This window comes from Lethenteron reissneri, chromosome 33 (assembly GCF_015708825.2).
Source record: "Lethenteron reissneri isolate LAM-NWPU_2019-01 chromosome 33, ASM1570882v1, whole genome shotgun sequence".
Classification (NCBI taxonomy): Eukaryota; Metazoa; Chordata; class Hyperoartia; order Petromyzontiformes; family Petromyzontidae; genus Lethenteron; species Lethenteron reissneri.
Window position 1 is genome coordinate 15,154,826 of NC_083811.1, and position 144,179 is coordinate 15,299,004.

General features: G+C 48.8%; 2 protein-coding genes across 2 annotated transcripts; both read left to right on the plus strand.

Annotated features, from left to right (window-relative positions):
- Positions 1-8,195: 8,195 nt before the first annotated feature.
- On the plus strand, positions 8,196-40,081 carry LOC133350416 (very-long-chain 3-oxoacyl-CoA reductase-like). The gene is made up of 11 exons (XM_061564751.1): positions 8,196-8,466; positions 10,978-11,024; positions 17,038-17,113; positions 22,460-22,570; positions 24,291-24,358; positions 25,477-25,521; positions 25,674-25,708; positions 30,086-30,167; positions 37,407-37,472; positions 38,280-38,429; positions 38,962-40,081. Exons 1-11 carry the CDS (start codon positions 8,298-8,300, stop codon positions 39,058-39,060), a joined length of 948 nt encoding a protein of 315 aa, XP_061420735.1. The 5' UTR covers positions 8,196-8,297; the 3' UTR covers positions 39,061-40,081.
- Positions 40,082-45,495: 5,414 nt separating this feature from the next.
- Positions 45,496-82,789, plus strand: LOC133350383 (procollagen-lysine,2-oxoglutarate 5-dioxygenase 1-like). Its single transcript, XM_061564708.1, has 19 exons — positions 45,496-45,700; positions 55,334-55,425; positions 56,357-56,499; positions 57,992-58,152; positions 58,687-58,793; positions 61,630-61,693; positions 63,934-64,031; positions 65,935-66,036; positions 67,407-67,538; positions 68,475-68,596; positions 70,873-70,977; positions 71,100-71,225; positions 73,036-73,177; positions 74,412-74,525; positions 75,371-75,436; positions 76,638-76,742; positions 77,427-77,573; positions 79,311-79,436; positions 80,072-82,789. The coding sequence occupies exons 1-19, from the start codon at positions 45,571-45,573 to the stop codon at positions 80,225-80,227; spliced, it is 2,238 nt and encodes a 745-aa protein (XP_061420692.1). The 5' UTR covers positions 45,496-45,570; the 3' UTR covers positions 80,228-82,789.
- The last annotated feature ends 61,390 nt before the right edge of the window (positions 82,790-144,179 follow it).

A 144,179-nucleotide genomic window follows, 5' to 3' on the forward strand; every position in this document is an offset into this window, starting at 1 on the left:
GGGGAAGGACTGTCCTATACAGGGGATGAGGACAATGAGGAAGAGATGGAGACCTGCCGGAGTCTGCAGCCAGGCCCGGCGGCGTATTAAGAGGGCCACGCGACGCGCCCCCGGAGGAGTTGCTAACCGAGACCAGCTATGATGGCCTACCAGAGGCGGGGGCGACCCCGGCCAGTACTCGCCATGCCAGCAAGGCCTCGTGTGGCACCGATCAACCAATTCCGCCACCCAGCACGTGTAGATTTCGCATTGCGTGACATCACACGGCAACCCCAACAGAAAACTGTCATGAAGCTCAAAAGAACACACCTGATCTCGGTACAAATCAACTCTTCCCACCAGAACACGGATCAAATTACCAGACTATTCTGGTTAAACACGGACAGTTGGCAACCCTACCCAATTGGCACTGCGCAATCGTAATTAACCAATGGCTGGAATTGTTTTTGTGTTTATGGGAAATCGGTAGGACCCCTAAAGTATATTTCAGGGTTAAATGGATGTATTTTAGCAACATGCCCAGTGTGGTCAAGGAATGGCTTCTTACCGGTCAGCCATGTTATATTTGCTGATGACCTGGACATTTCTACTCATTCGCTAAGTGGTTGGAGACTTCTGCACCAGGAGTTTGCTATAAAGAGGTGGTGATACCTTTCCATCAGCTCCTCCAAAGAAAAACACCTGCTTATCATTTCCCCCCCCAAAAATACAAAAGTATTTTTTTGATACGTTTTACATTGTGTACAGTATGGGAGCTAGCCACGTGGTAAGTTAAAGGTTTGTTACCTATTTCCCCTCCCCCAGCCGCGCATTTGTGCGGGATACACGGCCTCCGCGGAGGGTTGGGGGGGGATGCGTGGCGTCAGTAGGCACACTGCGTCACGCTACTGCATGCGGGTGACAACATGTGACGTCACCGCTCACTTACGTCCAATATATATCTTTTTTTGCGCGCCCCCCCCCCCCCCCAAATACAAAAGTCTATTTTTAAATGTTTGCATGGTGTACAGGCAAATTTCCAGTGTGTTGCATGTCGGGAGGTACGCTAAACATTTTGAACAGACACATTCACAAATTTACCTTTTATATGTATAGAAGATGTGTCAGGTGTCATCAAACCCCGATAACTTATTGAGTTACCGTGTATTGGTCTACAGGGTGGAGTAGTCCCAGTCACAGGGCAGTGTATAAACCAGCCACCACCCAAAGCTTCAAATATTGTTTGGCAGCACTGAACATGTGTGCCAGCTTGAAACGTTCGAGATTTAATTTAACTAGATTAGATTACGGTAGCAGCTCGGAGACTTGATAGTTGTGGACGTAGTGAGCTGCCAGCAGGCGATGCTGAGTTGGCTGGGTCATGTAGCCCACATGCCCAGCCACCGGATGCCCAAGCAGCTTCTGTTTGGCTGGCTAGAGAGAGCGAGCCTGACACAGGCTAGAGAGATGAGATGTGGGAAAGGAGGACTTATAATTGAGTGAACTAGTTGATGAATGGTATCAGCTCTGTTTAGCTCAGACTGTGTGCTGTGCAGAGGTTATAGCACGCTGCGCTAAACGTTTCAAGTTCAAGTTCATTTATTAGGTATAGCTGTAGGGGTCGCTGGCCCCCGAGATCCCTCCCTCTGTACCGCTAACGGCCGGGTTAACCTCATTACTCGCCCCCTCGCTACTAGGCGAACCGCTGTTGGGTTCTTCACCCATGGGGTGAGAGCCGTCGCTCGAGGATTCCCCTCCCCCGCGGGTCTGCGTAATAGGCATGGTTAATTACGTACGCGCACACCCACACACAGCTCTGCGCGGCACTCACTCAACACAGACCACTCACGTTAGGATCGCGCACCTGTATTATACACGTAGTGAACGTGCGCGCACACACGCATACAGCTCCACACGCGATACCCACTCTTGCGCCGCTCTGCGCAGCGCTCGCCGCCTGCTGGCCGCTCACGTTATGATCGCGCACCTGGGGTACGCCGATTACGCACGCCGCGAGCTTACGCATACACAGTACCACACGCGTTCACACTTATAATACGAGATCACACGAGGCCACGACCAGCTGTTAATGATTTATTGTCTGCTACCCGGGACTGGTTGTTGAGTCAGTATGAATCGACGAGGCTGCCTACTCTACTATCCCGGGACCTATTCCCTATTTATCGTTCACGAAATACTTTTACCTCCTTACTCACGGTTTGAGGCACTCGACGTTCCGTGGATTTTCCTCGCTGGAGGGCAGAGCTGGGGGCCGTCTTGGACGCTGGCTTCTCGGAGTAAGAGAGAGCTCTACCTCGCTACGCTCCCTTTTATCCTAATTCCCGGACTCAGGCCCCTACCCCCTTCCCACGTACCGTGGGCCTTCGATATGCTAATCGGACGTTCCGCAAGTTAATTCCTTTCTCACGTATGCCTTTGTTATTGAAGATTATGCGGCGGCGTCCATTACAAAGGTGCGCCGTGGGAATTTGTGCACGGCTGCCCGCGTGACCCCGCTCTCCAGGTTATTTATACTAATAGCCTTATCCTTTAACTCCCCTAACAATGGTGCCTGCGTGCCCGAGCGTAATTATGCCGTCCCTCCGCTGCCTGTGCGGGGGTGCCTGATTATGCAGTTCAGATGCGCTGCGTGTTTTCTAATGATGCTCCTCCATCACAATGCTTATTCCCTCTGCCTGCCCCGTCGATACTGGCGTGTGTGGGGTGTGTGGGATGCGTTTCACCCGCGGTGGCCGAGTGGCCCCTCGCTGCGACCTTGCAATCTTAAGGCCGGTCGCAGCGCCGCGGTGCAAAGTAGCGTCGGGGGAGGTCGTCCAATTCCCTAGTCGCCGGAAACCGTGAAAGTTTAATCCCGATAAGGGCTTCTCGGATAAAAACCGGTCGGCCAGGTGACCTCCCCTCGGAGCTCTATGGGGGGGGGGACATGCGTGCGGGTGTGTTCATGTGAGGTGAGGTGAGGGGGCCGCGGGGTCGGCTCCGTCGCTTGGTGGTGGCGAGGTCGTAGCTGGGGCGCCTGCTGAACGGCTTCGTGGCGGCGGCATCACATAGCCCTGTGAGCCATTCGGCTCTTGAATCGGGTGCAACTGCAAAAAACAAAAAACATAAACATGAACAAAAAAAATCTTAAAGTGAATATGTGACTGAGTGCAAACAGAAAATCCAAGAAAAGACAGCAAAATATTGCAGAAAAAAACACCGTACACCAACGCTGTGTGCAAAAATCGCAGTGGGATCCAAGTCAAACAACCAACAACAACCACAAGACAACTTAGATTAAGGCCATCAAACAGACATGGCTAAACCAATACACTTTTCGAAATCACCAAAATAAAGCCATGAAAGCAATGAAACAGTGATCATAGGAACGGTGACGGAATTTTCACAATAAATGGAATAAACAACATGTACTACCAAAACCCTGCAGCCATAGCTGGCTGCATGAGTCACTCCACAACAGCAGGAGCATCAATCGGAGTATTATAATTTTTCAATGCACCTTTAAGATCAGCACACTAAATCAAAACACAGGTCATACTTTATAGCGATCATACGGAGCGAAACATTTTATTTTAGGCCACTGAATAGCACTGGCAGCTAGGAGTGTACAACTCCTCTAGAGCAGTTTTGAGTGAAGATCTCATAGATAGTGACTCAAGTTTCAATTTATTGGCGACAGCATTCCAGACCCTGGGGGCATCAATAGCAAAAGCCCTTCCTCCGGTATATGTACGGCAATAGGGAATATGAAGCTGGTAAATGAGTGTAGACCTTAGGTCAAATTTGTTCTTTGAAACAGAGAGGAGATCCAGCAGGTAATCTGCGGATTTTTTTGTAAGTACATCATGAATAAATAAGATCTGGTGCACAAGCCGTCGAACATTCAGAGATGTTAAATTTGACCCAATGTAGAGATCACAGTGGTGAGTCCTATATGGGCAGTTCAATGCAAATCTTAAGGCCGAGTGATACATTGAGCCAAGCTTCTTCAGTGCAGTACTTGGGGCTGATTTATACACGATGTCACAGTAATCAAGTAGAGGCTTTTATCAATTCCAAACGGAATTTAGGGGGGAAGCAGTGCTTGTGTCGATATAGAAAACCAATTTTAACTTTTGTCTTTTTCCCAATATAATCAATGCGATCTTCAAAATTCAGTTTTGAATCCAGGATGAACCCAAGATACTTATAGATCTTGACTTGCTCTATTTGATCATTATTTAAGGAATGTAATTGGGGGAAAATAACTTCCCGCATTAATTCTGGTGAGAAGCATAGCACCTTGGTTTTGGCAGGATTTAGGACTAGTTTAAGAGCAACTAGCTGATGTCGTAGTTTGTTGAAATCACTCTGGAGCTTAGCAATCACGTCATCCAGAGAGCGGCCAGCAGTAATCAGTACCGTATCATCTGCAAAAATATTTACCCTGGAAAAATCCAGTTCAGTGCCCAAGTCATTTACATGAAGAGAGAACAAGAGGGGGCCGAGAATGGAACCCTGTGGAACCCCTTTTGTTATCTTAACACTGTTTGACCTCCAACCATCTGTGAATACAGTTTGGGTGCGAGAAAAAAGGTAATTTTTTTACCATTTTACTGTGTTTTCGGAAAAACAGAGGCAACTTATTTTGCTAAGCAGGATGTTGTGGTCTACTGCAATCAAAAGCTTTGGAAAAGTCAAGAAAAAGACAGGCGCAGTACTGCTTATTATCAAGGCTACTGTAAATGTGATTCAGAGAGTCTAATGCAGCAGATGTAGTGCTGTTTTTTTTCGGAACCCAGATTGTTTTAGATCTAATAGATTGTTGGCGGACAGGAAACTGCTAATTTGGTAGTTCAATAATTTTTCTAAAATTTTCATCAACGGGGACAAAATTGAGATAGGTCGGTAGTTATTTGGATCATCTTTAGGGCCCCCTTTGTGAAGTAGACGAACATAGGAATGTTTCCATTCTAGAGGAACTGATGCTTCTTTGATAGACAGGTTGAAAATATGGGCTATAGGTTTGTATATTCGGTGACCAACAGTTAGTAGAGCAAAGACGGGAATACTATCTGCTCCGGTAGAGGAGGACCCTTTGAGGTAGGACAGTTGTTTCAGAACATTACTTTCGTGGATTGGCTGAAAACTAAATTCGCTTAATGTTTGGATAGGGGTGTAAGAATTTGCATGAGCAGGGGTGACTCCCAATACATTATCAAATAGGGTACCAGTTCAGAAAAATGAAGGTTAAAATTGTCAACTATTGGGGATCTGAAAAATATTCCCCATTTCGGTTAAGCTGAGCGGGCAGATTATCTGTTTTGGATGCCTTTTCGATGCATTTGATTGGAAACCCGAGTTCGATTCCTGCTCACAGCCAACACCAGTTACGATGATCTGAACCGGTCCTGGGGCCTCCCCTAGGTCGACTCGGCATTGAGTACCTGGTGCGGTGTGTAAACATCGTCACTTGGTTGACAAAAGGGCGTGGTGCTGAGCCTCCCACCCCCTCGTGCGCCGTACTGACCTTCATAGGCGCTACTCGCTAATAGTACTTCCCCAACAGTTTGTTTACAGGCTATATGTCTGTGATGCAGTCATTTCTAGTCTGTTGATGGTCGGCGATGCGGCAATCGACTCATCTCGACGAGCGAGACACGATGTACTATTCAAAGTTGAAATTTTCGATAATGGTTTTTTTTATGCTAATGTTTGGCGTTTCGACATTGCGGAGTACCACTGATTTCGGATTGATTGGTACACCCAGTCGCGGAGTTAAGTACACCCCTGGGAAAAAATAGTGTCCCAGAAATAAAATATTTTATTGCCGCGGCCATTTTGTATTATTTGGTACCCCGGGGTACCGCCATAATAATCATTTGCGAGATCTTTGCTGATAAACGATGCAACTTGGCGGTTGGCAGCAGTCAGCTTACAGCAACAATGGGAGTGACGCTCACCACAGGCGCAAAGCGCTAGATGGTTATCACAAAAGGGTGGTGGTTACGCACGTGGCCTGTACTTCAACTCCGTGGAGGTGACGAGGGCTGATGGATCACACGCGTAGTGAAACTTCCTTCTCGTGGGTGTCGAGGAGACCTACCCTGGCTTGCCAGTAGAAGGCGGCAACAGCCCAAGTGTGGGCGAATTATAATTATCTTGATTTGAAGCTTTCGTAACTGCAGGCATCCATACTTTTTGGTTCTTTCGGTAAAGTCACGTAGGTAGAAAAATAATAGATCACATCGTTTCGATCGCAACACAAGCAATCGTCATCATGTAAGAACTACAGCAAGACAGCTGCGGTGGCACGAGGTTATATTGGTATCGGCGGTAGGGGGGAGAGAGGGGGGGGCTATCTAAAGCCTGACTCCCACCACCATCCAGCCCAGAAGAATTCCCTCATCAAAATACTACACCATAGGGCCCATTGCATCTCCTACCAGCACCACCTAGCCAGTGAGCTGGAGCACGTACACCAAGCCCTCAGGATGAATGGATATTCTGACCGTACAATCAGCAAAGCTGTCTCCCCAACCATGGGGAGACAAACATCTGAGGATCCAACCAAAACCATCACTTTGCCATACATAGCAGGGGTTACCAAAAATATTTCCAAAATCTTAAACAAACACAAGATCCAGGTTCGTTTCAACACAGTACACAAAATCCGTGATTTGATCCCATCTGTAAAGGATGTGATTCCTGACATGCAATACCCTCGTGTCTACAAACTGAGTTGTGGCTGTGGCAGCAGTTACATTGGGGAAACGAAACGACATGTCTCGGACCGTGTTCGTGAACACAAGGCGGATCTGATACACAATAGGACCAATACCTCTGCTGCAGTGGGCTCACACGAAATTGACTTTTCCAAGATGAAGGTACTCTGCAAACCCACCGGCTATTAGAGATTTGTTCATGAAGCCATCCAGATATATAAACACAGACACAACTTCAACCGAGAAGTTGGGTACAAACTGAGCAATCATTGGAAGAACATTATTAACCAAGTAAAGTCTTAACTGACTGTTATTGTTCCATCCTACCTGCCTATGTCAGCTGTTATTTCCGACTCCTTGTTTCTCTCTCTGTGCCTCTCTCGGATCTCTGCCCCAGTGACTCAGGTGCTGCTTGCGGGGCCTCTCAGCAGAGCTCTCACCCGGTGCTGCTGCGGGTCCCACTTTCTGCCCCGCCCCCTCCCCCCTTCTCTCTCCCCCTACCACCGATACCTATATAACCTCGTGCCACGGCAGCTCTCTCGTCTACTTCAGCAGTTCTTGCTGTAGCTGTCTCATCTGATGACGATTGCTTGTGTTGCGATTGAAACGTCGTGATCCATTATTTTTCTACCTACGTGACTTTACCGAAAGAACCCAAGAGTATAATTATAATTATCATCTGTCCCTTCTGCACCATGGGGGTATTCACCGGTTGATCCGGTTTCCTCTCGCGTGGATAAACGCCCATTAATCGGGTGAAAGCATCTGCATATGTGCGAGCCTCCGTATGTTGCGGATGGTGCAACATTTCAATGTGTAGCCTGCATGAGTGACGGTATGTTAACCCGCTCCTTAATGTATCATGATTGGAGCAATTTTGTACGTTTGGGAGTGCAATCAGCGCATCTGGCGGTCATTAGTATTAACTAAAACCACCTGGGACCTTCCTCTCTCCAGGGGGACTGACTTCCTGTGCCCTCTTAAGTGCAGCCAAAGTGGCACGTGAGACGTCCAGCCACGTATAGCGAATGGGGGTTCCTGGGTAGATGCGTATGGGGGAGCTGTGGGGAGTGGTGGTGTAATGGTTAGCGCACTGCGCTACGAAACCGGCGACCCGATTTCGATTCCTGTTCACGACCAAGAACACTGACGAATATTTGAACCTGTTCTAAGCCTCCCCTAGGGCGACTCCGCCTCAAATGAGTACCTGGTGCGGTGTGTAAACATCGTCATGAGGGAGACAAAGGCGGCACAGGCGTGGTGCTGGCCACCCACCCGCTGGAGTGCCGTTCTGACCTTCACAGGTGCTCGCTAAAGGCACTTGCCCCAAAAGTGTATTGAGGCTACACGGGCGATCTTTGCCTCTTTATATATATGGGTGGTTCCTGCTCTGCCTGTGTGCTTCGTCAAGCTTCGTCAATTCTCCCTAACCCCCCCCCCCCCCTCTGCGTGCCGTTCTCGCCGAGTGAGTGTGCGCGGTGGGCAATCCCCGCCCGGACACTGCGGGGAGCTCGTCCGTCCGCGCGCTCTGTGAGTGAGCGCCTCGAGCGCTGCGTGCGCAGTGTCCCCAGCGCCGTCCTGGGGCTGCGGCTGGGGATGAGCGCCACGTGGGGATGCCTCTCCGTGATGGGTCTCTGCGCGCTGCTGCTCGCCGCGGGTCGCGCCGCGTGGCTCCTCGCGCTCGCGCTCCGCACGCACCGCGCGCTCTGGGGGCGCCGACCCCGCGCGGTGTCTCCGCTCCTCTGCGCCAGCGGGGACTGGGCAGGTAACGCGCGAGTGTGTGTGTGTGAGTGTGTGTGAGAGCGAGTCCGTCTGTTAATACTAGATTTTCGAGGGCATGTTTGTGAGTCTGTCTGTACGTGTGTTTGTTGGGCTTGCAAAAAATGTTTTTTTTTCACGATTAGATATACAATTACATCATGCCACGATTATCGCGATATCGTTGGTGGGCAGCACGACGCTTTGCCCGTATCTCACATTGTTATAGTGCGTGTGCGCTGTACTGCCAGTCCGAACAAAAAAATATTAAATTAATTAACCGCAGTGCACGCAGAACGAGCCTACCCACAAACAATCCTCTCATTAATGTATAGTGCACACGCTGTCAGTTACACAACACACAAGTCCGTTCAAACGAGCTACTTTAACGATGGCATACATAATCGCCATGCCCTCAATCACTCAGCGAGGGAAAACAACATCCACATTGAGCGAAACGACGAATGCAATAGGCAGGACACGTCGCGAGCAGCGGACGATGGACCATGGTCAAGAATAATAACGTGGAGTGGCAGCCGAAGAATGTGAACGCGTCAGAGAGGATGTCCGCCGAGGAGATGGAGCGATGACATAGGCTCCGTGTGCGGGCGCTGGCTGGATTGTTGCATGGCAGGACCAGCGCCGACGACCTCATATTGGGAAGGCCTTCGTCGAGTGGTGGGGATAGATCATGGCTGGTGATAACTATAAGTCAATTAGTGAACTTTTATTTTACCAGGTAAGGCCCGCTGAGTTATCTATAACGGCTCTTTTTCAGAAGCGACCTGGCTATCACAACGAAGTGGCTTATCACGTGGAAATTCATATCAGCCAAATACTCTTAAACGAGTAATGTTGATTCTACATTTGGAGAGAAACAACTGGAGGACTTCAAGAAAAATCCACATGACCACGGAGAGAGAGAGCGACGCATACTCCAAATATACAGCAGCAGGCGTCAGGGTCGGGATCGAACCCACGATCGCCTTTAATGGGGTAACTTATTTTCAATCATTGGGCTCACGATCGCAGTGCTTATGGTAAATCCACAGTCAAGATAGACTCGACAATTCCTCTTACAAGAGAGAGAAGAGGTGGGACCTCAGAAGAGATGGGTCCTCACTGGAGAACAGATAGGTTCTCACTGAAGGAAAGTGAAAATACCTGCTACGAGCCAGCACTGTGTACGACCGCATGGGAACACTTTTTGATTCGTTAGTAAGGAGATTCATGCTATCGGGTGGCATCACCGTAATGCCAAAATGTCCCTGACTGCTTTGAGGTGGAAAGTAAACACAGTGAATCGTAGATCATTCACTTGAACTGGCGAATGTGTGGTATGTTTTCCAAAATTTCACAAGTAAAATGGCCCTACTGGACCAGGGTTATTGGCCTTCAAGTAAAACTAGAATTAGTTCACTCATCCCGGTTTACAATATAACTAGTGAAACGCCCATAACAGGCCCCAAAAAAAGCATTTGGCAGTAATTACGAACAGTACCTTATTCGGGACAGTATTCGTCGTCACAAAACCGCGATCAAACCACTGCTGGATCAAGGTCTCTGCAAGCCGTCGGCCACCTCTCACGTTTCTGCGACGCAACAACCCAACGTGCCGCGCCACGGTCAGAGGTCGTGCCTCTGGCTCCTCCGCTGACATCCTCTTGGATGCGTACCCGTCGCACTTATTCAGTTGACTATCGCCCGTCTTATCGAATTACGTTTCGCGTCGCATTCTAATCATGCGGCTATTTTCATGCTTTGCTATACAGCAGATAGTTCCAGTGCAAGTAAAAACATCACTTGCAGTTGTTTAGTTGTCTGCCGCGAGTGTCCTACTAATCGTGACAATTTCACAATCTTTAACACTTGTCGCGCACACAACTCGCGGTAACACAAGGTATGAATAACATGCGTGACTAGGGTAGTCTGGGTTTTCGGTTGTGATGCGAAATAAAAATAGATTGTTCGACGTGTGATATAGCTGTCTTCCATTTTATACATAGTTATTGTGTTTGTTGTTTCGCAAATATTACGTCACGAAATAAGATAATGCATTGTTTTTGTTACGGGAATAGATGAAGCGATTTTGGTAGAGTGACACGATCATCGTTGTTGTTGGGTGCCGCGGTGGCCTGGCCTGCTATACAGGAGATCGTAGGTTGGATTCCGACTCTGACGCCTGCTGTATATTTGGAGCTTGCATCTCCCCGTGGTCACGTATTTGATGACAATAATGTCCACGTGACAAGCCACTTTGTTGAGCTATTATTTGTGATAGCCAGGTCGCTTCTAAAAATTAGCTACACAGCAGCTAAGTTGGGCCTTACCTGGTAAAATACAAAATAGCGTAGTTTTAGTTTGTTTTTGTTAAGCCGTACAATGAACCACAAGTGCTTCCCTCCTTTCTCTCCGCCTTTAATTCGGAGATGAAGGGAACGTTCCAAATGACTCCGCAAAACTCTGCACAGACGTCTGGGGATGTTTCATGATTCTATTTTTCTTCTCCATATTGCAGTTGTTACAGGTGCCTCTGATGGAATTGGAAAGGCTTATGCAATTGAAGTGAGTACAGTGAATGTTTATTAAGCATTTTTCTATTACTGCATTTGACACGTTGAGAGCATGCTACATTGCCACATACATAGCGATATTGCTATTGTATAGGGTGACACAATTTTTTTTTCACAGACCAAACCCATACATATGTCTCAATCAGCCCAGGTCTATTATCAAAACTGCAGTCAAGGGTGATAACGTTCAACACAGCAATACCAGATCTCGGTACAAATCATGTCTTGGCACCCGTATACAGACCACCACCAAATTTCCAGACTGTGCGGGGCCCAATCCAGACAAGGTGGCAACTCGACCGACAACTTTATTCGAGTGCAGTAGAGTTTGCACGCGTAAGTTGAAAGTCCACTGTATGCACACTTCTTCACAGCTCACACCATCAGCGGTCCACCCTGCAGGGAGATCCTCCATGGACCCTAAGCTCTCCTGTCCCTTCTAGCACTCTCTCACGATCCTTACTAGAACCTTCTCTCAGCCGATGACAACTTGAAATAAACTCCCACCAGTTCCCGTTCAAATCCCCTTGCCCATCCAATGCTGGTTGGTCGGACAGACCATCAATTATCAGTGGCTGTTCCACCTGACCAATCAGGATCGTCCTGGAATAGCGATCGGCCAATTAGTAATGATAAATTTATAGACTAAATGGCACAAAGTGCCTGCGCATTTGCATGGCATGGTATTTGTCCTATGGTGACGAGATGTTAACTACCTCGCCTTTTGTACAGGACGTCATAGGTTCGATCCTGACACCTGTATATTTGGAGTTTGCATGGTCTCCCCGTGATCGTGTGGATTTTTCTCCGGGTCCTCCGGTTTTTCTCTCCAAGTTTAGAAACATGCGTTTAGAGTATTTTGCTGATATAAATTCCCACATGATAAGCCACTTTGTTAAACTATCATTTATGGCCACGTAGCCTCTGAAAAAGAGCTAAATAGCTCAGTGGGCCTTACCTGATAAAATAAAGAAATAGTTGAGTTTTAGTTTAAATGTTGCAATTTTGTATCCGTTCAAAAAATGCCAACATATTTAGTAAAAGTATTTGTCTCGGCCTCGCTGTGCGCTGCGTTGCACCACTATCCGAGTAGTTAACCTCGCATTCAATACACCTTCGGCCAGGGTGAACATCTGACTCCAACGTATTTAATAAATAGTACAAGGTAAATGGATGGTAAAACACAGCACAAAATACAGCATCTGTTAATATTTGCAATATCAATACAATGAATGAACACTGCAGCATCATAACATTGTCTTAGATAACATGAATCTCAATAATAGGTCCTGAATGGACCAGACACCTACATTAGCACTGAATAGCTATACATCAAGAGAATAAGCTACTTTGTTAAATAAGGTCACTTTGTGTAATCACCATACTGCAGCCCAAATGTACAGTGCTGCACATAACACTGAACTGTGGATGAGATACTTCTTCATCCTTGCTCACAATAATGCAAGTGGCAGGCTTCGTTGTTAACTAGGCTTCGTATTTATCTAAACAATGTAACAGCATTATAACGTCAATCCTAACATAGCAGCATTCCCAGTATTATAACAACAAAAACGAACTTAGAGATGATGCTTCTTAAAGTCCCACAATGAACAGATGCACCCGTCTTCACTGAAACGCTAATTGTGCCTCCATTTTGTACTCTTTGTAATGGCTGACACCCCTGCCTTGCCTCGTGGCTTCGAGACCCTTAACTCGTAAGGGGCCGTCCATAAATGACGTCACGCACCTATAGGTGGGGGGTGGGGGGTCAGACATTTGCGACGATGTGTGACGAGGGGGGTTTTAGAAATATGACGTCACATTAAAATGCACAACTTTAAATAAATATAAGCAACACATTCTACTTAACTAAATAGAATTGTTATAACGACAGTATTTTTTCATTATTTACTTTTTGATGATTTCAACTTATTAAGGTCCCCTTTTATTAATAGTATAGATTATATTATGTTAAACATAAGAACCGGAAGTCAAACTACGTCACACTTTTATGGAGAATAATACTTATTCAAGAAGAGCAAGTGCAAATAAAAATGTAATGCAGTCGTTATATTAAAAACGCTTAAAAGTTTCGAATAAGGATTTTAAAAACGTAAGCACTATTATTCCTGTCATATCAATCGACATAATTTAAAATCACACGTTTGTTTATTAAATATTAAAAAATTATATCAGTATAATTTTTTAATAATATTATGTTACGATAACATTTATAATAATATAGAGAGAAACGGTTTTGGGTACAAAGATATCAAGCAGCCATTTTTGAGCATGGAGGGATAATTAATCATGGAGTACCTACTAAATATACGTCATTCGGCAAGCGTGCAATAGCCAACGCGTCCTCCATGATTGATTGTTCCTCCATGAAATTATAGTTCTTTGTAACCAGAAATGGCGTCATGCTTCTTTTCGCCATTGTCCTACTATGAACCATGAGGGACTGAATTTAACCATTTACGATCTTTAATTTAACTACAGAGTTCCCTTATGAAAAAAATAAATTAAACCGCTCACGATTCAGTATATCTTGTGCACGATTTAGTATTTTAAATATTTTTTTTGTTCCATGAAAGAGCATTTTGCTTTTCCATAGGAGAATGGAGAAGCTACCTTTTTTTTATGATTGTTATTAAACATTTTGATTTTAATAATTCTACCAGGGCTTTTCATTCTGTGGAATGAATGTGATTGTTATAATTGTACACTCCATAGTTATAATTACTTTTAATATTTGATAATGAGAGAATTTCAATATAATATTCTGAACATCTGCAGTTTTAGTTAAATTATGAATATTTTGAAGTGAATTTTATGCTAAATTTCAGCTTTCCAACGCCTCCTACATCAGAGTGCAGCGCCACATTAAATACGCATTACTATGACCATAGCTTAAGCGATTTGAAGCATGTTTTATTTTCAAAATGGAAATATAGTTTTGGGGGGGGGGGGGCAGAGCTTTGTGACGTCATATTTTTTGTGACGCCGTGTGAGGTTGGTCAAAAATCTGCCAAAATCGCGTGACGTAATTTATGGACGACCCCTAACTTCCTGGTCACGTGACCAAACTCAACATCATATCAGGAAGTTCCTGTGTAAACACACCCCCATATCTGCCGTGGGGCAGAACAATTTAATATTACAGCATAAATCTATGTTTGATAATCGACAATGCATACCAATTCAGCATATTTATGTTTTATCATGGAAAATGTTTCATACCTCGTGATTTAATGTTCCCTCGATAATCAAACTTATTTTTTGTTATAATAACATCAATAATAAGACATTAACATCAAAACCAAAATATAATAATATTGTTCATATTAACATCAACAGTATATCAACAACCGAAAAACGTCATCATTATCAACAACAATAATGATAACATCATGACATGTGTAATAAAGGACTCGGACGCTTCTCTCTGACTTCGTGTCCTTTATTGGGTTCTTGTCTTTTCCCTCACGGCACTCTCTTAGAGACACTCTATTTGTAGCCCCCAGGCTGCTATCGCTATTGTAGCCTCCTTCCTCTCCCTGCAGACTCGCTGCTAACTCCTCGTGCAGACCCCCGCTGCTAATTCTATATGCAGACCCTCTTGGCCTTACTCCGTATGCAGACCCGCTGCCAACTCCCGTATGCAGACCCGCTGCTGACTCCGTATGCAGACCCGCTGCTGACTGCAGCCTCCTCGCTGCTTCGGGTCGGTCACCGCTGGCCGACGGTGCCGATCCTCGCTCCCCGTGTCCGTGGCGATCTCGCCACCCTCCGCTCTCGCCCTACGTGGCCTTACTCGTTCCTGGTCTCCCGTCACTCCCCTTCCTCTTCCGGTTCCCCTCCCTCTATAGACTTAACCCCTCTCCTCCCCGTGACCTAACTCCTCCCCTCATGACGTCACTTCCGGAGGGCCGTTTACGCCCGCATTACACATGTATAAATATGACTAAGACAGATGTACAAATATTTTACAACCTCAACTGAAGCCATAATATATCCACAGCCATTATAACTACAACCACATTATACCCAAAACGTCTGCAATACAACCATAAGCAAACCGGCATTATAGTAACAATCATAAAAAACACAAAGACCCCCGTATAGCCTTTAACAGACTGTTGAGGCAAGTGCTGTTAGCAAGCACCTATGAAGGCCGGCACAGCACACGAGGGTTGGGTGGCCAACACCACGCCCAGCCGCCTTTGTATCCCTAGTGGCGATGTTTATATACCACACCAGGTACAAATTTGAGGCCGAGTCGACATAGGGGAGGCCTATGACCCTTTCAGACAATTGTCACTGGTGTTGGCCGTGAGTGGGAATCGAACTCGTGTTGCAAGGTTCATAGTGCAGCATGCTAACCGCTACGCTACTGCTCCCCACAGTTTAAACCATAACCAAATACAGTAAAACCTTGGATTGCGGGCATAATTCGTTCCGGAAACGTGTTTGTAATCCAAAGCACTTGTATATCAAAGCACTCGTACATCAGTTGTGATCACGTGACGCAAAGCGTATATGTACTACTCGTATTGCAAGACCTCGTTAGTTTATCAAATTAATATTTATTTAAAAATGTTGCTCGTCTTGCAAAACACTCGCAGAGCAAGTTACTCGCAATCCAAGGTTTTACTGTAACCACAAACATAACCACAACAGCCATAATATAACGACAATCACAATATGACCATGAAAACCACATTGCCCTTCCACCACATCTGGGCCATATCAATTTAGCCTGTGTCAGCACGGTCACTTACACAAATAACGCATTGTCATGAATATTTGTCGTAGAGAAAGCTCTCAATTAATCGTGCTAATTCAAAATCGCGGATAATCCAAAAATATCCATTTGCCGCGGATCTCTATGCCAAAAACCCACTAATATAGATATAAATGATGTATACGTTAAGAAAATTGAGTTTGTTAATGAACTAAACTAAAATTTGTCGTAAAGAATTTATCGATCGGTGCGCGTGCTCATTAATAACACTTTCCTACTTCTGCACAGAAGACTCAACCCACCAATTGGACAGCAGCAGAGCCACAGCCAATCAAGATCAATCAAACTCCATCCACTGTAGTAAAGAAATGCAACTACTGTACTGTAGAGGCGATCACGTGGATTTCGGATTAACCGGAGCAGATATTTGTTCAGTTTAAGCAGGTGACTTGTAATAAACATTTCCAAGAATAACAATTTATAACTGTTTTTAGATAAATATTAATTTAGGCATAAGGGAAAATCCATGGGTTATAAATTTGTGTCAATCTCAGGTGCTGCAGTTAATCGGATCATCAAGAGTCTGCTGTATATGTTTGCAGACCTTTTACACAATTTTCTGAAAATATCCTCAGCAAGATGAAATGTTTGTACCGACTATCTGTTTGGGAGATCCAGAGTGTGACGGATGGGACGGACAGTTTGGATAGACTTAGTCTGACTGACAATTAATTCTTGGTTTGGTCTACAGTGGAAAAGATGGTGACCCGAAATCATACATATCAACTCATACAGTTTAGCCATATTCTTGTACAGGGTAATTGAGTTTTCGGGTCCATACAGCCATTTCAATACGGGCAAAAAAAAACTAAATTTGTCTTTGTTTGTATTTCTCTCTTGTGACGGTACTTTGTAGGATGAATGTTGATATTTATAAGGGCACAGGGTGACCAATAAGGTCTGAATTGGTCTGTAATAGGGTAGGCACTGATAATGGGTTGAGAGGTATGCGAAATGGCACTGTGGCATGATAGAATGAGACTTAATAATCATCGATATGTTACGGCAAATGGAAGTAAAAAATTTACAACAAAGTGCGTGATTTCATAATCGCCATTACTTGAATCGTTGCCGTGATTATGGAGGGGCACAGTACTGCAAACCCATACTCGAATCCACAAAACCTGTACAGGTCGGGGTTAGGGCTATGGTTGGGGTTAGGAGCATGGATTGAACATGGTGGTTGCTGTGTCTGTAGTTGGCGAGGCAAGGATTGAGCGTGGTGCTGATCAGCAGGACCCGCCACAAGTTGGTGAAGGTGGCAGAAGAAATTGGTTTGTGTATATTTCTACATCTCTAACACTGGTCTCTTGCCAAAATGCTTTCGAAATAAATGTACTAATTCTGGGTCACTGAGAATGAAAATGATGCTTCAAATTGTTGCTTGGCTCTAGTTTTTAATAAATGCTACCGAGTCGGTATATACGACCCTTGACTTGGGAATAGCCGAGGATACGCGAGTTATGAAGGGAAGGGATCTCAATTTAAACCAGAAATTACTAAAATACATATTTGACTGGATCTATACATACATCTATGACTGGGTTTGGATAGTACTTGCTTTTTGAGCAAAACATTGATGCAATCTGAACCTGGTATTGCATCATACATGATATAAATTGCATCATGTTATGCCTAGAAGTCATCTATATATATAAAATCGTGCATGTCTGTCTGTGTGTGTGTGGATTTCGGACCATACGCACTTTCATTGGACGGCGGTTGCCCCTGGCAACGGCTAGCGACGCCTTCGCCGCTTTCATTGGACCTGGCAACGGCTAGCGACGCCTTCGCCAAGGGCTGCAGTTTCATTGGACGGCGGTTGCCCCTGCCAACGGCTAGCCACGCCTTCGCCACTTTCATAGGCTCCGTAAATAATTAAATAATAGCCATTACACAGTATTGTTCGAGCGCTGAGGGGGGGAAGGCACGCCACCCGTACCCTGCCTCTGCCGGCTGGACAATTTTGGCGAGGCCGCAGGCTCTGCACGCTACTAGGCCTAGACACCCACCACGCCACTCTGAGGTAAATTCATCAAAGTTTTTCCTACTCTTCACTCCACCCCCACCACAATGTGTGCAATTTATATTACTTTTAAACCCAACGCGCCAACAATCGATTACTTAAATGTTCACTGTACAAATAGTCATTAAGCTGGGTCAGCGTACTGCCAGTCTATCATGTAGACTGTAGCCTGCTTATTAAACTCGGTGAGCGTACTGCCACTCTATCATGTACACTCTAGCCTGCTTATGAAGCTGAGTGCGTGTACTGCCAGTATATAATGTGGACTGTAGCCTGGTTATTATAATCGATTCTTTATATGTTCTTTGTACAAATAGTCATTAAGCTGGTTGAGCGACCCCAGTTCCATTCCAACTCACGCCCACCACCGCTGACGATTATTTGAAACGGACCTGGGCCTCCCCTAGGTCGACTCAGCCTCAAACGCGTAACTGCTGTCGTGTGTGAACATCGTCACTGGGGAGACAAAGGCGGCCGGCCATCGTGGATCCAAGTCCCGGGCGAAGCCGGGTCATGTGTATGTGTGTATGTGTTTGTGTGTATGTATGTCGGTTTTTTTGTATGTCTTTATGTGTATGTCTGCGTGTCTGTATGTATGTGTGTATGTACGTGTGTGCATGTGTTTGTGTGCATGTATGTGTGTGTGTATGTATGTGTGTTATGTGTGTGTCTGTGTGTCTGCATGTATGTGTGTGTGTATTGTGTATGTGTTTGTGTGTATGTATGTGTGTGTTTGTGTGTATGTGTTTGTTTCTGTGTATGTATGTGTGTGTATGTGTTTGTGTGTATGTATGTGGGTTTTTTTGTATGTGTTTATGTCTATGTCTGTGTGTCTGTATGTGTGTATGTACGTGTGTGTATGTGTTTGTGTGTATGTATGTGTGTGTATGTATGTGTGTGTATGTGTTTCTGTGTATGTATGTGTGTGTATGTATGTGTGTCTCTGTGTGTCTGCATGTATGTCTGTGTGTATTGTGTATGTGTTTGTGTGTATGTATGTGTGTGTTTGTGTGTATGTATGTGTGTGTTTGTGTGTATGTATGTGTGTGTTTGTGTGTATGTATGTGTGTGTGTATGTGTTTGTGTGTTTACGCTCGCATTACACAAATGTGTTGCAGGTCTAAGGCGTTCCTCGCGCAGCATTGCCGCTTTATTATTTCAGTCGTTTACTGCCGTACGCACCCTGAAAGTCGTGTGTGTCTGCAGCAAGCGCGTGTATGTGTACCTATGGACGCGCGCGCGTGTGTTGTGTAGGGGGAACGGTAGTGTAGTGCTTAACGTGCTGTCTGTGTCTGTGTGTGTGTCTGTGTGTGGTGTGTGGGGAGCGGTAGTGTAGTGGTTAGCGTGCTGTCTGTGTGTCTGTGTGTGTGTGTCTGTCTGTGTGTGTCTGTGTGTGTGTCTGTCTGTGCGTGTGTGGTGTGTGAGGAGCGGTGGGTGTAGTGGTTAACGCTACGCTGCGCTACAAACCCGGCGAACCGAGTTCCATTCCCGCTCACGGCCACCACCGGTGACGATTATTTGAACCTCCCCTAGGTCGACTCGGCCTCAAACGAGTAACTGGTGTGGCGTATTAACATCGCCACTGGGGAGACAAAGGCGGCCGTGCGTGAGTGGTGAGGGAGGGAGAGTGGTGAGGGAGGGAGAGTGGTGAGGGAGGGACTCAGCCGCAAAATAAGTAACTGGTGTGGCGTATTAACATCGCCACTGGGGAGACAAAGGCGGCCGGCCGTCGTGGATACAAGTCCCGGGCGAAGCCGGGTAGTACAGCTAGTGGATGATACAATCATAACTAGGCTTGTATCCCTCTGCTGAACAAATTGCCCTACATCAGCTCTAGAAATCATGCAGTGTTGTGCTTTCGTATTTGTCAGTTTGATTTTGCAAAGGGACACATTTCTGTTTAGTCAAAGTGAGCAGAGATGCCTCGTACTTGTGTGAACAAAGCAGATAACTTCTGCTATTGTTGTGATGAAGTGACTTTTACATCACAAAAGCGCAGTATAACCACTAGTAAAAAAATTCCATCATTTCTTTTAGCTGCAAAATTGGAGATCAGAACAAGATGTGGGCACCACACATGCTGCAACACTTGTGCAACAAATCTTTGCCAGTGGTTGAACAGGAAAAGGAAATCTATGCCTTTTGCAGTGCCAATGATTTGGAGAGAGCAAACCGATCATATCAGCAATTGTTACTTCTGCATGGCGCCTCCAGTTCGTAAAGTGGACTTTGCATTATACAAACATTCCTTCAGCTACATGTCCAGTACCCCACGGAGAAGGACTGCCAGTTCCTGATGCACCAGAATCATTCTCCACTTGAGTCAGATGAGGAAGAGGATGAAACTTCTGGTCCTGAACCATCAAGGTCACATGACCCAGATTTTCTCCCATCCTCCTCTGAACCACACCTCATAACACAAGGTGAACTGAAAGACCTTGTCAGGGATTTAGAACGACCCAAGAGTAAGGCAGAGCTATTGGGCTCCAGACTTCAGCAGTGGAATCTCCTGGCAGGTGATGTTAGGGTTTCTATGTTCCGTGACCGTCAAAAGGATCTTGTCCCATTCTTCTTCATGGAAGGTTATCTTGTAGCCTGCAACAACATCGATGGTGTGATAGCAGCCCTCAACATCGTTCATGATCCAGATGAGTGGACACCTGATCATTCATTCATCGAAGATGAGTCTTAAAGCTGTTTTGCTGCCTAATGGCAATGTTTTGCCATCAATTCCAGTTGGTCGTGCAGTCCATATGAAGGAAACCTATGACAACATGAAGCAACTTTTGAGGTGCATACACTATGACCAACATCAGTGGCAGCTTTTTGGCGATTTGAAGGTTGTTGCTCTTTTGCTTGATCTGCAGACTGGTACACAAAGTACTGCTGTTTTTTCTGCTAATGGGATCGTAGTGCGAGTGATTCCCACTACATAAAGATAGATTTGCCACTCCGACAGTCATTGGAGCTTGTGAGGAAAAGTGTTCAGCATCCACCACTTGTTGAATCAAGGAAGATTTTGTTACCATGCTTAAACATCAAGATGGGTCTGATGAAGAACTTTGTCAAAGCCATGGACGAAACAAAGCAGTTTTCAAGTACCTCTGTGGAAAATTTCCAAGGTTAAGTGAAGCTAAGATAAAGGAAGGTGTCTTTGTTGGTCCTCAGATTCGTGAACTTCTTCGAGATGATGCATTTTACAGTGCACTGCGTGGCAAGGAAAAGATGAAATGGAAAGCCTTCCAGTTAGTGGCAACACATTTTCTCAGAAACAACAAGGCAGACGACTACAGGGAGTTACTGGAAAACCTCCTCAAGGCATACAAAAGCCTTGGTTGCAACATGTCACTAAATATTAATTTTTTGCACTCTCATCTTGATTTTTTCCCACCAAACTGCGGAGCAGTGAGCGACGAGCATGGCGAGCGATTTCACCAGGACATTGCAACAATGGAGAAATGCTATCAGGGCAAATTGAGCCCATCAATGCTTGCAGACTATTGCTGGACGGTGACAAGAAATGCTCCATTTAATGAATATGTAGTGACATAGAATGGTTAACTAAGGCACGTAGCGCTGGGTACTGGCAGAGAGGGGAATTTGTGAGTGTAGCAGCCCGGTCTGCCTGCAGGGCATGCAGTGACATAGAATGGGTCATTAGGGTGCGTAGAGCTGGTTGCTGGCAGAGAAGGGGCATCCGAGGACGTAGCAGCCTGGTCAGCTAGCAGGGCATGTGATAGGCCGGAGAAAGGGATGAAGGGCAAAGGTGACAGAGGGGACACGTGGGGTGAAGCCCAGAACCTTCGCGTAGGTTCCAGAAGGGGGCGTGGCCGAAGGCGAGGCCAGGCCACGCCGGGGGGATAAAAGGGAGGTCCCGTCACTGGGTCAGGGCTGTCGTCTGGAATGTAACCCGTCGTGCTACGTCTTCACCTCCTCGGCGTTGTTGCTGAGGCAGTGTGCCGGCTGTCCTGACCAGTTGAATAGTTATCCCCTGTGTCTGTGATGGTGGAATAAATGAGAGTGCCTCCTACTACTAGTGTGTCCGAAGTTACTCGCTACAAATACGAGACAGCCAAGAAGCACCGAGTTGACACTGAATAAGGACTAAACTATGTACTTTCTATAATAGTTTTTGCCTTTTGTTTCATAATACATTGTATTTATATAACCCTTTCGCTGATTTTTTAAAGTTTTAAATGAACAGGACAGGTGACATGTTATCATGTAAAGCAACCATAAACACATGAAAAGACCTAGGATTACAATTTATGAGTAATACTCTATCTACACTATACATAGATGTAAAATGTAAAAAACTTAAACATTTTGGGAACAGTAGCCAATCGGTTGTTTTAATTGTCATATTTGACTTCAGCACATCAAAATCCACAATAAACAGCACATTTAATATTTGAAACAGACGTCATCTAAAAAATTGTAGACCAGTGTAATACAAAAATGTGTATTTTTTGTAAATGCCTATGAAACAATATCTCACACTTAAATAATGCTTATATCCATAAAAAATGTGCTTATTGGGAGAGTATATTAAAGTATTGCACTGTGTTTTTTACATTTGTTTTGCGTATCAAAGAAACGGGGTTTGGTGTGAAAACGAAAGTAATTGTTACAGACTTCACGGGAGGAGTGGAAATTTATCCTCAAATTTCAAGTGAAATCGAACATCTCACCATTGGGGTTTTGGGTAAGTTTATCTCTGCTACTGTTGAGTTATTTTGTTGTGATAGTGCCAAAATAACGTTGTGTCCTCTTCTCTTTCTGATAACGACAAAATAACGTGTGTCCTGTTTCCAATTCCCCACGGGCATTTACGAATAATAGCGAGCATCCGTGAGTCCGCCATCGCCCCCTGCTACGACTATTGGGTGTAACGAGAAGTCTCTGGGAGTCGTTGTGTGTTAAGTCGTTGTTTTGTTTTGAGTCGTAGTTATCTGAGTCGTTGTGGTTTGTTGTTGGTGTTTGAGCGCTTCTTGAGGTGTACGGGTCTGGTTGTTTGAGTTAACATCAACATTATTTCTAATGATATACTAAAATTATAAAATTAACATTGCAATCTACTATATCATCAACTTTGATAATCTGATAACATGGTCAACATTATTTATAATATCGATAAACGATTATAATCTGTACATCGCATTCTACTGTATCAACTGACAACCTTTCTAACATGCAAAAAAAAAATTCTAACGATATTATATAAGCGATTATAAAAAAAGTAACAACATGGCATTCTACCTATCAATTTTGGTAAACCTAACACAGTTAACGTTATTTATGTATAGCTTTCAAATTCCGAAATTTGGGAGAAAAATGTAATTCCCGATTTTAGAGGGGGTGGCACAAGAGCCATGGAAGATGTAGGGTAAACTCCTGTACAATCGTAGCTTGTTTACAAAAGCAACTGCCATTGAGCCAAAAAAGCCTCCGTGGCACTCATTCAGATGTCTTGCCTTCAAGGGTCTTTCTTTGTAGCGTTCCAGAAAAAAATTGGGATAATCTTTTTTTATCCAAGAGGGTATGAAAAAAATACCCCCAGAGCGTATCCTGAAAATGATGGTATTTGGTCTGCCGGACTAACTTGGTGCATTAAGACTCGACAGTTGGTCAAGTTTGAGTCCAAACCGGGTTTACTTAGTCTTATTTTCCACTCCATCTCGCGGAAACTCCTATGTACTATGAAGAAGGGCTTTCACCCAGGAACATCATCAATTATATATTTCAATTAAAGCCACAATTGTTGCGCTGTTGAGTTGTTTTTGGTTAATTGTGCTTTGTGAACCGCTGCCAACTCGGGCACCGCCAATTCATTTGTTTTCCAGTGACTGAGCGAGTTACCGAGTGACTTTGCAAAGGTTGAGTGAATTAATTATGAATTTACAGCTTACATTGTATTGTTTGGATATGGAATTGGTGCATTCTATAAAAAGCTATACAGTAGAACTCTTATTTACCCGTGCTAACGATGGGGAGGGCAGCCACGGATAATTAAAATCACTGATCCAAAAATATAACCATATTGCCACGGATTTCTAGGCCAACACTTTATAACACTTTCCTGTTACTGCGCATAACAAGACTGCCCACTGAGTGGACAGCAGCAGAGCCACAACCAATCAACAACAAACTACGCCCACTGTTGTGAAGATATTGCAACTACTGTAATGTAGCGCGATCACGTGGATTTCAGATTAACCAGAGCACATATTTGTTCGGCTTAAGCACGTGGCTTGTAATAAAGATTTCTAATAATAATAATAATGTATAACTCTTTATTGACTATTAATATGAGCTGGGGAAAATCCGTGAGTTTTTCTTTTTTTATCAAAATCTCAGGTGCGCGGTTAAATCGGATAAACCGATAATCGAGAGTCTGCTGTAATTTGTACATTTTCAATTTGCAGTGAACAATGTTGGAATGACATTTCATGAATATGGAGGTCACTTCCTCAACACGCCTGCAATCGATAAGGTATGATGGGTGTGCACTGTTGCCACCGTTATTTTAGTTTCATATACATCCATGTTGGTAACCATCAAACCCAAGTGACTGTAGGTATTGTAGCTCAAGATCAGTGGTTATTAAACTTCAATGCAGCCTTGCAACCCTTTGGTTCTCGGAAAGGTAATCTCGCACCCCAAGGGGTGCATGCACCCCTGATTAAGAACCACTGTTCTCGATAAATAAACAAGCCACCACGTTGCGATGTTATTTTTGAGCACATTTGGCTCTTTATTTTTTTACATCAAGCGGCCAGCAATGGATGCAGCACTATCAAAGCTGTCGTCGATAATTAATTAGTCAACACCTTTCTAGAATTGAGCAAGGTTAGTATAGTCGTCCATAAGAGTTTTTTTTTAGGTTAGATAATGCAAATATGAATGTGTTAAACCCGCCACCACCCGACAACCAATTGGTAAGGTTTTTCACGTAAAGAAACCATGGCAATTCGTTACTAGTTCAGCACACCGGTGTGTTGGAGAGTAAACCCACAACAATTGGATTTACTCTCCAACACACCAGTGTGCTGTACGAGTAACAAATTGGCATGTTCTGTTCATGAGACAAAGCTTACTACTTGGCTGTCTGGTGGTGGCGGGTTTAACGACACATTTATATTTACGCGATCTAACCCAAAAATCTCTTTTGGATAATATTGGTCACGAAAGGCTACTACGTGTTAAACTTTAGGGAATTATTCCAAACTGCGGTGGTTAGATGAGGCGTGGATGAGACGGAACAGTGAGTCTGGCGGACCGAGTCTGCGGCATGGGTGGCGGAATCACCGAGTGACGTTTCCTGGGAAGAGTCGCCGTGGTAGTAGCGATGGAAGAGTGCCTGCAGGTGAGCGAGTTTGCTGGAATGAACTTGTGAGTGCAGTCATCAAACGACTTAATAATTTGTCTGACGGTTACCTTTTGGAAGGGATAGAGTTTGCGGGAGAATTAACAGCTGATGAAGCGACACGCAGTAAATGTTATACGATCATAATTCAACACAGACACATGTGTCAACACTCATGCACACAAAATGTACTCAGAATTATCGCCGTGAATTATGCTCCTAATTTACTTGTTGCTATTTTTCAGAGGATTGTGAAACTGCTCAACTGTAACATTCTGTCTGTGACAATGGTGAGTGCTCTTTATTGCCATTTACGATCAAGTAGCAGCGCTTAAAATTATTTGACGATGCGCCGGCATTGCTGTGAGGTATTATTGTTGTTGTTATTGCCAAACAGTTCAGTGCCGACAAATATTCACTGCCCGTTTCTTTGTACTTCTAGATGGCAAGCATCGTGCTTCCGAAAATGGTGGCAAGGTAAATGTGCCAATCGTGCCTTCGGTCCTCATTGCAGTCTCCAACAGAGGTTCAGTATAGACAAGTGCATAGGTGGAGTTTGACTTGTATATTTGGAGTGGTGGAGGGGGGGTAGCATGGGTTGTCCCTCACATGAGGAATAGCGGGTGCATATCATTAATTTATTTTGTAATATTAATTGTTAACTACTGAAAATAAATGTATAAAAGTGGCTCAGTTTGGGAGGGATACATTGCCTTGGTGGAAGTTTGTGAGAGAAAGACCATCATAACAATGGCAGCTTAGAATGCTCAATGTCTGTTATAAATGTGTTTTTCTTATTAAGGTTTGAATTGTCATATTTAAAATTAGTAGTGCTTTTCTCCTCTGCCAAGGCCTGCGCTTGACCTCTTGCGCTCTTCGGTTCGGAAAATTCCTTAACCCCGTCCCAAATTGCCCTCTTGTGTTCTGCCTCACCGCTTTGCTGTGTCCTTATGTAGTGATACCGACACATTTATACTTCGTTAAGAGCTTTTATTGTGAACAACAACACTATACCTAGGGCCGGGGTTCGGTTTTTGATGCTTGGACTTCGTCTTCTCTCCAAGCGTCCCTTGCCCTTTGTGCTGTCCTATTTTATATCCCTCTAGGCCCCTTTCTCGAAGGTTCGCTCACCCCATTTCCCTCGGCAAATCCTTCTTCTGTAACGATTGTCAACCGTTACCCCGACAGTCCACCCTCGTTTCCCCGCCTTTCCCCGCCTTTTACATTTGCATTTCTCTACCAATGAGTTAAATCTGCCCCTAACCAATCCTCTTTGAGGCCTCCCTGTACCAATCAGAGGCCTTTAACACACTTCCTGACTATTCGTTTGCACACTTACCATGTCAGGTAAGTGGTCTGTTATTAGGGTCGCAACCTCTTCCACTGTTGACTAAACCCAGATATGTGCCTCAGTTAGCCTAGATCTATTATCAACGCTATGCAGTCTACTGTGATGAACTTCAACGCAGTACCACTGGATCTTGTTAAAAACTAATCCCTGGCACCCAATCACAGATGCCAATTCCTGGGATGACTGGGTCAAACCTGAACAGCTGGGAACCCAAGTGCAGAGGGACTTCAAAGAATGACATATATTTTTGGAGGCAGCGTTGATTAAAATTAATTAAATTCGTTCATAAATAGATAGCACTAAACGCAGGTCATACTCTGCACATCTCTGTAGCTGGCAATTGTGATCTATCCCAAAGCCTTTCCCTTTACAAATCAGAGCTTAAAAATCACACCTCACCACCCCCATGCAACCCTATCTCCCTTCGCATATATAACCCGAACCCCTTTTTAATGCCTCCTCCCCCATCTTAAAAAAAATCTGCCCAAAGCACCCCTTCATTCATCGTCTTCAATAGCCCTAAGAAACTGCTCCTCATCACAACCGAACAACAGTCCTTTTGCCAAACTGCCAAATATTTCCTGTTTTCAAGAAAAAACCTGAGATTTAATCGTATCCCCTTAAACCAATATCTAATATAAAGGGTCCTTGCATACAAACATCTGGAATTTCACCAAGCAAGCCTTGACTGCTGAAGAGGCAATAATTGTTATTAACTAATCCAGAGTGTTGCTTGTGTATGGAGGTTACAAAACGTTTCCCAAATAAAATGTAATAATTCACTGCTCATCAAAGGGACAAGTTTAACCATTTAACTGCCTGAATCGCCCAATCTTTCATTTACAAAGGGTTGCTGGATACACACGCCAAATATATTCATGGGATAGGGGTCGGCAACCTGCAGCTCAGGAGCCACATGCGGTTCATTTAGGGACTGCATCGTGACTATGGTAATGACTTGTTGATATCTGTCCGATTTTGACCCGGTACAGTGCGGGAACTGGCATCTATGGCAGGAATTCTTTCGCACTTTCTTCGTTATTTGAATAGCATTTGAAAGCAGAAACTGAATATAATTGTAAGCCATTCCATGGCATCCGGGGTAGCTGAGTAGAGTCTTGCTTGTTCCACCAGAACATGCGTGTTATATTGGGTAGTCATAAGTGCTAAGTGAAGCTACTGGACATTGCTATATATTCTGATTTTGATATGCACCTCATGGTTTGCACCTCATCGCATTTGCAGTTTGGTGGGCTCTTGTTGTTCCATTCAAGCAGGAAATATCCACACCGTCAACGTGCTTGTTTGGAGACGGCTGAGAGCGGATAGAGAGAAACCGAGGCTGTTCTTTCGTTGAGATTATTTAGATTATTTTGGTGCTATAAATGCCCAAATTATGGGCCAATTTGTTGAGCTATCATTTGTTGCCAGGTTGCTTCTGAAAAATACGTTAATACCTTGTGGGCTTTGCCTGGTAAGATGGGGATCGTTTAGTTGTATATTTATGTGTTTGGGTGATTTTTTTACCTTTCTTCTACTTTGCACTACTATCATGTTTTTCGCACTGTTTGTTGTTGTTACGTTCTTACCCGCCCCTACTGAATATCTCGGAAAAAGAGCTTTATCGCTCATCGGATTCCTCCTTTATAAATACATATTCTGATTCTGAAGGTTGTCTTGATTGGGGCTCCGCTGGTGTGCTAAGTGTTACTCCACTGGGTAGTATAGTTGCTTGTTGGGCTCGCAGAAGAGTCAGGGCTGTTTGTCTGAAATGGACGTCTCGATTTCAAATGGGAGGGGGGGGGGATTTGATGTCGGAATCCAGTTTTTTTTTTCAAAGAGCTTACACTCCCTAATTGTTGCAGCATTCCCAATGGATGTTCAACAACGAGATATTCACGAGTACTGGCAGCCACCACGGTGGCCAAGTTTTATGAAGCTGCTGTGTTGATGTCTGAAGGGTCTCAGTATCACATCTCCAGGAAATCTCTGCCAGCTTTTGGATGATGTTGACCCTGGATTTAATGGTCTTGTTGGTAGCTTAGAGTTTACTTAGATCTTGTTATTTACTAAAATGCAGTATTGATAGATCTAGGTTGACTGAGAAATTTGCATGGGTTTGGTCTACAGTAGAAAAGGCAATGTGTTTGATTATCATTGGCACTTGTGTATTCCTCCTGTTAGCCGATTTTAGTGTTCATAGTTCCAAACCTACCCGAGGAAGTTGAGAGCATACACCCCTTTTTGCTTGGCGACAGTTTATTCACAAACATGTGTCTTTGGAGTCAGGAAAGTAATTCTGTGAAAACATTGCTAACACAACAATAACAATACACTGGTGGGAAAACCTCCAGCAAGTGCTAATAAAACTCTCGAGAATCCCATGGTCTCTATGTAAATTCCCTGCATCATCACTACAGCTATAGTTACTGCAGCACCTGTCCCGGCGATGTCTTCCCAGCGTTGCACGGGTTCCCTCTGTTTGCTCTGTAATCTCTCCCAGGTTCCCTTTGAGTGTTCAATAGTCTCTCACACATTCATTTATCAGTGCTCCATAGTATCTCTTAGATTCCCCCTGAGTGCTCCGTATTCTCTCCCAGGTTCCCTCGCGAGTGCTCCGTATTCTCTCCCAGGTTCCCTCGCGAGTGCTCCGTATTCTCTCCCAGGTTCCCTCTGGATGCTGCATAGTGTCTCCCAGGTTCCCACTGTGTACTTCATAGTCCAACCCAGGTTCTTGCTGAGTACTCCGGAATGCCACCCAGGGCTCGGCTGATTTGTCCGTAGCCTTGCCTGCTACCCACTGGTCTTGAGTCCCAGTCATACACTCCCTGCTTTTTCCGATCACCATCAGCCACAATGTCAACATCAGCAACATCACCGTTAGCCACATTGTCAACATCAGCAACATCACCGTCAGCTACATTGTCAACATCAGCCACATCTACACCATCAGCCACATTGTCAACATCAGCAACATCATCACCGTCAGCCACATTGTCAACCTCAGCAACATCATCACCGTCAGCCACATTGTCAACATCAGCAACATCTACACCATCAGCTACATTGTCAACATCAGTAACATCATCACCATCAGCCACATTGTTAACATCAGCAACATCTACACCATCAGCTACATTGTCAACATCAGTAACATCATCACCGTCAGCCACATTGTTAACATCAGCAACATCTACACCATCAGCTACATTGTCAACATCAGTAACATCATCACCATCAGCCACATTGTTAACATCAGCAACATCACCATCAGCTACATTGTCAATATCAGTAACATCACCGTCAGCCACATTGTCAACATCAGCAACATCTACACCAACAGCACAACCATCGGCAACATCATCATCATCTGGGCCCTATAATTATGATCACAACATCACCACGACTATTATCACTGCAATCGCCCCTCAGCACTGCACCATATGTTTTTTCAAAAACATTTTGTTTGTTCTTGTTTTCTAATTGGTTTGTATTTATTTCAGGAACAAAGGTGTGATCATTAACATCTCGTCTGGCATGGCAGCACACCCGTTTCCCTTGCTAACGATGTACACATCATCCAAGGTAACCCCCTTTTGAAATGCAAATAATAATATAACATTAACTTTTATATGGTCACGTGAATGATTATTAAACAAAAAAAATTCTTTAGTATCGTTGTGACTGACTATTTTGTGTTCATGTCATACCCGTAGACCCATACATTTTACACGTATTCTTGTACAGGGAAATTGAGTTTTCAGGTCCATACGGCGTACAGCCGTTTCAATAGGGGCAAAAAATAAGTTTTGTTTCTATTTCCCCCTTGTGATGGGGCTTTGCAGGATGAACGTTAAGATTTATAAGGGCACGGGGTGACCAATATGGTCTGAATTGGTCTGTAACAAGGTAGGCACTGATAAGGGGTTGCAAGCTATGCACTGGGGAAGCGCCTGGGTGGGTCATAGTGCTCCGAGTGACAGCACCGGACCAGCAGTACTCATCTGTGTGCGCCCAATTGAGGTGACTGATTAATCCGGTTCTCCTGTGTAATGAGATCAATGGTTTGAGCCTTAATGTCCTTTCCTTTTAAAAGTTCCAATATAACAGTATAACCTCGGCTAGCTCTCGTAACATGACAATAGAACCCTGGCTAGCTGGACTATTGTGGGGGAGCCCTATTTTATTGAGCTGAGATGTCCAGCTTTTATTGTGTGAACAATACATCAGTGTGTGTGGTGCCAGTCATTTCAGTCCGTCAACCTATGGCACCTGGGTTTGCCCAGTGACAGGTGTTCAACACTTTACGTGGCCCTAAAGTGGCACAGGCGCCGTGGTGACATCACCGTCACCTCGTGGCGAATACCAATTGTTTTACTATACAGACCAAAACGTGCTGTACAGTACATATTGCGTGTTGTGTACTGAAACCAAGAGCCACTTCCTTCAACCAGACCTTACCGTTCACGCTCCGGAGTTCTGTGAAGGGCCTGTCTCCGACGACGCGGGTCAGGAGCAGCTTCAGATGAAACCTCTCAGAATGTCGTGGAGACGCAGGCGGCCCGATCGGATGGATCGTTTTGAAATGGTCCGTCCAATTGTTTCGCCGGGTTTCAATCGACGCTTCCGCTCTTTTGGCTCTGCAGTGCCATGCGTAAAGGTCACGGGGATCTCGGAATAGAGCGGGGGAGCGCACTTTGGGATTCGCGGCCTTTTGAGGGGGAAGGAAATGGTCGGAGTGCTTTGTGAGTCGTCTTCTCCTTCTCCACGGTGTCCGCTTCTTGACCCTCCTCGTAGACGACAGGAGTATCTTACAGGACATCAATTTTGCCAGTATCAAGGTATAAAAAACATGAACAACATCTCCCAAACCCTTTGGGGAACCTCTTTTTACAACTTTCCCCGCCAAGAGGCGGGGAAGTCTGCGAGGTCCATGGAGCAAGCAGTCCACGACAATCGCGTGGTTCTCAGGATCTGAGTCCAGGACGGATAACTCTGCAAGGATGATCCCATCCACTTGCTCTGGGCGACGGAGTTTGACCGCGGGCTCAATCGTGAATGGCGCATGGAATTGTGGCGCACCGCACTTCTGCAGCTCGAAAGTGTAAACATAGGCGACCATCTTTCTGAGCACATCGGCTTTGCACGGAGATTGCGGGCCACAATCGTGGGGATGTCCGTAGCTGTGTTCGTTCCTTTCATCCCTCCAAGGATGCATTGCATCTCGGGCCAATGTGGGTTGCAGATAACTGTTCGGAACAGGTCAGGCCGTCCGAGGCATCCAACCATGTTGTATGAACTGGGGGCTGCCAATGTACATTGTGGGCAGAACGCACGTGTTCCCACAAACATTCCCAATCCGAGACAGTTTTTTGTCGGTGAGAACGCTGGAACTCACGTAGTCCATCAGGGCCTCGTAGCACTCGATCCTGAGGTTTTTTTGGTGATGTCTGATTTAGCCCAGGTGGGTTACTCCATAATGATGTACGCACGGACCACTTGCTGTCGTGATAAGACGACCACAGTTGTGCACGGCGTTGAACCCCTTGCGGTGATCCAAATTGAAACTAATGTTGGAGTGGAGTCATCTTTTTGCCTTCAGGTCCAGGTCTTCTCTGGTTCTCAAACAAGAGTCTAGGTCCAAACGTAGTCGCCTCCAGGGGAACATCTGCGGAAACAGAACCCGATCTACCAGATGTGGCTCCGCTCGACCGTTGGGTATATCCGCAGGTCTATGTTCGTCAGACTGGAGCCATCCATACTCTTGAAGATCGTAGCACATCCGTTTACTCTGGGAATTTTGTATCGCCACTTGTCATCCGTATCCAACCTCAGGACACACAGGGACACCGTTGACAGAAGGAAACCTATTCTTATATTTTGGTACTGGCAAAGGAGGTCCCGTGGTGTAGATGCTCACCCGGAGCTCGAATTACTCTGATAGTGCACTGTCTTTGAGCTGTACGCCTCGAACGCCGTTTGAAACGAAGCTCAAAAGGAAGCTGTCACTGGTGTGGACCAATCAGTTTCAAGGACAATGCATATATTATCAGAGTTTTTTTTTTGCATTCTTACCACAAGTGTTGTGGTTAATGCACACATGATTTCTTGTAAAAAGGTTTCGGTTTTGTTTCCAGAAAAAAGGGGAAAAACCTATTCTAATATATTAGTACTGGCAAAGGAGGTCCCATGATGGTAAAATAAAATATTTTTTTTCGTAGTTTAAGTTTAGTTTGTGCTGCCAAAGTTTCAGGCATTCTTGCTTTCTCATCATGTCGTCTCGCTGTCTTCCTTTTCTGCCTCTTGATTTATTTTTAAGCCTTACGGCACTTGATTTTTTATGACTCTTGATATCATATTTTCTGTATTGCATCTCTTTCCTTCAGTACCGTCTGTGCTATCTGACCTTCTGCCTCTGGATGATGTTTCTGTTAACTTACATGTGGTAATAAAACACCATAGTGTCCAGCATCTCTAGTCCCACTCTACAAAAGGACCTATGTCTGTGGGGACTTATCTTCTTGGTTCTTTCAGTAAAGCCACGTAGAAGGGAAGTAATAAAATAATAAAAATAAAACCTAAAACAATTCTCACGACGTTTCGGCCACAACGCAAGTAGCCGTCCTCAGGTGAAAACCAGGTCTGTCGAGGCGACAGCGTCTGAATGAAACAGCACACGTGCTTGGAGCATGTATATAAGCTGGGTTGGAAGGGGGGAAAAGGGCCCCTTGACAAAAGAATATGCATATCAAGAGGAATTTAGCATATTTATGGGAAATGCAGGTATGTGATTAGTACTACTTATGCCCGTGCATTATGCAGGATTAGCAGCTTCAAAGGAAGGGGATATGGGAAATGCAGGTATGTGAATAGTACTACTTATGCCCTTGCATTATTCAGGATTAGCAGCATCAAAGGGAGGGGATAGGGGTAGCATTAATAAAGGGAAGGCGTGTTAATAGTATGTAGCTGCAGTAACTAAAACCACCATGTAAACAACTAAAGTATAAACTACATATTATCATAAGTATACTAAATATACTCTACAATAAGCTGAGTTACTAACAGTAAGTAATACATTACAATTCTACATCGTAAAAAAATATATAATATGCTTCCATCTAAGCTTTATTCTCTTACATCACACGCGTCTACACCGTACTATATACTGCCATAGAGAAACCCAACATTAAATTATATACTGTATTGCTATAAACCACCTTATACATTGTAATATTACACTATGTATTATTCTACCCACCCTAATGTATATCACACTGCTGTATATTCACTATACAATTACGATACTATACATTACTTTGTACATTGTATTAAGCATATAAATGTTATACTATTTGTTATTATACACTGTACCATTGACCGTCGTGTGAAAGATACTTAGAGGAAGCAACGAAATATGTCAATGGGAGAGTAGTGCAAGGGAACTTGCAGCGGAGCAAAGAATCCATTCCCTGCAGGGAATACAATGCCGGTGAGTGGAACGCGGTCTGAAAGTCACCGTAAACGTGAACACAATCAGTTAAGATCTGAAATGGTTTATTACGTCCTTCCAATGATTGCTAAGCCAGAATCCATCTTCTCGGTTGAAATTGTCTCTGTGTTTGTATAGGTGGATCGCCTCATGAACGAATCTCTCATGGTAGCCAGATGACTTGCAGATAACCTCTGTCTTGGAGAAGTCAATATCATGTGAGCCCACTGAAAACGACCGAAAGACTTGCACGGTCGTAAGCAAGCAAGCAAGCACGCAATCACGCAAGCAAGCAAGCAAGTGAACTTAATTTAAATGATTTAAAAATAAGAGCAAACTACGGTTACATTTTTCACTGCAAGAATCACTACTGTACGATTCTTACGTGAGAAAGTATCAAAAGTCTTGGAAGAGGTAAAAGAGTACCCACACTTTACCCCACCACACGTGACCTGCCGAGAGTCTAACTGCTGCTCCCGTTTATACTGCTTGGGTGCACAGAGGCACTGAGGATTTAATAAACTTGCACCATTGTTTCAGCTGCGGGAGGTCAAATTGAACAACTTCTGGATTGCCATTTCAGTGTTCTGACCATCACAGTGATCTGCCACGGCTGAGGTGTTTGTCCTACCGTGTTTCAAGTCTGCTTTATGTTCACGGATGCGGTCCGAGACATGTCGTTTGGTTTCTCCAATGTAACTGCTACCATAAATATGCTAAATTCCTATTGATATGCATATTCTTTTGTCAAGGCCCCCTTTTTCCCCCTTTCCAACCCAGCTTATATACATGCTCCAAGCACGTGTGCCGTTTCATTCAGACGCTGTCGCCTCGACAGACCTGGTTTTCACCTGAGGACGGCTACTTGCGTTGTGGCCGAAGCGTCGTGAGAATTGTTTTATTATGTTTTATTTTTATTATTTTATTACTTCCCTTCTACGTGACTTTACCGAAAGAACCAATAAGATGAATCCCTGCAGTCACGAAATCTTTAAATCGAAATCTGTGGGGACTGGCAATGTATTGTTTTAGACACGGGCTTCTATTGTAGCAAATTTCTCACTGAATGCCCCAATTTCTATATGCCCACCGTATATACACCAGAAGGGTCCCATATAATGATCATATTCCTCACACGTAAAACCAACAATATACTCCTGAATCCTCCCCCAGTTGTTAACAACATGCTCCACAGCTTCAGCTCTTAGGATGGGATCATGAAATATGTGGCCTCTTATAAGGACCACAAAAGAATTGAAGAGGCCATTGGCTAATTTTGGCATCGGTAGAACGCATCGGTAGAACATTTCTCGGGTTAACAGAATGATTATACATGTTTACAACACACTACGTGGTAAGATATTATTGGGTCCGTGACGAATAATGAAATACTAAAATTGGCTACATTGTTGAATCAAAAATAGTATTAAGAACATAACTTAGCATGTCGTGACCGGATAATGGCAATACTCTTTGTACTGTATATGTAGATGCCATTTAACTGTCAAAATAACTGCCAGTGGCCTCGAAAGGCACGACAACTTATTGTCAAGATGAGTATTATAGTCAGCATTGCACATTGCTTGCTAACCACTTTTAAATGCTATTTGCGGACATTTTCAGCCGTACACTACCCCTGTTTGCTGCTCTTCGTGGACTTCCTTTTATTAGCATCGATGATTTCAAGGGATGATGGGGATGATATGAGTGTGTTTCATCGTTTTTGAGAATCAAAACATATCCTCAATACGTTATTGAATACCGAGGCCGCCGTCTTGAAGGCCGTTATCTTGAAGGCCGTCTTTGTTTAATGTCTGGTAGCCTAGCAAATCTATAATTGTGTGCATGCCAGCCAGCCAGCAAAACTTAAAATATATAAATATAGTATGAAGATTTTGTAAAGTGTTCTAGTTCAGTTGCTTACATTACATATTCTAGAGTATTTTACGTAAAAAATATTTCTTATTTTATGCGATAATATCCATTTTAGATTATGTTTCTATTTGCTGAACTTTGCAAATTTTGGGAAGCCTGGGTTGTGAGAGGCAGGTTTTTTATTGCAGTATTCAACTAAACGGTCAAATATATTACATACTCATTTTACCGGCGTTAGTTAATAATGTCTTTGTAGCTACAAAGCAAGTAATTTTGTCTTTTTAGCAATGTTTTGTGTGCCACGATCTGGCGATGAAGCTGCACCGCCTCTTGCAATGACTCCTCTGTGTCTGTAGAGGGCAGAACAGCCAATGTAACCGGTAATGTGGTAGATGGGTTTAAACCACGAGAGTTTCTTATATTTGCGAATGTCCAGGTTGAGAACATGTGCTGAGCCACAATAGTCGACTTTGAATTTAATTTAAAGGGACATTCACGCAATATATTCGTGAATTAAATAAAAATTGCAGACATACGACACTTTGGGTGCAAACCTATACAAACTGAGCTAGCCGGGCAGTTGGGGCATGGTGTAAAAATCATCATAATCATCAGCTGTGATCTGTGCTGCTGAATGGGGCGCCACGGTGGCGAGGTGTTAACTACCTCACCTGGTATTGAGGTCGTGGACCCTTACGCCTCTTTCTTTGGAGTTTGCATGTTCTTCCCGTGGTCGCGTGGAATTTTCTCCGGGTCCTCCGCTATTTCCCTGCACATTTAGAAACATGCGTTTAGAGAATTTGGCTGCTAGAAATGTCCACACATTAAGCCACTTGGTTGAGCTATTATTTGTTGGCCGGGTCGCTTCTGAAAAGAGCTACATAGCTCAGTGGGCCCTTAGTGAATAAAATAGATTGCACGAGTGGGTAAAAGAGTGCAATAAAAAATTCGTGAACGCAAGGGGGCACATGACTCAATGACTGACTGCTTGATGTGTTTTTATATTCCATTCACAACCACTGCCCCACCTCCCAATATGCTCCAGCTAATCTGAACGCTAAGACCAACGTGGTCTTTATTACTGAAACATCCTGCATACATTAGAGCATGCTTGGATGTCTACCACAAGTACGTGTGGTTAATGCAGACTTGATTCCTTGCAAAATGTATCTATTTGGTGTTTAAACATCTTGACAGCTGTTTTATTTCCAAAAATGGTAAAACCTATTCTTATTTTTCATAACCTACATATAGACTATCGAGTGGTTCTTGTGCAGATGTGAAATTTCGCCCATATTAACGAAACAAGGGTTGAAAACCCAGGATTGTTATAGGTTGTGTTGGCTGGTCGTCTGATTGTCCTGTAAGGTGGTGTTAATTTAAGGATAGAAATGCCAAACAATACTATTAAAATGCTTACTTGCACTGTCATGTTCACCTGCATTTTCTGCCTTTAGATTTTTACAGATTATTTTTCAAGAGCATTGCATGCCGAATATAAGGACCGTGGGATCATTGTGCAGGTAACCATGGCCATGGCCGGAGACTTGTGTTGATCGTTCTCAAACACCTCACAGTGAACATAATAACACAAAGGACGGTTGGTGCAATGAGACATGGAGTGCAAACTCTTTGTAAAGTACTGCCATTGCCTCCAAAAAAAGCAAGGTAATTCACATTTAATCCCGAACATTCATGAAAACCAGCCCAGTGGCTCAGCGGTCAAGTGACCGGCTCGGTGGGAAAATTGTGAGTTCAAGTCCTGGTTGGGGGTTGACTCAGCCCATCATCCTTCAGGCTGCGTAAAATTGGTACTGCTCTGTGGGGGGGGGGGGGGGGGGGGAGTCAAGAGTGTGTTATGGATAGACTCGCCCCCCCCACCTATGAATGTGGAATTTACATCACTAGCTGCGTGCTGTAAATGGGAGATGAGCACCAATGCCTCAATTCTCACTCAAGCAGGAAATCACTTTGATTTAATTCCTCAGAAGCTGGATGTTGTAAACAACATATGTGTACGCAAAAAAAAGCGTCTACACTTTACTGCAATTCTAAAGAGTGACGGGAATATTAGACTTTTCAAAGGAGTTGATGGTATTGCGAGTGGAATAAGTGGTTAATAAGGATAAGAAAACACAGCAGATGATTGTGAAACCCACGGTCAATGGTCAAGTTATCAGATTGGCTACCATTAGCTGGTGTGTTTATTGAACTATCAAAAAGTTAGAAATTCAGGTTTGCAGATTAGATCGAATGCCAAATGATGGTAGCTTTGCCAATGAGTGCGAAATGCCAGACACAATGTGTTCTCATGGCTTGTTTTCCCACAGAGCGTGTTGCCTTTTTTGGTATCAACAGCAATGACCCAATGGAGGCAGCCTGGCTTTTTCATACGGAAGCCAGACCAGTTTGTTCAGGAAGCACTGAGAACTGTTGGTCTAACCGAGAGGACACATGGCTGTTTAGCACATGGCCTGCAGGTGGGTTTCAATGAATATATATTTATCAATACATAACAATAAATATACACCCACATTAAATTGCAACTGTTGCCACGATTGACACTGGCTTTAAGGACAAAGCAGGTTAGATTGTTCAAGGGGCCTCATTGATGCTACAATAATCTGGACACAAATATCACGTGCGAGTTCCTCTGCATCAATGCTGGCATTAGCTGGGTCATGCAGTTCTGCATGTCAGCCACTAACAAGCCTGATAATTTTTGTTAGACCAGAGGAGGCGAAGTGAGGACGCGGGGGATGTTTGTAGGAATGAGCTGTTTTGGAATGGGGGGGGGGGGGGTTGGGGTACAGGATGTGGTGCAGGAGAATGTGGAACTGAATAGCCCGAGCTCGTGCCAGTGGCTTGTAATGTCCCCTGTAGATGGGGCAAGGGAATATACCATCACATGAGGCAGGAGAGAGTGCATATATCTGTCAGGTTCCCTGCTCAGCTGATTGGCAGTTGCTGCTGTTGTGCATACTAACATGATGTTATTTTTTGCCTTTGCAGGGATGGCTGATAAGTTGGATTCCTGCTTGGATACTGTCGAGTAAATATGCCCTACGCAAAGCAGTGTCCATCATGAGGCTACATAAACACAAATTATGATTTTGGATAAATTTGTCAACTTACCACGAATAAATATTCATGAGGCGTTCTGTGTATGCTTATAAGTCTAGCTTATTGAATCACATACTGCACAATATATAAACTTCAACACATAACACCGTTACATTTGATGTGTATTGTGCATACGTAATACAAGCTGGATATGTTTAATAGTCTTTGCCCAGGAAAATTTCACTGTGTCTAGAGTATATGATGGGCATACTTTATTCAGTTGGTTGTTTTGACTTATTTTTCGTGGCAGGAAACTGCAGTGGACACATTGACCTCACACACAGCACAATTCACCGACGCTTGGCACACACGTGTTAGGTCTCTGTGGTGTGTACATACATACAGCGTACCCTGCAGTGGCAGATAACCCATTACGTACTCGCTGTGAAATAATAACACTCTTTCATTAAAGATGCAATTAATTGATTTTCAACCGTTTAAGTATGGAGATCCCCCCCCCCACCGGTTCCCCGTGCACCCCCCTCTCCCCAAAGTCCACTCATGGCAACTCTACACAGCTATTGGCACGCATGAGTTGCTGGAACACATTGCTCAAACTGTGGTAACATTCTCCTCAGGCGTGTTTCCCTTCCTTTGGCCACCACTCGGTCATTAGTCTCACCTGCTGGCCATCATCAACACCATCATCCCTTCCAGCCATCACGTGTCCTGCCCAAGCCTCATCTTTCACTGTGGAACATCCCTCAATGTCCACTCTCCTAGCTGTAAAGAAAATACCATTCTTAAAATGTAGCTGTGCACTTTTGGAACGGGGCACCTCTGTGCTAGTTATTGCCAGGAGACAGTTTTGGTCTAATTCCAAATACCATTAGAGAGTGGCAGATGCTGCATTATAGCAACACTGGCTGCACACACAAACTACCCGTGATAAACTCCACGTGCGACTCGTATTCGTAATTTCTCCTGCACGGTATCCAAGTCGCAGTCTGCACATTGATTGACTTTGCAACCTGTGGGTGGCGGTTCCAGGGTGCTGTGAAGAGGGACATCTCGTCAGAAAGCCACGTGACAGCAGATTGCACGCGGCTGCCTGCGCGTCCCTTAAGTAATAATTAGGGGGGGGGGGGGGGGGTGGTGACGCGGCCTAGTGGAAGCACATTCGTCGCTTGTTGCTGAGGTTCACGGTTTGAATCCGGCAGGCCGCCCTGGTTAATGCTACAGCGTGTTAACCCCATGACACTACGCACCATCTTTACAGTGGACGTTAAAGATCCCGTGACGTCATTCGCATTGAGTAGGTCATTGTGTGGCTCTGCGTCATTGTCCACATTTACTAAATTCGAAACGTTACCAGCGAACTACTCCGCGGGGGGGATTACACAGAGCAGCACTCATCGCCTCCTACTGACAGAATGCCCACTTGCAGGCCGTTCAGTCATCTTGTGCCGCACATAGACAGCTGCCACTGACGGGGGGGGGGGGGGAGCTTTGAATGTTTGAGGCAGAAATACATGAATAGAAAAAACACATTTTACAATTTAAAATAGCTTAATGGAGTCATGTTTTCTGCTTTGGTGATTTTCAATTATATTTCTTATGAATAAAGATGTATTTAGTCAATGGGGGTCCTCTGATCATTATTTTACATTGAGCTGTCTCGACATTCCTAATAGCGGGCCACTTGTCATGCCATTTTGCATCGAGGTCAAGGGGTCTGCATGGCTACATTAACATGCACGGTTTTCGCAGCCAATACTGTACTCTGATTCATATTAGATTTGTTTGGGTTGCAAGCCTCGTAATGATCCTGGTGTTTATCTTTACTTCCTGGATCTTGTCCTGAAGATGACTGGCGCAGTCGCAAAGTGAAAGTGCCCAATTATGTTGTGAGAATTGTTCAACTGAAACATTACACACTTGTGCACGCGACTTTTTTTTTGTTTGGCCGTGTCAGGTGGTGGAGGGTCCCGCGACAAACCTGTCGGGATCATTCGGTGGCCTGACCCACATCTCAATCGTGAAGCACGGCTGATACCCGTGCCACTGTTTTCCCCGTTGACAGTGAACGCGACTCAGGAGGGATAATGACCGACAGTAGCCGTCTCCCGCCATGCGAGACGTGGCACTGCTGCAGGGGAATGGGGGTTGGTGCAATGGATTGTGTGAGGAGCTCACGACTGGACATCTTTGAAAGTGTACAGCAGGGGTCGGCAACCTTTCAAAGAAGTCCCTTTTTTTGTCCTTGACCAAAATAGTCCGAGAGCTGCATCACACGCGGAGCTACTTGTTCAAATACACAGTAGGTATGTAGTGGGTTCCAATTAGGTTCACACACAGCTTGGAGGCAACACTTTATTAAACGGTAAGTAATATAACACTGTACATAAGGTGGTGACCACCTTCCTCAACTCACTAACACTCTGGAACACGACACAGAGTGGACCAGGCAGGCAACGGGCTGCCTGGTCCAGGACGACGACCCGGGACTTGAGGACCGATGATGTCTTCACTTCGGAGTTCAACAGCCCCGCTCTGCATCCACACCCCGCTTATATCCGCTCCGGCGTGGCCGGCTCCGCCCAGGCCACGCCTCCCTTCCCCCAGCTCACGGGAAGGTCTGGGTCCCTCCACCACGTGACCCCCCCCCCCCCAGGCACCCCCTTGGGGCCCCCAGCCCTCGTACGGGCCGACACAGTAGTGACGTCCTATGTCACTGCAGGTATGTAGAGACGTCAATAGCGTCTCTGCGGCGTAAAAGCCCGATACTGCATGACTGCTGTGGGGAGGCGCACTTACCTTTCACTTACCTGTCGATGGGGGCCCGAGGGGCCCTGTCACGCTGCCTCGGGTTCCGTCGGGAGAGTCAGAGGAAGGGGCGTGGCAAGAGGTGGAGCGGGGCCACGCTCGAGGAAGGGTTAAGGAAGAAGCGGAGCCATCGGGCAGTCGAGTGCGAGAACTTGCGGTGGTGTGGTCACGTCGGGGGAAGCGGGAGACCGACGGTAGTAGGGACTCAGTGGGGTAGGGACCCCCTCTCTCTTGTTGGGGTCTAGAATAACCAGAGTATGTTGTAATTTGTGACTCCGTTTAATGGTAATAAATTGTGATGCCTCCAACCTCTGTGTGTGCCTCGTCAGACACGCACCACAGATGACAAACTCTGACTTAAACAAAATAGGTGATGGAATAAAGTTATTCTTGAACAATATTTTCTACATTTTGTTGTCTCCAAGACATTCCATAGTGACCATTCCCTGTCATATTGAATCATCATCACGTTAATTTGTCTTAAGATGTATTATTATTTTTCTTCCAAAAACGACTGCCCTTATGGGGGGGGGGGGGGGGGGGGGTGTAGCCAAATGCGGCTCTGGAGCCGCAGGTTGCCGACCCCTGGTCGACTTTCTCCGGCAGAAGCGACGTTGGCTGGGTCATGTCGAGTCGAGAGCACTTGGTCGTGCATCTGCCAATCATCTCAGTGAACCCATGGCATATGGGCCTGTCCCGTGACCTGTCAGCAGCGAGCCTTCCACACTTGAGCTGTGGCCTTAAGGTGCACCTAGCCTGGCACAAGCTGCATGGGGACGTTACCGCCAAGTCGGCAGCTGTTGGTGCTCGAGCAAGAAAATGTGGAGCTGGAGAGCAGCGGCCAGCGCGCTGTGCACCAAACCGGGGTGATCCGAGTTCGACTCCGGATCACGGCTAACACCAGAGATTATCGGAAACAGTTCTGGGCCACCCCTAGGTCGACTCAGCCACGAGGGAGACTAAGGCGGCCAGGCGTGGTACTGTCCACCCTCCCCCTTGTGTGCTGTGTCGGCCTTCATCGGTGCTACTCGCTAATAGCACTTTCCCCAGCAGTCTGTTGTCACAGACGAAACGGGGGATCTTTGTCTTTGGAGGGGCGTCGTGAAAGTGTGGCGTGTGGGCGGGATGGAGGATGCTGGAAGAGGGGCGTGGAGCTAGAGTCGGAGGGGAGTGCGGTGGTGGTGGAGGAGGGGGAGTGTGACGGGGCGAGGAGAGTGCGGGGCTGGAGGTGGAGAGTTGTGGTGTAGGGGCGTGGTGGTGGTGCTGGGGGCGTGGTGGTGGTGCTGGGGGCGTGGTGGTGGTGCTGGGGGCGTGGTGGTGGTGCTGGGGGCGTGCTGGTGGTGCTGGGGGCGGGGTGGTGGTGCTGGGGGCGTGGTGGTGGTGCTGGGCGTGCTGGTGGTGGTGGTGGTTGTGGTCTAGGGGCGGGGTGGTGGTGCTGGGGGCGGGGTGGTGGTGTGGTTGTGGTCTAGGGGCGGGGTGGTGGTGCTAGGGGGCGGGGGTTGGTGTGCTGGGGGCGGGGTGGTGGTGCTGGGGGCGGGGTGGTGGTGGCTGGGGGCGGGGTGTGGTGGTGGGGGCCGGGGTTTGGGGGTGGGGGCGGGGGGTTGGTGCTGGGGGCCGGGTGGTGGTGCTGGGGGCGGGGTGGTGGTGCTGGGGGGCGGGGTGGTGGTGCTGGGGGGCGGGGTGGTGTGCTGGGGGCGGGGTGTTGGTGCTGGGGGCGGGGTGTTGGTGCTGGGGGCGGGGTGTTGGTGCTGGGGGCGGGGTGTTGGTGGCTGGGGGCGGGGTGGTGTGCTGGGGGCGGGGTGTTGGTGCTAGGGGCGGGGTGGTGGTTGCTAGGGGCGGGGTGTTGGTGCTAGGGGGCGGGGTGTTGGTGCTGGGGCGGGGTGTTGGTGCTGGGGGCGGGGTTGGTGCTGGTGGCGGTGTGGGATGGGGGGGGGCGGGGTGTGGTGATGGGGGCGGGGTGGTGGTGCTGGGGGCGGGGTGTTGGTGATGGGGGAGGGGTGTTGGTGATGGGGGGGGTGTTGGTGCTGGGGGGGGTGTGGTGCTGGGAGGGGTGGTGGTGCTGGGGGGGGTGGTGGTGATGGGGGAGGGGTGTTGGTGTGGGGGGGGGTGTTGGTGATGGGGGGGGGGTGGTGTGTGGGGGGGGGTGTTGGTGATGGGGGGGGGTGGTGGTGGGGGGGGGTGTGTTGGTGGGGGCGGGGTGTTGGTGGGGGGGGGTGTTGGTGCTGGGGGCGGGGTGTTGGGTGGGGGGGGGTGTGGTGCTGGGGGCGGGGTGGTGGTGCTGGGGGGGGTGGTGGTGCTGGGGGGGGGTGTTGGTGGGGGGGGGTGTTGGTGCTGGGGGCGGGGTGGTGGTGCTGGGGGCGGGGTGGTGGTGCTGGGGGGGGGTGGTGGTGGTGATGGGGGGGGTGTTGGTGCTGGGGGCGGGGTGTTGGTGCTGGGGAGCGGGGTGTTGGTGCTGGGGGCGGGGTGTTGGTGCTGGGGCGGGGTGTTGGTGATGGGGGCGGGGTGTGGTGCTGGGGGCGGGGTGTTGGTGCTGGGGGCGGGGTGTGGTGATGGGGGCGGGGTGGTGGTGATGTGGGGCGGGGTGGTGGTGCTGGGGGAGGGTGTTGGTGCTGGGGGCGGGGTGTTGGTGCTGGGGGCGGGTGTGTGGTGCTGGGGCGGGGTGTTGGTGATGGGGGAGGGGTGTTGGTGCTGGGGGCGGGGTGGTGGTGATGGGGGGAGGGGTGTTGGTGATGGGGGCGGGGGTGTTGGTGCTGGGGGCGGGGTGTTAGGTGCTGGGGCGGGGGGTTTTGGTGCTGGGGGCGGGGTGTTGGTGCTGGGGCGGGGTTGTTGGTGCTGGGGGCGGGGGTGTTGGTGCTGGGGGCGGGTGGTGTTGGTGCTGGGGGCGGGGTGTTGGTGCTGGGGGCGGGGTGTGGTGCTGGGGGAGGGGTGTTGGTGCTGGGGGCGGGGTGTTGGTGCTGGGGAGGGTGTTGGGCTGGGGGCGGGGATGTTGGTGCTGGGGGAGGGGTGTTGGTGAGGGGGGGGTGGTGGTGGTGCTGGGGGGGGTGTTGGTGCTGGGGGGGGGTGGTGGTGCGGGGGGCGGGGTGTTGGTGCTGGGGGCGGGGTGTTGGTGCTGGGGGAGGGGTGTTGGTGCTGGGGGAGGGGTGTTGGTGCTGGGGGAGGGGTGGTGGTGCTGGGGGCGGGGTGGTGGTGCTGGGGGCGGGGTGGGGTGGTGGTGATGGGGGAGGGGTGGTGGTGCTGGGGGGGGGTGGTGGTGCTGGGGGGGGGGTGGTGGTGATGGGGGCGGGTGGTGGTGCTGGGGGGCGGGGTGGTGGTGCTGGGGGGGGGTGTGGTGCTGGGGGGGGTGTTGGTGCTGGGGGAGGGGTGGTGGTGCTGGGGGCGGGGTGTTGGTGCTGGGGGGGGGGTGTTGTGGTGCTGGGGGCGGGGTTGGGCTGGGGGGGGGTGTTGGTGCTGGGGGCGGGGTGTGGTGGGGGGCGGGGTGGTGTGTGGGGGCGGGGTGGTGGTGCTGGGGGCGGGGTGTTGGTGCTGGGGGCGGGGTGTTGGTGCTGGGGGCGGGGTGTTGGTGCTGGGGGCGGGGTGTTGGTGCTGGGGGCGGGGTGTTGGTGCTGGGGGCGGGGTGTTGGTGCTGGGGGCGGGGTGGTGGTGGTGGTTGTGGTCTAGGGGCGTGGTGGGTGCCCGCGCGTCGCACGGGGCTCGGGTTTGTTCGCCTCTCCCGCTCCCGCTGCTGCTGCTGTGATGATGATGGAGGCCTCCGCTCCGCGCCGCGCCTGGGCCTCGCTGCTCACCGCGAGCCTCCCCCTCCTCCTCCTCACCCTCCTCCTCTTCGTGCAGCGCGGGGACACGGGGGCACAGCGACTGTGGACAGGTGACGGGGGTGGGAGAGAGACGCGGAGACTTGAGGGGAGACGCGGCGACACGGGTTGCTTGGCTCTGCCTTCTCGGGTCAGGGTGAGGGTGGGCAGAGGCGTGCGTGTGGGCAGTGAGTAGCGGGTGAGTGGTGAGGGTGAGGTGTTGTGTGTGTAGCTAGTGGCGAGTGATGTGAGTGGTATGAGTGGTGAGTGACATGAGTGATGAGTGATGTGAGTGAGTGAGTGGTGACTGATGTGAGTGGTGAGTGATGTGAGTGGTGAGTGATGTGAGTGGTGAGTGATGTGAGTGGTGAGTGACGTGAGTGATGTGAGTGGTGTAAGTGGTGAGTTGTGTGAGTGATGTGAGTGGTGAGTGATTGTGAGTGGTGAGTGATGTGAGTGGTGAGTGACGTGAGTGGTGAGTGACGTGAGTGGTGAGTGACGTGAGTGGTGTGAGTGGTGAGTGACGTGAGTGGTGTGAGTGGTGAGTGACGTGAGTGACGTGAGTGATGTGAGTGGCGAGTGATGTGAGTGGTGAGTGACGTGAGTGGTGTGAGTGGTGAGTGATGTGAGTGGTGAGTGATGTGAGTGGTGAGTGATGTGAGTGGTGAGTGACGTGAGTGGTGAGTGACGTGAGTGGTGAGTGATGTGAGTGGTGAGTGACGTGAGTGGTGTGAGTGGTGAGTGACGTGAGTGACGTGAGTGATGTGAGTGGCGAGTGACGTGAGTGGTGAGTAGTGTGAGTGACGTGAGTGGTGAGTGGTGTGAGTGGTGAGTGACGTGAGTGGTGAGTGACGTGAGTGGTGAGTGACGTGAGTGGTGAGTGACGTGAGTGGTGAGTGACGTGAGTGGTGTGAGTGGTGAGTGACGTGAGTGACGTGAGTGATGTGAGTGGTGTGAGTGGTGAGTGACGTGAGTGGTGTGAGTGGTGAGTGACGTGAGTGGTGAGTGACGTGAGTGGTGAGTGGTGTGAGTGGTGAGTGACGTGAGTGGTGTGAGTGGTGAGTAGTGTGAGTGACGTGAGTGGTGAGTGGTGTGAGTGGTGAGTGATGTGAGTGGCGAGTGACGTGAGTGGTGAGTAGTGTGAGTGACGTGAGTGGTGAGTGGTGTGAGTGGTGAGTGGTGTGAGTGGTGAGTGACGTGAGTGGTGAGTGACGTGAGTGGTGAGTGACGTGAGTGGTGTGAGTGACGTGAGTGGTGAGTGACGTGAGTGACGTGAGTGATGTGAGTGGTGTGAGTGGTGAGTGACGTGAGTGGTGTGAGTGGTGAGTGACGTGAGTGGTGAGTGACGTGAGTGGTGAGTGGTGTGAGTGGTGAGTGACGTGAGTGGTGAGTGACGTGAGTGGTGAGCTGCGCTACGAACCCGCCCACCCGAGTTCGATTCCCGCTCACGGCCACCAACACCGGTGACGATGATCTAAACTGGTCCTGGGCCTCCCCTAGGTCAACTCGGCCTCAAATGAGTACCTGGTGCGGTGTGTAACATCGCCACTGGGGGAGACAAAGGTGGCGTGGTGCTGCCACCCCCCCCCCCTTGTGTGTCACGGTGCCCGTCCTTCACTGGTGCTGCGACTCGCTAACAGCACTTGCCCCCTCCAGTCTGTTAAGGCTACACGGGGGCCCTTTGTCTTTGTGAGAGTGTTGGTGTAAGCCAAGTTGGACGATGAGAAAGCGAGTGGAAGGCAGAGAGTGAGAGTGTGAGGAGAGCGATTGGTGAGTAGGGTGAGATGTCCGAGTGTGAGGATGAGTAGAGAGTGAGAACAAAGTGTGAGTGGTTCTGTCGGCCTCTCCCAGGGCAGAATGAGTGGAGGGTGAGTAGAGTGGAGGGTGAGTGGAGTGGAGGGTGAGTGGAGTGGAGGGTGAGTAGAGTGGAGGGTGAGTGGAGTGGAGGGTGAGTAGAGTGGAGGGTGAGTGGAGTGGAGGGTGAGTGGAGTGGAGGGTGAGTGGAGTGGAGGGTGAGTGGAGTGGAGGGTGAGTGGAGTGGAGGGTGAGTGGAGGGTGAGTAGAGTGGAGGGTGAGTAGAGTGGAGGGTGAGTGGATGTGAGTGTGAGTAGAGTGGAGGGCGAGTAGAGTGGAGGGTGAGTGGATGTGAGTGTGAGTAGAGTGGAGGGTGAGTGGAGGGTGAGTGGAGGGTGAGTAGAGTGGAGGGTGAGTAGAGTGGAGGGTGAGTAGAGTGGAGGGTGAGTGGATGTGAGTGTGAGTAGAGTGGAGGGCGAGTAGAGTGGAGGGCGAGTAGAGTGGAAGGCGAGTAGAGTGGAGGGCGAGTGGAGGGCGAGTGGAGGGCGAGTGGATGGAGTGCGAGTGGAGGGCGAGTGGATGTGAGTGCGAGTGGAGGGCGAGTGGATGTGAGTGCGAGTGGATGTGAGTGAAGTGGAGAGGAGTGGATGTGTCGGCCTCTCCGTGCTGTGCGTGTGACGTGGCAAGCGCCTGGTGCTGGGTGCAGGGCACGGCATCCCCACGGTTACTGCTGCTGAACCCCATCCATCCGTTCATCCGAGTCCAATGACATCGATGCCAGCCGAGCACAGATTACTAATTTAAAACCTTTGTTTGAATAAAAAAAATATCACGGATATTATTGCCTCCTTACCTGCCGTTCTATCGCCACTTTCATACCGTTACTTTGAACTTCACTCATTGATTCCTCCGCCCCCATTGGAGACTGTCTTCAGGGCACTGTTTCGTCTAATCCACTCTGTGTTGACCACACTGCAGGTCACAGCAACTCACCCACTCACCACACTGCAGGTCACAACTCACCCACTCACCACACTGCAGGTCACATCAACTCACCCACTCACCACACTGCAGGTCACAGCAACTCACTCACCCACCCACCACACTGCAGGTCACAACATCTCACCCACTCACCACACTGCAGGTCACAGCAACTCACCCACTCACCACACTGCAGGTCACAGCAACTCAGCCACTCACCACACTACAGGTCTCAATAACTCACCCACTCACCACACTGCAGGTCACAACAACTCACCCACTCACCACACTGCAGGTCTCAACAACTCACCACTCACCACACTGCAGGTCACAACAACTCAGCCACTCACCACACTGCAGGTCTCAACAACTCAGCCACTCACCACACTGCAGGTCACAGCAACTCACGCACTCACCACACTGCAGGTCACATCAACTCACTCACTCACCACACTGCAGGTCACATCAACTCACTCACCACACTGCTGGTCACAACAACTCAGCCACTCACCACACTGCAGGTCACAGCAACTCATCCACTCACCACACTGCAGGTCACAACAACTCACCCACTCACCACACTGCAGGTCACAACAACTCACTCACTCACCACACTGCAGGTCACATCAACTCACTCACCACACTGCAGGTCACAGCAACTCAGCCACTCACCACACTGCAGGTCACAGCAACTCACCCACTCACCACACTGCAGGTCACAGCAACTCACGCACTCACCACACTGAAGGTCACAACAACTCACGCACTCACCACACTGCAGGTCTCAACAACTGACCCATTCACCACACTGCAGGTCACAGCAACTCACCCACTCACCACACTGCAGGTCACAGCAACTCACCCACTCACCACACTGCAGGTCACAACAACTCACCACACTGCAGGTCACAGCAACTCACCCACTCACCACACTGCAGGTCACAGCAACTCACCCACTCACCACACTGCAGGTCACAACAACTCACCCACTCACCACACTGCAGGTCACAGCAACTCACGCACTCACCACACTGCAGGTCACAACAACTCACGCACTCACCACACTGCAGGTCACAGCAACTCACCCACTCACCACACTGCAGGTCACAGCAACTCACCCACTCACCACACTGCAGGTCTCAGCCACTCACCCACTCACCACACTGCAGGTCTCAGCCACTCACCCACTCACCACACTGCAGGTCACAGCACCTCAGCCACTCACCACACTACAGGTCTCAACAACTCACCACTCACCACACTGCAGGTCTCAACAACTCAGCCACTCACCACACTGCAGGTCACAGCAACTCACCCACTCACCACACTGCAGGTCACAGCAACTCACCCACTCGCCACACTGAAGATCACCTCATTTATCTAAATCTTCCCACACTGTTCCACTCTGAAATGTTCTACCATCATCGTCTCTTTCCCCAAGCGTTGTATAACAGTGCTCAATTGCATAAACGTGTTAAGACTTGTCCAGTATAACTTTGATAGTGCTGTTTGTTGCTAACTGCTTGAATGTTGGTGCCTTTTAGCCTGTGCTCAACAACTGTGTTAAAATAAATATGTCCTAACGACGGCCCTACATACAGTACTACGCCTACCCATAAACCCCGACTTGCTAGCCCAACTCGTAACCTCTAATTCTAACCACATAGCCGCACCCGTTTAGCCCAGAGAATTGATGGCAGCAGGAAGGAATGTGCGCAGCATTCCCGCTGGGGACGTGATGACACCACCTGCCAGCGAGGTCGTGCCTGCAGGGCCCGTGGCAACGCGCAGGTCCCAACACACCCGGGCTCTGAGCTCTACCTGGTTCCCCCAGTCGTGCCTGCCACTCGGCGCCTCTCCTGGAATTGCGTGCCGTTAATCATTCGAAAGTAATTTCGCACACAATGAGATACTGAGGCATTGGTGCTCATCGCCTGTTGACAGCCGTGCAGAGCCGGCAGTGGATTTCCGCATTCCTATGACAGGGGCGTGTCTATCCATAGGACTTGCCCACAAAGCGTGCCTATTTTCGTGACCCTGTAGGGATGATGGGCTGAGTCAACCCCTAAACCAGGATTTGAACTCAACCTGGTGGGTCAGTAACTCCACCACTGGGCCAACAGGTCGGATTATATTATTAATTGCATGTGTATTGTGTGTACAGCTTACCCACAATCTGTTTGCGTGTTTAATTCCAAGCCAAGAGCTGTGTAGAGTTCTAGAGGCTCTTGTTGGTGCCACTTTGGTTTTATATATTTCATAAAGATAATCAGTAACAATGTTAACACTTAGGGGACACATTTATCACTGTAATTTCATGATGCTGCGATAATATATGTTTAAAGTAGGAATGAGGGAAATCCATCAAAGCCAAGTCGAATTCAACTTCCGTTCAGTTTTCAAATTCGATATTGAATCTGACCCAAGTATAAAGCACCAAAAGAAAACAAGTGTGTTGTGTTCCTTTATCTATGTGCTAAGAATACTACCCTAGAATTGGCTCGAATGCAGTGTGCCATTTCTGTTCACGGATAGCAATGTAACCCAGGATGCTGAAATCCTAGTGTTGCACGAACCACTCTCACACCAGGGTGACTTTGTATTGCTCGCACCGTAGAAACAATTTATAACTCAATTTATCATCTATCCACTGTTGGATAAAGCCCTCCCGAGGCTGTCTAAATCAAGGTATCTAGACAATCCCTTTGAGCAGCTGCACACGAGCTGATCTTATCGTACTTCTGGCATCTCCCCCCCCCCCATTTAAGCTGCTACTATCCTGGCCAAGGCCACTGAATTTTCGTAACAGTCAATGTGACGCATCTGATTTGCATATACAGCAGAATGCTAATAATTTTGCAGTGATAAAGGGACACCATGGCATGGATCCCATAATCTGTGGCACACTGTGTTTAGAGTATTCGGCTGCTATACATTTCCACATGATAAGTTACTTAGTAGAGCTATCATTTGTGGCCCGGGCGATTCTGAAAAATAACTAGAGCTCAGTGGGCCTTACCTTAAAACAGTACAGCAGACTCTCGATTACCCTGGTAGGGAGGACGGCCGCAGGATAATTCAGAATCGCGGATAATCCAAAAATATACACATTTTCCTTGCATTTCTATGCCAAAAAACATTAATATAGGTTTAAATTATGTTTAAGTTAAGAAAATTTAGTTTGTTAATGAACAAAACTAACATTTGTAGGAAAAAATGTGTTGATCTTGTTTTATGACAAAAGTCCACAAGACTCGGCCCACAAAGTGGACAGCAGCAGACCCACAGCCAATCAACATCAATCAAACTCCGCCCACTGTTGTAAAGATATGCAACCACTCTACTGTAGGGGTGATCATGTGGATTTCGGATTAACTATAGCACATATTTGTTCTGTTTAAGCAAGTGACTTGTAATAAAGATTTCCAAGAATAACAATGATTTACGAAAATCCGTGAGTTATTAATTTAGTAATAGTCCCCATTATCCACACACATTATATTTGCATGAATGCAATGCGTTGCAACAGTCATCCATTGCAGGAATTTGCACCTGATTTGATCGTGGATCTTTTGGAGCTCTGTCGTATTCGCTAATCCTTTTTCTCTTATTCTTTGGTTCTTTCGGTAAATCTTCTTCTTGGTTCTTTCGGTAAAGTCACGTAGAAGGGAAATAATAAAATAATAAAAATAAAACAATAAAATACAATTCTCACGACGTTTCGGCGACAACGCAAGCAGCCGTCCTCAGGTGAAGAACAGGTCTGTCGGAAAGACAGCGTCTGAATGAGCACCACCAAGCTTGGCAGCGTATATTTAAGCTGGGTTGGAGGGGGAAGGGCGCCTTGACAAAGGAATTTGCATATCAAGAGGAATTTAGCATATTTATGCGAAATGCAGATATGGGATTAGTCACTACTTGTGGAATGCGTAGGAGGTGTGGGGGGTTTCAAAGTAAAAAAAAAAATGTCTTTCGGTAAAGTCACGTAGATAGAAAAAAAATCATAAAAAATGATGTAAATTAAAAAACCCACGACGTTTCGATCGCGACACAAGCAGTCGTCATCAGGAAAAGGGGGGTTAGCCTCTAAAGGCAAACAGTTTATAAATGTTTAGAGATGGGCGTAGCCTAAGTGTGTCAGCAGCATGGGCAGGACAGCTAATGTTAATGTAGGAGAAAACAACTAACCGGCAGTGGGTCTCTACCAATCAAAGAGCCGCCAGGCAATAATTGCACCTTGCTCCACACACCCACACTGCTGACGGTGGAGGTTGACAAGAAAACACAAATCAAGTCTCGACCCAAGGTGGTTGATGACATCTTTCCAATGATTGCTGAGTTTATAACCATCCTCGGTTGAAATTGTGTCTGTGTCTGTATATATAGATGGCTTCATGAATAAATCTTTGTTGAAAAACAGTAGGCTTGCAAAGTACCATCGTCTTCAAGAAATCAATTTCGTGAGCCAGCCGCATTAAATTAATGATCAGACACTGCAGAAGTATTGGTCCTCCTGTGTTTCAAATCTGCCTTATGCTCACGAACACGGTCCGAGACATGTCGCTTAGTTTCCCCAATGTAACTGCTGCCGCAGATACAGCTTAGTTTATAGATGCCGGGATATTGCATGTCAGGAATCTTGTCCTTCACAGATGGGATCAGATCACGAATTTTATGTGATTATGTTTTATTGTTTCTCTTGTCAGTGTCCGTTTGCGATCCTAAAGCAACTCGGCAGAGTACCAATGGCTGATCACTCGGCAGAGTTGCTTTTGATATTTAAGTGCAGTTTTCAGAAAGCACTGCAACCTGCTCTCCACCTGGGGTGCATTCCCGAGCCCTCTCTGCGCACAGGGTTTTGATCCACAGCCCATATATATCCCATAGGGACGACACAATTTGGCCCGGCGGTGCTGCCACGTGGCACCCACGTGCGCGCCGCTCCGCCAGCAGGTACACGCCCGTGCAAAACGTGGCCTCTGATTGAGTGTACAGATGAAGAGGTCGGCAAATCCTAAGCAAATGCCGAATCTGAATTTAAATCTGGATGCCAATTCGTCACATTCCTCGCTTAAAATGTGGTTTATCGTCACGTTCCTACAGTCGATATATAACCACACCTATACTGAAGCGTAATATAAACCCACAAACCTGACACTTTTCTTGAATGTTCCCTCTATTCCTCTCTATATAGTGCCAAGGTACTGTTGAGGTTTCTGCTGTTAATATATTGCTTAGTTTGTCCATTGTAGTACACTGATGAGGTAGAAAAAAATCCAAGGGCATCAGTGCTGTCTCAAGTCTCATTAGTATCTGTTTAACCAGAATTTGTTAAAAGTTTTTCTTTTTTACACTGTCTTGACCCAAATATTTCAGCAATGCCTGCATAACTCACTCAAGGCATCCAGCCCAAAATCTGAGGGCATTCTTTGTTCTTTAAAAGCAATCCTTGATTTACAGACGCAACATAAGAGTGTGGACAGAGGGGTCAACCAAACCAAGTGCTTACGTGACAGATTACACGTGCACTCGAATATGGAAACAAAAAAAGTTGGCCTAATGAGATGAGGCACGCCAGGCTTCTCCCCCCCCCCCCCCCCCGTAGGTCGTGGCATGCATTACCGTTAACGTAGATGCAGTCAGGGTGGCCCACACGCATGGCCGCATGGTTTTTAGTTCCTGACACGGCAACGGCCTCCGTGACGGAGGCTGCGGAGTAAAGAGCTTCACGGAGCTCGTTTTTATCAGGGGCTTAAACGGCACAACGCGCGGCCGACTTACGATGGAGCGTGCACAGCTCACCGGCCCCGGCCACGTGGCTCGTATGTGTGTTCAGTAGTGTATGTTGAACTTCTTGTCGCACCGTACGTAGCCGACCCCGCTAATCGGATAGTGATAGAACACAAGCGCTCGTCAGGCACAAACCTGCTGAGTGCTCTGTGATCGGATGATATCGGTGTTTTCCGTGTGATTTGATCTTTGGGAGCCAAAAGGGGCAGCCCTGAATTTGCCTGCTCGTGCTAGTGCTGGTGGAAGACTTCACTAGAGGGAGCCCAAATAAGTTATTGGTTAGTTTAACATGTAGGCTTTCGCGACCAATATCATCCATAATAGAGTTTTTTGGGTTAGATCGCATAAATATATAAATTTGTCGTTAAAACCCGCCACCACCTGACACAGCCAACTACTAAGGGTTGTTACGCAAACAGAACATGTCAATTCGTCACTAGTACAGCACACCGGTGTGTTGGAGAGCCAAGCCACAAGTACAACAAGTACATGTACTTATATTATGAATCATAGATTGTAAAAGTATAGATTGTAAATGTTGTGGCTTGGCTCACCAACACACCGGTGTGCTGTACTAGTGACGAATTGACATGTTCTATACTCTTTGGTTCTTTCGGTGAAGTCGCATAGGTTCTGTTTGTGACAACCCTTACTAGTTAGCTGTGTCAAGTGGTAGCGGGTTTTAACAACACATTTATATATATTTACGCGATCTAACCCCAAAAAAAACTCTTATGGAAGTTATTGGTTTATTTCAGAGGTTGGCAAACCACAGCTCTGGAGTAGCAATGCGGCTCTTTAAGGACTATATCTATTAAGGACCACCCTCTCGTATTCGCATTACATTGCGGCTCTTGAAATAGTTTTTTTTACGGAATAAAAAAAAAAGTCTCTTCTTGTTATTTTGGTTGCTGACCGCTGGTCGATTCCATGCTGACCAGATGCGACCTGCCAATCAGCTAACTGTGGTGTACCCATTTATACTGCTGGGGACATAGCATCTGGCAATTATTGTTTCATATATTTAAATGACTATTTATAAAAACAAGATGAGAACAAATTTAAAGTAGCGCAATTGGTTTTTCAAGCTGTCAATGGACTTCATTGATTTTTCCTTTGCTTGTGTTTTTTTTCCCCACCAGATAATCTCGTGGTTGTAACTGTGGCCACAAAAGCTACTGATGGATTTAACAGATTTATGCTAAATGCAAACTACTTCAACTACACCGTCAAGGTATGCGTGTCGCTTGCTCTGACGAGAGCGCACAAGGCAATTTTGTAAAAAAGCAAGGGAAATATTTTGTGTGATGGGTGATGCGAGGAAGTATGAGCCTTCCCAACTGGTCCAGTAACCGCATGAAAAAAACCCAGAAAATATCCGGTGACCGGTTTGTCCCGCGTATAGCAATGTCTAGAATATCAAACAACACTGACAAACTTAAGGGAGTTGCCGTGGTGTAACGGTTAGTAAAATGGGCTTGCAACCCAGCAAGCAAGAGACAAGAACTGAGTTAAAGAGAGACGGAGAAAACACGAGCGAAAGGCCTACACGGAGCCACACGCAGCTACAGAATACGTGTCCACCCGCTGCGCATGCACGCACTGAAAGCCACGTGCTGGGGGTTGTACATTCTTGACAAAGTTTCGAACGTTGAGTACAATCCGGATCAGTCCTGGGTCTACCGTAGGTGAACTCCGCCTCAAATTAGTACCTGGTGCGGTGTGTAAGCATTGCTACTGGGGAGACAAAGGCGGTCGGGAGTGGATGTTGGCCACCCCACCCCCTCATGTGCTGTGCCAGCTTTCATAGGTGCTTGCTAACAGCACTTGCCCCAACAGTATGGTAAGACTATACAGGGGATCTTTGTCTTTATTTTTCGACATATATACACATATCCATACGTACAAACGTCGTCACACAGTCCAAAATCATCCGGATTTTACTCGACGTCAAAAAACGCGCAATGTACGGGCTTAAACATTTTAAAGTTCAAACACTTAAACTCAAAATGATCAACGCCAAGAACAGGGCGGTGGGGGGGGGCGATCCTCCTTGGACGCGAACGGAAGCCTCGGTTGCGGAGAATGTTCCGTTCCGTTTCCCCAACGGACGCCCCCGGAGTGCGGGCTCGGGCTTGGCTGTGCGTGCGTGTGGGGGAGGGCAGGTGCTGGGGCTGGGCGAGGATTGGACCGGTGGGGACGTGGCGCGCTCCGTGGGGGGCGGGCAGAAGGTGCGGCTGCTGCGTCGCTACATGGAGAGCCTGGAGGAGCGGCTCGACTCGCTGCTGCTTATGTTCGTGGACAGGTAACGGGCTTTTTAGCGCTTGGTATCGCTGGCCACAGCAGCCACCATCAACATCATTGCGTCGCTGGTGGTTTCTCGCCATCACCTACTTTGCGATGCTTACGCCAGATGCAGTTGGGATAAAAAAATGTTTGCCTGAGCTCGCTCGCGCTTTATCGCGGCATGTGTGTATGCGCCCAGGTATTCTTGCGTGCGTCTTTTACAGGCAACAAAATAGATAAACAGACAATACGCCTCCTCATATCAATTCCTTTACGTAAAAAATGAAAATATTTTTGGTTTACATGGCCCGTCAGTCACACGGCGAGTGAAGTTTATCAGCAGGATTAGTTTCATGCAAGCAAATCTCTCGACCAATTTTTACATTCACTGTCTCGGCAGCATAATCCGGATAGCCGAAAAGTAAATTTCACGATCACGGATGCGTGCAGGGTTTCTGATGTGTCGGCTTGTCATGATATCCGAGTGCCGTGATGATGCACCGTCCTGTCGGACCACAAAGCGTTGGGGGAGGGTTGTTGCCGGTTTTCATCGAGAGCCAGGGAGACTGAGCCCTTCAATTGAGCAGAGCTGAAGTCATCTTCTCATCCGAAGCATTTGCCGATTTTTGAAGGCAGACTGAGAGGAATCAAAGCGATGAGTTATAAAGAGGTGGACGGCAGCAATGGTGCAGGTGCTTTTCAAACCTGGGGAGTAAACAATCGGAAGCAATGCAGTCTTCCTATATGTCTGAAGAGAAATGTCTTGAGACTATGTTGAAATAAAAATTTAATTGGTATTGGCCAAACATCCCAATGAAGAAAAATTACCTGCACATTATTAATTTTAGATTGTACACAAAGAAAAAGACCCCCGTATAGTCTTAAGAGATTGTTGGGGCAAGTGCTGTTAGTGAGTACCTATGAGGACCGGAACGATACACGAGGGGGTTGGTGGCCAACACCACGCTCGACCGTCTTTGTCTCCCCAGTAGTGATGCTAACACACTGCACCAGGTGCTTATTTGAGGCTGAGTTGACCTAGGGGAGACCCAGGACCGATTTAAATATGTCACCGGTGTTGGCCATGAGTGGGAATCGAACTCGGGTCACCGGGGTTCGTAGTGCAGCGCGCTAACCGCTACGCTACTGCTCACCCACGTAGCAGCAGCATCCACCCCTACTACGAACACTTGGTTGGACCTTCCTGAAAACGAATCTTGACACTCGGTGAGGGTTTTTCGGTAAGGTGAGAGACTCGGCGAGGTTTTTCTGTTGGAAACAAGTGTAATTTAATCACGAATAAAAAATAAAACATTACTCTATGAGGTAGGGTCAGGAATTAGAACTTTAACAATAAAAATAGAACCAATTTGAAATAAATAGAAATGTGGTTGAGGGTTGCCACTGCATTCCAGTACCTCGTGTGTACACAGATTGCTGCATCCTACAGTCGTGTTGGCTGCCAGGAGATCCGTGTGATGCACCTTGTGTGTTCCTGCCTTGCCCCCAGCTACTGACGTCATTTTTGCAAGTGGGCCGGAGGAGCTACTCAGGAAGTTCTATCTGTCGGGGAGCCGCGTGGTGTTCGGGGCCGAGGCCTTCCTGTGGCCTGATGAGAGCCTTGCTTCGGCCTACCCGGCAGTGAGGGACGGCAAGCCCTACCTCAACTCCGGAGGTATCCGAGCCAGCCGCATCACTCACCATCACTCACCCAAAAACACACACCATCTCACCTTCACACACCCTACATACACAATCTCACCATTATTCACCATCACTAACCATCTCACCGTCATTCACCCTACATACACAATCTCACTATCGTTCACCCTCATACACCATCACTCGCCCTCAAACACCATCAATCAAGCTCACTTACTAAATGCTTACTTGCCTTTATGTCTAAAAATGTTATATGGCTTGAATGCGAGCGATGACAGCGAGTGTCTGGTTATACTCATACATTTAATAATAATAAAAAGAAAGTTTATAGTCCTATAGGAAGAGTGGCACCACAGTGGTTCGAATGCCTTGCCAACACTTTGGATATGAAGCTCCGTGCTCTGTATATTTAGAGCAGCGGTGCTGCTCACCGCAGATTCTCTTGTGACCTGGCTGGGGTCACTCGGTGTCTCTAGACGTCTTGATGATGCCACAGTTCACAGACAGCAGCTGACAGCAGATGTTCTCTTCCGTCTCGCCCACGAAGGGTTTATTGGCTTTGCTAAGGAGATCCACACGATGGTTAACGAGTGGAAAGGAGGTGACGACGAGGACGACCAGCTCTTCTATACCAATTTATTCCTCAAAAAAAGGGTAAGCTTAACACCTTCCAAATGCCAACATTTTATGATGAATGTTAAAATTACTTGCTATGAGGATGCAGGTGCTTACATGGGCCGGGTTTGTCTGCAGCAAATAGTTGAGTAAAGTTGTGTGCTGCCCTTGTTTAGTTTCTGAAAAGTGTGGCCGAGCGATGCGTGGCATCTAGTCATTGGAATCGAGCGATTAGGCAGTGCGCAGACGTCCCGAGTACACTCATGTCGCTCATGGACCCCAGTGAACCATTGTCTGGGGGAAACGCATTTAGTAATGCACGGGTGCTTCAGTCCATTCTGAGAATGAATGTGTTGACTGTTGCATCTCGTCTGCAAAAATGTTTCACCTTTGAGCGTCAGGTGTGGTGTAGCGATATCACTTGTACCCTCACAGCAATGAGGGCCTGCGGGTTGATTCCTGACTGGGACCCTTTTCTGCGTGGGATTTTTGTGTTCTCCCTGCTGTTCTGCATGGGTTTTTTTTGTCTGGGTTCTCCGGGTTTCATCCCACAATTTCAAATGCATACGATGCCATCAATTGAGGATATTTAAATTAACGATCCGCCTCCCATAGGGTCCCATTGTTTATATTAACGCTACATTTTCAATGAATGATATGTTTACGATATTACGCAGCCACCAATTTCGGCTGATCGGAGTGCTCCGAAGTGGACTCTGCAAACCTCAACCAATCAGTGATGCCCTTCTATGAGCGTTTTGAGAGCAACTGGCTGCTAGCTTTTCAATGTTTGATGTTCGTTGCTTATGGAATCAGTTCTCTGTTTCCAGTGTTTTCTTTTACTTAAGTTAAATAAGATTAATAACAGTGGCCCCCAAAATAAATGTGAAGAAAGACAAGAAATTTCGATTTAAAGCTTTCGTGACTGCAGGGATTCATCTTCTTGGTTCTTTCGGTAAAGTCACGTAGAAGGGAAGTAATAACATAATAAAAATAAAACATAATAAAACAATTCTCACGAAGTTTCGGCCACAACGCAAGCAGCCGTCTTCAGGTGAAACCAGGTCTGTCGCCTCAACAGACCTGGTTTCACCTGAGGACGGCTGCTTTACCGAAAGAACCAAGAAGATGAAAAACAAGAAAGTGAGGAAAACAATTATTGTGCAAATTTAGCAGAAAATAAAGGTAAGAATTTTTTTATTTTATGCTTTATGCACCTTTTTAGTCTACAATTTTTTCATTAATTATCCATGTTTCTATTCATAGTAATGCTTGAATATGTTCTTATAACGTTTATTTATTAAAATTACCTGTTTAAATATGAGAAACTATGTTTTATGGTGAAAATGGTCAACTTCCGTCATCTTGGAACAAATTAAGCTTTTCACGCACATTTCCTATATTCGATTAACGAGCATTACAATCAACGATGGTTTTTGTTCATCCAATTAATATCGTTAACCGAGGGACCACGGTAGAGTGTAACTCGTATTGGCCACACATCTCAGCACTGAAAAGTTCAATGCAAAATCACTCAATTGAGTTCACGCAGCAGCAGCAGCAAGAACAAACTTCCCCCTCCACATTAAGCGGTCACCTTTGCTCACTAGTTTCCGCTCTTCATTCAAAACTCACTTATTGTTCCCTAGCTCACCCCACGACAACCCCTTAATCTCCCCCTCATAACCACCACCACAGTTACTACTGTTCCCTCTTCATATTCTCATTATATGGCTATCACTCATTCCCCATTCACTCATTTCATTCATTCATCATTTACGGTCATCAATTTCACCAAATTCATGCACAACATATTTGCCCCCATTGCATTATCTCATCTATTTCATTCACATTTCCACCATCACCTTCATATGTTGCACCGTTATCAATTCTTCGTAAAGCGCCTTGCTTAAGGTGCTATATACATTCCTTTAAGATAAGATAAGAACATCGCTGCCCAACTGCAAACACTTTGCAGGACCCTCCTGAAAAGAAGGTCTTGACATAGTGCAACAATAATAATACACACCTATTATTATTTTTCATACTTTGATACTGGCAAAAAAAGGTATACCATGATAGAGCTGTTCACTCCGAGCTAGAAATGCTCTCAAGTGCATTGTCTTTCTACTGTTCGCCTTTTGGTCTGACACTGGTAAGACTAGGCCATAAAGAAGGCTGCCTCTGGTGTAGGCCAATCAGTTTCAAGGACAATGCAAATATTATCAGAGCATGTTTGTTTGCATGTTCCCCACAAATATTATGTGGGGAACATGCATTCAAACATGCTGTTCACCGATCTTATATTAACATGCAAATTTTTACCTGGCAGCCCTTTAATGGGTGGAAACCCACCGCCATCGCAGTCACTGCCCATCACTTACATTAACATTAGCTGTCCCACCCATGCTGCTGACATTTGGGCTACGCCCATTTTTAAACCTTTATTAACAGTTTCCCTTTAGAAGCTAACCCCCTTTTCCTCATGACTGCTTGTGTTGTGATCAAAACGTCGTAGTTTTTTGTTATTTTTTTTTAACCTATCTACTTGACTTTACCAAAAGACCTAAAGAATATTATGTGTGGTTAATGCAGTATTTGATTCCCTGCAAAAAGTCTGCATTTGGTGTTTGAACATCTTAACATTATCTTATGGCCAGAAAGGGTGAAACCCCTGTTCTCATTTTTTTTATAAAGTGGAAGTGTTTTTTCTATACTCAAGTGGCACCCACACCAGAGCAGCGGGAGCCCCGGGTAAATTCTTGCTGTACAGAAAGCAGACAATCCTCAGCATACCGTTCTTGTGAATGCGTCCACTTAAGCAAAGGTAATTTTATCGTACTCATGTGTGTTTTTTTTTCTTCTGATTTTTCAGGGCCAGATCAACATCACGCTTGACCATCGGTGTCGGATTTTCCAAAATTTGAATGGTGCCCTCGGTAAGGGATGGTAATAGGAGCGGCCGGATTGTTAAACAGTGCTTGAAATAAAATGTGTGAACACTGTTTCACACATTTGCTTGATGATCCAGCACTCACCGATTTACAACTTTAAACCCCTGTGCAGGGGGGGGGTTAACTGTTCTCGAACGGACAACTCGCCAATAACCTGGCTGAGTGTGGAGGTCAGAAAATATGTGCTTGCTTGCCTGAGACTGTTTGACGCTGCTGTTAAAGCAACAAAGAGCCCTTTGAATACAGTGCTTCGTGAGGAACAGCTGTGCCTGTTATTCCAGAGACTGGTAAATGCATGCCCATAGTTGAGTAGCATTCATGGGTGCTGTGTGCTGACTTGGCATGTGTCGTATACACTGTTGCCTGTGCGCCAGCAGTAGAGTTGCTGTTTTATACGTGCACTTGCGAGTTATCACATTCCCGTGTCCATTCCGCTTTGTGGATAACACATCACTCTCATTCTATTGACTCAGTTGCCCTACTTTGCTTTAACGTTATTCCTTCTGTAATTTTGGTGAACAAGGTCACTCTTGCACACGAGTCTCATCCTGGTCTCTTGAGTTTGCACCTCGTTACACAAAATCTAATTTAAACTTGAACTCCCTGTACAGACAACAACAACGTAAATTTGTGGTGCTAACCAAATGTCTCAAAGCGTCGTAAGTCGGCTACGTATCATAATTGCAAAACGTTGCCTTGCATTCCACAGCAGCGACAGTGTTCTTAATTAGTATAGGGTTACGTTCAGAGGCTGTTTCACTGATCACCGTGTAACAACAAAGTTTCAGAGTTGTTGGTTGGACAGGAAGTAATTTTATGAGTGGCTTATAAAGAGGTGATATTGAATATTTGCCCTGCTGGGAAAGGGTTTTAATTTATAATTTTATGAATTACAATTGGGAACAACTTAGTTCATGTGCTTATTAGTAATGTTTGAACGTTTTAATTTATATACAGTGGCAGCAGCATAATACACGCAAATTCCTTCTCAAAACTCCGTAGAATTTGTAACGGGCCAGTTTTCGCACAGAGGCGTGGGAAACCACACAAGCGGAGGAAGGCAGCCAGAACCGGCGTCAGCCACCCAACAATTGCCCAAACTCTGTGGTCGTATACTGGGTGGTTTTTGTCCAACTCCGTAAACGCACAATCCCACGGTTTGGAATTTATGCGTTAATTTAATTTCATAATTCCACTTTCCTTTATGCCAATCTCCAGGCAGTGTTGCGGCGAACGCGGGGTAGTCCCCCTAAACGTACCGTGAAGCTCCGCTGGGGCTCTGCTTGGGCCGCACTGGGGCACCGCCAGGTTACTGCCAGGGCTTCGCTAGGGCTCCGCCAGGGCTCCCCTAGGGTGCCACGGCCGTGCTTGCACAGGGCCTCCCCCCCCCCCCCCATGCACCTTCTTCTGCCAGACGCGGCCTGCGCTTGGGATACTCGGTGATAGCTCTCGTCCTGTTCAGCCCAGGTCGTCACATACGTCGGCAAAGATGATGCAGTTGTAGAATGCAACAGAGCAATCGGGGTGATTGATGCTCCCGTGCTCACTGATTCACTGCTGTCACTCGCTCACCGGCGGTCAGTCGCCTCCTTATAACTCTTCTGTTGCAACTACCATGGCTACTGTTCCCATGAACTTCACTCGCTGAATCCTTTCACCCATGTTGAGGACTCGGCCTACCAGGCACTGACATCCATCTCATCTACAACTGCGTTCAGCCCACACACTGCAGGGCACAACGCCCCACTCACCTACTCAACTAATCACTCACTTAACCACCCACCAACTCAATCAACCGATCACTCACCCACTCGCACATTCATACACTCTCCACATCGCAGATCATAATACTTCTCTTTCTGCTCTTCCCTCGCCCTGAACCACAGTAGAATTCCATCTTATCATCTTTTTTCTCAAGTTCTTAAACTAATAACCTTGCTCAATGCCATGAACGGGTTACATTCTTACCTATTGCAACCAAGACACTGCTTGACCTTTTGGGCCTTTGGGCCTCTGCTCAGCAACCACCATGACCATCACTGCCACCATCTCCGCCACCACCATCACCGGTGCCGCCACCACCATCTGTGGAAAATAGCCTTATAGCTCATCGGATTCCTCCAGAAAAATAAATATTCGGATTCTTCTGAACTATGTAAACGCACGGGGCGAGGACGGAATGGCGTGGTTCCTAAGTGTATGCTCTCGTGTGTGCGCGCCGATAGACGAGGTGGTGATCAAGTTCGAGAAGGAGCGGGTGCGCGTGCGCAACACTGCCTACGACACCCTCCCCGTGGTGCTGCACGGCAACGGCCCCACCAAGGTGACCCACCCCTCCCCGCAGAGCCGGAACCCCCCCCCCCACTGCCTCACCCCCCACTGCCTCCAGCCCCCACCACCTACTTCACCCCCAACGCTCTGCAGTGCTGCATCCGAGCAGAGCTAAGAGCGCTGCCTCAGCATTCGTGGTAGTGGTGGGTTACAGGCATTTTGGGTAGAGGAATCAGGGCCTAAAGGAGAGAGGCCTAATGGAGAGGGGCTTAAAGAGGAAGGGCTGGGGCCTAAAGAGGGGAAGGTGGAACCTAAAGAGAAGGGGTTGTGCCTAAATATAAGGATGTGGGGTCTAAAGAGAAGGGGGTGGAGCCTAATGAGAAGTGGCGTGGTCGATATTGAAGGGGGTGGGGCCTACATGGAAAGGGATGGAGCCTATAGAGAAGAGGGTGGGGTGTAAATGGGATGGAGAAGTGCTTCAACCATGACCTTCCCTTTTGGTTTCAGGAAATGAAAGCATATACAAGTAAATGCAGTAGGCAGCAAAACTTGAATTCACAGATGCTGCCATAGGCTAACGAGTTATTAATAGTCACATTCCTACAACAAGAGTTTGTGTTTCGGAAATTATGTTGAAATATAGAAGTCTTATGATGGTGTATATTTATTGTCTGGTTATACGAAGGCCTCCCCACTCCGTTGGTCACGGGGGATGTTTTACCGCACTTCACCATGATCGTCATTGCGGGTTGGTAAAACTATATATATAATTAAAAATTTACCAGGTAAGGCCCACTGAGCTATGCAGCTCTTTTTCAAAAGCGACCTGGCTATCACAAATGATAGTTCAACGAAGTGGCTTATCACGTGGTAAATTATATCAGCCAAATACTCAACACATGTTGATTCTAAATGTGGAAGGAAAAACCGGAGGACCCGAAGAAAAATTCACATTAGCACGGGGAGAGGACATACAAACTTCAAATATACAGGTGTCAGGGTGGAGATCGAACCCATGACCTGCATACCAGGCGAGGTAGTTAACATCTCGCTACCAAGACTGGTTCAGGCAATACTGAACTCTGCGGCTGTTATCTTTTAGAATTGAACTTTGGTCGCCGGGTTCATAGCACAGTGTGTGATCCGCTGTCTATGCGACTCGTTAAGCAATCTGCCTGAGCCTTGGACATTAATGGTCAAAGCTGAAGATCATTGAGGTGCTCACAACTTTGGCACAAGTTGTTGCATCGTTCTCGTTGGGCTCCAGTTTCACCACTGGTTATGGATTTCATGAAGCAGTCATTCCCGTATAATTGGTGCTGTGGTTCATCACAAGTGAACGGATGTTATTTATCACAGCGCTTGGTTTCCTACTAGTTCGTCAGCACCTGAGTAATTGTTAAAATTATTCTTTTGAATTTATAATCTGCACATTTTTCGTTTGTCCCCTTCGAGAGAGAATAAGCCAAAGGTGCTGGGAACCAAAGACAAAGTGGGAAGGCAGCCAGAACTCTCGCCAACAATTGCCCAAGCTCTGTGGTTCTTTATTGGAAATGTTTGTCAACTTAAATGACGATGGTGATGGCAGTGGTGGTCGAGGTGAATTTGGTGGTGATGGTTATGATGGAAATGATCGTGGTGGGGGTGATGGTGGTTGTGGTGATGATGGTTACAGCGGTGGTAGTGGTGGCAGTGATGGTCATGGTGGCAGTGGTGGCAGTAATGGTCGTGCACCAGCAGTGGTGGTTAGTGCCATGTGGGTGTTTATTCAATACCACTATGCATGTGTCTGTGCACAAACATGTGTTGGGAGTGTGTGTGGGTGAGTGCTCTGTGTTTCAGCACTTGCCCCAACAGTCTGTTCAGGCTATACGGGAGATCTATTTGTCTTTGTGCTCCGCTCAGACTCTTGTACAAGTGTAACTGAATCTGGTCAATGCTCATGTTCTGTGCAGCTGCAGCTGAACTACCTGGGTAACTACATCCCCAACAGCTGGACGTACGAGCTGGGGTGTGGAGTGTGCCACCTCAACACCATCGACCTTTCTGCTCGATCTGTACGTCCACCCCACACAGATGGATACCGTGCGACAAGTGTTAAGAGTGGAGCATTCGCATGAATCGCACGCGAAGTGAACAGATGAGCCAATGTTACTTTTTATAGGATTTTGCAGCCATATTTATGAATTGTAAACAAATTTTATTTCCCCTTGCAAAAGCGTTTATTGTGAATTACTATTGTTTGAGACCTGAAGAACATTCCTCGCAACCAAATTCAGAAATGACGTCCCAGCGAGCTGAAACAATGAGACGTTGCACGTTGAACGCTTGTTCACGGGACAATTTTATTTACTGCTAGCTTATATACCCGCCGTTGCCCGGGCCGAAAAAATATTTCAAAACTGCTCTTAAAAATCTAACAGCAGTGCGTACTGACTGTGGTGGTACCTGCTATGATTACAGCAGTGCATACCGACAGTGGTGGTACCTGCTATCATGACAGTAGTACATGCTGACTGTATAGCAGTATTTATTGACTCTATAGCACAAAGTACTCACCTGACAGAGTGGCTTGGTGAGGCCTAGTCCCGTGCAGAGCCTCCGGCCTCGTGTAGATAGTCCAGCCGGCCGAGGTGGCACCTTGGCAGGCAGGGGTTGGGCTGCTACCCTTGAACCCCCCCCTCCCAGCCACGATGTCCCCGGCCGCTCTGCAGTAATATCTACAGCCTATAGCGGTAGCTTCTAGCGACTGTATATATTAGTAACTGCACGCATCAGGGTGGGGGGGACATGACACATTGAAGATTTAAGCTCAGTGTTTAGTGTATTTTTAAAGCATTTTTAACGTGAAAGAAAATGTCCCCCTCACTCCCACCGAAGGCGTGCGACTTGGCATGGGCCATCCCCCCCACCAAAGGCACACGAGTTGGTATGGTCACGCATGCGTCATAAATAAATAAATAAAGAGAGCGCGCAAAAATCGCACTAAATTGCTAATTAAACTTATTAAAAGTTGACGGATGTGAAAAAGGAATAGTGCTTGCTCACGGCGGGGCTTACGGCGTGGTACCTGGCTATTTTTATTTAATGTAAACCCCACCGTTGGAGAGCGAAATCGTTCGCAAGTGCGCGAACACACACAAAGCCACAAACCGACAGACAATTTTTGACTTTTATATATATAGATAGAAGATGGCGGGGGGGGGGGGGTTGGTTGATGCATTGAGTACCATTTTTGTGGGCAGTAAACTGATTTTCATTTTGAGATGCTTGTCTTAGGAATGTGCAAATTTCCACCCTTGGCTTGGTGCCCGCAAGAGAGAGCTCAGCATTGCTCAGTTTGTCATTGGTTAGGGCCTCTTGCTGGCGCCTCTGAGACCACGACGCGACGAACTTCATTGGGTTGGCTTGTGGCATTTCCTCCTAGGAGTCGGACTACCCCATGGTGATGATCGGGGCCTTCATCCATCAGCCTACTCCCTTCCTCCCGGAATTCCTTGGCAGAATTGCGAAGCTGGACTACCCAATGGACAAAGTGTCACTCTTCATCCACAACAAGGTGCGAGCTGGTTTGTAACCGAGTGCCTACAAGTTGCACCCATCGAGGTGTTAACAGCTTCTTGTTTGCTTGTGTTTAAATGCAATGTGCTGATACATAGCAGATTGCCATTTTTTCAACAAGTAACAGCACACCACACAATTACAAATAAATAACACGAAGCAGACACTTAAGTGGAGCATTGTAAGGATTAAATATTTTAACTTGACACATATCTGAGCCTGTTTACATACGAGTGAAATAATCACCATAAATCCATTTTGATGTTTCCGTAACTTAACTTTACATTGAACGGTTTGTAAAAGTATTTTTTTTCGGAGCCAACTTTTTGCTACAGGGTATGTATTTTATTTCATGTTGACTTTTGAGTGAGCACTGTGTCTGGGTCTATAATTATATTCTCCAAAACGATGCTGGTGATTATTTTGTACTTGTGTACAACTTAATTTTATAGTGAATCTTTTTTAAAGTAAATTATATCCGAGCCAATTTTCTTCCAGGATTTTGCTCTGATTTCTACATGACGGTGTTTGCTTTAATTCGTTTTTTTTATTGTTGTAATTTGTTTTATGCCGTTACTTTTGTGCATTTTTGTCACCCAGGTCACTCTTGCAAATGAGACTCATCCTGGTTTCTTGAGTTCTCATCACATTATAAACAAAATTAACTTGAAAGTTGACAACAGGGTCGTGTTGAATAGCTGTGACATAATGTGCGATGCTGTGCAATCCTTTGACATGTGGTGCAATGCTGTGCGATGCTGTGATATACCGTGACATGCCGTGACATGCTGTAACATGCTCTGAAATGCTGTGACGTGCTGTGACATGCTCTGCGATACTGTGACATGCTGTGACGTGTTCTGAGATGCTGTCACATACTGTGAGATACCCAGCGCACTGGGGGTGCTTTCCATGACGCTGGCCTGCCTTGCAGGAGGTGCTGCACGAGCGCCAGATTGAGAAGTTCTTCCGGAAATATGGAGCTGTGTTTGCAAAGCTGCAAGTCGTGGGACCTGAGGAGAACCTGAGCCCCGGGGAGGCTCGCAACATGGCCATGTAAGCAAGAACGCGTGTCGGTCATTTACCACCACAGCGAGTGAATGCTCCTGTCAGTCACTCGGAATAAAAATAATTATAATTAATAATGATAATTATAATTAATAATGATAATTATTTTGTTATTTTTCTATCTACGTGACTTTACCAAAAAACCCAAAGAATATGATAATGATGCAATTTGTCATGCACACAATAATTCACAGACTCTTGAGGCACGGAGCCAAGCTCAGTACTGCTCTGAAGCCACATGGAAGAGGTGGGGCCTCTTAGTGACTCTTAAAAGTCGGTGTAGAGTAAATGCTGCTGCTGATCCTACAAATGTGGAGCAGTGGGACGATGATGATGGCCGTGTTCCAGATGGCAGGGGTTGCCACGGAGAAATGTCGCCCGGCAGAGAAAAGTTCTTCTCCTTGGTGTAGAGAGGAGCAGGAGGAGGTTGTGAGTCGCGTTGCCGCTGCTGCGGGGAGTTATACTGTGAGCTGTCGTGCAGGGTGACAGGAGCGTCAAAAGTATGTTTGGTCTCTTGCAAATTGTATAAAATAACCAAAGCATATTTGATTATTCAGGTAATGATCATTTACATCCCGTTTTCAATCCCCATAAGCTGCCGACTGTTCAAGATGCTTTGCCCAAGAGCATAAGCGACATAGCAAGACACTTATATTTTCCTGTGAAGCTCATCCAGATAGCACCACTTGGACGTTACATGTGGTCAAGTTGCAGCCCTGCAAATACCTGTACAGGCAACTGCAGTACCTTCTATGGTGCACTCATTTTAAGACATCAGGGCCTGCCACGTTTATTCAACACACTGCCCCCAACGTCTTGTGATGACGCCAACGTTATCAACTTCACGAGTTGTTTATGCTCAAAGTCATTTCCTGCTGTAGTGAGCATTGAGTCACTGCTCAACACCTTTTTACAACCCTGAGCATGCGGTTCAAATGCTACATTCTCACGGTTGGGGTGAGCCTATCCATACCACAACCACTGTTCAGAATCAGAATATTTATTTGTACTGGAGGAATCCGATGAGCTATACATCTCTTTTGTACAGATGTGCAGTAGGGTGGGATACGAACGCTACAGCAACAAACATTACTAAACACAACAGTAGTGCAAAGTACAAGAAAGGAAAACAAATCTCCCAAACACATAGAAATGAAACTAAACCATCCCCATCCTACTAGCCAAAGCCCACTGAGGTATTAACTTCTTTTTCAGACCTTGCTAAAAAAAGTGTCTCAACAAAGGCTTATAATGTGGACATTTATAGCAGCAAAATAATCTAAATAATCAAAATGCATTGTTTCTAAATGTGGAGGGAAAAACCAGAGGACCAGGAGAAAAAATCCACGTGACCACGAAGAGAACATGCAAACTCCAAATATACAGGCGTCAGGGTCGGGATTGAACCCCCGACCTCCTGTTGATTGCTGCATAGTGGTCTTAATTGTACCAACCCAGGGGGATGATGGGCCGAGTTAACCCCCAATCAAGATTTGAATTCGCAACCTTTGCGATTGCGAGCCACTCGCTGTTCTACTAAGTCTCCTTTGCCGGTCGTTTTCCGCTGGCCAAAAGTTACTGACACATAGCGAGTCAAGCAATAGCCCGTGGCTGTACTGAGTGGGGACTTGGCGACAGCTCTGTTCTGCTGCTGGCGCCACCCTCTAGCTGCTGCTGCGTCTCCACATGCATGAAGCCCATCCCACTCGTTCTCTAACTGAGAGCCATCGAGCCAGAGCAACGAAGCCCAACGAGCTCCACCCAGGTGGAGCGCTGCCTATGGGTGCCGCAGCCCGGCGGTCGACAGCCGAGTCGTCCGGAGCGACGCACCGCCACCCGCCAGAAGCGTCGACCTCTGACGCCCGTCATGCGTTGTGACCGACAGACTCGCAGTTGTCTCATTTCATCGTATCGAAACTTTGTATTTGGCGCCTTTGCCGATGGCGTTTTACAGCGATAATTAAATTGGACGTAAGATGATAATGGTTTGAGAGTGTTAAGGAGGGGTTGGGGGAGGCCTGGCCTCTTAGCTGCGGTTCGACGGTTCCCAATCCCTCCGGACTCGCCGCCAAAGTCAAGCTCAGACATTGTTTGCAGACCGCCATGCAGTGAAAAAAAGACAATGGGAGTTTTGTTAAGAATTGCGGATCACTTCCCACGGCCATAGGAACCTCCCAGTGGTCTGTGAATCACTAGCTGGGAATGACTGTTACAGAGCAGTGCCTTTCAGCGTGGTCCGTGCCTCTGTGTGTTGTCTTTTGTAGGGACCTGTGCCGCCAAGATAAAGCCTGTGACTTTTACATGAGCATCGACTCGGACGTTGTCCTGACAAACCAACAAACCCTCAAAATACTTATTCAGCAAAACAGGTACGAGACGCACTGTTGTGCAACGCCTGTCTGTTGTCTGTAGACGAAATTGTATGAAAAAAGCGCCAAATTCCTGCCCCACTCGGTAACGCTGCCCTGGTTCTTGTTCCCGTGCTCTTCAGGGGAGTCATTGCACCAATGGTGTCACGGCATGGGAAGCTGTGGTCGAACTTCTGGGGAGCACTGAGCTTGGACGGATTCTACGCTCGCTCGGAGGACTACATCGACATCGTGGAGGGGAAGAGAGTGTACGCACACCCATCACTCCGCACCCGTCACTCCCCAACCATCACTCCACACCCATCACTCTCCACCAATCACTCCACACCCATCACTCCACACCCATCACTCCCCACCCATCACTCCCCACCCATCACTCCACACCCATCACTCCCCACCCATCACTCCCCACCCATCACTCCCCACCCATCACTCCCCACTCATCACCTCCCACCCATCACTCCCCACCCATCACTCCCCACCCATCACTCCCCACCCATCACTCCCCACCCATCACTCCCCACCCATCACTCCCCACCCATCACTCCCCACCCATCACTCCTCACCCATCACTCCCCACCCATCACTCCACACCCATCACTCCCCACCCATCACTCCGCACCCATCACTCTCCACCCATCACTCCGCACGCATCACTCCGCACCCATGACTCCGCACCCATCACTCCACACCAATTACTCCCCACCCATCACTCCCCACCCATCACTCCCCACCCATCACTCCCCACCCATCACTCCCCACCAATCACTCCCCACCCATCACTCCCGACCCATCACTCCCCTCGCCATCACTCCCCACCCATCACTCCCCACCAATCACTCCCCACCCATCACTCCACATTTGTGCCTCCCAGCAAGAAGGGACTGGGTTCAATTCTCGGCTCTGCTGTTTGCTGTGTGGAGTTTATATGTTCTCGCTCTGTTCTCCTTCCGTCCTGCAGAGTGTGTGTGCGTGGAGTTACTTTGCTCTCTCCCTCTTCTGCATGGGTTTGCTCAGGGTTCCCGCAGTTTCCTGCCACAGCTCAAGAATACGTCACATCCCCATGCTGAAACATTACACTATAACTTACCCTTTTGGGATTGTACACAGCAGCAACACCCCTCTACTGCTAAAACTTGGTAGAAGCGTATTGAAAAATAAATGGTCTTTACTTTTTGTATAATTGGCCTTGCCTGGTTGTACAAGTGAGATGACGCTCGATACTAATTCCCCCGACAGGTTCGTCACCATTTACACGAGTTAGACTTGGTAAAGATGATGTTCTGGAGCAGGTGCAAGTGGAGAGAAGCCTTATCATGAAAAATCCAGAAACGGCAAAGAAGGTGGTTTGGGTACATTCATGATAAAGGAGGTTCTGGAAATATCGATGTTGAGAAAGAGGTCAAGAGTCAGAAGCATGAAAACGCTGCTTGATGACTGAAAGTAGGTATGTAAGAAGGGGCAGCCATTTAGTGAAATGACAAGGAAAGCTGAAGGTCGGTCGGACAGGATGGAGAGAGCTTCAGTCGTGCCGTCGAGCAGATGACTCATGAAGATGATTCTTAATAAAAATGTTAACCGTGGTGCGTTTCCCACCCATGTGACCTCTGCCTTCCTGCTCCTCATTCTCCATTCCTATCCCGGGCCACCATCTCCACGTCCACTCCATATTCCTTTACATCCTGGGTTCACCACCTCCAACTGCCTCTATCTAGGCCCTGCCTCTCCATCCCGCCCCCACCTCCCGGCACTTTCATGGTCAGTCACATTCCTTGTTCCCGTGTGGGTGTCCTCTTCTTGCAACGCGCCATAGCTGTCTTGAGCCGGCTTTTCTCCAGCTTGTCTGAGATGGAAACCACCCACTCTTGCCTTCTTCCTCATCCCGTCATCCCTGAGATCAGCGTCGCCGTCATCCTCAGCACAGCGTGTGCGTATGTACGTTGAACTTCTTTAACACCATACGTAGCGAACCATGCTAATCGGAGGTGCCGGGGAGAAGGAAAGGAAAGGACAGTGCTGGGAATGAGCATCGTTGTGTGCATGTGTTTTGGTTTCCAGAGGGGTTTGGAATGTCCCGTACATGTCGAGTGTGTACATGGTGAACGGCTCACTCCTCCGGGCTGAACTCAAGATGAAGAACATATTTATGCTGAACAAACAGGACTCCGACATGACCTTCTGCATGAATGTCCGGGCCCTGGTAGGTCTGCACAAACACTGGGGGAGCTCTTCCCTTGCCGTCACGCATGCACGCACATTCCCATCTGCGCAGTTTCACAACGTGCTCAGAGACATCTCCCCTCCCGGGAGCCCAAAAAAGATAGTTGGGGCAAGTGCTAGTTAGCGAGCAGCTATTAAGGCTGGCACGGCATGCAAAGGGGTGGGTGGTCAGCACTACGCCCGGTCGCCTTTGTCTCCCCAGTGGTGATGTTTATACACCGCAGCAGGTACTCATTCGAGGCTGAGTCGACATAGGGGAGCCTCGGGGTCGTTTCAGATATTCGTCACTGATATTGGGGAATCGAACGTGGGTCGCTGGGTTTGTAGCGTAGTTCACTACCAAACGTGCCCACAGCAGAACGTACAGCACTGCATGCGCGTGGCCACATCTCGCACCCATTACATGAGAGCGCACGCTGCTTCTACCACATGCCCACCGTGTTTAAAAGCCCGTGTTGACCTTGAGCAGTGGCTCCCGGTGTGAACACATCCTATATCACAATTAACAAATAAATTCGACACACTGGTCAACAACAGTGCCTTAACAAAAAAAAATATAAAATCGGCCCACGTTTTAAGAAATGGCCCTTCTTCATAGCATGTTAGTATGAATGTTGGACTTCTTTTGCACCGTACGTAGCGAACCATGCTAATCGGAGGCGTGGGTGAAGGACCACAAACTAAACACAAAAACAGTTCTAAAGAAATGAGTTTTCAATCTAGATTGAAAGTGCATAGCTCCAGTGGCTTCCTAATATCGGAAGGAAGAGCGTTCCAGACTGCCGCAGAAGCTTCAATTGCGTAGCATTTCCATTGTGCTATGAAGAAGGGCCAATGCCCAAAACATCGCCGAAATTAAGGTCTGCACAATTAAGTACAAAATAATTACTAGCATTGTTGTACATTTATTTTTGAGGCAGTGTTGCTGATGAGCGTTTCGAGTTTATTTTTTTACATTTGAAAGCACAGAGGGCTCGCCGAGCAGCACTCACCCGGTGGGCTAGATGGAGGCTGGCTGGATTTTTCCACGCGACTGCGGAATACAGCGCCCAGAACATCGAGCGGCCACAGCGCACTCCGATGCCCTCCGTTGAGACCGGGCATTGCGACGACTGAGCCGTGGCTCTCTGTGAAATGGAGGTTTCATTCGTTTATCCTTGCACATGAACATTTACCACCGTTCTCCCGTGTTCCTCTTCATTTGTGCGTCGCAGGGTGTGTTTATGTACATCACAAACGTGGTGGAGTTTGGCCGTTTGATCACGATGGAAAACTACGACACCTCGCATCTGCACAACGACCTGCGCCAGATCTTCCAGAACCCCTTGGTATGTACATATCGTCGTGTTGCATGTACGTACGAATGGTGAACTTCTTTCGCACTGTACGTAGCCACCCTTGCGAATTGGGTTGTCATCCCAGCACGAGTAAGCACAATAAGCAGGGCAGACAATCGATTTTCACATTAATTTCCTTTTTTTGAACATCAACAGAACAGCAACTCAACAGCAATGAAGTTAGTTCCCCAGCTATAACTAAGCGTGTCCCGTTCGTCTTGGTTCGTGACCAAGGTTGAAGTTCATGTTCTAGAAAACAACAAGAGGGGTGGGGGAAGTTGTTGGGGGTGGGGGGCGGTGGGCAACATCGGGGTTTGTATTCTAAATGCGCGGGAGAGCTTTAGGCTGTGAGCGTGTCTGTGGGAGCGTGTCTGTGAGTGTCTGTTTGACTCGGCCTCAAATGAGTACCTGGTGCGGTGTGTAAAACATTGCTACTGGGGAGACAAAGGCGGTCGGGCACAGTGTTGGTCACCCACCCCCTCGTGTGACGAATCCACTCGGTGCGCCTGTCATCAGTGGCCAATGGAGCCTATGGAGTTGGGACTCTCGCAGGAACATGATACAATCCGCGTGATCCGCCAACCCTAGCCCTCTAAGCATGTGGCACCACTGCTGGCTCGGGTGTCGGAGTGCGTGATGATTGTTTTCTATGCACACACACAATCGCTGCATTCAAGTCCGAATTAGTTCTTACATAGCTCCCTGTAGCAGCAGCTGGCAATATGTTACAATTATTTTGTTGTTTGTATATTGAACGTCTTGCGCCGCCGTACGTAGCCAATGTTCCTAATCAGAGGTGTCCATGTTAAGTTGTATCTTTTGATATTTTTTTTTAGGATTGGAAAGACAAATACATTCACGAGAATTACTCTAAAGTTTTAACCAAAGGCTACGTGAAGGAGGTAAGTTCTTGCAAAAGGTACCCCCCCCCCCCCCTTCATGAATTGCATAACCGGTTTTGGAAACGTCCGCGTTTCAGACTCGAGTGCCATCAGTGGCTGTGAGCGTCGCCCCTTTAGTAGCACAGCTCTGGAGCCACAGCCCAACACCGAAGGCTCCAATAACAACATCAATTAAATCATAAACCCGATTGGCGGCGGTAACGTGGCCCAGCGGTAGCATGGTCGCCTCTTGCCAGAGGTGGGACAAAGTCATTGTTATGCAAGTCCAAGTCGAGTCTGAAGTCATCAAATTCATGACTCGAGTCTGACTCGAGTCCAAGTCACATGACTCGAGTCCACACCTCTGCCTCTTGCTGCAGAGGTTCGTGGTTCATTGTGGGCACCGCAGTGGCGAGATGTTAACTACCTCGCTTGGTATACAGGAGGTCGTAGGTTTTATGCCGACCCTGATGCCTGTATATTTAGAGTTTTGCCTGTCTCTCCCCATGGTCGCGTGGACTTTTTCTCCGGGTCCTCTGGTTTTGCCCTCCACATTTAGAATCAACATTCGTTAAGAGTATTTGGCTCCTGTCAATGTCCACTGATAAGCCACTTCGTTGAGCTATCAATTGTGGCCAGGTCGCTTATGAAAACAATCTATATAGCAGCTGAGTGAGCCTTACCTGGTAAAATAAAAAATTGTTTAGTTTATATATTTTGCAGGCTGCCCTGTATAGTCCTGCGGGTGTATTAACCATAACACGTGTCGTCTGCTTCCTGGTGGACGTAAAATATTAAAGGGACTTGATTTATGGTCGCCACCTGAGCGGGTTCTACCCACACAGTACGGGAATATGCATCTCCATTAGGGTGACAGGAATTTATTTGTCCCGAGATCTGGTGCCAGAATTGTGTTTCGCTTTATTGCAGGATGCTGCACACTTTCTGATAGGCCTTGGCTAGGTTTGCTCTACAGTAGATAATAAGGTGGCAACACTGGACTGGTTGCCACAAAAACATGAATTTATAAATAAAAATCGTGATGTTATGAAGTTGTGTTCCACATATAAGTGCGTGCATGATTTTAACATTTCATTCAGCCTGCTATTTGTGTCATTTCGTTTTTATTGGATAATTGCCATGTGAATAACTAAAATAGTTGAACATTATTATTGTCACACCATTTTCTATCCCCAATGCTGTTTGTTTGTTTGTTTTGCAGCCGTGCCCAGATGTTTATTGGTTCCCGATTTTTTCGGAAGCTGCATGTGAAGAACTTATTGAAGAAATGGAGCATTTTGGGAAATGGTCAAGTGGTGCCCACAATGTGAGTTATGATCTCATACCCTTGGCGGTGCGATAATAACCCTCGCAGCAGCTTTTGAATAACCATCCAACAAAGATGGTGGGCAAACGTACAACATCAGCAGGGGATCAAATACGTTTTTCCTCAATCTACAGTTCTCACCTGATGATGGTTGCTTGTGTTGCAATCGAAACGTCGTGTTTGATATTCATTCTTGATTTGTGATTGGCGGCTGGGTGGCAAAGTGCTCCCACTTGTGCCTCATGGCAAGAAGAGCCTGGGTTCGATTCCCTACTCGGGTTCCTTTCAGTATGGAGTCTGTATGTTCTGCCTCTGTTATGCGTGAGTTTCCTCCAAGTCCTCTCTGGTTTCTCCCTCTAGCCAAAACATCCCAATGCTGCAAAATGACCTGAAAATTACTCAATTGGGATCACACACAGCAGCAGCAGCAACAACATCGCCCCCTACTCCAGACAACTTGGCAGGACCTTCCTGAAAAAGAGTCCCGAGACTCGGTTTTAGTTTTTCCTGTAGGGTGAACGCGCGTAGCAGGAACAATGATAATGAACTGAACGCAGGTGGTGTTCGCCCAGTCCAGGTTGTTGCACGGGTTGCGCAAGTTGCGTGGGTTGCGTGAGTTGCTTGGGTTGCGTGCTTGGGTTGCGTGCGGTTTCTCTGAGCCGTCCGCTGTGTTGCTCGCGGCAGGACGAGCGCCTGGACGGGGGCTACGAGAACGTGCCCACCATCGACATCCACATGAAGCAGGTCGCCATGGAGCAGGAGTGGCTCAAGTTCCTGCTCGATTACGTGGGCCCCGTCACGGAGAAGATGTACCCCGGGTACTTCACCAAGGTGCGGCCGCCACCACCGCACCCCACTGGGCTTCACCCCCCCCCCCCCCCCCCCCGTAACGCACGCTAGGGCTGCCACCCTGTCCACACAGAAAACCCGGATATGTTTCTCAAGTGCGCCTATGTCTATTATCAAAACTGCATGCTGTATCCTGCATTGAAGTTCAACACAATACCGGTACCAGATCTCACTCCCCACTCGCACTGACTACTTAACACTCACATTTACTATTTTAACAAAAACAAGAATCCCCCGTGTAGCCTTGACAGACCATTGGGGCAGTGCTGTTAGCGAGCACCTGTGAAGGTGGGCACAGCTCATTCGGGGCTGGGTGACGAGCACCACGCCCGGCCGCCTCACACTGGGTACTCAATTTGAGGGTGAGTCGACCTAGGGGAGGCCCATGACTGGTTCAGATAATCGTCACCAGTGTTGGCTGTGAGTGGGAATCGAACTCGGGTCACTAGGTTCGTAGTGCAGTGCGCGAACTGCTATACCTCCGCACCTCCCAACACAACACTCACTCACTACACTCACTAAATTCACACTCTTATCACTCGCTACTTCCCCACTCACTATTCGCCAATCACACTCATTACTACTTGCGACTAACAATCATTAATCTACACTCGCCACTTTCCATTCACACTCTCAAATTCTTACACTCACTTCCAGACATATAAACAATATATTTTAGCTTAGGCCAAAAGCCTGCTTCCTATAGCAATATCAATGATTATTATTCGGAGTTACGAACGAGCACTTTGCTACGGAACACGAAATCAAACTTCTGCACAGTCTCCAGATTCGTGACGCAGCCGTTCCACGGCTCTCGGATGAGATGGTCGTGCCAAGCAAATTAATGGTTTCACTATGGATAAGAAAATCATTGCTAAATACGATGAGACGGTGTCGTGAAACTACCAGTGCTCGGCAATATTATCGGTGACTAGCCACTCCATAGCTGACCGTGACCGGCTGTTTCTCCCATTCTTGGGTGTGCTGCCGACTGAGCATACTGAACAGCCGCTAGGCCAGGCAGCACACGTCTCAAGCAGTGGCCGAGCTCCACACCTTGCTGCACCATGCACTGCCTCCTGCACAAGACACGTCCTACTGCACTGCCTCCTGCACACGACACATCCTACTGCACTGCCTCCTGCACACTACACATCCTACTGCACTGCCTCCTGCATTCTACACATCCTACTGTACTGCCTCCTGCATACTACACATCCTACTGTACTGCCTCCTGCACACTACACGTTCTACTGCACTGCTTGCCCTGCTGCACACTACACGTCCTACTGCACTGCCTCCTGCACGCTACACGTTCTACTGCACTGCCTCCTGCACACTACACGTCCTACTGCACTGCCTCCTGCACACTACACGTTCTACTGCACTGCTTGCCCTGCTGCACACCCTGCTGTGTTTTGCACAGCCTGCTACCAATCGTGCTTCCTGCTTCACATTGCATTCTACGCCGCCGCTGCACCCTGCACACCCTGCTGCAAATTCCATGCTCCGCACACCGCTTGCACCTGGACCCTGCACACTGTGCTGCTGCGCTCCGCACGCCCTGCTGCACAACTCTGCTTTAGTCTGCGCTTTTGCCCTGAAGTTTAGCGCTGCGTATCTGTGCGCAAGTAGAATTATAGGAAGTGAGATGTCCAAGATCATGAGACGGCCCGCAGCATCCCCACTTCCACTGTGTGCCCTGTGTGGCTCCCCCAGTGCCAGTCCAACATGATGTTCGTGGTCCGCTACCGGCCGGACGAGCAGCCCTCCCTGCGCCCCCATCACGACGCCTCCACCTTCACGATCAACATCGCGCTCAACAGCGTGGGGGTGGACTTCCAGGTACCCTCTCCCCTTCCCTCTCGTGTTCCTTTTGTACGTATGTTTGGTGAACTTCTTTCACACCGTACGTAGCTAATTGGAGGTTGCGGATGGAAGGACAACAAACGAAACACAAAAAGTAGTTCTAAAGAACATAGTTTTCAATCTTCTCCGCTTCCCTCTCCTCGTACTCAACCTTCTTATGCCTGTCCACAGTGCCTCCTATCCCTTTGTCAGTATACGTCAAGTGTGTGTGTTTGTTTACGTGTCATTACGTGTTCGGTATGTATATGGGTGGGTGGCAGTGTGGCTCAGTGGTAACCACTCGTGCCACACAGCAAGAAGGCCCTGGGTTTGATTCCAGACTACAGTGCCTTTCTGTGTAGAGTGAATGTTTCCCTCGGATCTGCATGGGTTTACACTCCAGGTACTCTGGTTCGCCTCCCTCCTCCCATAGCTAATAAAACCAAACGATGTAACTGGTATTTTGCAAACATTCCAATTCTGAAAGATTTTGGATGCTCGCTCTCCGAATTGGCGCGCACAACGTGGTGCATCCCAACGCTGTTGCCAAACGCCCCCGCGCTGCGATTAACACCGCGGGCGTTTTTCTGGCTGGCTGACGCCGCGTCCCCTCCCTTGTGGCGTCTCCGCAGGGCGGGGGCTGCAACTTCTTGAGGTACAACTGCAGCGTGACGGCCCCACGCAAGGGCTGGGCCTTCCTGCACCCTGGCCGCCTGACGCACTACCACGAGGGGCTGCCCGTGCTCAACGGCACGCGCTACATCGTCGTCTCCTTTGTGGACCCCTAAGCTGGGTCCCCACGACGAAGCCACACTCCACTTCTCCCTGTACCCCCCACCCACCCGCAGCCCTCCGCCGGTGCCTGTGAGCCACGCAGCACAGCAGAACAACCCTGAAAATCCAAGCGGTGGTTTCTGTGGCATTACTCTGGACACTGGTGGCCCCATCAATTGCCGTCTTTGTTTATTTAAAACGTAAAAAAAAGCTGCACACACCAAATAACGTGCTAAGCGAATTGAAGCCGGTTTTTAATGGTTCGTGAATGCCGTTTGGAACGAGCGCGTGCAGTTATGTCATAAGCTGATCTCAGAAATCACAAATCAAATCTGCCAAAAGGGATTTTGCTCTGCGGCCTAGCTCCCCAAGCTCGACCTGTGCACATGCACTGATTTGTTTTATGTAAAAACACTCATTTGGCCGTGGAAGGCCCCGGGAAGTCCCTGGGAATGTCCCGTGTCCCTTAGTACGAAGTGCATCCTTAAAACTTCAACAGTGTGGGCAGCATAACCAGATTTGACTCTGTAACCTTCTTGAAACTCTTCAATATTTTTACATCCACAATACTGTTAACAGTGAACAGTATTTCCCTGCTGGGTGCCACTGTAAAGTTTATATTTGAAGGGATTTTTCCTCGTGAGAATTTCAACCGTAGTTTTGTTATACACCACGAGTAAACGCTGATGGCAGGTCCCACTCACCTGCAGAGCGCTTGCATGTTCAAGGCCAAGCAGACTTCAATGCCTTGTGAGCCGTGACCTCGATTTCCGTGGACAATTTCACGACATCGGTGTAAACGATGTGACACGATGTAGGCCATCGTCGATTCCGTTGTTTATCCTGAAGGGAATTGCCTTGTGTAGCAGCAGCAGCCACCGATCAGCCTCGTCATTTCTCCCCATCAGATCCAGAGCGATCTCCAGGTATCCTGGCTCCCTCTGCGTGGGACGGGTTCATTGACCACAGATTACTGCCAAACGGAATGCTCACGCTTCTGCCTCGACCGACCGGGCAACGCAGCCGTGCTGCGTGCCGCACGCAGGGTTGGTGGGCCGCACGCGGTGCCGCTCCACATTGGCCAAAACAACGTCGAGCCATATTAGCAAGTGCCCGTCGCTAGCGGCTCTGCCCTTGCAGTCTCTTATCCCGTTGCTCTCAAGAATAGTTCCTATTGCCTCTCGAGTGTCTCAGCTGGAGCTGCATGGGCAGCGGCTGACTGGCCTCGAGTGCTGGTTGAGGGGAGGCGGGTGGACACCATAGAAGACGCGGGACCACGTAGCGGCAGCTCTCGCAGGAGCATCTCGCCTCCGTTACGTGCCAGTCGGTGCCGCGCTAACCGTGACCCGTAATCCCTAACGCCGGGTAGATTGCAGAGTGTGCGCGTGCGCGCGTCGGTGCAGTGCGGCACGCGGCTCACCACGCAGTGCCTGCACGGTGCGGCAGGGCGCGGGACGCCTCGCTGCACCGCCGGTGGAGGGAGAGGGGGGGTGGCGCCTCCTCCTCGTGCGACTGGGGGGTTGCCATTCTGCCCTGGTTTGACCTGGCCAGGCCGGCAATGGGCGTCAGCGTTAGGGAAGCGGCTCTCGCGTGTCTGGGTTGACGGTGGACTGCTCGGCGTTGATCGACCTCGCCTCACCCAGGAGCGTGTCCGGGTTTGGTCTGTGTACAAGGTTAGGCGGCCTTAGCACGGAGTGCACATACTGCAATGCGACCTCCAGCCTCAGAACAGTTTTATATTGGTCACCCACTTTTTATGCATCATAAGACTTGTGTTTTTTTTGTTTTATCGGATCTGAAATAGGCTTATAAATTGAGGTAATGTATTAAAATCCCATTTCAATCTAAATGTTCCTGACGTGTATAACACTGAGTGTCACTTTTGGCAAATAGATTTTAAGACTAAAGACACCTTAACATCTGCTAAGTGCCCATCATAATATTGCATCGTTTCTTTCAGCGCTTCCCATATATACACTGTATGAAGTCCTTTTGAATTGCCAGCCTTTTTGATTGGAGTTAACACTGAACTTCACGGAATCATTTTCATTTGAGTCAGGTTACATCGTTGTTAACTCCACGTGGGCTATTCGATGCAAATATTTTACGCCTCTTCAATCCATCTCCACCCTCGGCGTTGGAAGCAGCAGCAGTTCCGCACTTTCGCATGTCGCGCACTTGGCATTACGCTCCCAGGGGGCAGTCTCACTTTGGCTGGAGCACAAGTTTCTTGCACCGCTTTCTCTTCCCCTGTCCGTGACAATTCATCGATCTAAATCGCATTGTAAGCTACGTTCTTGTGACGCAAGTACCTCCGCACCTTCGATTAGCACGGTTGGCTGCGTACACGGTGTGAAATAAGTTCAGTGTACACACAAAGAAGTATTTTCTCAAAAAAGAGATTGTTTTTAATTGCAGTGCATAACTCGCTGATGCCTTATTGTCAAATGGTTCCCCACGAGTGAATTACAGTCCAGTGTTTTATTACCCTGCCATGTCTAATCATGCTTTTAACTTTTTTTTATGTTTTGAAATGGTGCTTTGGATGAATTTACAATAAAAACATATTTTATTCACTTTGTCGTATGAGGAACTTCATTAGAGTATTTTTATGCCGATTTTCAGGAAGGTCCTGCCATGTATTCACAGCAAGGTATACAATGTCGCTGCTGTGTAATCTCAGCAGAGTACATTGGAGGGTAATTTCCAGCATTGGGATGTTTTGCCAATTACCAGTTACGTTGTTTTGTTTTAGCTTTGGGAGGAAACTGGAGAAGGCGAAGGAAACCCATGCAGGACGGGGAGAACATACTCCTGTGGTGGAAATGGGCTGGAACGCCGTGGTGGGGGGTGAACATTTGAACCTTATTGCATTCCAGAAGGAATCGAGGAATAATCTTTTCTTAAAAAAAAAACTTACAGGTAGACCCCTTGACTATATCAGAGATACCTACAGACACGTACAGAAACCCAGACGTGCACAGAAATCCACGCGCTCAGAGATCCACACGGAGCAAAGCTCTGCCCCTTCTCAGATCTAGTGGGGGGAATAATACATTTACAGAAAGGCGTCCTCATGTGGGATCTAATCCAACCCCTTCTTGCTGCAAGGCACAAGTGTGGTGCCACAGCAACGGAGTAACTCCGCCAGCGCTGCTATCCCCTCGCACCCCTCCACACGAACGCACGCACACCCCCACTAAACACACCCATGCACCCATGTAGGGTCTCGGGGGGGTCACCTGGTACCATGGGTTTTTACCCGAGGGGCCCCTAGGGGGGATGTCCCACGGTTTCCCAGTGCCAGGAGATTGGCCGACCCCCCCCCCCCCCCAGGCCGAATTGCATTGCGGCCCCCGTGAATTAGCTTAAAGTTGTATGGGCACGACGAAGCTCACAGAGCGAACCGCAATGAGAATCCTCACAGCACAGGGAAATAGGGCCTCGGGGGCAGCGAGCAGCGCATAAGAGGAGGTGGGGGGGGGGGAAATTTCTTGACCGAGTGAAGTTGGGTATCTGCGGGACGGCCACCCAGATCAAACCGGTTGAGTCCGGGGTGGGGAGGATGGGTGCGTAAACAATGGGTGAAGGCAACAATGGGTGAAGGCGCTCCGGAGGCACCGCGCTAGGCAAGTGCGGGGCATCAGTTTAAAATCGAAAGGTAGGCGCCCGATTGGCCGCGCAGGATACACCACGTGACCCTGGATCTTTGGATTCCGAGAGGATAAAAGGAGGGAGCGGAAAAACGTTGAGCAGTTCTCCAGCCGTTCAGCTGCCCTGTCGGACTCCGAGGCGCTCGCAGCGTCCCAGGGACGCTGGCGAGTGCTGCTACGACTCGACCCCAGACAGAGACCTCTCGTACCCTCGTTCCTCTGACTCCCACCGTGTCCGTGGCACACCGTGAGTACGACCGCGAGGTGAGAAGTAGAGTAAGGGTCCACCCAGGGATTGAATATGAATAGGCTGGGCGCTGCTCGCTGAGAATTTTACTCTGGGCCGTCCATAAATGACGTCATGCGATTTTGGACGATTTTTGACCGCCCCCTTCGTCACACGGCATCACAAAAAGTCAGATCCCCCCTCAAATATGACGTCACAAAGCTCTGCCCCACCCCCCCCCCAAAAAAAAATAAAACATGCTTCAAATCGCTTTAAACTATTGTCATTGTAGTGCATATTTAATGTGGCGCTGCACTGATGTTATTCAAGTCGAACGTGTTGTCTATATTTATTTAAAGTTGCGCATTTTGATGTGACGTCACATTTCGGAACCCCCCTCCCCTTGTCACACATCGTCAAAAATGTCTGACCCCTCCCAGGTGCTTGACATCATTTATGGACGGTCCCATAGACGCGCCATTAATAAACTTTAGCACAGCACCGACGCCGCGTGATTTCTGTGTGTGTGGGGAGAGCGTCGGTGTGGTGTATGTGGTGCGTGTGAAGCGCGCGTATATTATCATCAATACGGCCGTCGTTGTGCCCGAGTGCTTGTGCCCACGTCGGTATTTACACAGCGCGTTTTACGCAGTGTGTTTACGACGCGATTATCGCATTCACGGTGGGGCGCGCGTATATTATCATCAATACGGCCGTCTTTGTGCCCGAGTGCTTTTGCCCGCGTGCGTGTTTGCACAGCGAATTAAGGCGGACCCAACAGGAGGGGGGGAGGGGCGCATGGTCACGTTCCAGCAGCGGCCCCCGATTAAGGCGGACCCAACAGGAGGGCGGAGGGGTACGGGCATATTCATACGACTATTTTTAGCGCGAGCCGTGGTGAGCGAAGGTGCGCCTACGCAGACGCGCGCGAGCACGCAGCCACCTCCGCATTAGTGGTGGTGTACGTGGGGAGTGTGGGGTAACTCCGGGCGGTGGTGAGCCAGCCACGTAGCTATGTCCCTCAGAGAGGGCGCTGGTGCGGGGGGGGGCATCACCCGATCGGCGGCAACCCCGCGAGAAGTGGCAGAGGAGGAGGGGGGCGTCAGCCCCCACACAAGTGTCACCACTGCTCCACCTGGGACCAATGGCCTGTTTGAAACATTTACCCCCCCTGTGGGTAGGTGGCAGGCCGGACAGTGTCTCTTCCTCACTGGGTGCGGACATACCACGGGGGGTTTGGGAAGCAGCAACACCCTGGGTGGTTTCGATGTTCAGCGCCCTGGCGCGAGCCATCTCCAAGCCTTTGTTTGTTGCGGTTGCACCCGATTCAAGAGCCGAATGGCTCACAGGGCTATCTAACCTATATAATTCATTTTTTGTCCGTCCGTCCGTCCGCGTACGCTCCCTACCGGGGGATTTAGCTCTCGGACCGTGGGGTTCGGCGAGATTAAATTTTGCAAGTGGGCACGCCCCCGGCCCCGCGGTAAACTTAGGCATTTCCGATTTTTCGTCTCTAAACTTTAAATCGGACCGATTATCGATTTAGTGCGATTTGTCTTTATTTATTTATTTAACGCTTTATTTATTTATTTACTCTTGCCGGCCGGCGCGGACCACGGCGGTTGCCCCTGGCAACGGGTAGAGACGCGTTCGCTGCGGGGTGGACGCCATTTTGAATTACCATTAAAAATATGCGCACGCATTAACACGCGATTCTGAGGTAAATTCATCAAAGTTTCACGTCCTCTTCACTCCCCTTCCACCCCAATGTGTGCAATTACTATTATAGGGTCGGTAGATAATAAAATTATAGCGATTAAACAGTATTATTGTAGCGCGGGGGGGGGGGGTATTGGCCCCAGTACACACCCTCAGCCGGGTGGGCAATCTAGGCAAGGCCGGAGGCTCTGCACGGTACTAGGCCTCGACACCCCACCCGTGTCAAGCGACGACTTTGTGGTATAAACTCGATATACCCGGCGTTGCCCGGGGGGAAAATACATTTAAAATCTTCTGAAAACTTTAAAACATTACATACCAATGAAAATACAAGTGTGTAATTAAAATTATAAACCCGACGCGCCAAGAATCGATTCTCTGAATCGCACAAAGGAATCGAAGATTGTAGATTCCTTTAGATTCGGACGATTCCCGTTTACTATAAGTTGGTTAAAGTCGATATAAACTGCTACGAACGGGAAATATCCGGCGTTGACCGGGGCAAAAATGTTATTAAAAACTCCTGAAAACATTAAAACATAACATATCAATGAAAATAAAACTCTGTCATTCAAAATGGAAACCTATGCGTCAGGAATCGATTCTTTGAATCGCACAAAGGAATCATCGAAGGTTGTAGATTCCTTTAGGATCGCGCTTAACGTGGTGAGGGGTGAGTGGTGAGGGAGAGAGTAGTGAGGGGGAGAGTGGTGAGGGGGAGAGTGGTGAGGGGGAGAGTGGTGAGGGGGAGAGTGGTGAGGGAGAGAGTGGTGAGGGGGAGAGTGGTGAGGGGGAGAGTGGTGAGGGAGAGAGTGGTGAGGGGGAGAGTGGTGAGGGGGAGAGTGGTGAGGGGGAGAGTGGTGAGGGGGAGAGTGGTGAGGGGGAGAGTGGTGAGGGGGAGAGTGGTGAGGGAGAGAGTGGTGAGGGAGAGAGTGGTGAGAGTGGTGAGAGTGGTGAGGGGGAGAGTGGTGAGGGGGAGAGTGGTGAGGGGGAGAGTGGTGAGGGGGAGAGTGGTGAGGGGGAGAGTGGTGAGGGGGAGAGTGGTGAGGGGGAGAGTGGTGAGGGAGAGAGTGGTGAGGGGGAGAGTGGTGAGGGGGAGAGTGGTGAGGGAGAGTGGTGGTGAGGGAGAGTGGTGGTGAGGGGGAGAGTGGTGAGGGGGAGAGTGGTGAGGGAGAGAGTGGTGAGGGGGAGAGTGGTGAGGGGGAGAGTGGTGAGGGAGAGAGTGGTGAGGGAGAGAGTGGTGAGGGGGAGAGTGGTGGTGAGGGAGAGAGTGGTGAGGGGGAGAGTGGTGAGGGAGTGAGTGGTGAGGGAGAGAGTGGTGAGGGAGAGAGTGGTGAGGGGGAGAGTGGTGAGGGGGAGAGTGGTGAGGGGGAGAGTGGTGAGGGGGAGAGTGGTGAGGGGGAGAGTGGTGAGGGGGTGAGTGGTGAGGGAGAGAGTGGTGAGGGAGAGAGTGGTGAGGGGGAGAGTGGTGAGGGGGAGAGTGGTGAGGGGGAGAGTGGTGAGGGGGAGAGTGGTGAGGAGGAGCTGGGTGAGGGGGAGAGTGGTGAGGGGGAGAGTGGTGAGGGAGAGAGTGGTGAGGGGGAGAGTGGTGAGGGGGAGAGTGGTGAGGGGGAGAGTGGTGAGGGGGAGAGTGGTGAGGGGGAGAGTGGTGAGGGGGAGGTTGAGTGGTGAGGGTGAGTGGTGATTGGTGAGGGTGAGGGTGAGTGGGGAGGGTGAGTGGCGGTTGTTAGTGGTGATTAGTGAGGGGTGAGTGGTGAGGGTTAGTGGTGAGCATGAGTGGTGAGTGTTGAGCGTGAGTGGTGAGGGTGAGTGGTGATTGTTGAGGGTGTGATTGGTGAGGATGAGTGGTGAGTAGTGAGGGTGAGTGGTGAGGGTGAGTGGTGAGTGGTGAGGGTGAGTGGCGGTTGTGAATGGTGATTAGTGAGGGGTGAGTGGTGAGGGTGAGCGTGAGTGGTTAGGGTGAGTGGTGAGGGTGAGCAGTGAGGGTGAGCAGTGAGGGTGAGTGGTGATTGGTGAGGGTGTGATTGGTGAGGATGAGTGGTGAGTGGTCAGGGTGAGTGGTGAGGGTGAGTGGTGAGCGGTGAGGGTGAGTGGTGAGGGTGAGTGGGGAGGGTGAGTGGCGGTTGTTAGTGGTGATTAGTGAGGGATGAATGGTGAGGGTGAGCGTGAGTGGTGAGGTTGAGTGGTGAGCAGTGAGGGTGAGTGGTGATTGGTGAGGGTGTGATTGGCGAGGATGAGTGGTGAGGGTGAGTAGTGAGGGTGAGTGGTTGTTGTGAGGGTGAGTGGTTGTTGTGAGGGTGCGTGGTTAGGGTGAGTGGTAAGAGTGAGTGGTGAGGGTGAGTGACGGTTGTGAGAGGTGATTAGTGAGTGGTGAGTGGTGAGGGTTAGTGGTGAGGGTGAGTGGCGGTTGTGAGTGGTGATTAGTGAGGGGTGAGTGGTGAGGGTGAGCGTGAGTGGTGAGGGTGAGCGGTGAGGGTGAGCAGTGAGGGTGAGTGGTGATTGGTGAGGATGTGATTGGTGAGGATGAGTGGTGAGTGGTCAGGGTGAGTGGTGATTGGTGAGAGTGAGTGCTGAGCGGTGAGGGTGAGTGGTTGTTGTGAGGGGTGAGTGGTGAGTGGTGAGAGTGAGTGGTGAGGGTGAGTTGTGAGGGTGAGTGGTGATTGTTGAGGGTGTGATTGGTGAGGATGAGTGGTGAGTAGTGAGGGTGAGTGGTCACGGTGAGTGGTGAGGGTGAGTGTTGAGGGTGAGTGGTGACTGGTGAGGGTGAGTGGCGGTTATGAGTGGTGATTAGTGAGGGGTGAGTGGTGAGGGTGAGCGTGAGTGGTGAGGGTGAGCAGTGCGGGTGAGTGGTGATTGGTGAGGGTGTGATTGGTGAGGATGAGTGGTCAGGGTGAGTGGTGAGGGTGAGTGGTTGTTGTGAGGGTGAGTGGTGAGGATGAGTGGTGAGGGTGAGTGGCGGTTGTGAGTGGTGATGGGTGAGTGGTGAGGGGTGAGTGGTGAGGGTGAGTGGTGAGGGTGAGTGGTGAGGGTGAGTGCTGAGTGGTGAGGGTGAGTGGTGAGAGAGTGGTTAGTTTTGAGGGTGAGTGGTGAGGTTGAGTGGTGAGGGTTAGTGGAGAGTGGTGATTGGTCAGTGGTGATTGGTGAGGATGAATGGTGAGTAGTGAGGGTGAAGTTGAGTGGTGAGGGTGAGTGGTGGTTGTGACGGTGAGTGGTGAGGGTGAGTGGTGAGGGTGAGTGGTGAGGCTGAATGGTGAGGGTGAATGGTGAGAGTGAGTGGTGAGTGGTGAGGGAGAGTGGTGAGTGAGAGTGGTGAGGGTTAGTGGTGAGGGTTAGTGGTGAGAGTGAGTGGTGAGGGTGAGTGGTGATTGGTGAGTGGTGAGGGTGAGTGGTGAGGGTGAGTGGCGAGGGAGATTGGTGAGGGAGGTTGGTGAGTGGTGAGTTGTGAGGGTGAATGGTGAATAGTGAGTGGGAGTGGTGAGTGGTGAGGATGAGTGGTAAGGGTGAGTTGTGAGTGGTGAATGGTGAGGGTGAATGATGAGTACAGTCAATATGCACTGCTGTTATCATACCAGGTACCACCACCACAATATGTACTCCTCTCATCATAGCAGATACCACCACAGCAGTATGCACTGCTGTAATCATAGCAGGTACCACCACAGTCAGTATGCACTGCTGTCATCATAACAGGTACCAACACAGCAGTATGCACTGCTGTAGTGATAGCAGGTACGACCTCAGTCGGTATACACTGCTGTAGTGATAGTAGATACTGCTATCGAGTTGGTAGATACCGCTATAGTAAATACTAAAACAGTCAGTATATACCACTACAGTCAGTCAATACTGCTACAGTCAGTATATACTACTATACAGTCAGTACATATTGCTACGGTGAGTAGCTACTAGAGTCAGTAGATACTATTATAGAGTGAGTAGATACTGCTATAGAGTTAGTAGTTACTACTATAGTCAGTGGATACACTATAGAGTCAGCAGATACTATACAGTTAGTCGTTACGAGTATATAGTCGGTAGATACTACTGTAGGCCCAGTAAATACTACTATGGTCAGTAGTTATTACAGTCACTAAATACTACTACACAGTCAGTAGCTACTACTGGCTCAGTAGATACTACGGTACAGTCAGTAGATACTACTACAGAGTCAATAGATACCACTTCCTCTGTTGTATGTAAGGTGTTGTTAGTATATATACCTACGAGGGGTAAAGATATTTTTGAGGGGGGGGGGGGGAGACCACAATTTTCGGAAACATTTTGACATCAACTATTTACCCCACACTTTCTACAACTTTTTGGACTTGTGAAAGCCTCTTATATATTTGTTGGTGGAAAAATGTACAAACAGCCCACCGGGCTTAGACAATACCTTAGTATCTGTGTATATATATGTAAGGTTTTTAAGAAAGATATTTTTCACCCGGGTACTTCCGCTAGTACCTAATAAATGAACTTGAACTTGAGAAGCTCGACTCGACAGCGGCAGCGGCGGCTCCTCTCGGAGAGCGGAAGGTGGCGTGGGATGGAGGGGCAAAGGAGCCGTTGAGTGTGTGGGGGGGGGGGGGGGCAGCAGTGACTCACCGCTCAGGAGGAGAGGAAAATTCGGCGGCCAAAGGGACATTTGGTGGTGCCAGGTGCCCTCCCCACACACCCCCGGCTCCTGGCCCCATTCACAGAATCCGCTGTCTTTGCTCGCATTTTGAGAAGTCATCGCTGAGTGACGCTGCAAAGGATTTCTCCCACAGGAGGCGTCAGTTAGAGGGGGACCCCGGGGGACCCCCCCCCCCGCCCTGCTGCATGACAAGGCGACCTCGCTGCAGCCCTCACGTGTCGGTCAACGCTACGAGCGACGGACATTTCACCTCCCCGTCGAGCGTGTGGTCAGAGGCGCATCTATCAGTCGGGGTGGCAGCGTGATGCGATGCATAGGGGCCCCGAATTAACAGATAAATAAGTAACAACATGTTAAGATGTTTTAGTTTAATGTATTAATTAAAAATAACCTGCGGTCTACCATGGATCAAGCCCCGTTAACGCATTGGCTATCGTGTCAATAGAGAAGCACAGAATCCTAGAGCGATGGGGAAAACGGCATGAAAGCCACACGCACAATAACTCGTGAGTAGTATTGTTACCTTTAAATCTATTTGTATTAATACCGTCACCATGAGACTGTCTTCCTCCAAACTGTGCGACTAAATTAATATATATAGTTATAATCTTGATTTGAAGCTTTCGTGACTGCAGGAATCCATACTCTTTGGTTCTTTCGGTAAAGTCACATAGGTATAAAATAAAATAAATCACGACGTTTCAGGCGCAACACAAGCGTCCGTCATCAGGTGGGAAAGCATGATCTGCTGCTGAGGCAGACTGTTTTGAAAGGTTTGAAATGGGTGTAGCCCAAGGGTCATAAAGAAGTGGGCGGGGCTAGTTATGTTAATGTAAGAACGGAGTGCGACCTCCTCGCGAGGGCACGGAAGTGGCAATGTTAATGTGAGAGATTAGCATGTTAATGTAAGAACGAAGATTGGTGCAATCCAAAGGCATGAGAGTGCAATCCAAAGGACATGTGAGCATGAGAGATCTAAGAGAGAGGCATAGAGAGAGAGACATAAAGAGTCGTAAATAACAGTTGACATAGGCAGGTAGGATGGAAATATCACAGTCAATTAAGACTTTACCTAGATTTGAAGCTTTCGTGACTGCAAGGATTCATACTCTTAGGTTTTTCGGTAAAGTCACGTAAGTAAAAATGAAAATAAAAAATTTACAAAAGTAAAATAAAAATCACGACGTCTCGGAGGCAACACAAGCTTCCGTCTTCAGGTGGAACCGTCACAGCACGATTGCTGTATCAAGTAAGACTTACCGAAAAAAACCTAAGAGTAAGACTACCTGGTTAATAATGATTGCTCAGTTTGTACCCATCTTCTCGATTGAAGTTGTGTCTGTGTTTATATATCTGGATGGCTTCATGAACAAATCTCTGAAGGTAGCCAGTAGGTTTGCAGAGTACCTCCTTCTTGGAAAAATCAATTTCGTGTAAGCCCACAGCATTAAAACAATGATCAGCAACGGCAGAGGTATTGGTCCTACCGTGTTTCAGAAACATGTCCCAGCCGCCTTTGTCTCCCGAGTAGCGATCTTTTACACACCACACCAGGTAATCATTTGAGGCTGAGTCAATCTAGGGGAGGCCCAAGACTGGCTCAAATATGAATCGTCACTCGGCGTCGACCGTGAGCCTGGAACACGACGAGCATTGAACAGCGCTCTTCACAGGACATCATGAATCCCGCACATGTTTTCTGGATCTAAAGAGAGATTCGTGGATGGAGAAAGCCCCACGTTTGACCATCCCCCCACGCTGATTGGCTTCCCTCCGCATGAACATAATCCATCATTCGTTCTGTCGCCGATTCATTCCATCCAATTGCAGAGCGCTCAACCAATCACCTTCCACCAACGCTCTCCCTCCCTGGCTCGCTTGGAGTGGCTCGCGTGCAGTACCGCACGCGGTCCGCCGGGCGGCGCTCAGCCCACACAGATGTCCCGAGCTGTAAACTATTTCACCAGGTGAGGCCCCACTCACTGATCTATATCCGGGGGCCTTTTTCAGAACACGACCTGGTCACAAATGACAGCTCAACGAAGCCTGGCCACTTTTCGCGCGGAAATGTATCGCAGCCAAATGCTCGAGACGCGTGTTGTTGATTCTAAATGTGGAAGGGGAAAAATTAAAATTGGAGGTCCGGGAGAAGAATCCACGCAACCACGGGGAAAACTTGCAAACTCCAAATATATAGCAAGCGCCAGGGTCAGGATCGAACCCACGACCTCCTGTGTACCAGGTGATGGAGTTAACATCTCCTGGCCACCGTGGGGCTGAACACAGAGCATGTCGGTCGCGCGCCACGCGGAGAATTGTTGAGCAGCGTCACAAAAATAAAAGCAGGCAAATCCGCCTTCTGCACGCAATCTGTCCCGTGAAGTATTAGCCTACGTGTTAAATAAAATGTGTTATACACATACGATTAGCATGGTCGGCTACGTACGGTGCAAAAGAAGTTCAACATACATAGTTCGACGTCAAATGAATACCAAGCATCGGTTCTATTAAACTTTTAAAGGGCCCCAAACAAAAGTCGCTGCTGACCGTGATGGGGATGCCTCTTCGAGGCCATTCATGCGTCATATATTTCCTAACCACAATCAGCGATACCCCTACGTGATTTAAGGCTGAGTCGCCCTAGGTGTGCACGCTCACTGGGAGAATAGCACGGCGCGCGGTGACACGGACTCAACACTCCGATCCACAAACACGAAGGAGAAATCACAGCGACGATTCACTACTCCGCTGCTCCGGACTCGGTGATCTGGATGTGAGATTGTAGTTGTCTGAATGTGAAATTGTAGTTGTTGCTCTGCATCTACATCACCAGCCATACGACAAGAAGAAGAAGACTGCGGGTTCCGTGTGTAGTGGGTTCTAATTAGGTGCACACACACGCAGCTTGGAGGCAACACTATTTATTAAACGGTAAGTAACATAACGCTGTACATGAGGTGGTGACCACCTTCCTTAACTCACTAACACTCTGGAACGCGATACAGACTGGACCAGGCAGGCAACGGCCTGCCTGGCCCAAGACGACGACTCGGGACTTGACGACCGATGAGGTCTTCACTTTGGAGTACAGTACAACAGCCTCGCTCTGCGTTCACACCACGCTTATATCTGCGTTGGCGTGGTCGGCTCCGCCCAGGCGTGGCCGGCTCCGCCCAGGCGTGGCTGGCTCTGTCCAGGCCACGCCTCCCTTCCCAGGCCACGCCTCCCTTCCCCCACCTCTGGGAAGGTCCGGATCCCTCCACCACGTGACCCCCCAGGCACCCCCTTGGGGCCCCTAACCCTCGTATGGGCCGACACAGTAGTGACCGTTCTATGTCACTACACGTGCATGGCACTGGCACGAGCTGAAACGCAACGAGACGCAGCCAGAACACGTGATGCAAACCCGTGGCGAAAGCGTCGGAGCCCCAACACCCATGACACACATGTGGTGTCTCTGTCCACGAGGCACCAAGTGTCCAAAGCGGTCCAGAGTGTTAGCTTGTCTTGAACCAATGCAGCTGAATTTAAGCACACACAACAACTCAACACATCCCGTAAACAACACCGTGGCCTTTATAGAAAACAAAACACATAACAGCTCTACTGGTCCCCCCACCCTCCACCATTTACTCCGTATCGGCTGATGGGATGTGTAAAACATACTGTTATATTTTGTGTGGGGGGACCACTGCTGTGTGGAGGAGTCGAATGGTCTGCTTGTGTATGTTTTTACTTGTTTATTCCGCATAACGACGCGAATCATTCGCTCTTTATGTATTCATTCGGAACTTCGCAATTATCGTACAAGATAAACAAGGACGAACAGTCATGCATTTGCATGGCCTCTGTAACAATGCTCTTTGTGCTCGGGGGCGTTTTAGAAGCATCTAATGCAGTGGTTCTAGTTCAGTGATTCGTTTTAACCTGGGGTGCACGCACCCCCTGGGGGTGCGAGATGCCCTTTCTGGGGGTGTGAGAGATGCCCGATTTTTTTAGAAGGTAAATAATCGAAAACACTAAGTAAGCACGGGCAAACCTATGTAGTTTTTAACATTATAAATGTTTTCACGATTGAGAACCAAAGGGGTGCAGGCTGCAGTAAAGGTTAAAAACCACTGGTACTCGAATGAATGCGCCATTACCTGCTGTGCTTTGATACGGGACGTGTGCATGTGTCGCAGGAACAGCCACGTGGTTTCAGAATTACTGCGGTTGCGTCCCAGACAAACCGGGGCACGAGCGCCGCGCTCGTTGCACAAACACCCACGCGCGAGTGTCTGTGACTTCAGACGATGCTCTGCAAATCGGAGTGACCCTTCCATCACTCCACACATACTACAGATCGTGTGCGTGCATTGCTCTACGCTTCGTAAGTAACCGTCAAATATATGGTGGCCAGCATCATACCCGGCCGCCTTTGCCTCCGTAGGGTCGATGTTTACTACACACCGCACCAGGTACTCATTTGAGGCTTAGTCGACCTAGGGGAGGCCCAGGACCGGTGAAGATAATCTTCACCGGTGTTGGCCGTGAGCAGGAACCGACGTCGGATCGCCGAGTTCGTAGCGCAGCATAGCACTAACCGCTACACTACCGCTCCCCATACATCTACAACAACAACCGCCATTCGCCACTCAGTGGTGGTGACGTCAGCCACGACGCTTATGCCCGGCTATGTGCACCTTGAGGCCACGTGAAGTGTCGAACGCGCGCTGGCAGGAGGTCACGGGGCAGACCCAGATTCCACAGGTCGACTGACTGAGATGACTGGCCGATGCACCACCTGTGCCCCCTACTGTGCCAACTTGCTGTGCTTTAGCCACCCGACGCACTGCTAGTTGTTGTGAGCGTCGCTCCTCCGCCCTCCGTTGTTGTTGGAAGGCGACTGCCTCCAACTGCCCAGTAGCGTCTTTCACGAGCCTCCTCCACAGAGGCCAATCTTGACACCTCTGGTGCCAGTCATCGGCAAGTCCACTCAGCTCCACATCTTCCTGTACCACATCACTCCATCTGTTCTCTAGCCCGTTTAGCCCCCTCGATCTGGCCGAACAAAAGCTGTTTAGGCATGCGGTGGCTAGGCATGCGGGCGACATGGCCCAGCCAACGCAGCCTTGCCTGCCGTAGGAGCTCACCGATGGGATTTTGTCCAGATCTTTCAAGGATTTGTGAGCTTCTCACACAATTCAGCCTGGTTAAACCCAGGATGGATCGTAGGCAGGCCAGCCTAAATATTTCTAACCAGCGAAGATGTTCCATTAGAGGGGTCCACGTTTCGCAAGTGTAGAGAAGGGAGGAAATGACTGTGGCCGAGAAGACCTGAAGCTTCGTGCAGAGTGAGAGACCAGGTAGCTTCCAGACAGCATTACGCAACCGATGAAAAGATGATGCTGCTCAACTGTTTCAGAGGGAGACCTCTGCTGTTAAACCGTAGCCGGTCCCGAGAACACTGCCCAGGTATGGGAAACTCTCCACTATGTCCACAACTGCCCCATCACCAATTGGGAGCTGTGGGGATGGAGTGTCCGTTGGTACAAAATACCCAAGCAGGTGCTTAGTTTCGGTGGAGCTGATGGTAAGGTCCCACCTCTTGGTGGCAAGCTCCAGGTTCAGCAGCAGCGCCTCCAACTCCTCCTCTGAGTGAGCAGCAATTACAAGATCATCGGCATACATAACATGGTTGAGCAATAAGGGAGCAATTCCTTAACTGCACCCGGGCATCCATCAGCCTCCCATTGTATCTGTACCAGATGGAAATTCCTCCAGTACAGCTATTAAAGGCTTCACGAACTACGTGGTCAAAATAGATGTTAAATAATGTGAGAACCAGAGGACATCCCTGTCACACCCCAAGGTGTACAAGGAATACCTCTGACTCCTGGCCACGTAGTTTTACCCGGGCCCGCTCACCATCATGAAGGTCCTTAATGATCGTGAGCAGAGGATCAGGGACTTTGAAAGCACGAAGAACAACCTAGAGTCCAGGCCTACTGATGGTATCACAGGCCTTGACCAGGTCAATAAAGCAGGGATGAAGGTCTTGTTGGAATTCCCTACACCTGTGCTGTAGCAAACGGACAAAAAATATGGGATCTGTGCAGGACCGCCCTTTCTGAAACCGCATTGGGGCTCCGCAAGCCTCTCCTCAGCGTGCCGAGCAAGGCGATGTTGAATAATCCTTGCCAGGACCTTTCCCGGCACACTGAGGAGTGAGATGCCCCTATAGTTGTTACAGTCTGTGCGGTCCCCCTTCTTGAAGAGGGGGACCACCAGGGCATCCTTCCAATCCTGCAGAACCCGTCCAGTGGTCCGGACTGTTGTTATGATGTCATGCAGGGCAGTCTGTGCGCAAACGCCACCCTCCTTCAGCATTTCGCTTAGGAGATAATCTCCCCCGGTGCCTTTCCTCGTCTCAGACTCTGGATCGCCTTTAGTACTACCTCAACAGATGCCACCTCAGCCAGCCACTCACAGGGGGTGACTTCTTCTTCCAATATTTGAGGCACCGCGGCCTCGGCAGGCTCATCCCCACTTTGTCCCACGTTGTTTTCCTGGGTGAGAGATTTCCCTTCCCCCAGGACCTCACAGAAATGCTCAGCAATTCTGCAAACCTGTTCCTGGGGGTCAGAGATTGGATCACTGTTCTATCCCCTAATGATGGTAATAGGTGTGACGCTGCAGGTTACTTTTTGATGGAATTAAGAAGCGATTTGTGATCGCGAGACATTGAGGCAGACTCCATCTCCTCAGCAACCCGCGACCACCACCCATCCTTGCATCGCCTCACGGCTCTCCGAACCTCCGAGCGAAAGTCCGGGCTCTCGGCCCAGAGTGCGTCCAACTATACGTCATTGTAACTCTCCCCCCACTCTGCAGCTGCGACCATCTTGACGGGGTCTGTCCCTACCACATCGCCATCTGCTTGCGATGCGTGAGCCTGGACTGTGACTGCCTGTATGACCGTGGGCCCAAGACCAGCGTTTCAATTTTTAATAAAAGGCTGCTGATTATTCCTGATAAAAGTTTGGGCCCCTACCAACATAAGGCCACGGCTGACTTTGTTGGATGATGTTAGAAGAACACCTCCCTCAGTAGCATCCCGATCAAGCTGCTTCCTGAGTTCGCAAAGGCTTCAGCACTTGTGCTCCAGGGGAAATTTTAACCGTTTCCCGAGCGAGAGCCTGGATCATGGCGTTGGCTTTACACAGCCGAGTCGGGTCGGGCAAAAAGGCCATTCTATGGCCCGATGGGAACTCCAGGCATCCCTGGTCAACTAGGATTTTAATGGGCATTTTCCCCAGAAAATCTATTCCCAACAAGCATGGCACCTCCAACAATTTGATGATGCCGCGGCCACGGCCACAATGCGTTGGCCCAACGCTGACCACTGACCAGGTCGCTGTGGCCATCCGTCGGCCACCAAATTCTCAGATACCCGCCCCGCGCCCCGAGCGGACAGCCCCACACGTGAACCAAGACCGACGCACAAACCGGATCAGTGGTCGGCCGAAGGAAGACGACGTCCTGGAGGGTCTCCCACACTCGGTCCGGCACCTCTTGGAGATGTGGCCCGGAAGGCCGCACTTGAAGCAAACGACAGGGGAAGATCCGGGTCCGGAGGAGGCCCACGTCCGTCGATCCCGGTCATCCCTCTGTCCCCTCTCGGCCCTCCACCACCTGCTGGCATCGAGCGATGCGAAGGCCTGGGAGAACTCGACCTCGTCGGGTGCTGCTCCCTCTTCGGCAGGACCCGTGCATGCCACCACCGTTGAGCGGCGCTTGAAGCTGAGGTAGGCCTGAAGGCACCTCGTGACTTTTAGCGACGTCAAGTCGTCTTCGTCGGAGGCTGGTAGCACAATGTCGAGGTCTCGGGTCAGGCCTAGCCATGCGATCCAGGACCAGAGCGTCCAGGCCGTCTTTGTCCATCTTTGGGTATGCGGCCTGGGCCAGCGAGATGAGCGCACTGCCAAAAACAAGAGGTGGTTCGACCTCCTCTCGTCTCCACGCAGCAAACCTATGGCGCATGTTCGATGGCGAGTCGAAAATCCCTGCCATCTGTGTGAGAGCTTGTGCCAACGTCACCCGATCCTCAGCTCGAATAGAGTAGAATGCTCCCATGGCAGCATCATCCAAAACAGTCGGGAGAGCTCGTAGCGCTTCCCCCTCCGTCCATCCCACCAGGTCGCATGTGGCAGTGAAGTGGCGGCTGAAGGCCACCCAGTCCCCCCCCAGCAGCGACGAATTTCTTCACAAATGGAAGGCGCCTCTTCAGAGCAGGCCCCTCCATTTGCATTTTTGGCAAGACGCTTGCAATGGCGGGAACCCCGTCCCGCGCACCGCGTAAAATGGCGGCCGTTTGCGCGGGCTGCATTTCCCGCGCTTCTCGCATTTCCCACAAGCGGGACATAGCAGTGGCGGAGTCTTCGCCCCGCGGCTCCGGTCCTCCGACTCGTTCAGCCGGCTCGTTCAGATCCATCTCCGTGACGAGCACCACCACAACGGATAGTAGGTCGGCCAAGCACGACCACGCGCCCGCCTGTCTCTCCCAGCTGCTGGCGGCGTGGCGAGGTCACGCTCTTGGCGCTGCTCCGCAGGGCCGAACCCCTCGCGGTCCGTCTCCAGGGCCGCCTCTCCTGGGGCTGTCTGGGGGATCACCCCCTCTTCATCTTCTTCCTCCGAAGAAGCCCTGGTAGGTTGTCTTCTTCTTGTATACATTTTAAGCCTACGCTATCACCTAGCGATAAAGTATTTTCACTTCTGGCACCAGATTAGTGTATGTCTCACGAGGCACACACAGAAGCCTGGAAGCACCACGATGTATTAACAACTGAACAGGGCTACGGGTTAACAATACCCGGAATTACTCCAGACCCCCAAAGGGGTAAAACTGAGTCCCCGACAACCGACGCTCTCAGACCCCCGAAGCAACGCCACACGGTCAGCTCCCTCGCCAGACAACCCCGATCACTCTGCCCGCGTCCCTCTTATCCTCCCGAGTGTGGCCTCGCTCCGCCTCCGGCCACGCCCCCTTCTCAGTCTCTCGAGACGGAACAAGAGCAAGCGTCACGTGTCATCTGGGCCCCCGTTTCTGGGCCCCCTTCACTCCCCTGAGTTGCCACGTCCCCTCTCTCTCTCTGCGACAGGACCCTGCTCTGTAGGGCCTGCTTCTCCGCCAAGTCTCCCTTGGCTCCTTCGAGAGGTACATGCACCCTCCTTTACCAATTGTAGTTGTCGTTGGCATATACATCATAGAGACGCTATTTACGTCTCTACACCTATATGAACGCATCATCACCTGGCACAGAAATCCTCTCTTATCAAGACGATCATACATTGGGCTAAAACAGTGTCAGATAGTGAAAGTCTGAGAAGAAAGATTAAACATGTTAATGAAGCGCTACGATTAAATGACTACAATCATTAAAAAAATAACAGAGCATTGAATGCCAAACGAAGATCGAACAGCTATACTGCTGAAAGCGATAAGGTCATTAAAAACAATGAAAATACCATATATTGCTAGAGTTATGAAAGAATCAAAAAATGTACGTAAGATTTGGCACGGTACACAAAATTCAAAAACGAATACCTTGTAATAAAGATGAATTGCCTAAGTTATCAACAGAAGGTGTGTATCGGATTAATTTCTTATGCGACAGATGCTATATTGGACAGAAGGGACGTGACATTAGCGTAAGACTAAAGGAACACCAAATAAATATTAATACTCTCAAACAAAACTGTCGGCAGTTGCAGAACATGCTTGCCAACAATGACACTCAATTTATATTGATAACGTTGAAGTGTTGTATAAAACTAATCATTACTGGCCATGACTAATTTAAAAACCAATGAAATTGAGAGAAATACAAATAATTTTAACCGCTCTGACAGCTACAGTCTTAGTGCTGTCTGGAAGTATATTATTAAGTAATACATCTTACAACTACAATTCCTCATAGAGGAAACATGCTAATTAACTGATTAGTAATCTACATATAATTACAATACCCTCCCCTTCCTCTGCCTCTGATCTCTACACCTGATGGGTTCAGTGATGACGTCTTAACCTGGGGTGCATGCACCTCCTGGGGGTGCGAGATGCCCTTTCAGGGGGTGAGATTTTTTTTTACAAGGTAAATCATCGAAAGACAAATTAAGCACGGGCAAATAAGTAGACAACTGCTTTGTTTCATCAAACCTCCTATGTATTTATTAACAGGAGAAAAAACGATTACAATTGATGTGCGGCGAAACGGTAACCGAGTTTAACCAAGTATGTTTTATGCTTACGGTTAACGGAAATAGGTAAATAAACCAATTTAACAAGCAGAGTAAATTCGCACAGGTGCATATGGCCACAGTACGTGGAGATTCGTGCATAGTGCATACCCAGTTATGCAAGGGGTGCCACCACGCTCTGTGCTCGTTCTGTGTTCTTGAGGATTGCGCGTGCGATGCCCGGGTTCATTACACAGCAGAGCAGGTGTCAATGCTGTCGCTGAGAGCAAAGAAGTAAGTTAGGTGTACACGTGTACTGTGAGGTGCACACGTGTACTGTGAGGTGCACACGTGTACTGTGAGGTGCACACGTGTACTGTGAGGTGCACACGTGTACTGTGAGGGGTACACGTGTACTGTGAGGTGCACACGTGTACTGTGAGGTGCACACGTGTATTGTGAGGTGCACACGTGTACTGTGAGGTGCACACGTGTACTGTGAGGGGTACACGTGTACTGTGAGGTGCACACGTGTACTGTGAGGTGCACACGTGTACTGTGAGGGGTACACGTGTACTGTGAGGGGTACACGTGTACTGTGAGGTGTACTGTGAGGGGTACACGTGTACTGTCAGGTGTACACGTGTACTGTAAGGGGTACAGGTGTACTGTGAGGTGCACACGTGCACTGTGAGGTGCACACGTGTACTGTGAGGTGTACTGTACATGTGTACTGAGGTGTAACGTGTACTGTGAGGTGCACACTTGTACTGTGAGTGATGTGGTCACGTGCGTGGTGAGTGATGTGGTCACGTGTGTGGTGAGTGTGGAAGCTAATCCCGTCCAGGTCGTTAGGCGGGCTGAGTCGCTGACATTGGGGATTAACTCTGAGAGGCGCGTTGGTGGCGGCGCTGACAGCGTGATTGAGACAATGAAGAGCGGAATTTGGCACAGGCGCTTACAAGGGGACGTAATGGGGGACGCTCCTCGGCAAAGCGCCATTTAATTTGCCCGTTTTGACGCGGGGGATTGCGGGTGACCTTCACAGCGTGCGCAACCCGCGACGCCTCCTCCACCTCCTCCTTCCCCACCTCCTCCTTCCCCACCTCCTCCTCCACCGCCACCTCTTCCAGGTTCTCCACAGCGAGCAGCCACAGGATGCGCTGAGTGCCACCCAGAGATGCTCAGCAGCAACAGCAGCAGCAGCCACGGCGAGAAACCACCTCACAATCTCGTCGATGCAACTGTGGCTTTACAATAAAAATAAAAATAGGCGACGTTTCGGGCAACGGCCTTTCTTACTGACACGTTGAGGGGTTAGAAAGTGGTTAAGAGTTGCACACGGCGAGGGCAAACAGAAATGGATGAATTCAGAAGCGACGTGGACCTGCCCCACCGGTTCGGCCCACTGTGACTTGGGCGTCTAAGGCAGCGGTCCCCAACCTTTTTGGCACCAGGGACCAGTTTCGTGGACAATTTTTTCACGGGGGGGGGGGTCATCATTGGGTCTTTACCCCTTTTCAAAGAAGCTCTCCAGCGACGTTTGTTTTTGACTCATTTTGGCCAGGGTTAGAGCTTGTGGGCTTACCAACACAGTGTGAATGAGACAAGTGCGTGGTGCGGGAAAGAGGCGCGGATGGAAGTGGTGAATAATAAAACAATGGGGGCGGGCCACGCGCGGACTCACCGCTCTCACCTCATGCTGCTGCGCGGCCCGGTTCCTAACAGGCCACGGACCGGTGCCGGTCCGCGGCCCGGGGTTTGGGGACCCCTGCTCTAAGGGACGGGGAATTGGCCCCTCTGTGGGCGGGCTGGGCCTTGGGGCTCGCGGCGGGGCTTTGTGGGAATCGGCGACAACAACGGCGCGTCTCTGTCGAAGGGACCTCTTCCAGAGCGGCTCTTGGAGGAGGGAGGCGGCCGCGTGCGTGCGGTTAACGCGGCGAGGAGAGACAGCCGCCTCCACACAGACTTTCCTCGTTACTCGCGCCGTCGACTCCGCGTTTCAGCACTCGTGCGCGAGCACACGTGGGCAGATTAACTCAACACGGATCATCATCCATCTTGCGATGAAGGACCATTGCCCCTAAACGTCGCCTAATAATTTATTTATGGGGGGCGGGCGTTTCCCTTTTTAAGGCCACCGTGTTATCGAGGATTGTGTCGAGCTTGCAGAACTCGGGACGTTCACAGGCGCATGCTCTGCTTTTCCGGTGGACCTAGTTGATGCAACCGCGACAGATGGGACAGAATTGTAGCAATTGCGTCCGCGTCCTTGTTTGTATCTCTTTGGTGGTTACGCGGCGGGGAGAGCCAGGGCACTGCTTGCTGTCGTGAGCGGGGCTGCGGGCTTGCACAAGCACGGATATCGCCGTGGACGGAAAACAATTAGCCGTGATGCTGGCCCGGCAAAGATAAATATACACGTTTGATGAAGTGAAAAACACAAAGCATTAGGGAGTAGTGCTGGGTAATTATGGCTGTTAAGACACATTTTATCGCTGTGTTTGGTGCCGTGCGTGTCGGTCAGCCTGTCACCACCGTGTCAGCAGCGGGAGTCGCCCCCCTCCCTCCGTGCCTGCCCCCACCCCCCACTACTCCCCTCCCTCCGTCTTACCCCCTCCCTCTCACCCTTTTACGCCGCTCCCCAACTCCCTCCCCCCCGCCTCCTTCTCCGATGGAGTAGACGAGCGGTGGATCTCAGAGTGCGGTCTGCCGTGACGCTCCTCCACGTGCTCTGCGGGGCTGTGATGCAATCGCAGGTTGGTCCAGAAATGGTGACAACGTTTATACTTTTTGATTCGGATATAAATTTATATTTTACTTGCGATATTTTATTAAAACATGAAGTTGGGTAAACTACCTTGATTTAACTACGCTAACCCTAAGATCTAAATGCTACCCCTAAAATAAACTTATAGCGGCGTTTAAACAAACATATGTTTTTGTATGTTCTCTAATCTGAATACTTTTGTATGACTGCTATTTAGAGAGATAAGCCAATGTCTCCAGGTGTGAGTGGTCTGCGGAAATGTTTTCATCGGCTGAGTGGTCCATAGGCCAAACAAGTTTGAGAAACTCTGCACGAGAGGGAGAATTGAACTGACTCGAGTTCGTCTCGTTCAACGATGTCAACATGTGCCGAGTGCATATCGGAGGCCAGTTCCTCAGTCCATTTGTCCCTCAATCTTTCAACCTCTTAGTCGCTCAGTCCCTTAATATCGTAGTACCTCAATCTCTAAATCCCTCAGTCTCTCAGGCCCTCGGTCCCTCATTCTATCAGTCCCACATATCTCCTTCAGTCTCTCAATCTCTCAATCTCTTAGGCCCTCATTCTACCGGTCCCGCAATTCCCGCACTTGCCCTGTCCTTCAATCTCTCAGTCCCTCAGCCTCTCGGTTCTTCATCGAGGACATCTGCATGCCACCAAGGGAGATGCGCTCTCCAGCCGTGAGCTCGCAGCACCGATTGCCCCCCCCGCACACGCCTATTTTATCGCGTTTTTTCCCAATTGTCTTGGTTAACGGTGTTCTTTTTTTTGTACGCACCAGCGAATTGATGTCATTAACACGTTGAGGAGTAATGGTCCAATGGAGCACTAGTTGTAGTGTAATCGGAAGTGTTTAATACATAATGTGGAGTAGTCCTACAGACTTACTCAGGTGTGTTGTCTCTGTTTTATTCCGCTGAACGACGCACACTTGCGAATGGAACCCTCTGACGTACTCCACTGAACAAGCAATCTCGGGGGAGAACTTGCCGGGGGGCTTACTGGTGACGATTCGCCAGCGTCGAGACAGCACCAAAGGAGCGCGCCTGGCCGAACTTAGTGTAAGACTTCAATCACGAGGATTGTCTTCCGACATCCTCTGCATATACAGGGTGTTTCGAAAATATGGACCCAATTTCAAAGCACTATACTTCACGATGGCAACATGTTACAATTACACAAAAAGTTACAAACGATTGTATGAGTTATATTTTTGAAACACCCTGTATTGGGCGCCGTGGTGATGAGATGTTCACCGCCTCGCCTGGTGTCCAGGAGGTCGTGGATTTGAACCCGACCCTGACGCCTGCTGCTGTATATTTGGAGTTTGCATGTCTCTCTCTCTCTTTCCCTGGGGTCGCGTGGATTTTTCTCTGGGTGCTCCGGTTTCCCCCCCCCCGCCACATTTGAACCTTATGGCGGGACCCCAGGGTCCCATAAGCCCCCGGCTATCGCATAAACATTATATTATAATGTAAACAAACACTTTGCTCGTTTTCACCAATGGGTTTGAATGATGGTGGCAAGTGTTGTCTTGTTAAACTATGCCTTTCAAACTGAAAACTACTTGCCTGCAGTACCTCTATTTAAATACACTATCTAAAAATAATTTACACCCCTCTGTCAATCATCGTGTTTCTCAGTGTGGATTTGTGAACACACTTTGTTAACAGTACATAAAATAGTACGCGTTTTCAATGCACTGTTCATATTGTAACAAGCGTTTATACCAATATTACTCTACAGAGTAGTGGGTCGCCGCTCCTCTAATCCGCATTGATATGAGCAGTATGTGGAGGCTATGGCTGAACTGCAAAAAAAACCTATATGCGCAGATGCATACGGACAAGAGAAGTATTATCAAACAGGAGGAATTCATGGTGCAACGCATCTTATCTGTTAAATATCTATAGGTAATAGGATTGTCATCGATTGATCCTGGCTGCAGACATTGGTAGGTCACAAATTATAATGAAGATAAGAGAGCAGTTTCACTGTATTATGCATTCCGTTATGACAAATAAAGAACTCAAGTTGTGTAGGTAGTTTGAGCAGCGTTGGATAAGACTGATGATCCTGCCCATATCTGAGCATGGAGTGCAGCATTCGCTTGTTCAGCTCTTCTGCGCATTCGTCATCGTTGCTGCGCTTGGACACGACGTGACAACATAATGATTCGCGGTGGGACGGAGTCGCCAAAAATAAATGAATTAATTGCGATATTTTTTTTCGTGTATTCGGGACCCATAAGGTTAATTTTGAAAAACGCGTTTAAAGTATTTGGCTGCGGTACATTTGCGTGTGATAAGCCACCTTATTAAGCTATAATTTGTGGGCTGGGTCGCTGCTAAAAAAAACGCTATATAGCTCAGTGGGCTTTATTTAAATAAAGCAACTCTTAAGGCATACATATGACACACAACGTGAAGCTTAAACGAGTAGGATTACGCTTGGTAGTTGATCATATGCTGTGTGTATGTTAATATTTAATGTTATATATATTAAAACATGCAACGTAGGGCGATGAAACATATCTATCCTGGATCAATAATACATTTTGGGGGGGAGTTAAAATATTTTATGTTAAAAAACTGTCATCATTGTTGTTTTTGAATTAAAAGTTCAAAACCGACATTTATCATTTTACACGCATTTTTTTTACTTTACCCATAAACATAAAAGGTGAGAGAGAATTAACTTCACTGTAATTATTTTCGTTTTTTTTGGATCAGATGTTTGTCTAAAAAGGTGACTTATATTGTGTACGAGGATAACCCCCCCCCCATCCCCCGCTCGGCGGCGTGTTTGTAATTCAGATTCGGCCAGGAAGGTTTTAGCTAATGAAGGCACCCTCGCGCGCACCCCTCTCACTCTCTCCCCTCCCGTCTGCATGCGGCTAATTACTCACAACAACAACAAATTGAGGGGCCGGTAGAGCGAACAGCAAGGCGACCGGGCCGCCGCTATAATGGCTGTTCACGCCGGTGATTAATAATTAAACCTCCAGCGTTCAGGGCCCGCCGAGGTGCGTGTGACTTGACAAAGGGAGGCGATACTGTGTGTGACAGGCTTTGTGGGGTCCCCCCCCCCCAACGCCCCGCGTGGATTATGGCCCCGACTGAGCCTTAATGTAGCGGGGAGGTGAACAAAGACGAGGAGCGCCGCACGGCGCTTCCCCGCACTCGTTCGCGGACAATGGAGAGCGACACTGCCCGCCCCTGTTTGCCTGGCGAGCAGAGATGTGGGGGGGGGGGGGGGGGGTGGTGGCTTTCAGCGTCAGGTGTTGGAGTCGTTCATCTTCTTCTTCCATCGACTGCGTGCGCTGCGATTGATTTGCACTTGGGAGGGTGGGTGGGTGCGGGGTAGGGGTGGCTGGGTGGGGGGGCACCTGGTCAGAGGTGCCGCACAATTTCCATATCAAAGACGCCAGGGTTTTTTTGCTTGTAAAAGCAATTAAATTTGTGGATTTGATTTTTTTTAGCGTGCGCGTATTTAAAATAAGGTGATCAGTGCCGTGCGTGAACCTGCTGCGTATTCCCTGTGATCTGTGAAGAGCGGCTGCATCGGGATGGGCTCGCTGCTTGCTAACGCTTAACAGTGGAGTTGCCTTAGCAGCTGAAAGCAGCTGAGAAGGTGATTAGTTGGACGGAGTCTCTGTGGTTAGTTAGACGGGGTCTATGTGGTTAGTTAGACGAGGTCTCTGTGGTTAGTTAGACGAGGTCTCTGTGATTAGTTAGACGGGATCTCTGTGGTTAGTTAGACGAGGTCTCTGTGGTTAGTTAGACGAGGTCTCTGTGGTTAGTTAGACGAGGTCTCTGTGGTTAGTTAGACGAGGTCTCTGTGGTTAGTTAGACGAGGTCTCTGTGGTTAGTTAGACGAGGTTTCTGTGATTAGTTAGACGAGGTCTCTGTGATTAGTTAGACGATGTCTCTGTGGTTAGTTAGACGGCGTCTCTGTGATTAGTTAGACGAGGTATCTGTGATTAGTTAGACAATGTCTCTGTGGTTAGTTAGACGACGTCTCTGTGATTAGTTAGACGAGGTATCTGTGATTAGTTAGACGATGTCTCTGTGTTTAGTTAGACGAGGTCTCTGTGGTTAGTTAGACGGCGTCTCTGTGATTAGTTAGACGAGGTCTCTGTGATTAGTTAGACGATGTCTCTGTGATTAGTTAGACGATGTCTCTGTGATTAGTTAGACGGGGTATCTGTGATTAGTTAGACGATGTCTCTGTGTTTAGTTAGACGAGGTATCTGTGGTTAGTTAGACGGCGTCTCTGTGATTAGTTAGACGATGTCTCTGTGGTTAGTTAGACGACGTCTCTGTGATTAGTTAGACGAAGTATCTGTGATTAATTAGACGATGTCTCTGTGTTTAGTTAGACGAGGTATCTGTGGTTAGTTAGACGGCGTCTCTGTGATTAGTTAGACGATGTCTCTGTGGTTAGTTAGACGACGTCTCTGTGATTAGTTAGACGAAGTATCTGTGATTAATTAGACGATGTCTCTGTGGTTAGTTAGACGGGGTCTCTGTGGTTAGTTAGACGAGGTCTCTGTGATTAGTTAGACGAGGTCTATGTGGTTAGTTAGACGGGGTCTCTATGATTAGTTAGACGAGGTCTATTTGGTTAGTTAGACGGGGTCTTTGTGATTAGTTAGACGGGGTCTCTGTGGTTAGTTAGACGGGGTCTCTGTGGTTAGTTAGACGACGTCTCTGTGGTTAGTTAGACGGGTCTCTGTGGTTAGTTAGAGGGGGTCTCTGTGGTTAGTTAGACGAGGTCTATGTGATTAGTTAGACGAGGTCTCTGTGGTTAGTTAGACGGAGTCTCTGTAGTTAGTTAGACGAGGTCTCTGTGGTTAGTTAGACGAGGTTTCTGTGGTTAGTTAGACGAGGTCTCTGTGGTTAGTTAGACGGGGTCTCTATGGTTAGACGAGGTCTCTGTGGTTAGTTAGACGAGGTGTCTGTGGTTAGTTAGACGAGGTCTCTGTGATTAGTTAGACGGGGTCTCTGTGATTAGTTAGACGGGGTCTCTGTGATTAGTTAGACGAGGTTTCTGTGATAAGTTAGACGAGGAATCTGTGGTTAGTTAGACGAGGTATCTGTGGTTAGTTAGACGGGTCTCTGTGGTTAGTTAGACGAGGTCTCTGTAGTTAGTTAGACGAGGTCTCTGTGGTTAGTTAGACGGGGTCTCTGTGGTTAGTTAGACGGCGTCTCTGAGGTTAGTTAGACGGGTCTCTGTGATTAGTTAGACAATGTCTCTGTGGTTAGTGAGACGATGTGTCTGTGATTAGTTAGACGATGTCTCTGTGGTTAGTTAGACGATGTATCTGTGGTTAGTTAGACGAGGTCTCTGTGATTAGTTAGACGATGTCTCTGTGGTTAGTTAGAAGTTAGACGAGGTCTCTGTGGTTAGTTAAACGAGGTCTCTGTGATTAGTTAGATGGGGTCTCTGTGATTAGTTTTACGAGGTCTCTGTGAGTAGTTAGACGAGGTCTCTGTGATTAGTTAGACGGGATCTCTGTGATTAGTTAGACGAGGTATCTGTGGGTTAGTTAGACGAGGTCTCTGTGGTTAATTAGACGAGGTCTCTGTGGGTTAGTTAGACGAGGTCTCTTTAGTTAGTTAGACGAGGTCTCTGTAGTTAGACGAGGTCTCTGTGGTTAGTTAGACGCGGTATCTGTGATTAGTTAGACTGGGTCTCTGTGGTTAGTTTTACGAGGTCTCTGTGATTAGTTAGACGAGGTCTCTGTGGTTAGTTTTACGAGGTCTCTGTGATTAGTTAGACGGGGTCTCTGTGGTTAGTTAGACGGGGTCTCTGTGGTTAGTTAGACGAGGTCTCTGTGGTTAGTTAGACGGGTCTCTGTGGTTAGTTAGAGGGGGTCTCTGTGGTTAGTTAGACGAGGTCTATGTGATTAGTTAGACGAGGTCTCTGTGGTTAGTTAGACGGAGTCTCTGTAGTTAGTTAGACGAGGTCTCTGTGGTTAGTTAGACGAGGTTTCTGTGGTTAGTTAGACGAGGTCTCTGTGGTTAGTTAGACGGGGTCTCTATGGTTAGACGAGGTCTCTGTGGTTAGTTAGACGAGGTGTCTGTGGTTAGTTAGACGAGGTCTCTGTGATTAGTTAGACGGGGTCTCTGTGATTAGTTAGACGGGGTCTCTGTGATTAGTTAGACGAGGTTTCTGTGATAAGTTAGACGAGGAATCTGTGGTTAGTTAGACGAGGTATCTGTGGTTAGTTAGACGGGTCTCTGTGGTTAGTTAGACGAGGTCTCTGTAGTTAGTTAGACGAGGTCTCTGTGGTTAGTTAGACGGGGTCTCTGTGGTTAGTTAGACGGCGTCTCTGAGGTTAGTTAGACGGGTCTCTGTGATTAGTTAGACAATGTCTCTGTGGTTAGTTAGACGAGGTGTCTGTGATTAGTTAGACGATGTCTCTGTGGTTAGTTAGACGATGTATCTGTGGTTAGTTAGACGAGGTCTCTGTGATTAGTTAGACGATGTCTCTGTGGTTAGTTAGAAGTTAGACGAGGTCTCTGTGGTTAGTTAAACGAGGTCTCTGTGATTAGTTAGATGGGGTCTCTGTGGTTAGTTTTACGAGGTCTCTGTGAGTAGTTAGACGAGGTCTCTGTGATTAGTTAGACGGGATTTCTGTGATTAGTTAGACGAGGTATCTGTGGGTTAGTTAGACGAGGTCTCTGTGGTTAATTAGACGAGGTCTCTGTGGGTTAGTTAGACGAGGTCTCTGTGGTTAGTTAGACAAGGTATCTGTGATTAGTTAGACGAGGTCTCTGTGATTAGTTAGACGAGGTCTCTGTGGTTAGTTAGACGAGGTCTCTTTAGTTAGTTAGACGAGGTCTCTGTAGTTAGACGAGGTCTCTGTGGTTAGTTAGACGCGGTATCTGTGATTAGTTAGACTGGGTCTCTGTGGTTAGTTTTACGAGGTCTCTGTGATTAGTTAGACGAGGTCTCTGTGGTTAGTTTTACGAGGTCTCTGTGATTAGTTAGACGGGGTCTCTGTGGTTATTTAAACAAGGTCTCTGTGAGTAGTTAGACGAGGTCTCTGTGATTAGTTAGACGGGATCTCTGTGATTAGTTAGACGAGGTATCTGTGTTTAGTTAGACGGGGTCTCCGTGATTAGTTAGACGGCGTCTCTGTGATTAGTTAGACGGGGTTTCTGTAGTTAGTTAGACGGGGTCTATGTGATTAGTTAGATGAGGTATCTGTGATTAAATAGACGACGTATCTGTGGTTAGTTAGACGGGGTCTCTGTGATTAGTTAGACGGCGTCTCTGTGGTTAGTTAGACGGGGTCTCTGTAGTTAGTTAGACGAGGTCTCTGTGATTAGTTAGACGGGGTCTCTGTGATTAGTTAGACGGGGTCTCTGTAATTAGTTAGACGGCGTCTCTGTGATTAGTTAGACGGGGTCTCTGTGATTAGTTAGACGAGGTCTCTTTGGTTAGTTAAACGGGGTCTCTGTGATTAGTTAGATGAGGTCTCTGTAATTAGTTAGACGAGGTCTCTGTAATTAGTTAGACGAGGTTTCTGTGATTAGTTAGACAGGGTCTCTGTGGTTAGTTAGACGAGGTCTCAGTGGTTAGTTAAACGGGGTCTCTGTGATTAGTTAGACGAGGTCTCTGTAATTAGTTAGACGAGGTCTCTGTGATTAGTTAGACGAGGTTTCTGTGATTAGTTAGACAAGGTCTCTGTGGTTAGTTAGACGGAGTTTCTGTAGTTAGTTAGACGAGGTCTCTGTGATAGTTAGACGAGGTCTTTGTGATAGTTAGACGAGGTCTCTGTGGTTAGTTATACGAGGTCTCTGTGGTTAGTTAGACGAGGTCTATGTGGTTAGTTAGACGGCGTCTCTGTGGTTAGATAGACGATGTCTCCGTGGTTAGTTAGACGGCGTCTCTGTGGTTAGTTAGACGAGGTCTCTGTGGTTAGTTAGACGAGGTCTCTGTGGTTAGTTAGATGAGGTCTCTGTGATTAGTTAGACGGGGTCTCTGTGGTTAGTTAGACAGTGTCTCTGTGGTTAGTTAGACGAGGTCTCTGTGGTTAGTTAGACGAGGTCTCTGTGGTTAGTTAGACGAGGTTTCTGTGGTTAGTTAGACGAGGTCTATGTGGTTAGTTAGACGGGGTCTCTGTGGTTAGTTAGACGAGGTCTCTGTGGTTAGTTAGACGAGGTGTCTGTGGTTAGTTAGACGAGGTCAATGTGGTTAGTTAGACGGGGTCTATTTGGTTAGTTAGACGGGGTCTCTGTGATTAGTTAGACGGGGTCTCTGTGGTTGGTAAGACGGGGTCTCTGTGGTTAGTTAGACGAGGTCTCTGTGGTTAGTTAGACGAGGTCTTTGTGGTTAGTTAGACGGCGTCTCTGTGGTTAGATAGACGATGTCTCCGTGGTTAGTTAGACGGCGTCTCTGTGGTTAGTTAGACGAGGTCTCTGTGGTTAGTTAGACGAGGTCTCTGTGGTTAGTTAGACTGAGGTCTCTGTGATTAGTTAAACGGGGTCTCTGTGGTTAGTTAGACAGTGTCTCTGTGGTTAGTTAGACGAGGTCTCTGTTGTTAGTTAGACGAGGTCTCTGTGGTTAGTTAGACGAGGTTTCTGTGGTTAGTTAGACGAGGTCTATGTGGTTAGTTAGACGGGGTCTCTGTGATTAGTTAGACGAGGTCTCTGTGGTTAGTTAGACGAGGTTTCTGTGGTTAGTTAGACGAGGTCAATGTGGTTAGTTAGACGGGGTCTATTTAGTTAGTTAGACGGGGTCTCTGTGGTTAGTTAGTCGGGGTCTCTATGGTTTGACGAGGTCTCTGTGATTAGTTAGACGATGTCTCTATGGTTAGTTAGACGAGATCTCTGTGGTTAGGCAGACGAGGTCTCTAGTTAGTTAGACGAGGTGTATGTGGTTAGTTAGACGAGGTCTCTGTGATCAGTTAGATGGGGTCTCTGTGATTAGTTAGACGGGGTCTCTGTGATTAGTTAGACGAGGTATCTGTGGTTAGTTAGACGGCGTCTCTGTGATTAGTTAGACGATGTCTCTGTGGTTAGTTAGACGGCGTCTCTGTGGTTAGTTAGACGGGGTCTCTGTGATTAGTTAGACGAGGTATCTGTGGTTAGTTACACGAGGTCTCTGTGGTTAATTAGACGAGGTCTCTGTGGTTAGTTAGATGGCGTCTCTGTGATTAGTTAGACGAGGTCTCTGTGGTTAGTTAGACGGCGTCTCTGTGGTTTGTTAGACGAGGTCTCTGTGATTAGTTAGACGAGGTCTCTGTGGTTAGTTAGACGGGGTCTCTGTGGTTAGTTAGACGAGGTATCTGAGGTTAGTTAGACGGCGTCTCTGTGATTAGTTAGACGATGTCTCTGTGGTTAGTTAGACGGCGTCTCTGTGATTAGTTAGACGAGGTCTCTGTGGTTAGTTAGACGGGGTCTCTGTGATTAGTTAGACGGGGTCTCTGTGGTTAGTTAGACGGGGTCTCTGTGGTTAGTTAGACGGCGTCTCTGTGATAAGTTAGACGATGTCTCTGTGGTTAGTTAGACTGCGTCTCTGTGATTAGTTAGACGAGGTCTCTGTGGTTAGTTAGACGAGGTCTCTGTGATTAGTTAGACGGCGTCTCTGTGATTAGTTAGACGAGGTATATGTGGTTAGTTAGACGGGGTCTCTGTGATTAGTTAGACGAGGTATCTGTGGTTAGTTAGACGGGGTCTCTGTGATTAGTTAGACGAGGTATCTGTGATTAGTTAGACGGCGTCTCTGTGGTTAGTTAGACGGGGTCTCTGTGGTTATTTAGACGAGGTCTCTGTGGTTAGTTAGACGGCGTCTCTGTGATTAGTTAGACGAGGTCTCTGTGATTAGTTAGACGATGTCTCTGTGATTAGTTAGACGAGGTCTCTGTGGTTAGTTAGACGGCGTCTCTGTGATTAGTTAGACGAGGTCTCTGTGATTAGTTAGACGGGGTCTCTGTGGTTATTTAGACGAGGTCTCTGTGGTTAGTTAGACGGCGTCTCTGTGGTTAGTTAGACGGGGTCTCTGTAGTTAGTTAGACGAGGTCTCTGTGATTAGTTAGACGGGGTCTCTGTGATTAGTTAGACGGGGTCTCTGTAATTAGTTAGACGGCGTCTCTGTGATTAGTTAGACGGGGTCTCTGTGATTAGTTAGACGAGGTCTCTTTGGTTAGTTAAACGGGGTCTCTGTGATTAGTTAGATGAGGTCTCTGTAATTAGTTAGACGAGGTCTCTGTAATTAGTTAGACGAGGTTTCTGTGATTAGTTAGACAGGGTCTCTGTGGTTAGTTAGACGAGGTCTCAGTGGTTAGTTAAACGGGGTCTCTGTGATTAGTTAGACGAGGTCTCTGTAATTAGTTAGACGAGGTCTCTGTGATTAGTTAGACGAGGTTTCTGTGATTAGTTAGACAAGGTCTCTGTGGTTAGTTAGACGGAGTTTCTGTAGTTAGTTAGACGAGGTCTCTGTGATAGTTAGACGAGGTCTTTGTGATAGTTAGACGAGGTCTCTGTGGTTAGTTATACGAGGTCTCTGTGGTTAGTTAGACGAGGTCTATGTGGTTAGTTAGACGGCGTCTCTGTGGTTAGATAGACGATGTCTCCGTGGTTAGTTAGACGGCGTCTCTGTGGTTAGTTAGACGAGGTCTCTGTGGTTAGTTAGACGAGGTCTCTGTGGTTAGTTAGATGAGGTCTCTGTGATTAGTTAGACGGGGTCTCTGTGGTTAGTTAGACAGTGTCTCTGTGGTTAGTTAGACGAGGTCTCTGTGGTTAGTTAGACGAGGTCTCTGTGGTTAGTTAGACGAGGTTTCTGTGGTTAGTTAGACGAGGTCTATGTGGTTAGTTAGACGGGGTCTCTGTGGTTAGTTAGACGAGGTCTCTGTGGTTAGTTAGACGAGGTGTCTGTGGTTAGTTAGACGAGGTCAATGTGGTTAGTTAGACGGGGTCTATTTGGTTAGTTAGACGGGGTCTCTGTGATTAGTTAGACGGGGTCTCTGTGGTTGGTAAGACGGGGTCTCTGTGGTTAGTTAGACGAGGTCTCTGTGGTTAGTTAGACGAGGTCTTTGTGGTTAGTTAGACGGCGTCTCTGTGGTTAGATAGACGATGTCTCCGTGGTTAGTTAGACGGCGTCTCTGTGGTTAGTTAGACGAGGTCTCTGTGGTTAGTTAGACGAGGTCTCTGTGGTTAGTTAGACGAGGTCTCTGTGATTAGTTAAACGGGGTCTCTGTGGTTAGTTAGACAGTGTCTCTGTGGTTAGTTAGACGAGGTCTCTGTTGTTAGTTAGACGAGGTCTCTGTGGTTAGTTAGACGAGGTTTCTGTGGTTAGTTAGACGAGGTCTATGTGGTTAGTTAGACGGGGTCTCTGTGATTAGTTAGACGAGGTCTCTGTGGTTAGTTAGACGAGGTTTCTGTGGTTAGTTAGACGAGGTCAATGTGGTTAGTTAGACGGGGTCTATTTAGTTAGTTAGACGGGGTCTCTGTGGTTAGTTAGTCGGGGTCTCTATGGTTTGACGAGGTCTCTGTGATTAGTTAGACGATGTCTCTATGGTTAGTTAGACGAGATCTCTGTGGTTAGGCAGACGAGGTCTCTAGTTAGTTAGACGAGGTGTATGTGGTTAGTTAGACGAGGTCTCTGTGATCAGTTAGATGGGGTCTCTGTGATTAGTTAGACGGGGTCTCTGTGATTAGTTAGACGAGGTATCTGTGATAAGTTAGACGAGGTATCTGTGGTTAGTTAGACGAGGTATTTGTGGTTAGTTAGACGGGTTTCTGTGGTTAGTTACACCAGGTCTCTGTAGTTAGTTAGACGAGGTCTCTGTGGTTAGTTAGACAGGGTTTCTCTGGTTAGTTAGACGGGGTCTCTGTGATTGGTTAGACGAGGTATCTGTGGTTAGTTAGACGGCGTCTCTGTGATTAGTTAGACGATGTCTCTGTGGTTAGTTAGACGGCGTCTCTGTGGTTAGTTAGACGGGGTCTCTGTGATTAGTTAGACGAGGTATCTGTGGTTAGTTACACGAGGTCTCTGTGGTTAATTAGACGAGGTCTCTGTGGTTAGTTAGATGGCGTCTCTGTGATTAGTTAGACGAGGTCTCTGTGGTTAGTTAGACGGCGTCTCTGTGGTTTGTTAGACGAGGTCTCTGTGATTAGTTAGACGAGGTCTCTGTGGTTAGTTAGACGGGGTCTCTGTGGTTAGTTAGACGAGGTATCTGAGGTTAGTTAGACGGCGTCTCTGTGATTAGTTAGACGATGTCTCTGTGGTTAGTTAGACGGCGTCTCTGTGATTAGTTAGACGAGGTCTCTGTGGTTAGTTAGACGGGGTCTCTGTGATTAGTTAGACGGGGTCTCTGTGGTTAGTTAGACGGGGTCTCTGTGGTTAGTTAGACGGCGTCTCTGTGATTAGTTAGACGATGTCTCTGTGGTTAGTTAGACTGCGTCTCTGTGATTAGTTAGACGAGGTCTCTGTGGTTAGTTAGACGAGGTCTCTGTGATTAGTTAGACGGCGTCTCTGTGATTAGTTAGACGAGGTCTCTGTGGTTAGTTAGACGAGGTCTCTGTGATTAGTTAGACGAGGTCTCTGTGATTAGTTAGACGGGGTATATGTGGATTAGTTAGACGGGTCTCTGTGATTAGTTAGACGAGGTATCTGTGGTTAGTTAGACGGGGTCTCTGTGATTAGTTAGACGAGGTATCTGTGATTAGTTAGACGGCGTCTCTGTGGTTAGTTAGACGGGGTCTCTGTGATTATTTAGACGATGTCTCTGTGATTAGTTAGACGAGCGTCTCTGTGGATTAGTTAGACGAGGTCTCTGTGATTAGTTAGACGATGTCTCTGTGATTAGTTAGACGAGGTCTCTGTGGTTAGTTAGACGAGCGTCTCTGTGATTAGTTAGACGAGGTCTCTGTGATTAGTTAGACGGGGTCTCTGTGGTTATGTTAGACGATGTCTCTGTGGTTAGTTAGACGGCGTCTCTGTGATTAGTTAGACGATGTCTCTGTGGTTAGTTAGACGATGTCTCTGTGATTAGTTAGACGATGTCTCTGTGGTTAGTTAGACGGCGTCTCTGTGGTTAGTTAGACGAGGTATCTGTGATTAGTTAGACGAGGTTCTCTTCGCAAAGCCGCCGACTTCCCCTGCACCGACCGACAGGGCCAGCCGGCTGCCACCACCGGCTCTGCCCAAACAAAGACAAAGATGCCCCGTATAGGCTGTAACAGACTGTTGGGGCAATTGCTTTATGCGAACAGCACCTATAAAGGCCGGCACGGCCGTCTTTGTCTCCCCAGGTACTACATTTGAGGCTGAGTCGACCTAGGGGAGAAGCCCAGGACCGGTTCACATAATCGTCGCTGGTGGTGGCCGTGAATGGGAATCGAACGCGGGACTGCCGGGTTCGTAGCGCAGCGTAGCGCTAACCGCTCCACCACCGCTCCCCACCACCATCACCACCAAGCGCACACCCGCCCCACTGCGCCGTGCAGAGTCAGGGGGGCCGCATGCCCAGCCTACACCCCTCACAATCCCGAGCCACCACTCCTCCTCCGCGTCAGTTCCCCTGTACTCAGCCGAGCTGACATTGTCGCTGGATTTTGCCACTTATGATTTTCCTTTGTGTCACTTCCCCGAATATGCCTCGAGTCAAATTTGATCTTCACAATACCAGCGAGTGCCACTGTACTGCAGCGTTGCTCGCGAACGGGAGAGTCCCATGTTGTTGCGACGCAGCTTACAGTTCACGCACTCAAGTAAGAATTGGCTTTAAAAAAAATCGCTACGTATCCACCCGCCTGTCATTGGAGATCTTGTCGATTACTTGTGATGCGGAGCGGCGCACAGTGTGGCTGTAGGCATGAGAGGAGATGAAATTCAATGTCGTGTCGACTACCGCTTGCGTGTCGGGGAGTGGCGTTCGACTCGTCCGCCACAGTCTGAGTGACCCGGGGGTGGGGGGAGGGGTCAATTTCACACGTGGGTCACCAGAGGGGCAAGTGGCGTTTGATCCCATCAAACGAGTCCCCGTGACCAGGCTACACTCAATGAGACGACTGCCGTGGGAAGAAGCATCGATGTGAGCGAACCTCCTTTGTGTCCCCACTTGTAAATAAATAATAGTTTCTGTTCATTGGCCCATTCAGTGACTCCGCAGCTCCCCCCCCCCACCCCTAAAAAAATATCGCACGCGTTGTTTCTGCCACTGAGAACTGGTGCAGTGCGTGTGACCATCCGCGCTGGGGAGGCAAAGGTGCGCTGCTGAAGTGCTGTGGCCAAGCATCGCAGGTACTCGCCACCCGTAGCTGAGCGTGCGATCTGTGTGTTGTGCTCTTTAATTTTGACTTAACTTTCGTGACTGCAGGAATTCATATTCTTGATTATTTCGGTAAAGTCACGTGGATAGAAATAAAAAATAAAATAAAAGAATGAAAAGAAATTTTTTTGAAAATAATAAAAGCAAAAACCCCACAATAAAAAAAAAATGAAGATAATAAAAGCAAAAAATCCACGACGTTTAATGTATTTAATGTTTTTATTTTAATTAGATTTTGCATTTTTTTTTAGGTTTTTTGCTTTCATTATTTTAAATTAATTTTCATAATGTTAGTGAAATTTGAAACTTTCTTAATTATTTTTATTTTTGTTTTCTATCTACATGACTATACCGAAATAACCAAGAATATGTTGTGCTCTTATATCTATTTCATTGGCAAGTGGCTGGCAGGTATGTACTACGACGCATGCGATGCGTTATGTCGCTGCTGCGTCGACGCGGAATTGTGGAGAATACGGGGTTTCCCGCTGCACCGTCTCGATCCGCACATGCACAACTTTCAATGGAAGGCAGATATTTGAAAATGGTTACCAAAAAAAAGAAGATCAAAGGGTACGATCAAAGTGCTGAGATGGGAAGGCGTGAAAATGCAGGGCGCAGCCTCCACGGGAAATGCGCAACTTGGGTTGCTCGCGAGTCTCCTCGCCGTGTGTGGCACTCCAGCAGCAGCAGTAGTAGCAGCAGTGGCAGCAGTAGTAGCAGCAGCACTAGCAGCAGCAGTAGTAGCAGCAGTAGCAGCAGCAGTAGTAGCAGCAGTAGCAGCAGCAGTAGCAGCAGCAGTAACAGCAGTAGCAGCAGTAGTAGTAGCAGCACTAGCAGCAGCAGTAGTAGCAGCAGTAACAGCAGTAGCAGCAGCAGTAGTAGCAGCAGCAGTAGCAGCAGCAGTAACAGCAGTAGCAGCAGTAGTAGTAGCAGCAGCAGTAGTAGCAGCAGCAGTAGTAGCAGCAGTAGTAGTAGCAGCAGCAGTAGTAGCAATAGCAGCAGCAGCAGTAACAGCAGTAGCAGCAGCAGTAGTAGCAGCAGTAGCAGCACTAACAGCATTAGCAGCAGTAGTAGTAGCAGCCGCAATAACAGCAGTAGCAGCAGTAACAGCAGCAGTAACAGCAGCAGTAGCAGCAGTGACGCCAACCAACGCGTGCACGCGCACGTGTCCAGTGCTAAGTGTCCACGGACAGCTCTTGCAATACAATATCTGTGTCTCCACATATATATTAAATAAAGTTATAACAAACGTAACGTTTTACACATCACAAGTCAGAGTGCGTAATGTCAGCAGGAAATGCTGTGTTTGTGGATGTACGGATGTGTGAAGGAGGTGAATTGTGAGCGTGTTAATCGTGTCACTCCTACTCTTCGCAACGAAGCGCGTGAATATTTTGCGCAACAACCTGGAGGAGTCTCGTCCCCACGAGGAGGGGTTCTGAGACTGAGCGAATCAGGAGGAAGACGACTTTGGAGTTGGCGCCTGGGTTGTTCCAGTGCGACATCGCGGGGCGTACAAACCGATTGAGGGGCACTCCCAGTCAGACACAGACACTCCGAAAGAGTGGGACAATCCCCCAGACTCGCTCAAATCATGCTGCCAGTCCCATCTTAATGCAAATCTTTCGCTAAAACTCGGTCACTCAACATTGCACTTGTTACAGCTGGAGTCCATTCGTCATGAACCGGCAGTGTGAAGCATATAATTAAGCATATAATTATATAAAATGTTATATATATAGACGCAACATTTATGTACTTGACTGATGCGATATTCATTGTATAAATGCATCCTGTATAAGTGATAGATTTAACAAGGGTCTATATATGCGGCAGTACTTGTTTGCTGTGTACGCCTGTTGTGTAGTGTGTGAGTGAGTGTGTGTAATGGCGAGTGTATGGGGAGCGGTGGTGCAGCGGTTAGCGCGCTGCGCTACGAACCCGGCGATCCGGGTTCGATTGCCGATCACGGCCAAGACTAGTGGCGATTATCTGAACCTGTCATGGGTCGACTGCGATGTGTAAACATCAGCATTGGGGAGACAAAAGCGGCCGGGCGTGGTGTTGACAACATACCCCCCGCCCCCCTTCGTGAGCAGTACCGACCTTCATAGGTGCTCGCCAACAGCACTTGCCCCAAAAACCTGTTTGAAGGCTATCCGTGGGATATTCGGTCTGGTGCGAAAAAAATATATGTGGAAACGAGACTGTGACTAATATAATCAGCGCCATAATGTGGCTGGTGGAGGGCATAAAATCGCATTTCATCAAAGGTTATTTCAATTAGAGCACAGTGACGGCTCACAGCGTGCCGCCAGCCAACGTCCCTTCTGATGTTGTCGGAGGGTTTGGGTCGCTCACGGGGTCCGGCCACCTCCGCCCGCAGCGGGGAAAAGCGCTGCGCCGCCCGGCAGAGCCTCGCGAAGATCCGACTGCCTTCGCCGTGACGGAGAAGAGCATCGCCGCTTGTGTGTTACGTGCGGTAGTGTAGCGGTTAGTGGGGAGCGGTGGTGTAGCGGTTAGTGGGGAGCGGTAGTGTAGCGGTTAGTGGGGCGAGGTAGTGTAGCAGTTAGTGGGGAGCGGTAGTGTAGCGGTTAGTGGGGAGAGGTGGTGTAGTGGTTAGTGGGGAGCGTTAGTGTAGCGGTTAGTGGGGAGCGGTAGTGTAGCAGTTAGTGGGGAGCGGTGGTGTAGTGGTTAGTGGGGAGCGGTAGTGTAGCGGTTAGTGGGGCGAGGTAGTGTAGCGGTTAGTGGGGAGCGGTAGTGTAGCGGTTAATGGGGAGCGGTGGTGTAGCGATTAGTGGGGAGCGTTAGTGTAGCGGTTAGTGGGGAGCGGTAGTGTAGCGGTTAATGGGGAGCGGTGGTGTAGCGGTTAGTGGGGCGAGGTAGTGTAGCGGTTAGTGGGGAGCGTTAGTGTAGCGGTTAGTGGGGAGCGGTGGTGTAGTGGTTAGTGGGGAGCGGCCAACACCAGTAACGATTATTTGAACCGGTTCTGGGGCTCTCCCCTAGGTCGACTCAGCCTCAGATGAGTATCTGGTGCGGTCTGTAAACATTGCCACTAGGGAGACAAAGGCGGCCCGGTGGGGTGTTTACCACCCACCTCCTCGTGTGCCGTGCCGGCCTATATAGGTGCTCGCTAACAGCACTTGCCCCAACAGTCTGTTCAGGCTAGACGGGGGACTTTGTTGTTGTTTTGTACGTTGAACTTTTTTCGCACCCTACGTAGCCAACCGTGCTAATCGGAGGTACGGGAAGAGGGGCGGGGAAAGACAACAAACTTAACACAGAAAAGGCAGTGCTAAAGAAATGCGTTTTCAATCTAAATGATTTCAAAGTGCGTAGCTCAAACGCCAATTGTCAATTGGTGAACAGGGTTGTTAACAAAACAAAAACACAATCGGCGCTCTGTGCCTTCACCGGTGACCGCTAATGGGGAAACCAGTGCCAGATTATCGTCGTAGCAAAAGTGGCTACACATGTTACGGGCCCCGCACTTTCAAGGGCCCCGCGCGAAGTGCTTTCAAGCTACCAATTCCGGTTCAGTGATTCTGCACTTGCTCTATTACTATAGTACTATTCTGCCTTCAACTTTTATGAACGACTGGGTGTTTAAAGTTAGCGATTTGTCGTATTATCTGGCTGTATAGCAAATGAAACAATACAAATATTTTACTATGCAAGTAAAAAACATGTGTGTTTTAATATTCATGTTTTTTTATTTATTTAGGGCCCCTTTATAGCATATGCTACAGACCCCGCACTAGCTTAATCCGGCACTGGAGAAAACCGGTAAAAAAACCGGTAACCGCTTTGCCGCACAATATATGAGAAATGCCCCGAGCCAATCACGTGAACGTTGTCTTACACATTCCCTTGGGAAACGAAGGGAGTTGCCACGGTGGTGTCATGATCGCTGGTTTTCGACCTCCTGCATGCCGGGGAAGGTAGTCAACATTTCCTGGTCACCGCGACGCCCTTTTTAACTGAGCGGCGAGGCCAAATGACCCCACGTGACGAGATGCACCAGGCAGGGCTCTGTCGCGTCTGAAGGCTAAAAAAACCCACTCACCTGCTCCTCGCACAAAACACTTCATAAAGGTTTAATTACCGTCTTCCCTTCCGTGAAGAACAAAGTCGAAAACATCTTTGAAAAATCTGGTGAATTTCGCGATCTACATTATTAATAGTAACTTTCTTGGCGGTGTGTGTCATGTCATGAAATAATAATCTCAACTCGTAACGCGCCGCCGCGCGGTATCCGCTCTTCGCTTGGGAAGAGAGAAGGGACGACTCAGAGAGAGTGTGAGAAGGGACGACTCAGAGAGAGAGGGGACGACTCAGAGAGAGGGGACGACTCAGAGAGGACGACTCAGGGAGAGAGTGAAAGAAGGGACGACTCAGAGAGAGAGCGGGCGAGTCAGGGAGAGAGGGGACGACTCAGAGAGAGGGGACGACTCAGAAAGGGCGACTCAGAGAGAGAGTGAGATAAGGGACGACTCAGAGAGGGCGACTCAGAGAGAGCGTGAGAGAAGGGACGACTCAGAGAGAGAGGGGGGCGAGTCATGGAGAAAGGGATGACTCAGAGAGAGGGGACGACTCAGAAAGAGGACGACAGGAGGAGGAACCACAGACGAGGAGCAAGAAGGCAGCAGCAGCCACGCAGTGAGCTGGCACTACCAACAATTGTCCAAGATTTGCGGTCCTCTCTATATAAATATGTTTTCAGTCAATTAATGAATACCCACACGTGCGAGGCGGCAACCCTCTATCCTGTACATATTGCAACAAGGTGGGGTCCACATTTTATATACGCCTTCTCCTGGTGATACATGTTATGACACCTCGACTCTCACGGGAAGGGCGTTTCGCAAACACATGTGCGCGGTGGAGATCCGCCAACCCTCGCCGCTGCCTCCGCAGCGCTGCGTTACGGGCAGCCACGTGCAGCGCAGGCAGAGTCTCACCTCGCGCGTGTAGGTGCGTGTAGGGTCTCCCCGGCACACACGACACGCGCGACACACGCAGAGTTCGCATCGGAGGGAAATGTGAAACGCGTCCATTTACTGTGGATAGCCGGGTGCAGCTGTCCACAACAACTTGACCTCGGCGAAGTAGGTGACACTTTTATTGTCAGAAAGCGAAAGGCCACGAGGCCACGTGTCTCTTCCGCGAGGGAACAATTCAGGTTAAACGCGTGATTTTGGGCTACGGGACGACCTGCTTTCAAAATACAAAGGGCTAAAGTGGTTTAAATTAAAACGCAGTGCGAACCTAAAACGCGGTTTCAAAATAAGCACTGGTGGAGTGCAGGTCTCTCTGTACACATACAAATGAATGGCCGTTACAAATGTCATGCCGAACTGTAATGAACCCAGTTTGTAAGGAATGATGGGCACTTGAAATAATGTAACGTAAAGCAATGACGCAGTGCTCACCGATTCGCTACAGTCACTCGCTCGTCGGCGGTCAGCCTCCTCCTTATCACTCTCCTGTCGCTACTACTGCCACTACCGTGGTTACTGTTCAACTGAACGTCACGCGTAGACTCATCCACCCATGTTGTGGACTCGGTCGACCAGACACTGACTGTTTTGTCTCATTCATACGGTGCTCACTCACCACACTGCAGGTCACGACAACGCACCCACTAACCACACTGCAAGTCACTCACCACACGGAGGTCACATCAACACATCCACTCACTCATCAATCACTCACCACTCACTCACCACTCACTCACCACTCACTCACCACTCACTCACCACTCACTCACCACACGGAGGTCACATCAACACATCCACTCACTCATCAATCACTCACCACTCACCACTCACTCACCACTCACTCACCACTCACTCACCACACGGAGGTCACATCAACACACTCATTCACCACTCACTCACCACACGGAGGTCACATCAACACACTCATTCACCACTCACTCACCACACGGAGGTCACATCAACACACTCATTCACCACTTATTCACCACACGGAGGTCACATCAACACACTCATTCACCACTCACTCACCACACGGAGGTCACATCAACACACTCACTCACCACTTATTCACCACACCACACCGAGGTCACATCAACACACTCACTCACCACTTATTCACCACACCACACCGAGGTCACATCAACACACTCACTCACCACTTATTCACCACACCACACCGAGGTCACATCAACACACTCACTCACCACTTATTCACCACACCACACCGAGGTCACATCAACACACTCACTCACCACTTATTCACCACACCACACCGAGGTCACATCAACACACTCACTCACTCATCAATCACTCACCACTCATTCACCACTCACTCACCACATGGAGGTCACATCAACACATCCACTCACTCACCGCTTATTCACCACACCACACCGAGGTCACATCAACACACTCACTCACTCACCGCTTATTCACCACACCACACCGAGGTCACATCAACACGCTCACTCACTCACCACTCATTCACCACTCACTCACCACACGAAGGTCACGTCACTTCTCTTTCACATCGATTTTTTTCCTAAAAAAAGCTTTTTATATATAATGAAAACCGTGACGAATTCTACAAAGTATTAACACGTTTTTGTCTCCCAAGAAACAACTATTAACAAATGTATTTTTTTAAATAGTTCATTGTTACAACAAAGTTACAACCTCGACCCCCTTAGCTACGGTGGTCCGATGTTGACCAACATAGCCGCACATAGCAAGGCCATCGGGAAGTGTAAATAGCCTGGCGATGCCTCGCGTTATGGTTCGCCGCAAAACCCCGAGCTTGTGGCCGTGTAGTTATAATTAAGTTGCACCATCTGGAAAATACCAGTGCAACTGTAATGACTGCAGTAATTAAACAGGGTCATGTTGTGAACTAACAAGCACTTCTTGTTTGATAGTCCTTTCCTTGGCAAGAATGATCATTTTTGGCATTCCTCGGGTGAAGGGTCCTGCTTATATCCTCACGGTTAACAGTGAAAGGTGGAACAGTCGAGGCCAACACTGACGCGCGCGCACACGTACGCACACACAGCATGCATTCACGAGGAGGAACGCTCCCTGAATCTTGTGCCACCACTTGGCAACGTGGTCGCTTATATAACTCCACTTGTTTATGAGTGTTGCGACCCCTTTATTAGCTCATACGAATTGTCTAAATGACCACACATGAAGGGCACACTTCTGGTATTCTGCATGTGCTCGCATCCCAGCGCACTCGCATCTACCGGACCATGTGACTTCACACTGCGACCAAAATAACACGTGAAGGGCCGTGGATGGGTGTTTCTGCAATTCAACGCTCTCAGATAAAGCACTTGAACGGCCAAATCACTTACACCTGGGTCTGTGATAGTTGATCTTCATTTTGTTTATATTCTTCGAGATGTGGGCATCGTTGGTGGAAGAAGAGAATACTCGAGAAAATACGAATATAGCCTGAGCCAGAATTCAGATAAAATTTATTCTGCCAGCTGATATGTGCCCAAACAAAAAGCCTCATTCTTATCATCATCAAGATCCTCATTAACATCATGATGACCATAATCGTTACAATGGTTATCATTACAATCTTCATCGCAATCAATGGCTTCATTATCGTTATCATCATCCCCATCTTCTGTGTGGTCATAATTATCATCATCAGTTTAACACATAGGCTTTCACGATCAATATCATCCATAATAGCATTTTTTTGGGTTAGATCGCATAAATATATAAATGTGTCGTTAAAACCGCCACCACCCGACACAGCCAACTAGTAAGGGTTGTCACGTAAACAGAACATGCCAATTCGTCACTAGTACAGCACACCGGTGTGTTGGAGAGCCAAGCCACAACCTTTACAATCTGAGTACGACGTTTATAAATCATCTCAATACGCAAAACCAATCCCTCCAGTTCACCATGGAAGTGGAAGCTGACAGAACTCTACCATTTATGGATATTCTGCTCAGACGGTAAAATAACACAGCGTTTACCGAAAAAAAACGCATACTGACGCCTATCTGAATGCAGTCACACCATCACCCCGCACAGAAATCCGCTCTTATCAAGACGCTCATTCATCGAGCTAAGAAAGTGTCAGATGGTGACAGTCTGAGAAGTTAAATTAAACATGTTAAAAAAAGCCCTGCAATTGAACGGTTACAATGATGCACAAATCAACAGGGCATTCAATGACAAAACCAAATCAAATAACACGAGCATTGAAACTGCCCAAGTAATTAAACTGATCAAAATACCGTACATTGCGGGAGTATCTGATAAACTAGTCAGATATTTAGAAAAACAAACATCTGAGTCATATTTGGCACGGTATATGAAATACAGAAATTAATATCTGGTACAAAAGATGTATTACCGAAGCTATCAACAGAAGGTGTGTACAGGATTGACTGCACTTGTGGCAAATGCGATGTTGGGCAAACAGGACGAATGATCAGCACGAGACTAAAAGAACATCAGATAAATATTAAATACTCCCAAATACAACTGTCAGCAGTAGCAGATATGCGTGCCAACAAGGACACTCAATTGATTTTGATAATGTTGAAGTTTTGTGCAAAACTAGCTACTACTGGCCAAGACTAATTAGAGAATATATCGAAATTGAAAGAAATACAAATAATTTTAACCGTTCAGATAGCATGGAAGCGAATCATTAAATAGTACATGTTTAAATGCATGCCTATACAGGTCCCCATACTTCAATAGGGATTAACATTGGTAGGCTATTTTAATACACACAATGGACAGGAAGGACAACATCAAAGGGCTCGCATAATGTGCATGCATAATGTACGTTGACTCATTAATCCCCCGCCCCCACTTTGCGCAAGAGTGCAGAAGCGTGGTGACTACATCTACGCCTCTATATAAGGAACAAAACAGGTAGATTTCTCCACAAATCTGGCTATCGCCTGATGAAGCTAGTTGTAATTACTGGCGAAACGTCGTACTCAGATTGTAAATGCTGTGGCTTGACTCTCCAACACACCGGTTGGTGCTGTACTCGTGACAAATTGGCATGTTCTGTTTCCGTGACAACCCTTACTAGTTGGCTGTGTCGGGTGGTGGTGGGTTTTAACGCCACATTTATATATTTACGCGATCTAACCCAAAATAAACCTCTATTATGGATTATCAGTATCGCAGTCAGATTCACGTTCAGGAGTGCTTCCGCCCATTCCACATCAGCACACTCCCGATCCATCCCTGGGCCACAACTCTGCAAGAGACTTGAGAAATGTAAAATCCAAAAATTATCGGCCCCCAGCGCATTTTCAACTTGGACTGCATTGAGAGATTTACGGTCGAGAGTAGCCCAGAGCGATCAGCTCTTGGTCGATGAGGGGACAGTCACGGAGGCAGGTTTTCCAGGCAAGGGCAGTCAGGCCACGTGGCGAAAAGGCCGCACCACAGCACGGTCAACGATTTCCTGGGAGGCTCGGGCAAATGTCCACCCTTCACCGTGGATGGTCAATGGTGAGGATCGCCCCCCCCCCCTTTCACTAGATGTACCAACTGTCTCGAGGCACGTGGCTTACTGCTGGTGAGTGTTTTCACTTTAACAACGTCCCAAGCTCTTGTATCCCATGAAGCAACCCCAAGGGCTTCCCCTGTGGGGTACCAGCCTCGCCCTGATATCCCCCCCCACCCGAATTCTTAACCCCCCCAAATTATCAACCGCCCCCCAAATTCTCAACCCCTCCCTCCTAATTTTCAACCTCCACCCCCGGTTCTCAACCCCCTCCCGCTCCTAATTCTCACCCCCCCACCCCCATTCTCAGTCGTCGAACTCAGCAATAATAATATGGATCATGGCCAAAACTACTTTACCGATGCAATACCCCATATAGTTCGCGACCATCGTGTGGTTTGTGGTCATCGCTGCTGTGCCTTTACTAGGGGCGGCTCTTGTAATGCGTGTTCGTCTTCCCAATTAGTGGAACCGTTGCCGCTTAACATGGCGCATCTTTTGTGATGCAGATGCTTTCATCTCGCGACAGATAACGCGAGAGCTGAGCCGCTGTTAGCACCTCGTGATGCTGGGTTTAATCTCCAGCGAAGCATCGCGCATGCGTTGCCAAACTTTGTGCTTTTGCCTTTTCAACATTCCGGTTTGCTGAAGAAGAAAAAATCCCGAATCAATCGGCATATTTGCCCACGTGACAACTTTAATTCGATTGTCTGTCAGGTAGTGGAGGGTTATGGGGGGGAATGACGGTATAACTTACACGACGATCTAAACCAAGTGGAACGAATTGTGGATAATTGCAACGTATCCCCGTGTTTCAGCAAAAGCATGGACCGTGCACGAGTCGAGCTTTGCGAATGCACCGTCACTGACAATGCGAGGTGCTGTGGAGCCACGCGAGTTGTCATTCGCGCACGTCCGTCCGTTGTGTTGACTGCGTCGCTGCGGTGTGGGAAGAAAAAAACAACATTCACAGCAGGCGGTGATTTGGGGCATTTGTAATGCTTAAAGAAAAGTAATATTTGATTGATGTCTCCCTATATAAGTAGGTGGGAGCGCACTGACATTTACTTTCAAGGGACGCCTGGTCGTGTCTGCATAGAGAGAGATAGATATAACATTTTATTTTCCGCATGGACTATTTAATTAAGGCGTTGGGCTAAAAACAATGGCACGAAATGACTCTTCTCTTTGATGAGGTGACCGGGTCTTTAACGTGCATTTTACAACAAAAATCCACGTATGTGGGAGTTGAACTCTCCACACTTACGCCACTTTATCCCTCTTCCCAGGCATAAGTGGAAATAGTACCATTGTGATTTTTTTTACTATATTACAATTTTCACAATTAAAAAAAGAATAGTGTTTTTTTGTGCTTTTCTTACTCATGTTTTATTTACATAGTATTCTAATGTGCTACTTATTGCCTTTATTGAATTTTTTTCAGAGCTGCTGCACTGTTTGAGAAGAGAGCTTCCAAGTAAACATTATCACTGTACTGTGTTACACTTCGCGGTATCCTGTGCATATGCCAAATAAACTTTTATTTGATTTGAACTCTGCCAACTCGTAAATGGTGGTCAGTAGCGTTGACCATCAGGGGACGCAGCTGCCCCTTGGCAATAGGGCTTCAGAATGGAAGTCAGTTCTATGCAGTTTGATGCACATTGCCAGCTGCCATGTACAGATTGGAAGTGTGGCCACTGACAAAGGAACTATGCGATGCTGCCAATCACGAATTAAAGTATTGCGTGCTGGGATCGCGGATTACAACTTAACTCCCCCGCTATCAATGTGTTTCTACGGCATTGGCAGATTTAGACTGCAAATCTAAAGCCATTTAGACATCCTGTTATTCACAATTAATCACAGATCATGATGTTGCACATTGCTTCTCACTGGACATCTTGAATTTGACAGCACACCAGTGGTGGGACATCATGAGGGCCACATTTAATATGCAACATCACCAGTAGTAGCAGCAGCAGCATCCTTCTGCTGAGCCGTGTCAATCACGATCCTCCTCTGGGTTCCCCCATTGGCCACTTGGGCGAGAAAAATCTACGTGTTTGAGTTTGTGACCTCAGGATCAGCATCGATTGCAAAGTATTACATTACATGATCCCCAAGACGTATATGGCTTCCTTGCGTTGTCGTTTCATAAATGTAAACAAAAAAATTAACTGGTCGCCATGAAAACGGCTAGAAACTATACTGCTACCGCTGCTGCTTGAGGCAACTAAAACTATTGAGATGTATCGCATCGTGTGTAGTTCGTATGTTTTATTCAGTAAAAAAAACCCCGCAAACTCTTCTATAGTGAAATTATTTTGACAAAAGGTCATCGTTTGCCTTTTCTTTTTCTTTTCCCCACGAACAGAAGGCACCGATATCTTTGATATGGCCATGCAGTATTTTGATTCCTGAACCACGATTTAGTACTGGTAGACGCTTTATTTGACATTTTTGTGCCCTCTTTGTGTCATTGTTTAGAGCCCAAGCGTGTACGCATTTAAAACGATGGTTACCATGGTAACTATGCTGTTTAAACCATCTAGAACATACATAACAAACAAAACAACATAACCATCATTCTCTGAATAGTGACACAATTTGTGTTCGAATGTTGTTTGAACCTCGGTTGAAGCACTGGCAGCCACACCAACACCTCTCGTCACCCAACGTGCAGTCGCAACTTTCTTGGACTTTTCTACTCGGAGCATATTATTTGTGGTGCTGTCACAGGATGGGACGCCGAGAGAAACGATTAAAAACGATAAACTATTTAGATTTTACCAGGTTAGGCCCACTGAGCTCTCTTTCAGAAGCGACCTGGCTATCACAAATGATAGCTCAACAAAGAGGCTGATTGTGTGGAAATGTATAGCAGCCAAATACTCGAAGAAAAATCCACGCGACCACAGGGAAAAATACTCTAAACATACAAGCGTCAGCGTCGGGATCGAACCCATGACCTCCTGCATACCAGACGAGGTATCTTCTTGGTTCTTTCGGTAAAGTCACGTAGAAGGGAAGTAATAAAATAGTCAAGATAGAACAATAAAATAATTCTCACGACGTTTCGGCCACAACGCAAACAGCCGTCCTCAGGTGAAGACCAGGTCTGTCGGGGAGACAGCGTCTGAATGAAACACCACCACGCTTGGAGCGTATATTTAAGCTTGATTGGAAGGGGGGAAGGGCGCCTTGACAAAAGAATTTGCATATCAAGAGGAATTTAGCATATTACACTATGTATTATTCTATCCACCCTACTGTATATCACACTGCTGTATATTCACTATTCAATTACGATACATTGTATTATGACTTTGAAACCCCCCGCCCACCTCCTACGCACTTCACAAGTAGTACTAATCACATACCTGCAGTTCCCATAAATATGCTAAATTCCTCTTGATATGCAAATTATTTTGTCAAGGCGCCCTTCCCCCCTTCCAACCCAGCTTAAATATACGCTCCAAGCGTGGTGGTGTTTCATTCAGACGCTGTCTCCCCGACAGACCTGATCTTCACCTGAGGACGGCTGCTTGCGTTGTGGCCGAAACGTCGTGAGAATTATTTTATTATGTTTTATTTTTATTATTTTATTACTTCTCTTTTACGTGACTTTACCGAAAGAACCAAGAAGATGAATCCCTGCAGTCACGAAAGCTTTAAATCGAAATAAAACCAGACGATGTAGTTAACATCTCGGCACCGTGGCAGCCACCGGGATGACCAGGTGGTGTGTGCCGCTTCGGAACATCGATGGGGCGTGCCACGTGACAGCCCCGCAGTGTGAATGCGGGGACCAGGAGACCATCGTCTGCAGCTGTGAAGTGCGTCAGGGCGTGTCGGGCGAACTGGTTGTTGCCCTGCACGTGCTGGAGGAGGAGGCTGTCGCACGGCTCTGTGTTGCTACGTGGGATGCTGTCCACTCACAGAACATTGACACGGATATCTATTAATTTGACTATTTATTTTTCACGTGTATCTGGTACTCTAACTATGTAGAAGTCACGTGTAAAAGCATGAATACAAAAAACTGGCTCAGCAGCCGCCATATAAATGCGTTGTAGAAGCCAGATGGAGAGGAAGGCAGAACGCACTTTGCAAACACGTGTCCGGTGAGCTATATATCATTTGCGGCTCTCTCCCAACTTGTGAATTTAGCCAATCACCTTGCGACGGGTAGACCAGGCCTGCTGTGTTGGGTTCAGATGTCCGGTTTATACAATTAGCTTCTGCTACAGCCGGCAAATGAAGACGTGCACTCAGACTCGACACCACAGGCCGTGACCGTTCCGCTTGCACCGTGTGGGCAGCAGTCATCGCCACGCCGACGTCGTTTTGGTGTCGTTGAGACTTCACCACTCTTCTGCAGAACTGACCTAGAGGCGAGCGCACTCCGAGGCTATAGCCTGACACAGAATGAAGATATTGGGAATTTTTTTAAAGAAAATCTACGTTTATCTTCAGGGCCAAACGACGCGCCAGCTAGGCCATGGGTAGGCCTCGGCAAGGTAAATTACCTTTTTTACCGGGTAAAAGGGTAAAGGTAAAGGGTTAAGGTTTCGACATGCCAAGGGGTAAGGTAACGGGTAGGGTAAAGGTAGCTCAGAAGAATTACCCGGTAGGGTAAAGGTAGCGTGAATAATTACCCGGTAAATAAGGTACCTTGTTTACCGCTAAAAGCTCCGTGGCGCAGTCCGTGGCCTCCATTTTAAATTGCGATAATTGATGTCGGACCAGATGGAGACGGTCCACGTTCTTGAGGTCGAGGTACGAGACGACGAGGTCGAGGATGCCAGCAACGGCATTTTCGGGGTTGCTGCGAACAGCAATCGAAAGAGGCAGCGGCATGCGTTCCCGTGGGAGCACACACACGATTGGATGGAGGGTGATCCCCATGTGCAGCAAGGGAAGCGGCAGTGCGTGCACTGCCGCAAGTGGTTTTCCACCCATACGAACGCGTCGGGGTGGAAAGCCCACCTCAAGAAGCACAACGTGCTCGCCCCAGGCAGCGAGGTCGGGACGTCGGCGTCGGCTGCCTGAAGGTTCCGTCTAACTGGGCCGGAGCGGCGCAGGATCTTATTGCCTGTCGTTCGTCCGAGGACGATGGCAATGACGAACTTGATCAGTTGATGAGATCGCCATTGAACAAGATGACTGGGACGAGGAGGTTATGGAGGATGGTGTCGTCGACAGCCTCAACGCCCAATTCGAGACTATTCTACATGTATAAAGCGTTCTACCTAGCATTTATCGTTATAAACCTTTATCATGTGTTGTACCCCAGTAATTTCCCTGTAATCGGGTAATTTGTATGGGATAAGGGTAAAAGGTAGGGTAAAGGTAGGCTCGTTGCTTTTTACCTTTTACCTTACCTGCTAAAGGGTAAAAGGTAGGGTAGAGCGATTGTAATGTGGTAAGGTTAAAGGTAGGGTAAAGGTAGTCTTGTTTTTTTTACCGTTTAACTTTTACCTTACCTTGCCGAGGGCTAGCCCTGGGACAATGATTCTCCGACTGAACATCGAGGGAAGTTCTCTGGCTTGACCACCTGAATGTGAAATTGTAGTTGTTGCTTCCGCATCTATAAATTATGTTTCATCTTCCCAGAGAAGGCTGATCTTTTTTTGAAGCAATCTGGCCCGCAAATGATAGCTCAACGATGTGGCATATCATGTGGAATTTTAATGCAACCAATTACTCGAAACGCATGCTTCTAAATGTTGAGGGAAACACCGGAGGACACGGGGAAAAATGCACACGACCACGGGGATAACATGCAAACTCTAAATATACAGGCGTCAGGGTCGAACCGTCGACCTCCTGTATACCAGCCGCCGTGGCGCTTACATCAACCTTACGAAAGAAGACGTAATAATTTAAATTAAATAACTTAACTACCCTCTTTGCGATTACATTCACTTGCAAATTCCATCCTAGTCCCGCCCACTCACCCTTGGGTTGAACCCACCACAAACGTCTATCACCTTTGGTTGTAGCAGCTCTCTCGCTACATTCCCTCCTCAGCAGTCCGCCTGCTGTATTGTTTCACCTGAAGACGGTGGCTTGTGTTGCTATCGAAACGTCGTGATTTTTTAGTTATTTTTTCGATCTACGTGACTTTACCGAAAGCTTCATATCAAGATAAATAACTTAACAGTTTATTTGATGCGCATTGCCACGACTTGATATCATCGGGCGCACTCGAGACTGGAACCAGTGAGCCTCTTCTGAGCGAGAGTCACTGCGCCGATCATCTGCCCACGTGGCCCCGCTGCTATGTCCCGTGTCGTTCAAACCTCGACGTGGACAATCGTCAACGACGTCGGCATCGGAAGACTTCCCGCTCCGACGTCGGAGCACGGTCCCCCCCCCCCCCCCCGGTGTTTACAGAGCCGGGTTTAACACGGAAGGGGGCGGGAGGGTGGCTCGATGTGCGCCGTGTTGTCAAATCTGACGTGAGCTGCTTGGTGCGCGCTCGCAAGTCGCTCCGTGTCGCGCTCGGGCGCTCCACAGAGTGCGTCCGAGTGCACGCGCGCGCGCGCCCCCACTCCGCGTGTCCTGCATAGTGGATGTGAGGGGGGGGGGTGGAGCCAAAGGTCGCCGTCTCGATTGTGTTGCGGCTGAGCTCGGTGGTGGCGGTGGTGGTGGCTGCAGTGTAAACAGCCGTCAGTCAGAAACTCGTTCGCGGTGACGGTCTTTTACAAAGGGCGCAAACAATGGCGGTGGCATGAACAAATAGCCCTGGGACGTTCATTGAAAGAGAACGTTTTGCCATTTGTTTTAGCACAACTTCGGCGTACCTCGGAGTCCATCCCGTGGCTCTTGTGGTGCAACAGGAATGTCTCCACTGCAGCGGATGTATACTGTGTACAAACTGTACTCCAAAGTATGAGAATAGGGTTTTCACTTTTTTCTGGCAACAGAACAGGTGTTAAGATGTTAAAGCACCAAACTGAAATCTTTTACAAGGAATCATGTCTGCATTAACCACAATACTTGTTGTCAGAATGTAAATAAAAAATATACTCTGATAATATATGCATTTCCATCACGGGACCTCCTTTGCCGATGAAGTACCCGTCGAGGACGCTTGACAACGGAGTTGAGGCACACGTATATTTATTTAACAAGTTGCCAGTACAGGACAGCACTAGAGGGGGTAGCGGCCCCCTCACCCGTATAACTCAGGGAATACCCCTAGCTATCCATAGCCTATCCCCTGAGTCCTCCACTAAGAGCTAGGGGAGGCTGTCTGGCCCGACACTGGTAATCGGGCTCGGTACCCGGAGTCCCAGAGCACTGGCTCTGGTTCACGGGACCACGCCACTGGCTCGAGCCTGATCCCGTGGGGCCCTGATAAGGGCGGCGATCAGGGGGAGTCCAGGGCTCTAGCTACGACGTCTTCCGACTTCTTAGCTTAACTATAACATAACTGCCTAAGCCCATATAACGACCCCTTTTTATACCCAACCCTCCTTGAGGGGTGGGGCCCCGGGGGATCGTAACGCCGAACCAGCCCCCCCCCAGGGTGTCTGGCTCGGACGTCGCAGAGGGCATCTCCCTGTGCACACACGTAGCTCCGCCCACTGTGTTTCTTTCCCATAGGCTGCCATGCATAACGGCCCTCTCTCCAACATCCCTACATCACTCCCCCCCGCATAGCTCGCAGCCGTCCCGGCTGCAACAATTTCAACAAATGAATCTTTACCCCTTGACTCCCCCCGTGTGTGCCCCATTTTTTTTCATTTAACAGAACGAGAATTGAACAACAACACTAACAATGCCCCTAAAGGGAGAACAAACCGACGCGCCCCCCCCCCCCGAATAAATACGAAATCCGTAGAGGCAAGATATGTACATTTCCCGGAACCCCCAGCGCACGCACAACACGCACACAAGACGCACACACACACACAGCCATAATACAACAACGCGCCAAGAGCGCCACACGAACGCAGCGTCCAGTAACAATAGCACACGAAAGTGTACCAGAAAACGCAAAAAAATAAAAAAAATTTTCTTCTTATTTTCGTTTCGTTTTCACTTCTTGTTCGCGTTCCAGTGTTTTTATAAGAGTCTGCGCATTTTAGCGCGCGTCCTTGCCGCAGGCCCGTCACAAGGGCCAACCTCAGATGGCGGACCATTCGGTGGCCGCTGTCCCATCCGAGGCGAGTCCGCAATCGGAGTGGCGGGACCCTCGGCATCCCCCGTGAGGGATGTGCGCGAGCCCGTCATTCCGGGAGAACCTGGGGGCGGGGCAACCGGCAAGACGTCAGGTGAGATCAACAGAGGCGGACCCTCCGGGTCGGTCGACCCCTCACATGCTTGGCCCTGCGCGTGTGGAGCAGAGTCCCGCACCGCAACGAAGGGTTTTAGTCTAGAGGGGGGAACGAACCACCGGCGCCTCCCCCACTTGATACGAACGCACTGCGGTCGCAAAACCTCGACCACCTCGACGGGGCCCCGCCATGGCCGTACCAGTTTCGAGGAGGTCGCAAGCGGTACCTGGGGACAGTGCAGCCATGCCCTGTCCCCTGGCTTCCACTGCAGCACGTGCGCGCGCGCGAGTCTGAGGCGCTCATTCGCCTTTTGGCGCATGCGGGAATTGAGCATGGCAGCATCCCGCGCCTCAGTTAGCTTTTGAAGGTTAAATTTAACGTGCTCGTCCAATTTAATTTTACCTAGAGGCGCGGGGATCTGCAGCTGTGCCCGAACAGGTGGGTCATGTTCGCGACCATACATGAGAAAGAAGGGTGAAAATCCCGTGGCAGCATGGGGGGCCAATCGATATGCTGCCAGGACCCCTTGAATTTGCAAGTCCCAATTGGTCTGTGACTCCGAAACCAGGTGCGACAACATAGACGTGATGGTACGATGCAGACGCTCGACCATCCCGTCAGTTTGTGGGTGATAGGGAGAGGTACGAATCTTCTTTGTACCTAGGAGATCACAGACTTGTTTGAGGAGGTTCCCAGAAAAATTTTTACCCTGGTCGGTCAGCAGCCGCTCCGGAGCACCTTTGTCCATGACGTAGCCTTGGACAAAGGCGTCCACGATGGCTGCTGCCGACTGATTTGCCAGGGGCCAGGCCATAGGCCAGCGTGTGAAGTATTCGACCCCTGTTAGCAAATATCTATTGCCCCTAGGGGTGGCGGGAAACGGCCCCAGGATATCCAACGCTACGAGTTCGTTCACCCTGGAGACTGTGATGGACTGCAACGGCGGGTTCGACTCCCGAGCTGGTGGTTTGCGTTGCGCACACCGGGGGCATGCTGCCAGCAGATCCGTGACATCCCGTGTCATGCCCGGCCAAAAAAAATCCAGCTGGAGCGAGGCGAGGGTCTTTTGGGTACCCAGGTGGAGGAGGCGCTCATGAGCAGCCCACACCACCTTACCCCGTAACCCCGCCGGAACTACCAGCCGGTGACGGTGGGATTTACCGTCCCAATGCATGAGCAAGCCCGCGTGTATTTCCCAATTGTCGGCATCACCCGTCCCACACCCCCTCTCCCTGGCGCGACGACGCAGCGCGAGGAGGGAGGCGTCCTCCATCTGGAGGCGTCCCCACTCAATCACAGGCAACCCAAGCAGGGAATCCCTTCCCTGTTTCCCGATCTCATCGGGGAGCGATGTGTCAACATCGGCGGCGGCCGCCAGGACTGGAACCGTCATGTCCCCAGCTGGCTTGCAACGCCCCGACCCCAGGAGGCATGCGCATTCGGAGGTGGTTGGAATGCGCGACAGAGCGTCCGCATTTGTGTGGCGAATGCCCTTACGATAGGTGGTGTCAAAATCGAAATCCTGGAGGACCTCCAGCCATCGGGACAATTGTCCCGATGGCTGTTGAACCTTCAGGGCGTACTGCAGTGCTGCATGATCCGTACGGACAGTGAAATGCTGACCGTACAGATATGGGCGGTACTGTTGGATGAAGAAAACAATTGCCAACAGTTCTCTACGGGTGACACAATATTTTTGCTCCGCTGGAGACAACACCCGACTGCCGTACGCAACGACCCGTTCCACGCCATCAACCACCTGGGAAAGCACGCCTCCGATACCTGTGTTGCTCGCGTCGGTGTCGAGCAAAAACGGCCTCGAAAAATCGGGGTAAGTCAAAGGAGGAGCCTTCACCAATGCATCCCGAAGGGAGCAGAAAGCTACTTCCTCATCCCGACCCCAGTGGAACCGAACCCCTTTTGATGTCAAAGCATGTAGGGGTTTGGCAATTGTAGCAAAATTAGCGACGAACCGTCGGTAATATGAAGCGAAGCCAATAAAACTCCTCACCTCCCCCACCGAGGTCGGAATTGGCCAGGAGCTGACACACTGCGTTTTGGCGGGATCGGTAGCAATACCCGAGCGCCCCACGATGTGCCCCAAATAACGCACTGACTCGCGAAACAAATAGCATTTTTGGGGCTTAAATTTCAAATTAGCAGCCCGCATCCTTTGGAAAACCGCCCGCAGCCTCTGGAGATGTTCGTCAAAGGTTCTTCCAAAAACAATTACGTCATCCAAATAAATCAGGCACGATTCCCATTACAATCCAGCCAAAACCAATTCCATCAACCGCTGGAAGGTTGCCGGCGCTGAGTGTAAGCCCATCGGCAACCGGTTGAATTGGAACAGGCCGTGCGGTGTACGGAAAGCGGTTTTAGGCTTCGAATCATCGTCCAGAGGAAGCTGCCAGAATCCCGAAAGTAAATCTAGTGTGGAGAAGAATCGCGCTCCCGCCAAGGCGTCCAGCGATTCGTCCATCCGTGGGAGCGGGTATGCGTCGGCAACCGAAACCTTATTAAGGCGACGGAAATCTACGCAAAACCGCAACGAGCCATCCTGTTTTTTAACCAGGACAATCGGTGCTCCCCAAGGGCTGGTAGAGGGAGAGATAATGTCGGCGGCTAACATGTCATCGACAGCCGATTTGACATGGTCCTTTTCGGCGGGACTCAACCGAAAAGGATTTTGGCGAATAGGCGCGCTGTCACCCGTGTCAATATGGTGACGCAGCAGGTGAGTACAACCCAAATCGTATTTATTCCGACTGAAAACGTCGGAAAATTCCTTTAGCAGTGATCTAAGCCGTTGGCGCTCTAAATTGGACAGGTTCGTCGATCCCGCACAAAGCGCGTCGAGCCACCCTTCATCGCCGTCCGAATGCGGGTGCGTCCGAGCAGCAGTGTCAATGTGGTTCACGGCAGGTTCCTCGCAGGGCACCGGCGTCGCGTGAGCGAGCACAGTCCCTTGGGGAACCACTACTGTCTGCGACCCGACATTGAGGACCGCGATGAAGGGGTCCTCGTCCCCCCTTACGATGGTCTGGGCCGGAATTAAATGAGGCCCATTAACCCCGGCCCTAGACGGCCCCAGCACAACACCCTGATCCCCAACACCCTTAGCGAAGGGCCTACGAAGTTTAAGAGGTACCAGCATTTGTGCCCCCGGCGGCACACGCACTGTTTTTACGACGAACGCCGGTACCGTCGCGAACGCCGTCCGAGTCGCTACAGGGGAAGGCAGGAACGCCATACGTCGCCCCGACGGAAGCTCAATGCATCCTTGGTCGATCAAAATACGAATTGGCATCCTGCCCAAGAAGTCCGTCCCCAGCAGGCACGGAACTGCCAGTGAGGAGGAGACAAAAATCGGCCCCGACAATTTGATGTCCCCGATAGAAATTTGCGCTCGAATCTGTCCCACGATGCCGAGAGAGCCCCCGTTAGCGGCATAGAAAGGGACATTAACCGGTAGCAAAGGACGGCTCTGCACCGGTAGAATATTGTAAATTAGTTCCGAAATAATTGTCGCCGATGCCCCTGTATCGACTATGATGCGTACCTCCACTCCATCGATGTAACCGACCACGGCCGACGATCCCGACGCCGCGGCCACCACGCGATGGGCCAACACGGACCACCGCTCGGGCTCGATTTGAGTCCCCGCAGTGATCCGCGCCGGTCCATCGCAGCGCCCCACCGGCCCCCCGTTCGTTACGGTGCGAGAGTGTGCGACAGGTGGGTGCGTTGGCCAAACATGTGAGGTGCCGCGACTCGCCGGATCATGGTGCTGGAGCTTGGGAGGAGGAAGAGGAGGGCCGGCGTCCTGTCGAGGCGTCGTCCCCCGCTGTCGAGGAGAACGGCACCCCGAGGCGACATGGCCCCGGATGCCGCAGTTGAAGCACCGCGGGAGCGCCGATGGAGACGATGGACGGTCGAAACGCCTCGACCCGTCCCGACCCGGCCGCGCCCCCGTCGTCTGTTGCCGTCGATGGTCGACGGCATAAAGTTCTTCTGACGGAAGGGTGGCTGCAGCCACCGCACGCCCAGCCGATGCCCTGTTTGCCTTTCGCCGCTGCTGCAGAAGGTTGGCGTGGAGGAGTCGCGCAGCTTGGAGGGAGGTCATTTCTGCATCCCCTTGTGCGATGACGACGATGTCGAGGTCGTCCGCCAAGAGGAGGATCTTCTCCGCGACCATTGCGTCCACGCCGTCGTCGTCCATGCGGGGAAAGGCTGTTTTTGCCAGCGCCAGAAGACTTGTCCGGAAAGCCAGAGGCGACTCTTTTTCACCCCGCCTGCGATCGTAGAACTGCTGACGGCATTCGGCTGAAGGTCCATAGACCCCGGCCAGCAGCTGTAGCGCCATTGATAGTGTAGCCCGCTTCTCTTTTGGCGCCGACGTGAGTGCGGCGAGCGCGTCCCCATCGAGGAGCGCCGGCAGCGCGCAAAGGGCCTCCTCGTCGGACCACCGCGCCATCTCCTGATGGGCGAGGAAGCGTCGCCGGAAGCCGCCCCAGTCACCCTCCGCACCGATGAATTCTTTCAGCGGGGGCAGTCTTTGGTGAAGCGCAGCGGTCGATGTGGACTCCCGCAGGTTGCTTTCACCTCCCTTTGGCGGTGCCTCGGCGCGACTGGCCGATGGCATCGCCTGTCGCGGCAGCGATGACGCATCCTTCGGCTGCGATGACGCTGCAGCCCCGGCGACGGCGATGTCGGAGCCGATGTCTAAGCTGGCCACGCCCCGAACAGCCGCGGCGTCCATGGCGGGAAATTCAAATTGTGAAGTCGCTGAAATGGCGGGAAAGTGCTCCGGCCGCCGGTTCTCCTCGCCCTGCGGTGGACCACCAGCCCCCAACCGCGTAATGCCTTCCAGTGTGGCGGCAGCGGCATAAAGTAGCTCCGCCAGCCGTTCGTGAGCCAGTCGTAGTGCATCTGGCTGCGGCCCCTCTCCATGCTGACGTCCCGGTGAGAAGGCGCCAGGCTCCGGCTGCACCCCATCTTGTTGCTCTGTCTCGGGCTCGGCGATTTCCGCGGCGTCCTCCTCTCGTGGTACCCTGGTCCGAGCTGTATGGCGCGTTTCCATTTTTACCACTTCTGACGCCAGATGAAGTACCCGTCGAGGACGCTTGACAACGGAGTTGAGGCACACGTATATTTATTTAACAAGTTGCCAGTACAGGACAGCACTAGAGGGGGTAGCGGCCCCCTCACCCGTATAACTCAGGGAATACCCCTAGCTATCCATAGCCTATCCCCTGAGTCCTCCACTAAGAGCTAGGGGAGGCTGTCTGGCCCGACACTGGTAATCGGGCTCGGTACCCGGAGTCCCAGAGCACTGGCTCTGGTTCACGGGACCACGCCACTGGCTCGAGCCTGATCCCGTGGGGCCCTGATAAGGGCGGCGATCAGGGGGAGTCCAGGGCTCTAGCTACGACGTCTTCCGACTTCTTAGCTTAACTATAACATAACTGCCTAAGCCCATATAACGACCCCTTTTTATACCCAACCCTCCTTGAGGGGTGGGGCCCCGGGGGATCGTAACGCCGAACCAGCCCCCCCCCAGGGTGTCTGGCTCGGACGTCGCAGAGGGCATCTCCCTGTGCACACACGTAGCTCCGCCCACTGTGTTTCTTTCCCATAGGCTGCCATGCATAACGGCCCTCTCTCCAACATCCCTACACCAGTAACGCCGTTTGAGACGAGGCTCCAAAGAAAGCTGTCTCTGGTGTGGACCAATCGGTTTCAAGGACAATGTATATATTATCAGAGTATGTTTTTGGTTTACATTCTAAAAAGAAGAATTGTGGTTAATGCAAACATGATTCCTTGTAAAAGGTTTAAGTTTGGTGTTTTAACATCTTAACGCCTGTTTTGTTGCCAGAAAAAAGGGGAAAACTCGATTATCAATAGATGCATTGTCTTTGAAACTGTTTGGTCCACAGCATAGACAGCTTTCTTTGGAGCCTCGTCTCAAACGGTGTTAGACCAGAGGACGCCAATAGGTATCGGCGTTAGTCACCAGTGAATGTTACATGATCCACATGAAGAGGCTGCGTTCCCACGATCGTGTTGGCAGCTGGGCTCTGACTTGTCAGACAGCCTGGCCGCTGTAACATCGAATGACAGCGGCCTTCATTCAGATTCTTATTTCGTATGGCTGATGTTGATGCAGAGCAACAGCCACGTGCAGCTGTACCTAAGAGACCTCGTCGCCTGCACACCGGTCCAGAGCTATTTTTGTTGAACCAATGCTGCCGACATCATGAGCTCCCATCAGGATCATGCGGCTGATGGGATGTGCGCACAATACTCGATGCACAATACTCGATGCGTGTGCGTGGAAGGAGAGCTCTGGGGGTGAGGCGGGTTGTGGTTTGTGTGCGGAGTTTAACTGGGTCGAACCCCCGCCATAACCAGCCACCACTCAGGAGGGATTCGCAAGGCGCGCAATTCGTCAAACAATGCCGATGTTTAAATTAACGCCACTCGATTTACCATTCACTGTTTGCACTCTTCAATACCACTCTCGCAAAAATGGCACGCACAACAGATCTTTCGTAAAAAAATTATAATGTAGAGCCCAATTCTACAAAACAAATCAAAATATTTGCTTTATTAAAATGCACAACTTAAAAGCTATGGATGAAGGGGCCATGCGAATGGCTCATCAGCTTTTTGCGCATCCTGGCGACGTCTGTAGGCGCTGACAGCTCATCACGCAGAGTGGCGCTCCGGCGAGCGACGGCTTGAGTGGTTAATGGAGCCCCGTGCGCTGCCTGTCCTCGCTGATCGTCCTAGCGGAGGGGGGCAGGGAGAGGGTGTGGGGAGGGCAGTAGAGATGGGGGTGGCCGGGGCTGAGCAGCGGTGAGTAGAGACGCTCCAGGACATCCCATGTGGTGGCTCTGGGCGTATTCTGGATCTCACCGGGCGAGAGCCTCTGGTCGGCTCGATGAAGTGGCGTGCGATCCCTCCCCGTGACGTCATCACTTTACACAGTTTTTGTTTCTGAGCGCAGGCACAGGCCCAGTGGCCCGTGACTGTCGAGCGGCCAGTGACAAACAGCACTATCAGCGTTGTAACAGATGAGTGACTACGGCACGTTTCTTAGATTCCAGTTTATTTGGTTTCACTTGGTGGGAAGTCAATGGATAAGGATAGCGTAATATAAGAGTCAAGGGCAGACAAGGAATTGAGTGAGGTGATTAAAATATCTTAGGAAAAGAGATGATGGGAGGGAATTCCAAAGTGGAGTAGTGCGAGGGAAGAAGCAGTGTGGCGAGTGGGTGGATGAGTGATTGGATGGATGAGTGAGTGGGTGAGATGAGTAGGTGGGTGAGTGGGTCTCAGTCCGTCGACCTGTGGCATCTGGGTCTGCCCCGTGACCTCTTGCCAGACACTTCACGTGGCCTCAAGGTGCACATAGCCTGGCACACGCGTCGTGGTGACGTCACCGCCACTTAGTGGGTGGGTTGGTGAGTGGGTTGGTGGCTGTCCGCCTGATGATGGTAGTTGTAATTACTGGCGAAACGTCGTACTCAAATTTTAAATGTGGATTTTATCTCCAACACACCGATGTGCTGTACTAGTAACAACCTTACAAATTGGCTGTGTCTGGTGGTGATGGGTTTAACCACACATTTACATTTTCGCGATATAACCCAAAACAACTATATTATGGATGATATTGGTCGCGAAAGCCTACGTGTTAAACTGGGTTGGTGGCTGAATGCGTGAGTGTGTGAGTGGGTGGGTGAGTGGGTGGGGGAGTGAGTGGGTGGGTGAGTGAGTGGGTGGGTGAGTGAGTGGGTGGGTGAGTGAGTGGGTGGGTGGGTTAGTGAGTGGGTTAGTGAGTGGGTGAGTGGGTGGGTGGGTGAGTGGGTGGGTTCGTGAGTGGGTGGGTGAGTGAGTGGGTGAGTGGGTGGGTGAGTGGGTGGGTGGGTTAGTGGATGGGTGAGTGGGTGGGTTCGTGAGTGGGTGAGTGGGTGGATGGGTTAGTGAGTGGGTGGGTGAGTGGGTGGGTGAGTGAGTGGTGTGTTATTGTGACCTGCCGTGCGGTGGCTGACCACGGTACACGAGGAGAGTTGACGCACATCGCTAGATAACAGAGGCTGCTTTTGTGTACTGCATACTCTCCAGGTGCCCGTCAAATAACGCGAGCTCTCGACACCAGAGTACAGATTGTACACCGTGTATAGGGTTGCATGTGTTTATTGTTTTTGAATGTATGTACTTTATCGTTGTTTTAGCTCTGCTGGCACAACCAGTATACACAGACATACGATTCAAGGCGTGTGCTCAGGAACTGTGAAGAAATGTAATTGCCCAAATCAGTGATATTACGTTCCTAATTGTACTTTCTGGCAGTTTCACAAACACATGACATCAATCGTAGATGTATACACCCACGCACACAACGTATATCATCACCGCTCTCAATCTGCGTTTGCATGAAGCTCTCTGCATTGCGGCACCATTCCCATTGAGCCGCATTCTCTCCCTTCGCATGCCAAGATCTCATTCTGATGTTCCCTTGTTTGGCGCTCAATTGATGTGTTCGCCTGCGATGCTTTCTTCTTTACTGCAGACGTCATCGCCCCGAGAGTGAGATTGTTTTGCTCCCAGTCTCACTTCTCTTTCCATGTGCCACGGTGGCGAAATGTTAACT

What these genes read in the sequence shown, in the direction of transcription:
- LOC133350383 (XM_061564708.1), top strand. Translation starts at nt 45,571, where the DNA reads ATGATGATGGAGGCCTCCGCTCCGCGCCGCGCCTGGGCCTCGCTGCTC. An exon ending in GAGGCTCGCAACATGGCCAT is followed by an intron (nt 68,597 to 70,872) that starts GTAAGCAAGAAC and finishes TGTCTTTTGTAG; the next exon opens with GGACCTGTGCCGCCAAGATA. An exon ending in ACCCCGGGTACTTCACCAAG is followed by an intron (nt 77,574 to 79,310) that starts GTGCGGCCGCCA and finishes TGGCTCCCCCAG; the next exon opens with TGCCAGTCCAACATGATGTT.
- LOC133350416 (XM_061564751.1), top strand. Translation starts at nt 8,298, where the DNA reads ATGAGCGCCACGTGGGGATGCCTCTCCGTGATGGGTCTCTGCGCGCTG. An exon ending in ACATTCTGTCTGTGACAATG is followed by an intron (nt 25,522 to 25,673) that starts GTGAGTGCTCTT and finishes TTGTACTTCTAG; the next exon opens with ATGGCAAGCATCGTGCTTCC. An exon ending in CTTCCGAAAATGGTGGCAAG is followed by an intron (nt 25,709 to 30,085) that starts GTAAATGTGCCA and finishes TATTTATTTCAG; the next exon opens with GAACAAAGGTGTGATCATTA.